The sequence below is a fragment of the Acanthopagrus latus genome, chromosome 23 (assembly GCF_904848185.1).
Source record: "Acanthopagrus latus isolate v.2019 chromosome 23, fAcaLat1.1, whole genome shotgun sequence".
Classification (NCBI taxonomy): Eukaryota; Metazoa; Chordata; class Actinopteri; order Spariformes; family Sparidae; genus Acanthopagrus; species Acanthopagrus latus.
The window spans coordinates 4,864,647-4,969,779 of NC_051061.1; the positions used below are offsets into that span (position 1 = coordinate 4,864,647).

Genomic DNA, 105,133 nt, shown 5'->3' on the forward strand with positions numbered 1-105,133 from the left:
AACCTAAGGACAACATAAGCACCCCGAGTGAAACCCAGCTGGTTAAAGAGGACCTAACGTTTTAAAATTTCCAATCGTGAATCCAGAATGTCGTCTGGCGCTTGAAATAGGGCTGACATTAATGGGACTGAAAATCCCAACCTCATCAACAGGGCAGCAAGGGCGGCATGGTGACTCAGAGTTATGGGAAAGCCATGCACTCCTCGACGCTCTTTGTGGAACAAGTGACACTACCAGAGTCGTTAAAAGGCAGGCGATGAGATGCTGATGTGTGTCCTCATCATCCTTCTCCGGGGATCATAGAATTTGGATCTTTATGCGCTGCGGTCAATTAACATACACCTTTCCAGATGGTGGCTATTACCTCAGCAACCTGGCGGAGACCCATTGCACTTAACTAATGGGGAGCATCATTTCTTTACGTGTGGGCTCTCGTCTAAGCGGCGGCCCGGGCAAGATGTGACACTGATGTTGAATTTACAGCCCATGAAAGGCTAAAAGTCCTGATCAGTGTGACATCTGGCACACACAGTTATTTTAGATTAGAACAATTAGGGCTACATTAAAAAACATGTTTCCATTATCTTTACCTGTTGACTACTTGTTTTTTTAATTCAAGCTGATTAGAAGATTGCATTTAGTTCACCTTATGAGTACAATACAACGTCTTCTCATTCCTGCTGACATGACAGAGCTCACTCTGATTACCTGCAGTAGGGCTGGGTGAGGTTACAGGTGCAGCTGAGATCTTTCAGACTGGCGGACCCTGCCTCTAAAATAGGGAGATAATTACAAAAAAGGAATGCTGAGCATATTTAGTCTGCAAACAGGGCGTCATTTCTTGAAATTATATTTTATAAAATGTAGTTAATTGTGTTAGATTATGTATTATTAGTAAACTTGAGACTGCAGATGCAATATACATGTATATTCCTACTGCACATGGTAAACATACATCTTAAAAAGAACCGTTTGTACTTTTTACAAAAAGATGCCAGAGACATCGTTGGTAAGAATGTGTCATAGACAAAACACAGTAATGAGTTAAGTTTGACTGGATACTGTTAATTCCAGTTCCTTTAGAAAATATATAGTTTTATGGACATCCTGCTTTGATAGCCACCTGCCTGATGTTATTTCTTTGTGATGCAAGGAGCTCGTCAATATTCTTGTGTTTTGCGTATATTATATGTGTATATGCATTTTTGATAAATAACTGCACGCAATATCACAATTTATTCTATGTTTTTCACCTGTATAATCATGTGACCTTTGCAAATGTTTTTAAAATTGGTGTCTCTGTACTCAAACTAAAACTGAGGAGGAGCATTGGCTCCAAACACCACATGTGAATGTGTTAACAAGTTCCACCTAAGGTGCTTCAGTGTGCTAAGGCCTATCAAAGTGAAAGTTTCATTATCTTTTTTCTTGCAAATTTGTAGAGGTCTCTGTGTGGGTTTAGATCAACAAACAATACAAACTGCTTCTTAGGTGGCCTGATGGAAATCAAATCAGACATAATTGAGGGCCCATTTACTTCCACATCTGACGTTTTGGCCGTCGTGTGCCCGTGTTTGCACCCGGGAGCACTTTGCACTGTTCTGCCTGAGCCAGCAGTTGGCCTCTTTCTGTGAATAATGAAGGAAAGATCAGATGCTCTGCAGCCAAATTATTCCAGAAGTCAACACAACAACTAACACTGATGACATTTTAATGGAAGCTAGTCAAAAGAACATTCCTGACAAATCCAAGCCATTTATTAAGATTTGTGGGGACACAAGTGAGATTTTCTCATCGGGGTATGTTCCCCTATGTCAGCCACGCTGTCCATTTCCTTCCCGCTAAAAGCCACTTTGCTTGTTTACTCTGTTAATCCTCTGTAAAATTCATCGGAAGGTCACTGTCAAATATTTTGACGAAACGTTTTCCCCAAAAAATCATTTCCGCGATAGATCTCTCGGGAGCCTACAGTAAAATCAGGGCACCTGAACCCGAGACTCGTCCCTGACTGCAGAATGAACCGCACTCCTTGCTCTGTTTACATGACAATCTGCACAAAGTGAGGAAGCTGTCTGCGTAATTTTAGGGCTGTTTTCTTGGTCAAGTCTGTTTAAGCCTCCAAAATATCCACTATAAACATATCTACTCCCAGGGGACTTGAAAGACAAACATTTCACAGTAGCGTGTTTCTCTGTGAACAAAAGTGGTGTTTTCAGCAGCAGTCACAGATGCAGCATGAGGCCAGAATAAACAATGCCCCCATCTCCAAACACAGACGGACTCACAAGACACTGTTTAAGATATCAATGTGCAGATAAGAAATAAAAACTTACAGCCTGGTCTTAAGACTGAGGTATTTTTTTTGTTTCACTTGTAAGGTTTTAAAGAAGACCGTCTAGTTTCATGCACACCTAAACAGGAATATACCCAGAAGTATTCTATGGAACACGGCAAATGACAGAAAGCAGATTCTTCGCCCTCAGGGAGCCATCAGTCTTGGACTGGTCAGGTTGGACAGACAGAGGCGCTGTAGGTTACATCTCAATGTGTATTGGCAGGCCCGATGACAAATGATGTCCTGGAGGCGTAAATGAGTAGGATTGGTGCCAGGCCGCAAAGCCATATCTGCTCAGTGTCTCACAATCCTGTGAGTCGGTGAAATCAAGAGGTGACTGATCAGGCCTTAGTGAGGGGCAACGGCTAAAAATAGCCCTCCCGTTTCTTCCCAGATCTCACTTCGTTTGAAATTACGTCACAAAATGTGAGGGAGGCAGCTGGCGAACTCCACTGACCTTCTTCTTGCGATGTTTAAACACAAATGATGCACGGAATTATAGGAATAGGCCAACACTTTAGGAATTATGCTTATTTGCTTTCCATCCAAACTATAGAAACAACACATTGTGGTGCGATACTCACACAATTCATGTGAATGGATTAAACAAACGATACATAAAGAGTTCATTAGTAAGCTTTAGCTTTAGTTTACTGTTGGACAGAGCCATGCTTGCCGTTTTCCCATTCCCAGTTTTTGTGCTAAGCTAAGCAAAGCTAACCAGCCAATGGCAGTAGCTTAATTCATATTGATTTTACACACACGGAATGCGAGTGTCATTCATTTATAGTTAGCTCTAGTTTATACAGATTAAATCCTAAATACATGACGTACACCTTTATCTGAACATAACCTTGGATTCACCCCGTGTGTCACATTCACATTCCCACTCATGCACATAATAACCTGCTTCAACCCTTTGTCTGACTGGAAGCGGCCTCTAAATGTGTTGGCAGGGAAACAGCTTCTTTTAATCAGTAAATGACAATATACATAGATATTTGAATTGCGTCCCAAAACATCACACAGAGACGGAATAAGTGAAAAACTGGAAATTTGCTCCATCGCGCTCACAACATCTCCCATGTAGACCACATATGGTGAGCAAATGTTGAGACATTAATGAAACGAGTTTTCCTGGCGCACAGCTCAAGTCGAACGCTGCTTTTTTAATGAGGATTGAACAGGCTGAGAAAAGGGGCATGACAAAATCGTTTTTCTTCCTCGTCACCTAAACGCATCATCAGTATAAAATGTCTTAATAGAGTAGAAATGACCTGTGTAATACAAAACTGTGCTGTGTGAAGAAAGGCACGCTCACATCTGCATCTTATACATATAAAACCAATTGTGGATGACATCACGGGGGTTCTCCTTCCACTGGCGCTGATGGTGGAACACCCTGCGTTAGACTATGTGCTGTTTTATAGGATGATTCACCCAAGGATGAAATTGGTGACGCAGTGAATAGGCCTCGTTTAAGTGTCTGTGATGAAAGTAGCAAAAATAAAGGTGGTAAGTGTAGGTCACTCCAACAAGCAGTGATGGAGTGTAACTAAGTACATTTATGAAGTATTTCCTTTTTTTGCTACTTTATACTCTCTTTATACTCTTATACCACTCCACTACCTATTGGAGGCAAATCTGCTTTTAATCACTACATGATTTGATAACTTACTAGTTTTTTATATGAATTCTTTTTCTTGGGCCTTTGTGTGGCCTTATTGATAGGACAGCTTCAGAGATGACAGGAAACAGGATGATACATATCAATATACACATATTTTACTCGCTGTTGATACTTTAGCTCATTTATTGCCCCAGATATTGTTTTTGATACTTAAAGTGGCTAAGAGGAGCTTTTCAGGTTGTAGATTCTAGCAGTGGGCAAAAGTGGTACAACACCAGCGCCTGCTTTTGTAAAGATCTTTGCTGGCGCGTGTCGGTGGTGCATGAATTTCTGTTGGAAGTGAGTGACAGAGAGATCAGACGATGGATCGCAATGCGGTAATGTATTTAAATGTGATATAAATGATCGACCCGAACACAGGAGTCAATAATAACTGTATAAAAATAGCAGTCTTTAATTCTGATGGTCTCAACAGAGGAGTAGCCAGATTGTTCCATAAACACTTTAAAGTTCCTTGTAGTCATTTTAACTACATTTAATGTCATCTTTTTGATTGTTACTCAAGTTCTATTTGACTTTACTTTTATGTCAGTATGACTTTTTGGTACTTTATACAACACTGTCAACAAGTCCAAACATGTCCAACATGTCCAAAACATAAATACTCCTTCCCACAGTAGACATTAGCTCTATTATGAGCAGGAAATTGCAGCAAAGTATGAATCCTCATCGTCTTGTGTCATAACAGGTCTATGACTGTAATGTATAACATCATGGGACTGTTGTCAGGGTGTAAGTGCCACACATGTGCATATTGGTGCTTTGACAGAAACAGGCATCATCAGCGTGCTCACAGTGACAGTGTTAACATGACGATCAGCAAGTGTAATGTTAAGCATACTCACCCTTTACTTTCAGAAAGTGCACAACCGACCGACTGACATTACCATCCTGATGTCGCCAGCATGGCTAAAACCCCACATCAGTCGCACACTAGACTATGAGTTATGTCTGATAAATTAGAGGTGGTCAGTGGTGGGTCGTGCTGACAAAGCCGTGAGCTTCATTTGTATGCAGACAGAAGAGTCTGGCCCATGTCAGATTCCAGGCAGGGTGCTAACATGGCTCTGGGTTCAGGCAGTCTCAGGGTGGTCCGAAGAGCTCTGAAACAGCACTCTGCTTTCATTATCATCCATCACATTCATCCGTCAGCAGGCCCCTCATAGCTTCTCGAATAAGGCTTCAACTGACATGTCAGACTGATGGATTTTCAACATGTGGGACACATCTTGTTAAACAAGTGCAGATTTATGTTTTTATGTTTTTATTTTTATTTTTTTTTCTTGCATTATGCATCTTGGAGAGAAACAGAAAACTACTGAGAGCTTATAGGTGAAGTGTTTTTTGTTTTTTTTTTCAGATTTACTTGTGACAGTCAGAACATTATTGTTCTGTTATTTTCAGTCTGTTTACTTTAAAAATGTTTCCCAAACCATCCAAAATACCCATGTCCTGCCCTTTGCTCAAATTTGTGTGTGCGCTGGGTATTTGTGTTATTCTTGTGTGGCTAACTTTGTAGGCCAACAATAGGTCCAGTTGGGACATTCATGTGCCACCTCAGGGGTCCAAGGATCTAATCTCAGCATGGAGATATGAACCTTTCCTGTTTTGCCCTTGGTTCCCCTCTGAGTTAGCCTTTCTGAAGATTCAAAACAAATGTCAAGAAGTGGAAGCATTATCAAGATGAAGGAGGCCCAAAGGGGGCCAGAGAGCATCCTGCAACAGATTAATTTATTAAATATTTGGATCATCAGTCCAGACACTTAATCCCTTCGATGCGGGTCGATGGATGCGTGCGAACAGAAAACAGTTTAAAGGTGGGGTTATCTCTCTGTCTCACACCAAAAATGGATGTGAAATGAAGAGAGCATGGTTCATCACAGTGGATTGACCTACGAAGGACTCCCCACTTCTTATTTTCTCAGCATTTGACTATTGATACCACTTTTATTGCACACCTTTTATTCCATACCTCATCTTATCAAAATACATTTTTATAGGTATTATTATTATGTTGTCATTTGAGGACTTTATAAATGATTTTGCATTTAAAACAACAGGGACGTGGTTGAAAGATGAAGATGAACCTTAAAGTAAAGTAGAAGGCTCCTGTTATTGGGTTCACATTATACATTTCCTTCTTTTTTCTGGCTTAAAGGTTGTGGGTCTACGGATCAAATCAGAAGTATTAAGATTCTACACCTGTTTACCTATTTGTCTTTAGTGAGAGCTATTATACTCCTATTTTGTTTCTTTTTGGACCAACCATGGGCAACAAAACTAGAACAAAGTGTAGACCGACAAACCCACCGCCAGGCCTTTCACATACACACATACACATTTGTCTGCCAGCTGAGACATAAAGAGCCAATAAAGAGCCAGTACCCAGTCATTCTCGTAACAGAAGTGGGGGCTTGTCCGGGATCTGTTTTCACACTAAGCTAATTTTGGTCAGCAGCTCCAGCATGGAGAGTTTTGCACTGCGTTAGTGTAGCTATAGTGACGCACAGGCACTGCGTTTTCCGGATCGGGATACGTGGAGTTGAATTCAGTTCCCCAAAGAATCATACGCTGCAAGGCTACATCGATTGCATCTGTGTGTTAGAAAACCGATATTAACAAAAAAAAAAAAAAACGATCGGGAAATCAAGGAGTAATTTAAAAATCTGTGAAATCATTCCAGCGTCTATGGAGAAACTCTGTTGCACACAATCAGGGAGTAAAACCCAAAGCTCAAGACCTTGTTTTTCCCCCTATACACCAGGCGAGCAATTTTCATTAGTCTGAATGAGCGCCATGTTTGGGTTTCATAAATTGACCCTTGTGATGCTTTTTGCTTTTTGGCATCAAGTACAAGAATGGCCAACTGTAACGCTACAACATTTGTCAAGCTGACTTTGTGCATCGTTATGATAATGATGATCTATTAAATTAAGAGAGACCAATTGTTTCCACTTGTTCAGCCCTAAGGGGGAGAAAGTTGTTCCACAGAGTTTGAAATTGAGACTGCCGGATCTCTGGTCGAAATTATAAGAAGAGCTGATAACACCGTCGTGTTGACATACATGCCGGCCTGCTCAGGAGAGGCTTCAAAGATTTTTCGTGAAACTATGACGCATCTCACAGTCTTCACCTCAAGTCCAGCCTCTTACCAGTGAAATATCTAAGACTGGCTTAATGGTATGCAGTAATTCTGCCCGCTGGGTAGGTGATAAGAGATTGAGGAATTTGAGGAAAACAGCCGGAGCGACTTACTCTGTCACACGCTGATGAACATCATGATAATCAGGAAGCCTTAGTTCATCAAAAGATGACCAGCAAAACATCTTCTGATCGGACATCAAGCACCTTTCTTTTGGTTTACACAACTCCTGCTTTCATCTGACTCTTATTTATTCCATTACAAAATGTCTGCAGCTTGAACCATGCAGTGATTAAAAAAAAAAAACCTCCTCAAAAGAGTTTGTGATCAACTTGTTTATGTGCCATGATGCCACTATTTCTAAATGATTGCAGCGTGAGTCAGATGTCAACAGATAACTGCTTGGCTAAAATATGTCTTCACATTCCATTTTCGACACGTAGTACTGTGTCCGTTTGTTGGAATCTGAATCAGATTCCAAGAGAGTTATTTACAATACAGAATAAATAACTCCTCTGTAATTATTACCATCTGTGTCTCGTTGTTGAAGATTGGAGTTAGTTTGATATTCTTAAACGTTCTTTGCACCCTTGCTTCTCAGTTAGATTCAAAGCGCCGCCCCTTGATAGTTATGTTCTCGAGGTGTTTCTGTATCGGCAGGTGGTGGTAATATCTGCAGCTGCGCCACATGATGTCATTTTTACTCCTTTGCTCATGTCCAAACTAAACAGCTTATCACAGCATGAGTGGGTGATCCAATCTCATTTTGATGCGAAACAATCCCAACCATTTTACCCCCAAGGACTAAATCCTTTCATTTGTTTGATTTGACTTGATGGGAGCTGCTCCGGAAAGTCACAGGAAAAGAAGAAGCAGGTGTCACTGTGACAGCCCCTGAAGCTGGAGAGCAGGAGTGACAATGAAGAAAACCACTGAAACACTTTCCAAATGACTTTTGAGGAATCCTCTCAGGTGCACCACAGCTGTTTCTTGCACTCAGATGTTGCAGCAATGAACCGATTGTAACTGGAACTGTATCCTCAGTTCAGGTCTTGAACTCTTCTTCATGTGGGGCCTCCTCAGCCTCCCCCTTACTGTTGTCTTAGCGAGTTTCCCATCACTGAATGAACTGAGGGGAATTAAACAACGTTATCCGCACAGATGTTCAGGATCATAAGACAGCACTGTCCACTTCGGACGGGAGCTGCATGTCCAAGTAAAACAAGGCGGATTAACGGTTATTTTCAGTAATAGGAACAACCTGTTATCCTGATTCATATGTATTTTGACAGACAACACAGGCCCCTTTAAAGCTTTAGGTTGGTAAACATTTTTGTTGTATTTGTTGAAAAATCTCTTGCCGACAGAAATCAGTGCATCAAATGCTCTGACACATTGCCCATGACCGAGGTCTTCCACATGGTTGGGCAGGTGTATTGCTAAAGAAATTAGCTTGTTGGTTAGCGATGACAAAGATGCAGCTAGCTAACCCCAGTAACCCTAAAAGCACAGAACAGACTAGCTGGGGCAGCAATATATTTGTTCTGTAGCTAACGTTAGCACAAAGCACACAACCCCTGAGCCATGCTAACCCAGTTAGCACAAAGCACACACCTACAGCAGTAATTAGCAACTTACTAATGGGAATGGGTCCCCTTTTCATTATTCCCTATTTTGCTTGAGTTTATATGATTGTGGCATTAAAGAGAGTTGTTTTTCTGTCATTTATTTATTAGACTGGAAGAGTAGGAAACTCCTTGTGCACAGCAAACTAGCCGCTAACATGTATCTGATATCCCCAGCAAGAGTTACGTGGCAGCAGGTGTCGGCACCCCGCGCCCCCGCCTTCAGCTTTAATAATTCACAGAGATCTTATTTCTCCACTGACATCAATCAATAAAGACTAAAGAAAACAAGGTCTTGGTCTTGCAGTATTAAATGCTAACGTATGGGACCTCAAACATATATCACTGTGGAGGGGTCATTAACCTCATCACTGGTCGGGATTATTGCCTTTTCTTTAACACATGAGCCAGGTTATTAGGAATTGATCGAGGAAATGGTATCCTGGGTTTCAGGGTTGGAGAATTAGTCTCATAAACTACGAAGTAAAGTCATTAAAGTCTTTCTGCCACACAGGTTCATTTTTCTCCTTGCTGAGCTTATGAGCAAAGGCTCTTAAAGGGACGTACTACTCTCACACATCAAATCTGAATTTGCAGCAGCTATTATTTCTTTTCCTTTTTTTACCATCGACAATGGATAACCTGACTACTTGGCTACTTGACATGACAACACAGAGAGTTACTACCCAGCTCTGCACTATCCATCAGCTCTATGTCACTGCTCGTATAGTCTTTTTGGACTTTTTTTTGCAAAAACGCTCTGAACCCCCGCAGCACTATACACCTGAACAACAGGCAGGCACAGTTACTGACTAGCTGATGAACACAGTAAAGAATATTAGCAGCAAATGAGCCAGATATTTCTCTCAGGAGGGGAGATCAGGGCTAAAGGTATAAGAATATGAATACTGCACCTCCACACATCAGGTGCCCAGGAACACTTCAAACGAAAGATAATCCATTTCTGTTGGATGGGGAAACTAGGCAGTTGGTCTTTTGATGGTTTAAAGAACTATTTTAGGTGTTATTAACCTCCGTATTCATCTTAAAATTCCTATACTCAAGTCACTGGAAAGTCACCCAATGACAGAAGAATAGCAGCAGGGAGAAAAACCGAAAACCCTTTAATCATTCTCTCTTCACGACGACAGCAAAGACGTGCAGCCGCTATCCTCCGCCTGAGACTAAATCATTAGCTTTCTAATCTGAAGTGGTGACAAGAGGCAGACAAAAGTATGCAGAGGCTGTAATGGTGTGTATGAAGGCATGTCGATCTGTGAGCGGCAGATGGGAGAATGTTGAAATAACAGAGGAATAAAGTTACAGTTAAGTCATCCGTTAAGACCACACACCCCGATCAAAAAATTATTTCAAGCAGGTGTGTTCAACAGAGTACACATTCTACTCTAGAATAGTATTCACTGGCTTTAAGTCTCAAAAGGTGCTCTCATTCTGTGGATCAGAGTCTTCCTGTCTAACAGAACACAAAGACAGCGACACAAGGCCATCACAGGGCACCTGTGTTGTGCTTGCTCACAAAAGAATGAGGACGACGTGGTGCGGAGTCTCTACGGGGGACACTGAAAGAGACTGGACATATTTTAACCACAGCGTAAACTCCCTGCAGCCGTGTGGGAGGCAAGAGCACTTGAGTTACACAAAAACAAAGAGCTTTTTGTTCTTTTCTGTTAAATCCAGCAACATTTGAGACACACATGCCAATTTTCAGACTGCCACAATCACCAGATTCCGTGAGAATAATCAGTATTTTCACACATCTGGGAAACTCTGATTGACTGTCTGAGGCTCTAAAGACCACACAGCCACACAGAAACTAAGTACCTCCTTGCACGGTCAAACCTCGCATTAGTTGGCTTTGCCTATTTACACATCCAGCGCACGGAGGTCAACATTAGCGTTCATTTAAAGTCACATCACGGCCGCCTGATGAATGCAAATCCAATATTCACGCTCAAATAGTTCCTGAAACAAAAATCTGTCATTTCATTGCCGGGCTTCGATGTGCTCGCCAGCTAGTCACCAACAGTCTGAGGGCCTTTGGTGCTAGACAGGCAGCTTACTGTGGGGGGGTTACACATGATGTAATGAGAGCAGTGAGTCAAGGGAAACGCAGTCGGGCTCGTCACTGACTGACCCGCCTCACATTGCAAATAGTCAAAGCCCTTCTCCCTCCAATAAATAAACTGTAATCACACTAATAACACGATGAAAACACTCGTGCGGCCATCCCTCAGCAGAGGCACGCGATGCAGGTGATGCAGTGCACGTGGGGGAATTTTGAGTCTGTCTGCGGTGGCTGAATGTGTGTATGAATTACTGTAAGTCACTTTGGACAAAAGTGTCTGCTCACTTAATGTAAAGGTACATTGACCAGTGTTTGCAGTAGCTGTGTCATTTTTTTCCCCAGCCAGCAGGGTTACAGAGTATGTGTTAGCAGACTTGCAGCACTGCCCCCATTCAGAAAATGCTCTTGAGAAAATGTCAAGTAGTTGTCGCCTCTAGAGTTGATGCTGTATGTGCAACTGAGCGAGGGAATGTAGTGTGTTTTTTGGAAGCACTTTATAGTAAATGAATGAATGAGTAATTTTATTTTGATCAGCAGCAGCAGAAATCGTCACAATCGTTACAAGAAAAAATAAAATAGGCTGATCGAACAGGGTTAGGGCCCAATTTTGATAAAAATCTTAGAAATGTGGGAACATAAGCATTCCACATTTAAAGTGACCATCTGTTGTAGAAAAAAAAGAAAAGCTATCCGCTAATTTTTCTAACATTTTCTTATAAATCTCAGCACAATGTCCATTCAGTAGCTGTTCTGGGGGCTTCCGGTCATATCACGTGATCTCCATCAGCAAGTTCAGTGCAGTTCTTCTGGAATTGTGGATGTTTAAATGTATTTTTTTTTTCCCTTTCCGAGCCCTTTATGAGTTTCTCCGTCCTGTCTGGATCAAAAGCTCCAGTAGCTACTAAATTATTTTGCTTCCAAGCGCGACAGTAAAGCTCTTAATGCCACGTCTTTTATGACCGTCTGCAATTAACTGCAGCGTTTTGTTTTTCAGATGCATGCTCTTCAGCCAAAACAAATTTCCACACTGGAGTTAAATTAAGCTCCCCAACTATCCTGTCCCCCCCCCACCACCACCATCTAGTCGGATGTGCTCAGATTAACCATGCCTCGAATGTTAAGAATAACACTGTGCCTCCCTCTGGTGGCCCAAACCCAGTACAACCACAGAACAGAGGTGCGAAGACTGATGTGCTGTGATGTCACAATGAAAGAAGAAAAAGTCTGAAATTGAAATCACATTTATTGTTTTGTTCTGGAGTTTGATTCACTTAAAACTTAACCCTTTGTGTACAGTACAGTTCTTTCCTCAACTGCATCTTCTTCTTCTTAATCATCATCCTCATCTCACCATCTTTTTTTACGCATTCATTCGCACACACATACACACACACACAAAACAGCCAGTTACACCAGCTGAGGCTTAGTCTGTTCATCTTAAAAGGGTAACGCACCGGCCTCTGATTCACATTTTTAAACACAGCAACGCAGCCACACACCTGCAACAGGCTGCAGCATCCATTACCCTGTGAATGCAGAGACAGAGAGATCACATCTCACCGTGCAAAGTGGTCCCCCTTTAAGGCCTCCTCATTAGAGTCCTCTGATGCCAGGACGTGACAATCACACTAAAATGCTTTGTTTTTGTTTTTTTTTCCCTTTCCCTCGCGTTCAGTCACTCGCCACCTCCCTCCCGAACCCTGCGACAATCTCACCAGCACCAAAAGTTTTCAGCTTGGAGAGAGACTAACAGGTAAAAATAAAAAATACTCTAAGATTCACCTTGCAGGACTGCAAATACAGAAATGCACAGAGCAATAAAAAATACATAGCATCAAAGGTTTAAATCAAAATCACAATAGAGGAATTAAGATCACTTATTTTTTTTTTTTAACTACCTTTGCTAATAGAACTGCTGATGGCTCTACTAGCATCAACAGCTTCTTAAGTACATGTAGTTATATAGTATGTATCTATACTCCATAAAAGGGGTTCCGATCGAACAGTCATGTTTCCAACGTGGGCCACCAACTTTAAAAGGCCGTCAGCCTACATGGACCCTTCAGTAATTGCTTCAGCTGTGGGTTGATATGAACACACTCTGAAGCAAAGACTTCAGCCTCGAGAGCCCACCAGGAGGTCGGACGTGCTTCTGTGTTTGGACCGAGGGGGCTGACAGTTCTCGAGAGCCCCGCGTGAAAATCGGGTTTGGTTTGTGTTCGTGTTTAATTGGAGTAAAATCTAACCCTACAGTAACAACATGAGTCCCGTGAAGCTGCTCCAGGAGCCCGAGTCTTTCAAACCGGGGGCGGGGGCGGGGATGGGTGGTGGTGGGGGGGAACTTGGCGGTGCAGGTAGTGGATGCAGGTCATCGCCGGTTCGTTCCGTTGTTCAGTGTGGAGCATCGGAGAACTTGATAGCTGTGCAGAGCTTCCTCCACCATCAGGTCCAATGTAAACAGCTCTTCGAGAGGCAAGACAAGGAAGTAAACAGACTCTTTGGCACATCCTAACGCGTGAACGGATGCATTAAAGTCCTGATCAGACTACCTACAGACAGGCTGCCACGCTGAGCTCACTTTCAGCAAAGGAGGCGTCTTCCTATCAGGCAGTTCTACTTCTGTCCGTCTCTTTAAAATGGGAAACAAATGCACATTTGCTATGTATGTACACTAACATACAAACTAACACACGCACGCACGCAACCACGCACACACACACACACACACACACACATATTGTGCACCTGTGTAAAAGTGCAGCTCTGACCTATTTTTCAAACATTCTACTTTAGCTTTAGAATGACCTAGCTTACCACATTCAGATGCATAATAATAAATAAATAATGATTTGGGTCGAGAAAGGCAGAAACAAGTTGAAATGTGTAACCTTGAATGTTTTCTATGGCCCTGCTTCTCCAATCCAGAACAGGAGATTTAAAAAAAAAAAAAAAAAAAGGTCCACTGTGGAGGATGTAGGGGCATCTATTGGAATATACTGAATGTAATATGCATTATTATACTTTCATCAAGTGTATAATCACCTAAAAACAACCCGGCAAACATTGGTAAGATGGAGACATCGTGTCTCTGGTCACAAATGGTCCCGTCTGATGGTCCAGTCAGACCGTCTCTTACAAACCAGGACACAGTCATCACATCATTGGCGTGAAAAAAGCAAATGCATGTGCCTTTGTTTGATTGACAATATATTTGATTGTGATCATAATGATCCAACGTCCAATTTATGCATATAAAAAGCACATTCGTAGAGCTTATCTACATGTAAATGATATTCCCGTGTCATTGTTTTAAGCCTGCAGTGCTTCTAAGAGTCAAGTCTTCATCCATCGTGACTTCCACCCTGGAGACAGGAGCTAGTGTCTTATGATGACTTGTTATTTTCTGTTTTCAAAGGTGTGTGAAGCTACTGAATGCATAAAGTGTACACTAACTTTAGCAGAACAGCTGATTAATCCTGTTCATGGTAACCACATATTTTGATATTGCTGGGATGTCTGAATTGACACAGCTTTCAACTTTGAATATTTTTGGGACATTATGATTGGATGTTCAAACAACTTTCATTTCATAGTTCGCTGGGTAAGAATTGTTGTGTTTCATTACCTTTGAATGAGCCTTTTATATCTACTGAAGGCCCGCCATGTTGCACCGCCATGTTTCTACAGTAACCCAGAATGGACAAAACCAAACATTGACTCTAGAGAGGAGCTTTTGTGTTTTACAGGCCATCATAGGTGCTCCTATACACTCTGAAGAGAAAAGTGATTTGAGGGGTATTCGGTTGGTTGTAATCTTCAACCTCCCAGCTAGATGCCACTAAGTCCTACACACTGGCCCTTTAAAAAGAAACTGTGTCTTGGACACAACAGCAGCCCTATGTGCTGAACACAGCAGAGTGTTGAGTAGTTGTAACATCATGAAAACCAGTGGTATTGTAACATGGGGCGTGTTTGATTGTGTATGGGTGTGTGCATATACGCTTTTAGTAAGTGCTTTAAGCTACATTCAAACAAAATGTATATCTTGGGGTCAATATTACATTATAAAGTTAACTAGGGGGATTTTCCCTTTTTGGGTGTGCTTCCACTTCTTGCTCCTTAAACCAATCGGAATTAGTCTTTGTCAGATTACGCCCATTTTAAAATGGACGTTTGAGTAAGTGCTCAGTGACAATGTCAGCATTGAAAGTGCCTCTTTTAACACTTAGTGTTACCACATGTTTGAAGCCTTGATCGCAAGACTAGCATGATTATAAATGTCTTTTAATCTCAGTCAGGACCTTTAGGTGAGAGGCTGAGGCCAGCGCTACCAGCATGCTGATAGAAATGGTCAAAGTCTCACAGGTCTCAGTAACGCACTGCTCGTAAGGGGAGGGGGGGGCAGAACTGTGGTAAATGGGGGAGGGGGTTGGGGAGTTGGAGTTTGCTAATGGGCTACATAAACCTCTAAATCGCCCGGTGAATGGGGGGAGAGGTACAGCAACGGTCCACGTCATCACCTGGACATTCAATATGAACAAGGCAAACACAAAACATTGGTTCATCTCTCCTCATAACCTTGGACACTTCCAACAATCATCCGTCCCCGGTGCACAGATAAGCCGGGAGAGCTTCGTTCCCATGGTAACAGTCTAGAAAGCTGCTTCGAAGGTGCTCATAGGGCTCTTTGGAGGGGAAACACTCCTCCTCAACAACACTTTGTGAAGGCCAAAGGAAAGGAACGGATGGACGAAAAGAAAACTGTAAAGGCAGGAAAAACTAAAAGGGGTCAAACGACAGTGGCGAATCGGAGCCTACACTGTCTGGGTGGGGAGGGCAAGAGAAGCTGGAGGTGGGGTGGGCTGCTCCTCTGAGACTTTTACTATCTCTGTGGCAGTGACAGGCGGAGCACACTCAGCTGGAGGCGTAGGGGAGCGGCTGTTGGGGGCTGTGGTGCGGGTCGGGGTGGAGGTGAGGACAGGTGTGGTAGAGGTGGTACTAGAGGTAGAGGTGGAGGCTTGGACCGGGGTGGGGTCATCAGCAGAGGCTGCTTTGGGAGCAGCAGGCTTGTTGTAGTTCATCTTGAGGATGTGCTGCTGGAGGTGTCTGATCCAGTCCTCCTGCACCGACAGCGGACCGTGAAACTCCACCTCGCAGAACCTGGCGGAGACAGAAGCACACGGTGAAGCTGGGAATTTTGCAGACGAACATGACCAACTATCCACTATCTACTGTGGCTCCAGAAAAGTGTTCACACAGAAAGAAAAACACAAACTGGTGGCGTTAAATTCCTCCCTGTGGGAGCAGCAGGTTCTGTTTAAACTTTCCTACTGCAGTTATATCAGAACTTATTGCCTGAAAATCCCAAATGATTCACTACTCTCAAAATAGTGCATTAGCGACTAAAAGTGGAGTAGTGCTCAGCAGGGGGTGGGGGTGGGGATTGCTGCTCGGGGATTACGGGACGGGACTATCTAAAATTTAGCCAGACAGTTCTATTAAAGCTGTCGTCTCAAAATATCTCATGTTAAGAGCCCGGAACATTTTTCCCATGGGCGCTGGGAAGCCCCCCGCTCCAACGCACACAGGTTACACTCACCGGCACTTCAGGGTGTAGAACTTGCCCACCAGTTTGACCAGTGGGTAGGAGGGAGGTTTGGGCACCAGGGCGGGGACGGTGCCTGTGCGGGGGGGCTTAGGAGGGCCGCTGTCCCTCTCTGCTCCATCTGGGAAAGACGGGTGCTTCAAGGGCCGACGCTCAAAACCTTAACAAGGAGAGGAAGGTTAGTGCATAATGGAGCTGCACCGAAAACACTGGGAGTTTTTCCCTTTCTGAACACTTTTGTGCCTGCAAGGTTCATTTTGTAAAAACACTCTTCAATGCACGCGTTGGAAAAAAAAAACATGGCGCTTTCACTGCTCTCCAAAAGACATGAAATAAATTTCAAGTAATTTCAATGTCATAGAAATAAAGGATAAAAGACAACTTACCATCAGTGAAGGCTAGCACAGTGCTGTGGCTCTCTTCCAAACATTTCAATCATTTCCCCTGATAAACCACATAGCTCCGAGTGTTTTGTGTTTTTTCTTTCAGTACAGCAGACTCCTTTCATTCGTCTAACATCTAATGTACAGTTTGTACTGGCGTTGTTCCTGCTGTTGTGTAGGTGCAGTCAGTCGACTGTTTTTCAAAATCTGCAGTCATGTTAGCGACTCTTTGAGGCTGCTAATTGCTAATGTCAGGATGCTAACACGCTCACAGTGGACGATGATTGACGATGACGATGACAATTTATTTTTGGGTTAGGCTACTAGAACAGGTTTACGTGTTTTAGTGCTCAAAAACACACCAGTTTTGTCATAATGTCAAGTGCTGCTGCGCTGTATTCCTCCTCAATCTGAAATGCTCTGTTTTTGCTCCTGTCTCTTTAAGACCCCCTCCCAAATACCCAGCTCTGATTAGTCAGCAGTGCTTTCCATTGAAGGAAAAGACAAAAGGTAAAGCATAACGTTAATTGTGAACTGGCTGAAAACAGCTGTTTTTAGTCGAATGGTTTTGCTCAGAAGCTTAGCAAGCCTAATGAAATAGCTTTCTTTTAGTTTCCACTTGCCGGGATATTTACAATCACATTTGTTTATAAATGTATTGTGGATTCTTATTGGTTGGCAGGTCGCTCCTCGGCATATAAACTCCTACAATATGTCAGCACTGCGCCTATAACAAGAGGATTATTGGATCATTGGACTTATTCAAATTGGCTAAAGTGGTAATATTTTGACAAAGTACTTATAGCTAGCTTAATTAGCTAGTAGGCTAAGATAATATTTGCTAACCATTCTCTAGAGCGATGCCTAGAGATGGTTGTGCCCATGTGACTGACCAATTGGTTTCCACATTGGTTGAGCAGTTCACACAGAAATCGATGCCTTTGTCAGTCCTTGCCTCACGCAACACGGTTAAGTCTGATACATAAGCGGTAATTAAAAAAAGATTCATTCATGTACCGTGTATGGTACATGCAGGCATATGTCCCTGACTGAGCACATGAAAGCAAGAACATATGCCGTGTCCTGACGTACCTCTGGGCAGGCGGACGTTAAGCTCACTGCGTGCCACCTGTGCTTGAAGCGGGAGGCCTCCAGCGAGCCGCGAGAGGCTGGGACTGCTGCGGCCGGGCCTGAAGGGAGCGGCCGGTGGACCGGTACCAGCTTCGCCCTCAGAGGTCTTGGAAGAGCCCTGGCTAACGTCGCGGCCCAGCGGTCGCACCAGGCTTACGGCCAACGACGAAGACCACTGGGAGGAGGAGGAGGAGGAAGAGGAGGAAGAGGAGGCCTTCTGTGGTGAGATGGGGAGGATATGATCAGAATCCGTTGATGCAGTGAGGGGTGAGCTGCTCTTCTGGAAGAAGGACAGAGATGAGTTTTTCTAATCAGCGTTTTATCAGCGCTTGAGCTGCTGTGTCCTGGTGCAATTACTCAGGCTTTTTACTATTTCTGTCCTCGTTTGTTTCGTTTTTCTGATTTTTGGAGTGCCTGGATTGCCTTCTTGTTTGAAGTATTTTCTTGCTTCACCTTTTTCCAAGTGTACCCGACACATATTGCGATGCACATTGGATTGCACAGCCCTACCAGTCATCCGTTTTCATTATATTTTGGGACTTGAGAATAAATAGACTGATACCACGCTTTTTAAAACTGTTTTATTGACTACATTTTTAAAATACAAGATTTATTAGTCACCATTTGAAAGGTTTTTCAATACAAAAGTATGTCGCACCAATCCTTTAATAAGGAGTTTGCAAAGGTGCCTCAGTATCTAAATGATATGTCGGTGGGTGGGTCAGTAGGTATATGGCTGTTAATCATTTACAAGGAACTGTAAATGTCTAGATCCTAATCACCAATTAGGCAGCTGCTCCATTCTGTATAATAATTGTTACCCAATGACTACAGTCCATGTTTTGAACATACCGTATACATTCATAACTGCCACTCTCAAGTGGCCCTGTCGTTATTAAAGTGCTAATCATTAGCTCAATTAGGATCTGCCAGCCTGATAATTAGAGGGATCTTTACATGCTGGGATTGTGCTTCAAGTCATTGTGTCAGCAGGCTGCTTTAGAGAGTGAATGGAGGGGTTGTAAGGCTACTGACTGGCCTTCTTCCATCATTGACCGTAATTTCTGGTAATAACTAGTGAAAAAAGACTGATAGTTATATTTGTTATAGGTAAAGCTATTTATCATTCATCTGCTCATGAAGGCCACGGGGTGCACTGGAAGATACAAACATCTGAGAGCAGGTGCAGGACTGTTTGAGTACTGCAGCTTCTTCAATAAACACATTTCTCAAATCACTCACTTCACCAATTCATCATTTCTAATTTTTTTATTTACTAATTTTAGGGTATCAATATAGATGTACATCGCCAGTGATGTAACTATGAACACTACACCATATACAGTTCCAGCTACTTTGAATAAGCGGTGTGTAAGGATTGCAGCGCACGAGAGCTCCAGCCTATAATTGTAGATCATTTCTGTTTTTCTCTGTTCTCCATCATCGTAAGTAGGGCTGCAATCAGCGATTATTTTCATTACTGATTAATCTGCTGATTAGCTTTTAGGGATGAATTGTTCACTCTACAAAAACTTAAAAACTGTAATATGAAAAACGGAGAAAAGCAGCGAATCCTGATGTTTAAGAAGCTGGAGCAAGCGAGTGTTTCACATTAAAAGTTTGTGGTCAATTTTCTTTCAAACCGACTGATTAATTAGTTGACTAATTATTGCGGCTCTGACTGCAAGTCGATTATCTTTGGGTTTTGGACAGTTCTGGACAAAAACAGGACAATCGATGACGTTACCAAAGGACTAGGAAATTATCAACACGTTTTCTTCTATTTTGCTGACGACTAACTGACGCCACACACTGCATTGCTGACGTGTGTCCACACAGGCAGTGTTGCAGCACTGCCTGCCCCGCGTGTTTACAGGGAGTCTGCCTTTGACAGTTATAAATAAGAAAACGTGATTTTCCTTTGCCCTTGTTTAAAGAGCAAGAAAGCGGGAGGGCGAGAAAGAAAAACCTGCCCTTCACCTGTTACAGATATAGACATTAAAGGCGGAGCCAAACGCTAGATACCATTGTCTACAGGTGGTTTTTCTCAAGTCTATATTTGCCAAGAACCACGAGCAGGCCACTGTAAAATAGGTGAGACTTCCAATCTGCAGATGAGTGTCTCTGCAACTCAACGCAGGCAATGTGGCTGCTCTAACCTGGAAACACGGACGCCGAAATGAAAAGCAAGACATTACACCTCGAATGCAGCTAGTGTGGCCAGCCTGGAAGCTGCAAACTGTGAAACGTGGCCAGCTCAAGATCAGTGTCACCAGTTCAGTATCTAACCAAATACAAACACTACCCATCTACACCTCTGTCCCTGAGTTATGGCGTTAAATAATGACCATAAAAGTGTTTTTGCAGAACGACGTCACAGTCATATCCTCATCATTTTATCCTAATGGCATTTGTGTAAAATGTTGTCAATATTAGCTTATGGATCCTTGAGTGTTTTATGGGGTCACCTTTAACCACTACAATCAAATCACTTTGTCCTTGAGTTCAAGCCCAGGTTCGCCCCATATCTAATAAAAGTCCCTACAGGTGTTGGATTTCGCGTTCACAAGAACAGGATGCTGAGCCATAAAAACACCTATCACAATCTACTGATCAACTGATGGTCGCTGTGGTAAATCTATGCAATGAGAGACTATTTGCTCCTTCGATACAGGCCTAATAGTAAAAAACACATGCATTAGCTGGATGTATTCATTTCTCCAGTGTGACAAAATCCTTTACAATCTGATTACAAGGGCGTTTAAAAAAGGTGATCCATTCTGTATGTGTGTCACATCACAGCTCAGGGAGAAGGTGTGACAGTGACGCAAATGCACCAGAAACTAATTCAGGAGGGAGAAAAAGAGAAAGGGAAAAAAAAAAAAAAAAGCGTACGTTTTCTTCTATCAACAGCATGCCATAATTTATCTGAGGATGAAACATAAGCTGCCAGGCACCCTGGTTACTATGGCAACTATCAAGTCAATAGCTGAGTTGTTCTGGCATCTGTCCCCACTGTGATTTTTTTTGCTGGGTGTAAAGAAACAGGATCTACAGTAAGGCTCAAAGCTGTTAGACAACACGTCTGAAGCTTTCCAAGACACAAAATGTCTGTCGAGCCACCAGCTGAGGCGTGTTAGATCTCCACGCATGACGCCTATTCAAAGAAACCGGGAGCAAAGTCAGAGCGTCAGAAAAAGTAGCACAGTAGGTTATGATCTTGGATTGTATGGCTGCTTCGCTTAGTGGGAGGTACAGCTTCTTCTACTGATACTCTACATTTCTTCTCTGAGGGGGAAAAAAAACCCTCCACAGTTGCAACAATAGACTTTGCTGAAGTGTCAGAGGCCAGAGATAAAGTCTGGCAGCCTTCACTGCATTGACCTGCGTTATTACACTAAAGCATTATGACTGTCTGCCTCTCCTCACCTTCTTGAGGGTGGAGCGGCTGCCCTGCATGTAGCTTCGATGCATCTCCAACACCTTCTGCGGCCTGCTGCGCATCCACGCGCTAAGCGTCTCGATGGGGGATCCATTCACACTCCACTCGGTGACACCAAACTGCCTCAGGTGGGCTCGTGCGTGGCTGGCCAGAGCCTTACGGTTCTCAAAGTAGAAGCCACAGAGCTCGCAACTGGGATCTGAAATATACAGGAAAGAGGGAAAGTGAAAAGAATAATAATGAGTGTAATGAAAAACAAAGACCTAACAGGGACTCACCCTGGTGTCCAGGCTTGTCTGGGGAAGGTTTCCTTTTGAAGGAGAAATCCTGTGGCAGAGGTGAGAAAGTCTTGAGCTGATGTGGCGGTGAGTGGCCAGTCTCCACTGATTTGGCGTCCTCAGACAGAGGCCTCTTCCCCAGCGGGGACATCCTGAAGTACTTCCCTGCAGGTGGGGTGGCGGCTGTGCCCATGGAGCCGAGGCCCTGTTTATGGAGCCTGGACCCTGACTGCAGCAGACTGAGAGGAGATTTGCGGTATTTAGTAGACTGGTAGCCTAAAACACCCAAACCCTCTGAACCGCCGGTGCCCCCCGCGCTCTCCCATAGGGGACTGTTGGCTCCCTGGCTCGACTCCTTCTTCACTGCCTGGTCTGAATGAGAGGAGCCACCTGCCCCCCTCTTGTGCATCACCTCCCTCAGGGTGTCGATGGGCGAGCCGTTCACAGACCACTCGGTGATGCCCATCTGGCGCAGGTGGGAGCGGGCATGGCTGGAGAGACCTTTGCGGTTCTCAAAGTATTCCCCGCAGAACTCGCAGCGAATGTCTCTGGTAGGCTCCGCTTCATGGGACATGGCTACAGAGAGACCAGATGGGGAAAGTCAAAGATTATTTCAAGGAATCTGCTTAAACAAAGGAAGTAATAACAGTATAAATTTTACCTCTTTAATGCCAATATGCACTGTATTATAGCACGCTTTTAGAGAATCATCCACTGAATAATTTACTATGACTTGTAAAGGAATATCTGCTGTTGGACTTGTGAATATGTTTTGCAAGTTGACAGTTACATGATACTGAGACTGAGAGGAGATTTGCAGTCTTCAGTGGACTGCTAGCCTGAAAAACCCAAACCATCTGAACCGTCGGTGCTCCCTGTGCTCTCCCATGAGGGACCGTTGATGCGACGATCCTGTCTGTACAGTACTTTTGAAGCTACAGCCAAGAGCTGGCTATCTGAGCTTAGCATACAGAACAGAGACAGGTCATCACCAGTCTGACTGTGTCAGACAGTAACCCAATCCATCCATCAGCATCTCTAAATCTCACTAATTTACACATTATATCTCGTTTGTAAAAAATGACAATTTGCTCCAGGCCAAGGCAAGAAACAGAAACCGCCCTGTAAAGTTAACCTGACAGGCCAGATGGTTTTGTTCCACCTGGGAAGCAGCCCTTAGAAACTGCAGAAACTATCAAAAAATACTTAGCAGGTGATTGTATAGACCATATGCCCATCACCGTCTGTCAGGGGCTGACACACCGATCGGATCAACAGTAGCACAGGAGCACTACCGGTGAGGCCCGCTGGTAAACCCAATGCCAAGCAGGAGAACAGTGAAACATATTTTCCACTGAGAAAAACCTTCAGAGCCGTTCTTTGCTCTTCTTTCAATGAAATATACTCTCCAGCTCTGATGTGACAGATGATGCTACAGCAGCTGCATTAACCTCTTGAGGAGTCTAACCCTTCTCAAACAGTCACTTCTCTCACTGGTCATCCCACCTAAACCTCATCCAGAGCTGCCAGTAGTTAGTAGTTAGTTCCGCAACTACTGTGTGTTTAGTCAAGGCTCAAGGCTTGAAGGCAGGTAATCTTAAAGGTCCCATATTACACTGTTTTTCATCAATTTCACACAGCTGTCAGAGGTCCAACAACACTGTATTTGATATGCATTGTCCCAAACCCATCCGCGGTCCTGAATTTCAGCTGTCTAGAAGTCACTCAACTGAGAGGAGGCTGTTTCTGTGCCTGCACGTTTAAATGCTAACTAGTCAGCCAGTTTCAAGCTGACTTCATCATACTCGTAGACAACTATAAATACTATAAAACCGCGGCGACATGTACCTGTGGCTCGGGTGCAGTTGCTGGGTCTGGTATGGTTGGGACTGATCCTTTTATGAGGGTCAGCGTCGAGGCAAAGCCAGCTTTGTACTGACTCTCATTACTGAAGCAGTCCGATGTGAAGTGGTTAGCACACACACACCAACTTACATGAACTGCAGCCGGCACGTTGTCGTTAAAAAAATGAAACACAACCACTGTCTCTTCTGTTGGTCTGTAGCTGGGACAGAATATAGGCACTTAGGTTGATTTATACAACCAACAACAGAGTCATTTGCGTGTCTAGCTCTGAGCGACGACATTGTGAAACACTGCCGTCTCACTGCTGGACACACCGAACTTCACCTCAGGGATGAACGCCCCCCTCTCAGATATCTCCGCACAGAGGAGGTCGGCCTATGTAAAGCTCCTATCAGCTCCTTTCGTTACGTAACAAAAGGGGCTGAATCTGAACAGCCTGCAGGAGCCCCGTGTTATCAGTGGGTGGGCTGCAGAGACCTTGCAGGAATCGCTTGTTTTCCTCATTCTGGGAGTTGGCAGGCTCAGGGAGGACCAGCTTATATACACAGAGACCAGAGAAAACCTGTTTTTCATAATATGAAACCTTTAAACTAGTTACAAATCTACTAATGTTGCTGTATGACCTACAAAGGAGACCATCATCAAGCCATGCAAGCTCATTAGCTGGCTGTTAGTTGCCTCATATCTGGTTAACAGACATGAAGTTAGTAATACTACTACTACTACTACTACTACTACTACTACTACTACTACTACTACTACTAATAATAATAATAATAATAATAATAATAACAATAACAACAATAACATTAAGATTAGTATCAATATCCTCATCTAACACTCTGCAAAATAAAGTAAAAATAAGTAAGCAAAAAGCCCAAAATGTCTATTCCTTTAAATTTCTAAATATGCAATGCAGACAAAACTCTGGGTTCAAATTACCAAGGTTGAGGGGGAGAATGCTGTCAGAGCTGCTCCAGTTGAGAGGTTCGCCAGAAAAGCCGACAGGTCTCCCCACGGCTCCAGGCGTGGTGACCTCCAGCTGCACCGGCTCAGGCTTCAGCTTGAGGATCAGCCCGCTAGAAGACATCGGCGGAGCTGAGCTCGACTTGGACACCGCGGGCTGAGGAGGGCTGGAGGGGCGAGCGAAGGCAAAGGGGAGGCGACTGAGGAGGGTGGCCGAGGGAGAGGAGGAGGTCGACAGAGGTGATCGAGGAGGTCCCGGCGAGGACGGAGGCGGGGTTTTGAGGGGTTTCAGAGGAAGAGCGCAAGGCAGGCCCCGTCTTGTGATGATCTCCCTCAGGGTGTCGATCGGCGAGCCGTTGACCGACCACTCAGTAATGCCCATCTGCCGAAGGTGGGAGCGGGCGTGGCTGGAGAGACCCTTGCGGTTCTCAAAATATTCCCCGCAGAACTCGCAGCCTATTTCCTTTGGAGGTTCACCTGTTGGGTTAGAGAAGTGATCGGAAATATACTCACTGTTAAAAGAGATGTCATTATTACAAAGGATTTAACATGTGACACAACAGCCTGGGGGGCACCATCAACACTCACTGTGTGGAAGGGCCATGAGCTCCCCGCTACTCAGGCGGAAGACCCGCATGGAAGAAGACTTAATACGCTTGGCGGGTGGGCCAAGTAAAGATGAGGCAGAGGAAGAGGTAGCTTTGGATGTCGACCCCGCCCCAGCTGTGGTCACCTTATAGAGGAGGGAGGAAGAGGAAGAGGAGGAGAGGCTCAGCAAGGACGACTGCTTCGGGGGGGAGAGCGTGGTCGTGAGGCCCCGTGGTTCCGTGTGGCTGTCCAGCTCCAGAGCACTGGCTTTGTGCTTGAACTCGTCGGTATCCATGAGCTGGTTCAGGAGGTCGATGGGAGAGCCCTTGGATTCGGAGTACTCCACCCCGAAGTGCCGCAGGTGGGCTCGCGCGTGGCTGGAGAGGCCTTTCCTCGTCTCGAACCAGGCGCCACACAGCTGACAGACGATGTCCTTGGTGGGGTCCACCTCCAGTGCTGCACATGAACAACAAACAACTCAAGTAAATCAACCGAACAAAGTAACTTTTAACAAAGTTTGGAGAGACTTTAGCGTAGGCAGTGGAACTCACTGAGGTTGAGAGGTGCATCATTCTCCTGCGGGGCCCAGAGGGGTTTGGTTGCTGTGAGGTTGGATGGGGCGGAGAGGTTCGAGGTCAGGCTTTTCATTCCCCCAACCTTGTGCTCTGGGGAGCGCAAGGGGGAAGACACGGGCAGCAGAGAGGAAATGGGGGCTTTCCTCACCACTGAGGAGGGGGAGCCGGAGTGAGGCGGAGCCGGAGAGGCAACAGGAGAAGGTGCGGGGGTGGAGGAGGAGGAGGAGGGCGGCACCGCTTTCACTGCTTTGGCCAGGAGGGAGAGATGGATGGGCTTCTCGTCTAAGTCCATGTCTTCTAAATTCTCATCTTTCTGAGGAGCAGACGGGGAGGAGTTCTTGGCCGAAAGGGGCTCGAGAAGAGGCGAGCTCGTCTGGCCGTCTATGTTGCGCTCCTTGGCGATCTGGTAGAGGAGGTCGATGGGCGCGCCGCTGCTCTCCGACACTCTGATGCCCAGCTGGCGCAAGTGAGAGCGGGCGTGGCTGGACAGTCCCCGCCGCGTCTCGAACTGAGCTCCGCACACCTCGCACTTCAAGTTATGGGCTGGGAAAGAGACCAGGAGAGCAGATTATTTCAACGCAAGCCTCTGTTAATGTATTCTTTCACTGTTTTATCCGAGTGCGGCCCCAACGCAAAGTTTGAAAGCAACAGCAGGTGGCTGAGGTTCTTTTAGAGGCCACAGATATCCCAGAGGACGTGTCAGCTCACTTACCCTCCCTGTCTACATCTTCACCGGCCAAGTGTGAGTGCAGCTCTCATTAGCTCCTAAATACATTTGTCTACCTCCGAGGATTTCCCCTGGGACGACCCTCTCTGATGTACTGTCACCACGCCTCAAAGCTGACCTCGGGTCACCCGTACAATTTCCCCACTGACAGCTATGATAAGGCTCCGCTGTGGCAAATCCAATCCCTTGTCAACACTCTGGGGGTCAGCGTTCCCGTATTTCTCGCTCACCCTTGGAGTCCGCATCCTCCCCAGGAGAGAGGCCGTCCGTGTCAGCGCTGCACAGCCCTGTTTTCCCGGGGCTCGAGCTCAGACCATCCGGGGCTGCTGTGAGCCGCAGCTGCTCCTCATCCTCTTCCTCGGCTGCTGCTGCTGCTGCTGCCTCCTCCTCACCTGAAACATCACAGGAAACGTCCATAAAAGTGCAGAAACGCCGCGTTAATTAGGCCAATTAAGTGACTGTGACAATGAAATCACCTTAAAACGAAAAAGACGGAGTCTGAGAAATCAAATCTCACCGCTGATTTTTTATTTATTTTTTTGCACTTCTAAATAAAGTCAGCCTTTTTGAAGCACAGGAAAATGTATTTCTGAGTCCTTTGAGGATAAATTAAAAAAGAGACGCAGGCTGAGGGGCAGGAGAATCAGCTCAGTCTTGTGAGCTCATTGCCTAAAATGTATCAGCCCTGGCAGTAACAGCACATAATAATAATAATAATAATAACAACGTTTTTCTGTGCACGGAAAATAACACAAGTGATGAATCCCTGTCATGAAAAAGTCATAATTTCACTACTGTATGAAACAAACATGGCAGTCCTGGTTCCCCCGCAGTCGGGCATTCCTGGGACAAAAGTGCCATTTTCTGCGACAAATCGGTAAATCAAAAGAGACGTGGAGACAGACAATGCTTTTTGTCTGGTGGGCGGCTCTGCGCTTGTCAGTTCATCTCCTGACTGTAAAAGAGCGGCGATGTGACACCTCGGAGCGCAGCGTTATAACACCAGCTATTATAATGGAGAAAATACTACAGAATAAAGCCGAGTATTTATTCTTTTTTTTTTTTGGAAACAGGCAAAAAAGTGGCAAACCGCTAACTTGACTCTGCATCCATTCAAAAGGTAGAGTAACAGGGAGCGAGCCTACACTTCCAAGTAAAAAAAAGTGATACTTTCGATTATACTTCGTTGATCCGGATAAGTTGTAATAAGATTACTGCCTACGACCGGCCGTCGGTCCACAAAGTTACCACGTCTCCCGAGCCGCCTCGCTCTTGATAGTTTTGGGGTGAAAAACATGCACAAATGCGTGCACTTGAAAGCACAGCGTGTCCTCTATCACAAATCAAAGCAAAGTAAAATGGCGAGGATTGGGCAACTGTAGGTAATTTTTAAGAGATCCTGCAGCATTGAGGAAAATACTGGACGTCATCCCAGACGTGCACAATGAAGCGGACCCCTCTCACGGGCAGAATTTCTCCAGGAAAGCGCGAGCAGCAACTACTAAAAATCACGAGAGCGGAAAAATCATCACAATTTATCGGCGCGTGCGAAGCGGAAACACCCGAAACAATGCCGCTGACCCGCTTCATGAGCTTTTGACATGCATGTCATGGGCTACCTGCATGGCTGTGCGCGACACTGATTTTCTTGACGCGCTCTCACATGATAAAGACTTTTTTTTAATGGCTGATGTCTGGGCACAATGTGACAGAAGATGCGGCGCGAGACGCGCAGTGCACCGCCGCCGTGTGATCCGAGGGCACGCGGTGCTCAGGAATTACAGCGCGCGGTACTCACCGGTCCGCAACCGCAGTGCATCGGACTCCCGGCAGCTGAGGCCAGACAGTTTTTTCCGCTATTGTTTGGGTCTACGGGGAGGTGGAAGCAGCCATTTTGCCCCCATATGCACCGCTAAGCTAAGGCGTGACCAATCGAGTGGAGGCGGAGGTTGGGATAAATGCACCGAGTGCCACATCAACCACGGGCATCGGGGACTCTCTCCCTCTCTCCCTCTCTCTGTCTCTCTCTCTCTCTCTGTCTCTCTCTCTCACACACACACACACACTCTCTCTCTCTCTCTCTCTGTTGAGGCTGATATTCTCGACAGCCACCATCCCGCCTCACACAGTGCACAAAAGAGCAGTAAAAAGCAAACACACACAGATGCACTTGAATCAACAGCAGCAGCCTCTGAACTCAGATTCCCCCCACAGCCTCATGCGTTTCTGATAGTCTTCTCCATCCCCCCCAGGTGTCATTACTGAGGTCTACATCCCCTGTGCCAAGTTCAAAGTACGAAACACTGACAGGAGCCAGCAGGTCGTTACCATCCAACACTTCAGAACCAGCACACAACTGATAAGAAACGTGCACAGCGAGGATGGATCGGCAGAGAAAAACTTACCCTCACACTCTTGTGCACAGTCTTCCTTCTTGCAATGTTCAGGAGGTGCTGAGGGCTGTGTGTCAGAAGCAGTAACACTCGGCGTCCTTTCACTCGTCTCCCCCTCAAGCTTAACCTCAATGATTCCCTCCCCTCCCTCCTCCGGTTCCTTCTCCTCGTCCTCGTCGCCCTCCTCCAGTGAAGAGCCGGGGCTCCGAGGGGGAGCCGTGGGGATTACAAGGTCGGGCCTGCTGGAAAACAGCTCTCTCAGGATGTGGATCGGCGAGATGGTGACGTCCCAGTTGGTGATGCCAAAGTCGCGCAGGTGGGCCCGGGCATGGCTGGACAGGCCGGCCCGGGTGTCAAAGCCGGCGCTACAGAACTCGCAGTGCATCACGCTGAACGTGTCCGGGTCAAAGTTGGCAACTGTGGAGTGCAGGCGATACAGGTGGGAGTTTAGACTGAATGTGGAGGATGACACCTGACAGCTGTGAAGTGTCTGACAGCAGCTGGTTCACCACACTGATCCAGACTCAGTTATTTCAACAACTATTGGACAATGTAATTTGGTACAGATGGTCATTGTCCCCAGAGGATGAATCCAATTCCATTTGGTGATTCCCTGACATTTCCTCTAGTTCCACCATTTGTTTTGAAATACCTGCAGAACTAATGACATTCCCATCAGCTGTACTTTTGGGGTTTGTGCTAATGAGAAAATGTAGCATGCTACCCCTCTTTGATGGTGAACAGGCTTAACATTATACCTTCAGATATTTGATATTGATGAGTTGGTGTTGTTCCTACAGCAGCATGCTTAATGTTGCACCAGGAACATCATTGCAACTATTGAAAAATCAAGTCCAAAGCATGAACTGATTATGGTGGATGAATGGATGAGGCACAAGACTCTGACCCTGGAGATCGAGGTTTGTGTCCTGCCTCTAACTTCTTGTTTTATTGTTGTCTTATTATTTTTGGAAGTTGTTGACTTATCTTTGGGCAACAAAATCTATTTGTTAGGTTTAGGAAAAGATCATGTTTTGCCTCCAAAAAAAGGAAGGATGGTCTGAGGGCAACATTAATTACGATGCAGTAAGAACCACACCAACAAAGCAATATCAGATCACGCTCATACCATTACACATTTTATCAGATTATGTGTGTTTCAAATCATCGTGCAAGCCTTTAGAGTTATGATGCAACTTTGACTTGCCTAAGTTGGGAACCACTGCTTCGTGCTATAGTAGCCACTTCGAAAAGCAGATTCTATAAAGTGTTCCCAGGTGGTTGTCAAAATTAAGTCCAAAGAGAGGTGAATTCCAAATTGCACAGGATTTGTTCTGCTGTGGGTTTTGAGAGATTGATCATTTAGCTGATATACACTATGGCTGAAGTTAAGGTTGAGGGAAAAGACAATAAAAAAAAAAAACAGTCCACCTAACTACACAGTGTGAGGAAACAAATGCAACAAGCCACTGACCTTTTTTTTTCTTCTTCTGATAGGAGAACTTCTTCTCTATCGCATTGACTTCCTCGGGGGATATGAAGTGACGCACATTGTAGCTGACGCCCACTCGGTTCAGGTGGCCCCTCACGTGATTGGCAAGCCCGATGCCATTATGAAATCGATCGGGGCAGTAGGGGCATTTCCTCTCCACGCTCTTGAGCGCCTCCGTGTCCTCATCAATCTCATCGTTGTCTTCATCCAAGAGGCCCTCTGACAGGAAGCGCCGCACGCGTTCCTCGTCAATGTCGTCGTCATCATCATCACTGTCAATTTCTGCAGGAGCAGCAGTAACCCGGTTGCTCCTCCTCAAAAAGAAAACCTTTCCATCTTTCTCCACTTCCAGCTTGTCTTCGTCCTTCACACTCTTCTTGGGAGGGAGCGATGACGTTGTGCTCTGCTCTGCTGAGCAGTCATCTATGAAGAGAGCAAAATCTGACAAATCTTACTCGTGGTAAAACAGAATACATACTTAAATACTATATTTGCATCGTAGGTTTTGGCCTATTGAGAAGCATTTTAAGTCTGTCTGGCCTAAGTTAATCCCTACAATGTGTTCTAGTTCAACCTCAACAATGTCTCAACACTTCAAAGTGTAGTTCTAGTTTTAGTGAACTGTTTATTGCCCAGTTTTTTAAAATAATTTGATTCCTCTTTCAAGAAGACGGATTCAATGTAACTATGCTAACAACGCCGGATTGCTGCTACAGAAATGTGATTACTTACAGGAACCCTTAACCAGCTTTGTATGAGGGTTTGTGTACACTGAAAACTTTAGAAGGAACATTTTGTCACGTTGTAATGTTGCTGAACAAATGCATTGTACTGGCATGGTATCACCTCATAAAGTTGTTAACAGCTAATTGTTAGCATTTGGTTGCCTTTAAACACATCCAGCTGCAATTAGCATTCTTTTAGATATTCTATGACATTCTACAATCGAGTAATGTGTTATGAACAGTGACTCTTGGGAAATTTAATTAATGCCGTATCAAAACACTCTGAATCAATTACTCACAATAATCTGCATGTCCGTGTTATCATGTGCATCATGATGTCGAGTCTCACCTGTGTTTGATCGTGCTCTCGTGTGCGGTTTCACTCCAACAGGCGAGTCGGCCTTTGGCTCGGAACACTCAGCGTCGAGCTCTGCGCTCTGATCTTCACCCTGCTCCTCTTCCTCACTCCCAAGCAGCTTGTCGTCGTCCAGTCTGGGCTGAAACTTGGCCAGATCAGCCCAAGTCTTCCCTCTTCTGCTGAATCTCCTGTTCCCAACGCACTTGAAGACCGTCTGTCCTGTGGGCCGAGCTGCAGCGCTGTCTGGTGTTGTGCTGTCCTCAGGGGCAGTGACTCCTCGCTGGCTTTTGCCTTGAGCTGCATCGGGCAGGGATCCAGATCCAGACCCAGAGAGTTGCTCAGAATCCAGGGTGGGTTTTGAAATTCGAGCACCAGCACTGGACCTTGAGTGTTGGCCAGTCTCATCAGCCTGCGCCCCACTGATTGGGGCCTGTCCAGGGTGAGCAAGTTTCTGGTGTTCCCTCATTACAGTTTGACTTGAGGTCAGGAAGGCACAGTGTCCACAGGCCAGGGAAGTCGATGCCAAGCATGTTGGTGAACCAGGAGATGGGGAGTCAGCCTGGAGAGCAGGTTTCTTCCTGTTGTGGGTCTTGGTGTGATTAGCCAGTGCCTGGGGTGTTCTTGTGCTGAAGTTACACTTGGTGCAGAGAAAGCGGCGGCGGTACGCAGAAACAGCTCGGCCCTGAGCTGGAGTTCGAACAGAATTTGGTGGAGTCACATCGGAGTTGAGAACTGCTGCGTCTGTTTCTGGTGTTGAAATTGTAGCTGGGGAATGAGGTGGAGATGAGACTATTTCTGGGTCTGACTCTTTGCCTGGATTCGAGGCTGCATCTTGCACAATAGCTGGGTCGGGGCTTAATTGCTTCTTCACCTCACTGTCAAGTTTCTGAATCTCTCTTGCCTTCCCATTTTCATTCAGTTTTTCAATCTCCTCCAAGATCTTTAGACGGGACTCCTGGTGCCGCCTGTGGTGATCTGCCAGCGCAAGCCGATTTGGCAGGTTCCATCCACACTCAACACACCGAAAACGACCGCCTTTTCCAAAGCGCCTGCCACCCCCTGCGCCGCTCTGACAGTGCTCGACTATGTGCTCCTGCAAGTGGACCTGCTTTTTGAAGTAAATGCTACATTCCACGCAGGTGAAGATTTCATTCTCTGGCACTACCTCGCTTTCTTCTTCTTTGTCTGTTTTCCCCCCTCTGTCTCTGATCTTGATCGGTTCCTCCACCGCTCCCTCTCCAAAGTCAACTTCTTCAAAATCGTAAACCCCTCCACCTCGGTTCAACTGTGCAGGCTCAGCAGGTTTTGATTTCTGAGGACTCACTCCTGACCGCTTGCCAGTCTCAGGCGATGTGCGCTTTAAGGTGCCAAGTCCAGAGAAGGGCCTGAGCAGCACCCTCTTCTTTCTGCACCGCTGAATGAATGTGCAATGAGCCCAGGGGGCAGGAGGGGGACTCTCGGGGTCTGAGTCTCCAGGGAAGCTGTACACATCTCTCTCAGGCTCCTTCGTTACTTTTCCCTTGGGCCTTGTCTCTCCCTCACTATTGTCTGCCTCCTCCTCCATTTGGCAAGCTTCCTTTGGTTTTACTTTGGCCAGAAACAGCTCAGCTCTCTCAGATACATTCCAGACTTTACTGTCTGACACTGTGAAGACAAAAGAGAAGAATTATGAATGAACGGCGCCTTAAGATAAAAAGAAAGATATCATGTGCACAGGCAGATCGTGTTCCTTCCTTGCGGTACTTACATTCTGTTGGGCCAAGCTGAGATGTATTTGGCTCTTGTGTGTTTGTGCTCTCATTGTTGTCGTGCCCCTCCACAGGGGTAGGTGAGTCAGTCTTACTATGCAAGTGCTGCAGTTTCTCAGGTCCTTGGTCATCTTCACTATCGAGTCTGGGCAGTTATCGGAAAGGAAAAACACCACGTGACATGTCTAACAAGAAAAGCAGCGTCTGTACCTGAAACAAGTCAGAATTACAGATCAATTGTCGCAGGATTTAGGGGGAGTTTGAGGGAGTACAACTAGAAACATACATGTGGTGAGTAATTTCCATGTTGATGCAACTGTCATTTCAAATAGATTTTTGATGCTAACCCATAGGCAATTTTCATGCTAAGCTAAGCTAACATGCTGCTGGCTGTAGCTTCAGTCGTACCATACAGACGTAAGAGTGGTGTCAATCTTCTCATCTGACCTTTAGCAAGAAAGTTAATAAGTGTATTCCCCAAAATTACAAACTTGCTGTCTGTCTATATGCAGCTGATTTCAGCAGAATTTCTACAAAGCTAAAATCAATTTAAATAAAAGTTGAGGACAATTTAATTGAATAGGTAAATGATTAAATCTAATAACCAAAAATGGAAATAACTGAGTAACATTTTCCAAAACTTTCAATTTCTTGTCAGCAGAGGTTTTGTGGGGGTCACCACACGTCCTGACCCCCAGTATTTCAAAAAGCCTGTCTACGGCCCTGCTTATATATTTCAAAGCTCACAACAAAATAAAAATCTGCCTCCTCTCAGTCTGTTTATTTCCATTTTCTGAAAAGCTGATGTCACCACCAAAACAACTCTCTACTCTTCCTCCAGCACCTCCTCCTCACCTGAGTCCAGAAGAAGGAGATCCTGGGCTGTGAGCAGCCAGACCGTGAGGGTTAGAAAAGTGCTGTAGCTCCTCCTCTGACACACGACAGCGCACAAAACACACAACCACAGGAACATCACTTCACAGCTTAACAGTTACAATCCACAGTGCATACTCGGGTTACATGGAGAGAGAGAGAGATGAGAGACTTCTGACTACAAGCACACTGAATAACATTTAAAACAGTAAGTGGACGACAATTATATATAACACGTATTAGCTGGATCCAGTGCTACGTCTAGCTGTGCCGCGTAATCACTACTTGAGAAGTGTGCAACAGGTTTCTATAAGATATTAAGCCATGTGTTACCATCTAGCGTTTCTTTCTCAGAGTCAGAGTCCCAGCTGAGGGAGGAAGGAAAGGCTGAGGACCTGAATCTCCTCTGTGCGCTCCTCCCTGGGTCTGTGCCGGGCTGGGTGCCCTCGGTCGGCTTGGGGCCCTCGTCTCCAGCGTGGCCCCACGAGCGTTTGGCAGACACGAGGCCATCTCTCGCATTTGGCGAGCGTGAGGACTGGAGGCGGTGACGAAGACAACGAGAGAGCGTTTACAGATCTTATCGTCAGACAGTGGTAATGACACTCACAGGAAAGGGTTATGGGCCACAGCTGGTCCAGATCTAGGCCTGTGTCAAGGGCACACTTGTCCTGGCTACTACATCTGGGCCAAGCGTATGCAGCCCGTCACTGCAGACCAACTTCCCCATGCAATGATAACAATGCATTTGAGGATGTCGTACCTGTAAGGTGCAGTTGAGGAAGTCGGAGGTGGAAGGGTTTTGTGCTGAGTTGAAGGGTGGGGGCCCATAGCTGGTCCCTGGGGTTAGGGGTGGCCCCTCTGGCTCCATAGTCCCCCCAGAGAACAGTATGGAGTCCCACTGGCGACCAGCCTGCCTACATGGTGCAGCCTCCTCTTCTTCTGGAAACAAAACACACACTAACAAGTGAAAAGTTTTCTAATGGCTCACAAGTTCCACCCTGACTGCAATAACCTGCAGACAGAATGATTTTATAACTGCCCGCAGAGTGTAAGGAAGGATCAGACAGCATTTCAGACAACATGAAAGTGTCAAATCTGCAGAACGTGTCGTGTTTTGGCTGTCCTCGGTATTTTTTGTGTGTTTATAAGAGCTGCAGTATTTTTTTTTTTTTCTCTCGGACCGGCTGACCCATTTTCACAATATGTCTGGTCTTAAAGAATGAAATGGGGCGCCCAGATGGTTACATAAATAAGTGGCCTTTATCTTCAGGCCCATGTCCTCTCTCTCCTGCTGCCCCTGTGGAAAGCGGAGCAAAATGCCCGGGTACATCAAGGTGTCCCACGGGTTTGGCCTCTGTTGCATCAGAGGACGTGGCTGATATCGATCCAGCCGCCGTCAGGTGACTACAACAACAATACATCCGCGCACAACGCCTTTAAAAAAAAAAAAAATTAAAAAAAATCCAAAACGCCCATAAGCTGCAGTTCTCCTTTAGTGCAAATACTCACTGAAATCGGCCTGGCTTTTTTTGCGGATCGCAGTGAAAGGCTGCCTCTTTAAGCACCGTTCGTCATACTTTGAGGACGGAGCCGAAGCTTTCTTTACGCCCCGAGACGATGATGCTCGTCGGAGGCTTTCGCCGCTCCCATGGACAAACTTGCTCCGTTTTCAGTCGCCGCTCGGGTTTTTTGCATGGATCCCTGGAAGATGCCAGGCAGAGGACTCCATGTTATTTGGCTTGTAGGCACGCCACGGCTGCGTACGTAACGTCGACGGGGAGGGCGACGAGAAGAGTTTCGAGTGGAGCACCGGAGTCAAGTTGGGTAAGTTCAACTTTTCGCGAGCGACGCGGTTTTAAAACGCGTTTCGGCACGGGGACACTGGCGTGCGGGGACGGATTTGCGTCGCGACGCATTTTTAAATCACGGTGGCACTGAAATCTGCGGGGGAAAAAATGTGAGTGACAACTGTCCACACCTCACCATCACCTTTATTTATGGCGGATTTTTATTCAGCGTGAACAGGTCCGGTATAAAGAATAAATTGGGCCAATTTAGTTTCAGTTGCCATCGTCTGTTTGGGCCACACACCCACCAGTGAGGGTGTCTAACATGTCTATAGAACATACCATGTGAGTACCTCTGGCTGTGAGACAACAGCAGGTGTACAGAGTTTAATTAATCACTTTATGTGACAATATTTCCTAAATGCTGCAAATCAATAAACGCCTCACTGCTGGTTGTTACATGGTCCTCTGGCGCCTCCTACCGGTGTTAGATGGGACTGTGTGTTTGTTTGGACCATTAAGGGCACTTTTCACCAGCGTCTGCAGAAGTACTCCGATACTCAAGTAATAATACCACAGTGCAGAAGAGTCCTCTTTTTAAAACGTCACTAAAGTACTTAACAAAAGTATTCATGTCAAAATAGAGTACCAAATGTCAAAGTACTAGTTATGCAGCATGGGCGATTTCATAATAACGTATTATTATACAGTATATTATTGGATTATTGATGTAGTCGTGTGTGTCGCTTTAATGTTAAAGGTGCATTATGTAGTTTTGGGGGAAGACATGTCAATCAGAAGAGAATGATCTGTATTTATAACAAACCAAATAAAGAAACTCTCTCTGTTTCCATGACTGAATAAACTAAATAACAACTAAACAACAAACAGACCTTAAAGGACAACAAAATGTCATGCTGTTCTACTTTTTTTGTTATGTGTGGCAGACCCTGCCACCTTCAGACAGTCTTATGGGGACCTCAGTTTCCTCTGAGAACAGTGTGTTTATTCACTCATTAAAAATATGTATTTGGTATTATTACCTCTTAAATATTGAAAATAAAAATCTGATTTTGGATTTATTATCCTACATAGTGCCCCTTTAATATATGTATTTATCACAATGACGCATCCTGATTTATTTGTCTATCATATTTTATATTGCTAATCTGAATCTGCCAAGTAATAAGTGGCCTAAATTATCAAATAAATATAGTGGAGTAAGGAGTATAAAAATTGCAGAAAGTTGGCACATTGAAGTAAAGCACAAGTACCTGTAAATGTACCCGATTACTTTCTGCAACTGAAGTACTGACTCATTACATGAACAAAAGTAATAATACCACACTCTAAAGACCCAATTTTCCTCCAGTTAAAGAGGTATTATCAGAGTCTGCAAACACATACTGTGTGTTATGGTGAAAGTTTTACTGCTTATCTTCAGCAGGTAACACTGATTATTATTATTTGTGCTGTGGATGTCAGTGATAACTTTGAAATCACATTGTTGGAGAACAAGCATCTTTTTCTCATTGACTTATGTGAATAATGGCACTGAATAAATTTAAGCTCTGAACTAAGAGAATCATTTAGAGACGTTCTTAATATACATGCCTGAAATGTGTGAGGAGTGTTGCTGCCGTGGACCACAGTGTGTTACTCTGAACAGCAGTGTCATTATTTCATTGTGCCTTTGCCCACGTTTGGTATTGCTGACATACCGACCAGCCACACCATTAAAACCACCCCATTAATATTATGTGGGTTCTCCTTGTGCAACCAAAACAGCTCTGCCCCAGTGAATCAAGGCATGGTCATAAGACCTCTGGAGCGTCCTGTGCTGTCTGGCACTGGGATGTTTGTAGTGGATCCTTTTGGGTCTTGTATGTTGCTGGGTGGGGCCTCCGTGGATTAGAAATGTTCCGGCCAACCCACAGATGCTTGAACAGATTGGGATCTGGGGAATTTGGAGGCCAGGTCAGTGCCTTGAGCCCTGCGTCACTTCCCTCGAGCCGCTCCTGAGCAGTTTCTGTGGTGTGGCGGGGCTCATTATTCTGCTGGGGGTTAGGGTTAGGGTCACCTGTCAGTGGGTTTAATGCTGTGGCTGATAGGTGTCATTACTGATGAAATCAAATTGAAAAATTAAATACTCAAATAACTGTTGTGAGATTGATTTTAATCAATTCACTTAGTCCTTGTGTTAACATTCAAGCAACATTTTGAAGCTGGTTGACTTGGAACAGTTATCTCCAGTATGTTGCTGGATACTGTAGTTTAATCTAACGAATCGTTGTACTGTCAAATCAAATGTCCTTAGTGTGTAAACCTTTAATCTGCAGTAACTAAAGCTGTCAGATAAATGTAGTGGATGAAAAACTCCACTGTCCCTCTCCACCAATGCTTTTCACAGTAATCACATGAAATGTATTCTTCACAGGTGTTCATAGTGGTCAAAAGAAAAGGTCAGGAATCAGATGACAAGAATAAGACGAATATTTATTGTGTTATTTTGGTTTATCCAGCTCTTCCTCTTGTCAACCAGGGTGATTTCTATACTGGATCTCCTGAAAGGAAGTAAATGAAAGATTAGATAGCATAGGTGAACCAGTTGGAGGACTAGGTTTTCAGTGATACATGTGTAAAAGTACAAATACAGCTTTGAAGATCCCCCTTAAAGCAACATTATGTCACTTCTATAACAGCTTAAAATAAGAGCGTCACAATCATTTTGATGTTACAGTGTCTTGTAACAGGGTGAATGGTATCTCTGTCACCAAATGCACGTCAAGTACCAGAGTAAACTCAAGGTGGAGCTGCTGTTTTTACTACTTTACGTACAGTTGGGTAGTTTAATCCCGGGTTTCCCGTCTAAAGGGTCACAAAATCAGTCTGACAAGGTGTGAGACGATATACAGTGGTTGAAAAAAGAAAAAAGAAGTTCTGATAAACAAACATCTATTTGTTTCATGAAGTTTGATATTGGAGAATATTAGGGCATTAGATAGCTCTTTGAATTAAACCATGTGAGAACTCCAACAGAGAAATGGCCCTTTAGTGGATCTGCAAACTACTCGTAGACATCTGAAACGTGACAATGAGCCACAACAAGTCACTGTTTTAATGTGAGAGGTCACAAGCTGTAAATTTGTGAATTTGCAAAGTAACAAGTTAACAGTATATATAATAGTCAGTGTTGCTGAGGTTAATGTTGTAGTAACAATGATGACATCATGGCCAGCAGTCAGGGAAGCACCAGTCTTTTGTCAGCACTGAGTCGAGGACATGGATCTCAGTAACATACAGCCTTTTCAGTTTTTCTTGGTAACTGTTTTTAAATGGAGACACCTGCTTTTGATCATTTATTTCTCATTAAACTTGTGGGTTTTACACAAACATTTACACGCTCAACTGGAAATGAGAATATAGTGCAACTAAAAATACCAGTGTGTTTTTGCAGACATGCCCTGACTGTCTAGACATGTCCAAAATGGAGGATTAAAAGACATAAGGATGGATGCCGCACCCTATTGACGAAAGGCCACGGAGTCTCTTGACAGCATGTTTCTAACCTTCCTTCTTTTGTTGTTATGCCATTGCAATCGGGGCATGAAGAGCAATTTGTGGCAGGATACACCAGCTCTGGTTTAGATATTCAACTTCTTCCTAATCATCTTAACAGCCCCCCCACCTGTTGATGTGTCAATACTCATACGTACCTGTCCAGAAGTGATCCCAGCCTTTGATCTCATTATAGAAAGCATCTCCAGGACAGAGAGTGTTCACCACCTGTCTGTGCCCCTGCACCTTGTAGTTGGCAATCAGTCGCCCTCCGCCGACAGCGCAGGATGCCAGCTGATCCCTCACCAGCCCCATGGAATGCTGGGAGGGCAGACTGGCCATGTAGTTTCCAATGAAGGAGACACCGTAGCCTATGGAGTTGTGTCCGAGGGTGTGGGCTCCCTGCCATCGCCAACCTCGGCCCTCGTAGATGTACCCGTCAGAGCCTGCGACGAAGCTTCAGGAGCGCAGCGTATCTTAGACTTTGCAATCCAGGTGCAAGATTTCACATATACACTGAATATTTGTGCATGAGATCTGAAAACCTGTCTGCGTTTACCTGTATCCTATGTCGTCCCAGCCTCTGTCTTCCTGGTGGAAGCGCTGCATGGAGCGCATGTCTGCAGAGCACTGCTCGTGGGTCAGACAGGGCTGGCTCGGCGTGACAGTGTGGTGGATGTACAAGAAGGAGAGAGGGAGGGAAAGGTTGGTGGGGGTCCCTCTGTACGGCTTTGCACCCCACATACAGCGAGGGATGATGGGCGGACAGTCTGAAACAACGAAGGTTAGTATCCGTGAATGGAATTCTGAATAAAAACATGATACAATGATATCACTCCTCCCAATTTGGGAGTCAATTTGGCTTCAGATCCAAGTTTTCCTCTCTTAAAATTCACTGCTCACAGGTTCACAGGATTGTTTGAAAAGTTTCTGATGTGGTGATCTGCACACTCAGCATAGAGATGTGCCTCAGGGCAACGTTAGGAACACTCCTTTTCTCAGTTCTTCATTGGTAATCTAACACTCTTTCTCCATTTTTTGTGTACAACTATATGCAGATGATACCATTATTTCATACATTCAAGAAGTCCTGCAGTTTGATGTCAGTATTCTACAAAATTGTTTGTCAATTATTGAATATTGAAAGAATTTAAAAAAAAAACATATTCAGTGGTTCTTGGCATTATACAGAACCTCAACTCCAAATCCATTTTCCTGTGATGTAACACTCAGGGTGGGAAAAGACGATGGATAGTGAAAATCAGGAGGGACAAGGGAAGTAAAACATATATTTGATAACCCATTATCTTTAAACAACAGCTAACATTAGCATTCAACCATTTCCTGTCCAAAATTACTGTTTGATATTGTTACACCGTGCAGTAAGAAGGGCATGAATTAATTCTAAAATATCCACACCCATCTTGTACACATTTATTTAAATGATGTCCTGCCAGATTTCCATTATCCGTCATCTTTTCAGTTGGCGATCAATCAGGAAGTGGCAAAATATTAAGAAGTTCCATCTCATCATCTCCACGCCACATGTCCGTTAAGTTAGCTTTGTTCAGCCTCATAATGCAACATTGGCCAACTAGCCAAGGAAGCCAAACTAAGAAAACTGTGTATAAAAAGGGCACACCTGAGGGAAACAGTGGCCAGCTGGAAAAGAAACACTGCTGCCATAAATTTAACCAAGTATCTTGGGTTCACCTGACTGAGCTGGTTTAATGAGAAAATAATAAACGGGACAAGGAGATTGAATGAAGAGCAGCAACGTGCTTCTTTTCATTTCCTCTCCACACATATCATAAAAAACAACTGTTGCCCCGCGGCAACTCTGAGGGGGCACAACACTTAATTATGCTCTCTGTTAGGGAGCCTTTTGAATCACAATGTTACGATGCTCAGGGATTAATAGGCTAGTCTGTGGCTGTCAGCTATCAGTGATGGACGATGGCATCATTCATCTGCCCAACCCTATGGTACATCTCTTCAGAAAGTGGAAAAAACATATATATCTTTGTGTGTGGATTGACCCTATCTTTAGACACCATTACATTATGTACACACTCTGCTGGCTCCACCTGGATATGACACGTCAATTTTGTTAGCATTGATTTATTTTTAAATGCAGAAACTCTAATTATCTAAATTGTTTAAAACATGTTTTGTTCCTTATAACGTCAAATTATTTAGTAAAAAGCGCTGATCGGTGCCTTTTTATGGTCGTCCTTGAATCCAAGAAAAAAAAAAAGCTTTTAAGTTTCAGGCTCCTTTTGGTCAGAGTAATTTAACAAATTGCCCATGTTCCCAGTAATGTAATTGCTGTTCCTGTATTCCTTTATCTATTTATGGATTGATCTGTTGTCTTTTCTCTTGATTGTGTTAAGAAGGTTGTAACTTTTTTGATACATCTCGAGGGGTTTAACCTGAGATAATACATTTCTGATAATTAAGGTGTTGATTATTCTGAATTTGAAAGACAAGAATTTACAGTATTCGTCCCCTGCAGTTTGGTCTCATGCTCACCTATGTACTTATGGACAAACTCTTTCATTCCCTCTTTCACCACAGCCACCAGCTCCTTCCTCTGCTTCACGTCCATCTTTGAGCGGCCCGTCAGCCTCCGCTGCAGCTCAGCTGATTTCACCACCTGCCTGGTCAGCACTGGAGGGCTCACCAGCCCTCTGAAGTTCTCCCTGCGGCGTCGGCTGATGAGGCGCGGGGCGGCGTCCAGCCCTCTGCTGTCCAGCTGGTGGCAGTAGTACTCCATCAGCAGACTGCTCAGCTTGAGGGGACGTCTGGATCTGGCATCCATCCCGAGAACCACGCCGTCCATGCCTCCGTTCAGCTGAGCACTGGTGAGCAGAGAGGGGCTGTCCAATAGGGTGAAGACCTGAGGAGAGGTCACGTTGTCCCAGCAGCCGTCAGGTCCTAGAAACTTTGTGAGAGGAGAGCTGGGACTGGAAGGAAGGGCCAGGTCTTTGGTGAGAGTGAGCTGGTACAGACCCCGAACACCACGCCTCTCAGGCCTGGAGAGGAGTCCAGCCTCGATGCCCAGGAGGAGCGGTGCCAGGGCAACAGTGGTGCCGTCAGACGTCAGGACCACGCCTTCCTCTCGGGCATCTTCAGTCACCGTGTGCTGCACAGCCTTTCTAATGTAAGCTGAGAGGCCAGCATCCATTCCAGGACCCCCGGAGTCAGCATCACTGAGGAAGTGCTGAATGAATGCATCATTAAGGCCAGCTGCCCTGCGCAGCCTCTTCAGCACAGCCACTGGCTCTGACCCAGGGTCCCCGTCTTCCACCTGCTTCACCGCCTTGATGAAGTCATCCATGTGCCAGGACAATGATGCTGGAGACAAGAGCAGTGACATGTAAGCGTCATTCAGATGGAAAGCAATCTGTCCAGCCCCAGATAAGCCTTAGGTTGTGGGGTGCACCCATATCAGCATCAGAAAAGTTTAATAACCTTCACTAGCTGTGATCTTAGTTTAAATATTGGAACTACCAACCCGGGATTTGTATTTATTACAGTGGTGTTGCACTGGGAAAACTGTGGGGAGCACCAGATCACACAAAATGCCAACATCTACATAATGTTGATTTAAGTTTCTCAAGTTTCATTCTGCTGCTTTTGTGGTGCAAAACGCTGGGACAGTACTTGGAGGGAAACAGTGAAAGAGGAAGCATAAAATAAGCAAGCAATAAATAATCTGTTAGAGTAGAAGTAATCTATCACAAGTATCACAAGGTACTGGACTGAAAATGTTCACTTCAGTAAAAGTATGTTAGTATAATGATAAGGAAAATGTACTTGGTATTAAAAGTAAAAGCACTCAAAGCAGCAAAATGTCATTCATCATAAGTCTGCTCAAAATGTGACCAAATCTGCTGGCTCAAAAATATACGTCAAACAATTCAGATATTTGGTTAAATGTCTCTCGGCCACTTTCACTTCAGTTAGGTGCTTTTGATAGCCATCCACAGGCTTCTGGCTGAATTTTTAACCACCATTCTTGACAGAATTGGTGAAGTTCAATTAAATTTGTTGGCTTCCTGGTACAGACTTGTTTTGTCAGCACAGTCCACATGTTCTCGATGGGATTCAAACCAAACCTGGGAAGGCCATCCCAAATGCTAAATTCTAGCCTGACTCTTTCTTTTACCACCTCTGATGTGTTTTTGATACAGCCGACTGTAACCAAGACCCAACCTTCTAGCTGATGAATTTGGGTTTTTCCTGGAGAATTTGGAGATAATCCTCCTCCCTCATTATTCCATTTACTCTTTTTAGAGCAGCAAAACAGCTCCACAGCATAATACTACCAGCACCCTGTTTGACAGTAGGTCTGGTGTTGTTGGGGTTAAAGGTCTTCTCACCTCCAAACATACTGCTGCAGTATTTTCTTTCTCCATGTGATCAGCAGCAATCTCCGGTCGAGCTTTAAGGTGTGGCACCAGGTGCGACGGCCTCTTTTCTGCACGGCAGCCTCTCAGCTTATATTGATGCAAAACACACTTGACTTGTAGACGCTGGTCTTCCAGCAGCTTGTAATTCATTGCAGACTTGCTTTTTGGTTGACTCTTGACCATCCTGACCACTTTTCTCTCAGCAGTAAATGGTAGTTTGTGTTTTTCTTCCTGATCGTGGCAGTGACACAACTGGGCCATGCACTTTATACTTACAGACTGTTGTTTGCACAGTTGATCTTGGGGCCTGTTAATGCTTTGAAACGGCTCCAAGGGACTTTCCTGACTCGTTCAAATGAATAATGGGCTCTTTCAGATCAATGCTGAGCCCCTCAGACTTTTCCAGTGCAGTGTTTGTGGCTGAGTCTAATGGATGTATCAGACAAGTCCCATTAGGATGGACCCAGAAAAGCCACCAGCTGTTGTCACTCAGAAGAAGTTAAGAGGCCGTGCTGCAAAGAAAGTCTGATTCACACAGTGGTTGCACATAACCAAAATTGGTCTTTTGATTTTTTTTGTACGTACATTTTTCGAGCCAGCAGATGTGGTCACATTTTCAGCAGACCAACAATAAATTCATCATTGAAGCAAACTTCAGGAATGTTTTTGGTGACAACGTAGTTCGTGTTCCACTCATTCCATCACAAAAACACTAGATCTGCAGAAATCACTGCAGCTGAAGACTGCCGTGATACACATGTTCTTGTGTATATGCGTATGTAAACATTTGACCGCAGCTGTACATCTGACTGTGCAGACTTCCTCAAACGCTTCATTACTGATTAACCTAATAACAGCCACAGATGAAGATGTTCCTGCATTCAAGTGTTTGTACAAGAGGGACAACTGATGTACAATAGAGTGTGTAACAGAGTATGTGTAGTGCCTGGGGTTTAGTTCTACACCACTTGTTGTCACTTTGCTGAGAAGAGAAATTAGTCTGTATAGTTCAGGAGTATGTACCAGTCAATATGAGCTTGTGGACCAAAAGAATATTACTTATACTTTTTAATATTATAGCATTATTATAATTTAAATATGATATTGTAATATTGTAATTCTGCTCAAAAGCATAATAATTCTTCACTGACAGAGAAAAAAATCTGCCATATAGATATATAGTCACAAGGACTCACCTGGAGACTTATAATAATAATTCAATATAGTCAAAAAGGGGAAAAAAATAAATGTACTTCAGTCAGTACATTTTCTTTCACTCCAAATGATGTGAATACACATATTTCCATTCCATACAACACATCTCACAAACTGGTGAAAACAAACATCATCATTACCTTCTGCACACGCGCCGACCAAGACCACCAGCAGGGTCAGGGTGTGTTTCCAGCAGCCTTTATCCATCCTGAACTCCATCCAGCTCCAAGCCTCAAATGTCTCCTACATACGTGCCGCTCCCATTTTATAGTTCACATGCAAAGTAAGCGGCTGGTTACGCAACAGCTGTGGACATACGTAGATACGCCTGCGTTCAGTTTGTCGGTCTGGCCGGCAAAGCAGTGTGGGAAACTAGCACCTGTGGTGTGGACTTGTTTTCCCAGAACACTTGAGGTCATCCCGGATACAGCACATAAGCAGCGCCGATGTGAGCGAGCTGGGCATTTTCGAGAAATTCTCAAGTTCTGTAATAATTCCCAGTCATCAGATTTGTGTTCTTAAATCGGCCGGTGCTTGTGAAAAAGGGAAAAAATCTGCCAATAGCAAACCCTTCAGGACTGTGCAAATCATTGGCAGTCCTCTCTGAGGCAATCAGCATATTCTTGTTAATGATCTGAGGAAGTCCCAGAGCCATGAATCATATGTGTGTACCCACGGATTAATCCACCAATCACTAATATTAGGTCAGAATTATATGTGCCTGCTGACATTGATGGAAATACAGCCATGTGCTAAATGCATTCAATGCAGAGACCAAAAGCCACATATCTGGCTTTACAGCAGTCATATGATGACAAGAACAGGAAGTGGACGTACTCTTTGTGCGAAGTGGAAATTACACTGCAGAAGTAAGAAGGCGAGGTCAAAGATATAAATCTGTAATCACTGTTATCTGTAATAATAAAGACCTTTTGAGCAATGGCAGCATTCATAATGAGCATCAGCAGTTTTTGAGGATGGAGCAAACATGACTCAGAGGAAAAATACAGCATGCAGAAACTTAAACTGAAAAGAACAGCAGACATTTTGTCAAAGGCAGGTATAACTGATAACATTACAGCTGCACTGACTGTGGGATGTGGGCCATCGTTAACATTACAGGGATGTAGATTTAAAGTGAGCTTCTCCTTACAGGACAGGTCACAATGTATGCAATGAAAATGGTCTGTAAATGTGATTCATTTGGAAGCAGCATAGAAAAAAGAAGTGCCTAACAGCAGCCCGTGAGAAACACGTGTCACGTGCACTGGCCCGTCCACAGACAAGGAGGTTCCTGCTTTTTGAAATGTGGATGAGAAAAGTTGGTTATTACATTATTATTTGCATCTGAAGCGCTCGCCAGCCCAGGCTCGTGCTTCTTTCTTTCCTGTCATCGTGATTTATGTGCAGGTCCTGTCGTGGCAAAGGAAATTCAGCTAGAAGTTAGTCTGGGTCATGAAATTGCTGAATTCACGCGTCAGCCGACCACAACGCACTTTTGACGTTGTGTGACAGAAATGTAACTCATACCATTTTTTTTAAGGGAAAGGATTTTTACAATAGAACAGGCTACAGTTTACTTCAGCAACAAAATATGTCATGCTTATTTTGAGCATTTTAATAAGCAGTGGTGAGAGTTTTGATGAACAAATATCATGATGAACCTGATTATTGCTGGCCTCAGTGGGCCTCCCTTGGCGGCTCGTCCCCTTAATGTCCTCAGCTAGATCCCCAACATTGCTACCAGTTCATAAAAATGCAGCCAGTTTGCATGAGACATATGGGTTTATTCTTACTTATTTTGGGGTGACTTTTTGACATTTTGCCAAGGACAAGATATAAAAACAACCTTGTGGCCTTATTCTGGTTCTTTCACGCTTCTTATCCTCCTGTCAAATACACTACTGAACAGAAATAGATTGAAATATAATCAATACAATGTTGGTGTATGGTTAGATAAAACAATTGCAGACTATTGGGTCATTAAAAATGTGGGTTATGGATGGAGCTTGTGAATAATTTGAGAATAATTAAGGTATATGAGAATAATCTCATGGCAGACATAGAGCTTTTAGAATTTCCATTATTTAGACAAACTTGTACATGTAGCTAATTCACAGCTGTATACATTTTTTAAACATTGTAAAGAAATGAAGCCTAATGCAATGAGTGTGTGTAGCGGTGGAGGCTCCGGTGCAGTAGGGGGCGGTGTGCGCTTCATGGGAGGTAATCAAAACATAAGAAGGCGGAAGAAGAAGAAGAAGAAGAAGAAAACCTGAACAGCAGCTGATCTATCTCCAACAAGGTTCGTTTATCTTCCAAGAGCTCTCTAATACGCTATAAGAATATCAGGAGAACAGACCACTTGTTTTCTACACTGCATTCGCTCTGTGTTTGTAGTCCGCGAAGGACTCGCGCGCAGTTAACCCTAACAGGAAGTAGCAGTTAGCTGTGGCTAGAGAGAGCTAACAGCTAATGGTCTACAGCTGTGCTGGCGTTTGACAGACTCAAAGTACACAGTCGGTGGATTAGAGGACACAGTGTGTTGGTTTAAGGCTGATACGAGGTTTAATTTGAATTTATTAGGCGGGAATGTGCCGTGAGTTTGATGTCGAGAGAGCTAGCTGAAGTTCCTTTCTGTAATAACAAACCTCGCCGTGGTGCAGTGTGAGGAGAGAATACTGTGATGTCATTCCATGACATTTCTGCCAAAGTACTCTGTTATAGTATGTGACTGTGGTGCTAAAACCATCAGTCGATTAATTGCTCAGTTGACTAACAGGATATCAGTTTCAGAATTCTAGAGCAGTTCAAGTGAGAGGACTTGCTGTTTTTGTTTTTTGTTTTTCTTTCTATTTTTTCATTCTAGCCTATGTGGATTTTTTTAATGATTTTTCCTTAAGGAGAATGACGATCCTACGTTGGGTTCTGGGAACTTAAGATGGAGGTTCACATGTTATTTTGATAATGATCAGACTAAGCTATTAACCTGATAAAAGCCTTGGTTAGTTGGATTACCTTAGTTGCAGACCGTTTTGGTTTTCTTAGCCTGCAAAAATACTTTTTCATTTATATTCCTTAGTGTGCCATCACACATCAGAGATCACTGCATCCAAAGAGGAAACTGACAGCATCATTACATCTCTGTCAGTTTATCCTGGGGTTGGGTGATGTGAGAGTGAATAACATTAACATCATTTATATATTTTCTGCCATCAGAAGCTTTTTGATATTTTGAGGTGTTTTATGCCATTGCGTTCATTTGTCCATCAATCAGCTGGACTGTTCCAGGTGTACTTGTTCAATTTATTTCAAAGTGGATGATACAAATTCAACAAACTGGATGTTGTTACGCTGTGTTACAATTAAATTGGTTTGGTCAAGTTTTTATTTGTTCAGTTACCACTTGTTGTTTATTCGTCAAGTGCTTTTAGCTTTCTACCAGTTTTTCCGTTCATTTCGGGTAGGGCTGCAGAATATGGTCAAAGATTGATTACGATTCTTTTTGGATATTGCAATCTAGTTCCTGATTATTATGGATTGTTACATTTTACACCACAGTTTTCATTGTCATTGGAAAAACGAGTAAAATCATGATAATGTGGCATTTCTCCTGGTCTCTGCCAAACAGACATGTTTCAGTACATCTGGAGAAAGACTTTGGAGGCCAGAGCAGCAATGTAGCACTATAACGTTTCATATAAAACACTGTGATACATTTGACTTTTATAAACTTGTTGCATTCCCTGCAATTTGGATATTGCAGTTATTGCATAATTATTTTGCTACTAGTTTTCATGCACTCATGGTGTTTAGTTAGGTTGATTTGTATACATGTGGATATTTATTTTGCCCTCAAAGACAAATCTCTTGATATTTTGGTATTCAAGTTTTAAATCAAATCATAGTCAGTCACAGAAGTATGTGCCAGATAAGAACTCTCCGCTATTTATAATGAGCAACGTACCTTATGTGTTCCAGTAGATATATTTACATTTAGCAGATACCTTAAGTGCATAAGTGTTATAATATAATAAAAAGTGCATACATACTAACCAGTGCTGTCTCCAACAGAAAATGGACACCCGTTTTACTCGAGGGAAATCTAACATCTTGGAGCGACCCCTGACCCGACCAAAGACCGAAGTCAGCGTGAGTGCTTTTGCCCTCCTGTTCTCAGAGATGGTGCAGTACTGTCAGAGCCGCGTGTACTCCGTGTCCGAGCTGCAGACACGCCTGGCGGACATGGGCCAGAGCGTCGGAGCCAGCATGCTGGACGTGCTGGTGCTGAGGGAGAAGAACGGGAAGAGGGAGACCAAACTGCTCAACATGCTGCTCTTCATCAAGGTGAGTGAAATATAAACTGCAGCCGATTCTTTTTTTTTTTTTTTTTTGAAGGGTTCAGTCACTTTTTTAATGTTTTCTTTCCTTCAGGTCAACGTGTGGAAGTCTTTGTTTGGGAAGGAAGCAGACAAGCTGGAGCAGGCCAACGATGACGACAAGACGTATTACATCATAGAAAAGGAGCCACTTATCAATGCGTACATCTCCGTGCCCAAGGAGAACAGCAGCTTGAACTGCGCTGCCTTCACCGCAGGCATCGTGGAGGCCATCCTCACACACAGCGGCTTCCCCGCCAAGGTCACCGCCCACTGGCACAAAGGCACCACGCTAATGATAAAGTTCAATGATTCAGTCATTGCCAGAGACAAGGCTTTGGATGGCAGATAAGGAAGACTGTGGTTAATTAATGCAGGTTGAAGATAAATCATCCAGGTCCATGCTAGTGTTTGTTCCTGACTGAATTTTCTTGTGGTATCTTTCGGTGACTTGATGGATGACTGCACCATACTGAGCCACACGTAGAGAGGAAAACATGCAGCTAGTTGGTTCAGTTGTACAAGTCCTTGTGGATCATCTCACTCCTGTTTTACCTCATGAAGTGACACGAAATTGTTTACTGAAGATCACTTTTGATTTGTATTTTCATGTCACATTTTTCACCACATTATTTTGCTGTTTTTCAACAGTAAGTCTCGCATTTCTTAGGTCACATTATATTTAAACTAAATATCTGTAGGTAGATAATGTCACGTTAGACTCTGGGAATTTGTTAACGGGCCTTGTACACTTTTTTTTTTTTTTTTTACAGACTATTCAATCAATCAATCGAAAACAATATCACAATCAGAAAACAATCACTAAACAGTGGCCAACAGACGAGTACATCCCCAGTTTCTATAATGTTGATAAAAATAGGCATCACAGTACCTCAGTAAAGAGTATGATGTTTTACAGAAGGTCCAGACTCATGAGACTATCTCTCAGTGTTTTTTTTTTCTGTTTCATTCCAGTTCAGCTCCAGCTGCATTTTTCATCTCTTTAAAATAGTTCCAGAATCGGGGTCGAAGCTACCATTGACAGCAGTGACATCTTCTAATTGTTTTTATTTCGTTGTATTTGTATTTTAATTTTATTTTATCTGTGTGAGAGAGTTAGAAGGGTTGGGGGGAGGGGGTAATTAGTAACAGACAGAAAGCGAAACAACAGGCCTCAGCACTTTCCTGCCAGGTTTTTATTCATAGCAGCATGAAGAAGGCTTTGAAACACCATTTAGACGTACAGGTTGGAACATTTTAAAGGCATAATCAAGGCAAGGCTGGGCAAATTAGTAAAAAAAATACAGAGCTTTGGGGTTCTGTAAAATGTATGTGAGGGCAGAGGCATCCTGTTGACCAAGTGGTGAAGATGTATTACCATGTAACTGCAATGGATAAAAAGATAGAATTAAAAGGAATAGTCAGAAAAATAGGTTATTTGGGGAAATTTGCTTATTTTTGTTTCCAAAATGTTGCTCATATCTGTGGATCAATACTACTTGCAGCCAGTTAGCTTAGCTTGGCATAAAGAGTGGTAATGGAGAAACTTCAATCCTGGCTCTCTCAAAAAAGACTTGAAAAGACAAAAATGAAGGTTACTTGTGCAATTGAGTAAGTAATCTGATATTAAATGTACTTACTGCCAAAGTAAAATAATAAATGTATATGTATACAGTGGGTTGACTGATCATTAACCAGGCTGATTATCAGATTCAGTATTCAGCATTCTTTGGATTAATCAGTGTTGTTTTGTTTTAATCTGATCGGCTGTAAACTCATTTAAAAATGGCTCTGATGCAGGGTGTTTTGTAGCAATATAGTTATCAAGTAATAGTGTAGTAAAAAGGACAATATTCCGAAATATGTGGTAGAGTGGAAATATAAAGCTACAGAAATTGGAAATAACCAAGAAAAGTACCTAAAAATTGCACTTAAGTACAGCACCACATGTATTTACTGGGGGTTATACGCCAGGCTAGCTGTTTCCCCCTGTTTCCAGTCTTTGTGCTAAGCTAGGCTAAGTGACCATACAGTAATAAGTGTGATGAGTCTCCTCATCTAACTGCGTCAATAGGCACTTATTTCCAAAATATCAATGACCTCAATTAATTTACAATGTTTTTCAATGATCCTGCCCATAATGTGCGTATTGTACTTATTATTATGATATCAGAGCTTTTGTGTTTTGTCTGTTGAATAAAACTGTTATTAAAAAAAAAAAAACAATGCAACAATGACATGTGAGTGAGATATTTGTTCCAGATCTGACATGGTCGGTGTTCAGCTCGTGCGCTCCTAGCAGCAGCAGCAAAACAACAGAGGCGCTGGTCACGTGATGACGTCACATGCCTACCAGGAAGCTGCGATGTGTTTACCTATGTGTCATCCATACACTTGCGACACGGTGCGAAGAGCTTTTTATGTCTGACGGGCTTTAACAGCATGAGTCCAGTCACAGCTTCGGTAATGTCCATCATCCCGGCCTGATCCCTCCAACATGGCGTCTTCGAGCTACACCTGCATCCAGGACAGCGCCACAGGTTTGTCAGTGCACCATCCGTGGTCCTCTGCGCGACTTCATGGCGACTGTCAATCTGTGCTCTGCTCTCTGCGTGTATTAAAGCTGTTGTAACGTCTCAGCGGGGTCTGTCTGTTCGTCTCTAATAGGAGGCTGCGATTATGACAAGAAGAGATTTATATCCCGAGCTTTATATTCGAAGGAAAAGGCTTAATATCAACATTACATAGATTCACCTGCCGCTGCGTTCCATTGTAACTTGCTGTGCAGGTTCTACCCTAAGCAATATCCTCAGGCTCATCACATTTGCGCCAACACAGGTGAATCAAAGCTTAAAGGCACAGATCAGAGGTGAGGTCATCAAGTGTTCGGTGAGTCTGCTCAGTGGTCCAAAACCTAAAAGATATTTAATCTACTGTAATGTAGGATGAGGAGAAGTAGCTTATAGAATTATGAATCAGTGGTCAAAATAGCTGCAGATTCACAAAATTTGAATAGAAGATGCAGTTAAGCAGCAATATAATCCTGCATTGATCCCCAGAGGGGAAACACAGTTCTTACATTAACACAGTATAGATGGAGAAACTTAAAGAGAGTAATTGAATATGTATACAATAGAAACTATACAAGAGCAGTTAAATTAGCAGTTAAATGCAAAGATTACCCACAAGTGTGTATTTTTAGCTTGACTCTTGAATTAAACATCTTCTTATCTCAGCCTCTTCTGCTTTGATTTGGACTGATTCAAAAAATAAATGTGCTAAATTTTCTCAAGTGCCTTGTAATCATTTCACCACAGCTGACAATTACAAAGGTTAATCTCCTATCTAAAATCACTGTTTTTCTTTGTATTTCTCAGAGAAGGACAGGCTCCTCTCCTCCGTGGCCTCCTATGGGTCCCGAGAACTTCTCGGGGTTGGGACCCCCCGTCCCACTTGTCTGGTGGGCTCTGAGCCTGAGCAGAAGCAGGAGGAGGAGGAGGAGGCCCTGAGGAGGAAGCTCAAGTACTTCTTCATGAGCCCTTGTGACAAGTACCACGCCAAGGGGCGGAAGCCTTTCAAGCTGGGCCTGCAGCTGCTCAAGATCGTCATCGTGACTGTGCAGGTGGATACGGCCTCGGGCTGTGAATTGATTTTAAGCACCATTTAGATCAGATACCTCAGATAACACAATGCACACTGCAGCCCAAGAGCAGCATGTCTGTTTTATTCTATGCGATCGTCTGCACTGTTGAAGCTGATGGTCTTGTCCCCGACTCTTCCTCTCAGTTGGTGCTGTTCGGACTGAGCAACCAGATGGTGGTGACGTTCAAAGAGGAGAACACGGCAGCGTTCAAACACCTTTTTCTGAAGGGTTATCAGGACAACGTGCCTCAGGCTGTTCACACGCAGAAGGAACTGTACAGCCACATCCACTTTGCCATAGACCAGGTAGCCCTGCAATAACTGCAATGGGTCATAAAGCGCATTAGCAATGTAAATATAGCACTAGCCACAAAGTACAGCTGTAGTTTATAGACACAGTATTTGATCATAAACCAAAGTACTAGACAAGAGAAAATGTATGAATAATGTCATAGTACGGGATATATATCTTCTGCTCCAGACTCAAAACAAACCATACAACAAAGAAAGAAATACCATAATATACATACATAAAAACATGTGACTTTCTCAAATGATTATAAATTGGCTTCAGTTTCTCAGAACAGTTTTTGTTGATCATCTATTTTGAAAAGAGTTAAAAGGGGAACTCTGCAAGAATCAGCCTGTCAAATACAAACTTAAGTCAAAGAGAGGGCATGCTAACTGCTGCTAACTGTAGCTGCCACTGTACCTGGTTAGTTCAGCTTTTTAACAAATATTCTTACATATCGCACCTTTAACTAAAGGAGCACAAATTGTAAAGAAATGTATTTTATTTTTAGTGAAACACTTTCCTCTAAACTTTCACAAGTGGCTGTTATAATATGTTAGACTAATATATGCTATATATAGACCTCAATTATATCGCCTCTTTGTCTGCTGCATATCTCTTTCAGACGGGAAATTGGTTAAGCATCTCTTCTTTGAACCTTATCAATTTTTTGCACTCCAGTGTGAGGTTGCAAATTCAAGATGAACGATGATGTAGCACATGTTTAGATATTTCATTCAGTGTCCTATCTCGAATAACACAAAACACAAATCTGGAACGAGACATTTCTGTTAAAGGTGCAATACGTAAGACTTGCCCATCTCTCAAATTCATACTGCAAGTAAGTAAATATCACTAAAGTAACTGCTAACTGCTGCTAACTGTTTCTGCCATTAGTTAGTTAGCTCATTTAACAGCACAGCTAGTTATGTGGACTGTTAGCTTGGGGTGGCATTACAAGAAAGGACTGGCTAGTGTTAGCTTGTTAGCATGCAGACTTCAGTAAATATCTGTGCAACACAATACATTGATGTCTTTCACCCAATGTAAAACAGATAATTCTTCACATTCTGTTTTTTAATATTAGTTAACTTTTAAATGTTTTAAGCTAAAATTCTTACATAATGCACCTTTGAATTTCTTAAAAATGTCACAATGTTGAGAAAGCCACAGAGGATATTCACCTACTTTATACTGGAGTGGATGCAGAAGCAAAAAATTGTAGACAAGTGAAACATTTGCCCTGGCATTTGTTTCAGATCAGAGTTTCAGTGTGGTTCAAAAGGTTTGTCCAGAGGAAATGATACCTGAGACAAGCACCATTATATGGTTTTTTGTTTTTTGGTTGTAATTCTCTCCACTTTCCCTTCCAGTACATGGCTCTACCTCAGATTTCGCTGGGACGGTACGCATATGTTTTGGGCGTCGGTGAAAACGGAAGTGCGCTTTCCCTCTGCCAGAGGTACTACAGGAGGGGAACCATTGACCCCGTCAATGACACCTTTGACATAGATCCCCACGTTATCAACGGTAGGGCGACTTCCTGTCCCTCACATGTATTTTCTCCCTGTTGTTCAGTAAATTCCTCTCGGGGCGTTTGACATTAAAACCAGCAGCCTTGTTGTTTATTCATTTCACTTTTTGTTTTGGGGCCCTCAAGGGAACGAGTGTGTCAGTGAGTCATTGTGTTGCTGCTCCACATATGTCAAGAGGTGCCCCGCAACTGTGCCCTACTTTCAAAAGGCTGGAAATAGTTCCTATCACTAAAAACACAACACAAAAGCTTTTTTTCCCCATATACTTTAATAGCCACACGCTATCTTCAGCTTTGGGAAAGGAGTTATTTGCATACACCTGCCGATTTGGCAGCGATGGCTCTCAGCAAAATAAAGTAAGGCAAATTTAAAAAATCTCCGATGAAGGAGTCTGTGTTTAAAAGCTTTGAGGAAGCGTGGTGTCCACACTTCCCATGATGTGGAAAAAGATGCTTTTGCGCGCTTTTAAAACTTCCTCATGTGTTATTTTTTTTACTTCCCCTAATGCTATTTTCTGTTTTGTTTCCAGATTGTATTGGGCTGAATCCACCGACTTACAGTTCTTCCCCAGGAAACAGTGACTACAAGAATTTCACTCTCAAGTTTTACAAGTCAGATGATACTGATGATTGTTCTCCATCATTTAAAAGGGTCAATTTTCTTTTTCTTTCTTTAGTTTTTCTTTTTCACGCTGAGTTCTCTGTGTCTCTGTTTTCCTCTCCAGGCTGATCAATGTCACAGTTGACTTTCAGCTGAAGGCCATCAACATTCAGACCATTATAAACAATGAAATCCCTGACTGCTACACATTTGCTATCACGGTGAGCCGTCTCTTCTAGTATTGAACTCCCTGCATCACAGTACAGCACAGGTAGAAATATGTCATAATTCAGCCACACTATATTGCAACTGCAATTGTTTTGCAAGTTGTATGTTAAAATGAGCAAAACACTGAGGTGAAAGTTGTTTAACTAATGGAATTGTAAAGATTTCCACATACACACAGGTTGCATATTTACCCTGTTTCTTGTTGCGATCAGATCGTCATGGACAACATGGCACACAGCGGTAAAGTTAAGATCAGTCTGCACAACCAGGCCTCCATAAAGGAGTGCAAGGACCCCAACGTGTCTGGACACGGTGAGTGCTGGATGAGTCTGAACGGACACATTCACCCATCCGACTCTGTATATCAGCGGATTTATCTGTAATATTTGTTTCAACGACCTTTGTTTCTGTATCATCTGCCTCCATCGGCCTCAGCGGAGAACTACGCCCGGGAGTTCTTTGATGTGCTGGTGGCGTTTGTCTGCCTGCTGTCCCTGCTGCTGTGTGGGCGCTCCATCGTCAGAGGCATCATCCTGCAGCATGTGAGGCTGGCCACACACCAAACCTTTCTGTGTCTGTGTTGTGAGGAGGCTGTTGTGCTTGGTGACAGTGAAATGTCCACCTTGCACATACAGTTCCCTTTTATAAACACAATCAGAGTGTGCTCAATTTGTTTTGTTGATTTTAAATATGCTCAAATTAAATCAATTTCCCTTTAAAATCTGCCTAAATAAGCTGCAAACTGCTCCAAAAAGAAAGCTAATTATTATTATTATTATTATTATTATTATTATTATTATTATTATTATTATTGTATTATTACAGTTCTTCTATTTTGATCACAGCAAGGCAGCGAGGCTGCATTCTGGCAGTTTAGTCATGAAGGAACGTGTCGCCCAGCGCAACAGAATGACTCAGTGTCAGGCTGTGGCTACAGATAATACTTTGATGTTGAACTAATTCATTGTTAGTTTTGGTCTTTAAATAGGATTTGTTGATGTGAAAATATCACCAGACTTAATCTCTAAGGAAGTGGTTCCCAGACCGAGGGCGTAGAGACGCTGCTGGGAGGGTGTGAACATTGGACAGACCTAAAATTGCATGACTATGATTCATGTGGTGACAAACAAACAAACAAAAAAGGGCCTTGACGAGAGCAGGGCTGACTCTCTAGCCTCTTGCGTTTCAGTAAAATTCAACTTGGCACGCTTTATGTGGAGTTTCCCCAGAATTGTTAATGATTGATAGAGAGCTTGAAGAAGTGCGTGACGGAAAAAGGATTTAAAGACGACTGTTTTCAGACATCTCCTCGAACATCTCTGAAATAACTCGATTATTGTGTGGAGTTCACTGACCACTCCACAGGAAGTGTGTGACAACACTCTGATGAAAATGAGCGAAACACTTTGACACATCTCCACAGTGTAAAACCACAGCCTGTTATCTCTGCACTGCCATGTTCGTTAAGACTCAAAAGATGAGGTATTCATGATGTGCTTTTATGTCCATTTTTTATTTACATTTTTTATGCAGATTCAAACAGAACATAACACAGCCATCTTATACCGCTATATACTACCATCTCATTGATCGTCTTTCTTCTCCTCATCAGGAGTACGTGCAGTTTTTCAAACACAAACTTGGCCGCAGTGTGAGCTGGGGAGACAGGATGGAGTTCATCAACGGCTGGTATCTCCTGCTCATCGTCAGCGACATGTTCACCATCATAGGCAGCTTCATCAAAATTGGGATCGAGTCCAAGGTAACATGACGCACAGAGAACGGATCGCCTCTGGTTGACGAGTTCTCTCTTGAAGAGTAAATAATGATGTCACCGCTGTGATGCAGAATTTGTCATCATACGACATATGTGGGATCCTGCTGGGAACCTCCACTCTGCTGGTGTGGGTGGGAGTCATCCGTTACCTCAGCTTCTTTCAGAAATACAATGTAGGTAAAACACACACACATACACACACACCCAAATATAGATATGAGTGGACAAGATCTTTTTTCTTTATTCCGTTATGTGTCTGCACCATTACACTTAAATATATCCTGCTCATTTCCTCCCTCTCCCCTCATCTCACAGATCTTAATTGTGACTCTAAGAGCTGCCTTCCCAAATGTCATCCGCTTCTGCTGCTGTGCAGCTGCCATTTATATGGGATACTGTTTCTGTGGATGGATTGTGCTCGGGCCCTATCATGCCAAGGTACTGCACACTCACCCTGCAGGGTCTCTAACCAGGGATGGGCTGGCATGACTCATTCAGACCGCACGAATATGTCAGAACGGCCTTATTATCATGAAATGTCCTTCAGCTTATCATCTTTGTAGCTATCTGTAATTAATGAGAATAACATTAACATTTATTAAATATGAATCATGACAACACATGAATATTATTATCATTCATTACTTTAGCTTCCTATGTCAGCGTCCTGTGTCCTGATAGAAAGAAAGTAATCTGTGCAAAAAGTATGACAATAAAACATGTAAATTAAAGGGGACAGTTAAACAAATTGAACAAACAAATGCAAAATATTTATAAAAGCTTGATTTCATAAAATGCTAAAGTTATCAGATAAAAGCCTTGTTACAAATTAAAGGGGTACTGCAGTGATTTAGTATTGCACTTCCAGGAGGGCTGATGAGTCATAAGTGACTAAAATAGAGATTTAATTAGAAATAGTCCAAACTGTAGCTGCAGAAGCCAACATATCCTGACCTGTAGTTCATTCTGTGGGCCAAACAATGAGATTTAAAGGTGCTGGTTGGGTGATTTAGTTATTGTTGGGCAAACGTAGGTCAGCTGTTTTCACAAATTTGCTCATAAACTAAGTTCACTGAACCTGCAAGCCTTCACATGTTAGCAACTTTGGCTAGTCTTTTAGCAAAGTAAAGTTGATATGCAAGCAATGACTTTAAGTAATTCTAGTCAGGTTAGCCATTGCTAGCTGTGCGCCACACTGTATTTTGCCCATACAAACACCAAACCAACATATCCACAAATAGGAGTCGGTCAGTGCCGCATGCAAGACTGATATATACTTACATGAAAGTGCTGCCATCTTAATTCTTAGCTAGAATGCAGATTTTCACAAAATGTTTGAACTGTTCTGATAACATAATGAAAAAAGCTTGGGCCTCTTTCCTCCGTGTCATGGCCTCATTTAAGTACTGCACTGATGCCACTTGTCTTGATGTCAGTAATGTGTGTTGTGTGTACAGTTCCGCTCCCTGTCCATGGTGTCGGAGTGCCTCTTCTCTCTGATCAACGGAGACGACATGTTTGTAACGTTCGCCGAGATGGAGCAAAGCGGCACGCTGGTGTGGATCTTCAGCCAGATCTACCTTTACACCTTTATCTCGCTGTTCATCTACATGGTGCTGTCCCTCTTCATCGCGCTCATCACCGGAGCCTACGACACCATTATGGTATGCTTTCGTTCAGTTACCCTCTTGTTTCATTGCTTTTTTAGCCAGCGGCCATCATCAGTTATAAGTTTTCTAATGCCTGGCTTAGGCATAATGTTTATTTTGACTATCAATTCATGTGTTTTGCATTTTTACTTTTTTTTTTTTTTTCAATCAATTGATCATATACTCTATGAACTGAATGAATAAATGTTGAGGCACAAAATGGCATCTTAAAATTGCATTTATCCAACCAAAAGTCCAAAACCCAAAGATTATTTCATTGAAGATTTAACCGTTTCTGATTATAAATGACAAAAAGCAACAACTGCTCACACTTAAGAAGCTGGAACCAGCAAATGTTTGACATTTTTAACATTTAAACGATTATCAAAGTAGTTGATAGCATGGATAAAAGGAGGAAAAATAGCTTTGGCATGTCAGCACGCTAACATCAGCGTTCACTCAAAGCACCACTGTGTGTAGCTGCTAGCTTGACTGTAGACTGTTATGCATGTATTTTTAAAAAAGTGGAGAGTTTCATGTTATTAATCTCAAGTTGATAATGGAAAGTTTGAACTCGGACTTGGATATTATATGGTAGATACAGCATCGGTCTTATAAAACAACAAAGATAATAAGGGAAGAGTCTGTCCAAATTAAACGCTTTACAGAAACAAGATTGAGATTTTTACGAGGAACATTTTGAGCTTTGTCTTTTCTTCCCACAGGCCCAAACACAGGAGCAGGTACGTGTCACTGACTTGCACGCGTTCATCGCAGAGTGCGCGGACACACCCAACTCTGGCAAGTTCCGAGGGCCCGAGGGGTCGTCGTGCTCCTTCCTCTGCTGCTTTGACTGCTGAGGAGGAGGAGGAAGTGGATGCACAGAGGGAGTAAGCAGTGTGTGTGTGTGTGCATGCGAGTATGCGCGTGTGTGTGCGTGTTTGTGTGTGTGTGTGTGTGTGAGAGACTGCAAGGGACTCTTCATCTCTCTTTAAAGCACCATATTTCCACTCCAGTGACAGCCGCCTGCAATTGCACTCCTTCTTTGAGATATCCAGCAGGGACGATAAATGCCTTGAGAGTGCACACAGACTGACCTTGGACCAAATTGTCCTCTGTAGTGCTGCGTTTGAATTTTTGCATTTAAATTTGTGCTGGAACGGTAGAACGCACTGCACAGCCACAAGCCCAATTACCTGCATCTGTGTTTTCTTACTCTATGAATAATTTATCGTCTCTTTCTGAAATGTCAGTTTGTTTGGGCTTTGATGACTAGACACGCAAAGCCAGTAAACATATTCATTGTTGCAGACTGGACGCAGGCCCCACTAAGTAAAATGGACTCAGATTTTCACTTGACTGACCCACTATTTACAGGGTTTATTATTACCGTGTTATCGTCCACATGGCTACCTAGGTGACAGGAGTTTTGTGCCTCTTGATTATGTAAATATATGTACTGTATGTCCTCTGAATCTTCACAGCAGAGGTAGAATTGAGACACGAGACAACTAGGCAAGCTGAAAAAGGATTATTAACTGCTGTATGTATGCATTAGCTTCTGCATCGTCTTTGGTCAAGGCTGTTCATCCACTCCCACTTTAATTCCCCCGCTCCTCGTCTCCTCTCCCCTTTGTTCACCATGTCCTCCTCTGAGGGAGATGATGGCTGCGCCATGAAGGACGAGCCCTGCAGCCAGTTAGTCATCAATATGTATGAACTGTTACTGTTGTAAAGCGCCAGGTGACTGTGCGGGCTAATGCACTACATGGCAGAGTCTTTTAACTGTTTGTTTTTAAAGTGATCCATGCAAAGCTGTAAAATATTTAAAAAATACAATTATTTGCTGTCAGTTAGGATGTCTGTGTCTGCCATGGACGAAAAAGACAGGATTTTAGCTATGTTGCATAGGTGAAAAAAGACAACCTGTATGATTTCCTTTAATGTCCTGAACCGAACAGTACGATCATACATGACACCAAAATTATTGGTTTGTTTTTTGTTTCTGTTTTGGTTTTTTTTTTACAGCAGGGCTCTGATTTAATTATTTGAGAATGATCTCATGTCTTTAGAGGCACATACAGCTGAGTATCATCAGTGTATCAGTAAAGATATAATATGTCCAAGAGATGAAATATAAAGAGAGGAAAAGGCAGAGGTATGATAACAGAGCTCTGTGGTACTCCATACTTTTCATGTTTTTCCTCCCCTCCTAGGGAAATAACATTTTTACTGTATGGTCAAAAAGTCAGATGCCTATCTTTGGTCAGCTCAAGAAATATGTTGTCACTGTGCTTTGCTTTGTACGGTAGGGTTTTAATTATCCTTATTTTATTAAATTTTTCAGACTTGACACTGTCACTGCACTGACACTGAAGCTGTTTTAAAGGTTGATTGCTCATTTTTTTTTGTTTTCTCTGTGAATGAGCTAAGGCATCTCTATAAACCAGCAGTTCTTCTCAGTTACTCTTTGTAAGGAAAACATTTGAATATCACTGTTGATACAGAGATGTACTGAAGTGGTAATGTCACTCCAGCATGCAGTGTGGAGGCATATGAAGGTCACGGTTTAATGGAAGAGGGATTTTCACTGCACAGCATTTCGAACAGGATTAAAAGGGGAAATGTTTTTATTGCTTACTGACATTTTAACTTAATCGGTATTGTTTACAACGACAAAATGTGTTTTCTTTTAATGAATGTTTATTTAAAGTTACTCATATGCACTTAATGAAGATTTACTGTATGTACAGTTTGATTTAAATGTTTAACATGGGAGTCGTATATAGCACAAGGGAACAAAGCACTGTATATGTAATGCGTCTGTTACTGGTCTCCTGACACACTGAGAAAGTTATTTAATGCTCCTTTGATTTCATGGGTACAGAGTTATTGCTCACTACATTTGTTTACATTTATTTTATATTGCTGTATTAATTATTTTTTTATGTTTTAAGAAACAAGTGATAGCTAAAAGGCAGATTTTCAGTGTCTGTGTAAGAGGAACATGTACAGGTTTTTACCCTCATCTGTATTGAGTCTTTTCTGTGAAGAAGTCGCTTTCTGAATGAAATGACACGTCTGCAAAATAAAGTGGAAAGAATCTGGACTCGTTGGAATTGATTGTTGAGAAAAATATATGGCATAAATGCCAGGCCAGTGTTCTGTTTCAAGGGTTTTTATGTTTTCCGTCCCACAGCAGATGAATTCTATTGTGTGCACAGTTTTATTAATCAGCTGCCGCTTGTGATGCAACATTCAGTTACCTACAATATTATCAATACAATAACATGCTAGTGTTATTAAGCATCATGTTAATACATTTTCACAGATTTCCTTTTAGAACTAGATTAAACATGCTTTTTATTAACAACCTTGTTGCACCAAAAAACTGAGAAAAGTCATGATGTTGTGAAATAACACGACCAAGACTGAGACGCCGCTGACGTTTGCTAATCAACTCCCAACACAAAGTGCAGTCGAGTCTCTGACCTGATGGTGGCGCGCGATGAAAAGTTAAATCACCAAAGGTGTCAGAATTCATCCAGAGAGGGCATGAATTGCCATTTGTCATCGTACCAAAACATATGAAGAGACATTTAAGACATTTCACTCCAAATCATTAATGTCATTTTAATAGTTGTGAAAGAGGTAAAGGCTATTACATTAATTAATGTGCCTCATCTGGGATCTATTATTATATTATATGTCAATAAATCTGGTCAATTTTGAGACATTTCACTGAATAAGCAAGTACTCTTACCTGCTGCTGGTGCTAAATGATAAGTCAGGCGACCCACAAAGATGATGGGAATCATCCTCTGGGGACCGTAAATGTATATACATTTTTTTTCTCATAAATAACATTTTACATAATGTATGTATACGTATGTATCCTAATGATGATCATGTCACATCCCACATAATGTCAAATATTGTGGGATGTGGGAGTAATTCATGAGGCCTGTCCGAGTTGTATTCTGCAGTGAACTCTGTGTGTGTGTTGGGACTGGCTGCTATAAAATATGATAGCTGGACATAACACAAAGCTTGGACTGCATGGAGCTGATGAGCCCCTCGTGTGTTGTGGCATACTGACTACCACCAGTAGAGGGAGAGAGCAGGCTCTGTCTGCAGCAACCAACCAATCATAGGAAAATCTATACAGTCCACAAGCAATAAAGAAATGATAGGGGGGCTAATACACAGGAGGAGGAGAGGAGGGGTGACATGCTGGGAAAGGGGAAGGGTTTGTTGCATTCATTTAAGATAAATAAATTTTAAAAATGCTGAGAGTATAAGTAAGTAGTTAACCTTCAAGTCTGCCATTAGTACTACATCTCATCATGAGGTAATGAAGTAAATGGACGTAGAGTTCGGCTGTGGCAGCAAAGAAAAACGCACTGAAGATGTAAATTGACAAAATGAGGAGCATATGTAACAGACACAGATCTAGATGTGCATGGTTCGCCCGTCTTAGTGCTGCGGAGTGGTACGGCTGTCCAATATCCTTAGTACCTGCATGCATTATTTACTCAAGGATGCTACCAGGGCAGAGACGAAGCACTTAGAATCAGACAGGAACTGGCCGGCCTGTTCTTAACATTATCAGGTTTCAGGGCCAAGCTGATTAAACAGGCCGATAGTGAGAACACACAGCGGGTCAGAGGCTTTTCCCATCCTCGTTAAGTGCATTTACAGGGCGACTCAGACATGCATCCCCGATGAGATGGAACCAAATGCTATTTATCTGTATTTTCATGAAGCTCATCATTATGGTCTTTACCGTATGTGTACACTTTGCCTTGCTTACGCACTGCGGAACATGCATGATATATGATAAGGGGTCCGTTAACGAGCTTCACTCACTACTCTGCCTGTGCATCCTTCTTCTTCACATGTTGCCTGTCGGTGAGTGCGGCAGCATTCTGCATGTTAATGATATGCTGTGCTGGCACGTTGAGCTCTTCAGGGAATCCATGCTGTGCACAGAGAGCAGCAGCTGCACCCGCATGTGCAAACCTGTATCTGCCTGGTATTCAGTCACACACACCCCATTTGCGAGGTAATGATATTAGTGTTATTACAGTGTGGAGTGTTATGCAGGGTAGTAACTCTTATGCGTTGTGAAGCCAGTTGTGTCAAGAGGGGGTTTCATTTGTGCATGTCTCCATAGAAAAGATGGCGACTGCGTCTGATGTGATGGGTGTGTCTCTCGGTGCCAGCTGCGTTCGTGTGTGGCTTGGCTCACGAGCAGAAGATTCAAACCCCTGCGCAATCTGACCGTGCAGGCTGGAATATGTGAGAGAAAACAATCTGCTATCTGTTTGAACAACCCGCGTGTTGTGTAAGAGTTTGTCAAAGGTAGGAGACCTCCTGACTGGAGGCCAGGTTCTGGGGCTTGAGTGAACGCCAGGCCTTTTGTGCTCCGGCTGCCCCAGCTGGACGGCGGGCCGGGGGGAAAAAACAATGAGATAAATAACACGGGAACTGTGCAGCGGGGTACACAGCCCTGCCCCTTCCTGTCTCCGCTGCCGCACACCACTGCCTGTGTGAAAAAAAACACCTTCCTCTCTTTGTTGCGCCTGGCCGACCATGCCAATACGTCCATCAGCTTCAAGCTGGGAGGCATCAACTCCCCCCCCCCCCCCCGTCCGCGGAGTCCCCACCCTCTTCCTGGTCTCCTGCCATGTCTTGGACACACCTGGACACATACTGTACGATTACACAATTAAATCCATACACAGCCACAGCATGTGGGTCATTGTCAACAACTTTCAGTCTGAGCAACTGCTCGAACAACTCGACTAAACCTGCGGATAATTCTGTGGGTAAGACTTTGACCTTTATGATTCAACATCAAGACAAGCGGCAATGATGGCCGGTGCAGCAACCTTAACCGATTGGGACTGATTCACGGGAATGCAAACTAAATTTCCTGTTGAAATCTGACACAGGAACATAAAGACAGACCAAGGGATAACATGTTTTTTTGTGCCACTGGGTGCACATGTAGCGTATGTTTTTGTGGCGCACACTTCCACCCAGAGCTCAAACAAGCAATGTGGGGCCAAATCTCCCCTCTCCAGCACTTGGAACGAGAAGAGCGAACCACGGGCGCGACATGAAAAGAAGACCCATCCACAACAGAGCAGTACACAAAAGCCTGGCTCATGTAGACAGGGGCAGGCGGCTGCCGGGAGCTGAGCAGCAGCAGACAGACAGACAGACAGAGCGACAGACAGACAGACAGGCGGCATGCCCACCCAGACAGTCTCTGATGCAAAGCCCTGTTTTTGGTGAGGAGCACGGCACACAGAAACAAAAGCTTGAAAGCCATGAAACAAGGCCCGTCTGAGAGAGAATAAAAACACACACAACACGATCCAAAGGAAGGCGCACTGTATCTGCTGCTCCACGCCATCTTATAATGTCTTGCTGAGATCACCCTTTCCAATCAGTTTAATCCCATTTCAGCTCTGTTCACTCAGGTTGTGACGGACTGAACTCGCGGGGAGGTGCACAAATACATTAAACTGCCTCTACTCCTGGCCATCTTTAAACTCAGTTGCTCGCGACAAATTTGACTTTTAAGACAAAGAAACAAAATAAAAAGGCTTTCAGTCTTATGCAGACCCCTAATTAACTTGTGCGATATTAATGTGATCGGACCAGAATCAAATTTAAATAAATATTTAATTACACATTTGAATCAACAGGTCCGAAATGTGTGGAGGGGTTTGAAATTCACGATGCAACAGTCACACTGAAGGGCAGACAATGCAGGCAACTTGATGCATGTGGGGCAGCAGTAATGCACCGTTAAAGGGTGTGTGTGTGTGCGTGTTTGCGCAGTGTGTGTGTGTGCAGTGTGTGTGTGCAGTCGGGCATGGAGAAAGGAAGAAAAGGGTTTGGAGGGGAGAGAAAAGGGGGAGCAGGGGCCTAGGAGGGAGGGCAACAGACAACCGGGAAGAACTCGGGCAAGAGAGTAGGGTGACTTGCAAGAGGTGACATCATCCTCAATTTGAATAATCCCCCAGCCTGGGAGGTGATTGGCTGCTCTTAGAGAAAGCAGAGTTCCCCTGCTATTCGCTATTCAGCCCTTTCAATTCCAGCATGGCGCGCTGTCCTGGTGAATGCTGCCTTCATGGACACGTAGTAGCCTCCTATTTCTGAGGTTGAAAGAAATTGCTTACATAATTCTGAAATAAGACAGCGTACTCTTTAATATACGTCTGGAAGGATCATTTGGTAGAATGTATTTTAACAAGAAGGCACTGACACCCAGATCGAAAATTAATGGTCCAATAAAATTCAGTTGACATGGCCTCCATGTTCTGTCTCTACAGGTAATTAGTTTCCTTTTTTATGGTTTGAGGATGTGCCAAGCGTTTCCGCACCCAACATAATGAGCTTAACAACCATTTCACCCTCCATTTATTTATCTGCCAGTAAACAGACTGGTAGTGCAGAGAAAGGGAGTGGAAAACAAGCCTGATTTAAATTATGCAAATTATAGCATTGATGAGTGGACTAGCAAAAAATTGTTTTGTTCTCAGTCATTCCTCTGCTGAAATGTATTTTTCTTGAAACACTCATGACTGGCCAGCTCGGCAGGGTGGATCCCGTACAAAGACATCTCTAATGTTGGAAAATTAGACTCATCAAACAGGTGTAACTGATGTGTCTTATCAACTGAATAAGTTATTAACTAAAATGTCATTTAGTTGTGCAAGCATGGGCATGGCTTGAATTAATCTGCTATGGATCCCCAGTGAATTAACATTTTCTTGGCCAGGACCACAGGACCGCCTGCAGTCTCCACGGGTTGCCTGGCAACCATTTCCAGACAAGAAATAGTCTGACACAAATCCACTGTAAAACGGGAAAATGTCATTCTGAGACGTCAGTGTGACACTTTTGCCACTTTAAAAGTGTTGGTATGTGGATTTCTCTTTACTTAACCCCAGTTTCCTGTTGTTCCGCTAGGCTAAGCTAACTTGCTGCTGCTTCATATTGAGCTAGTTGGCTTAAAGGGGAACTGTGTAGTTTGGGAGAAGAAATTAATATTTCATAATAACTAAGAAATATGAACATGATTTATAACCAAATAAACAAGCTTTTCTCAGAGAAAAATAAGCTCCCCGGAATATAGTTTGAAGCTAGAGATGTGACAGGGTCCGCCATATATTAACACATTAAAATGGTATGAAAATGTGTTGTCCTTTATGGTTACTTTGTATATTTGATGATAAAAATGAGGAAAATTGTTTTATTTGGTTTGATTAGGCTTTTATAAATCCTCAAAACTACGCAGGGCACAGTTTAAGGTGTCCTCATAGCCGATGGTCTGAGTCCTCTCACCTAGAGGTAACTCTCTGCAAAAAAAAGGGAATATGCATCTTTTGCCTCATCTTGAGTTACTCCTTTACAATATCACCCAAATATCAACAAATTCTGAGCACTGTTTTCTTCAAATTGACCAGTTGATTTGCTAATTAGCTAGGTGTTAGCTAAGGACTAACACTGTGAACCAGAGGCATTTTGGGGTCCCACTCCACCAGCAGGGTCCTGGTTTTGTATATGCTGGCTCATTCGTGTTGGGACGTTTTTTTTCCCCCTGCTACTACCTTCAAAATGATTCCTGGTCTTTCATACGTAGGCTTATCATTGTTCCGACATTTCTAGCAGCGCCTGAAGGCAGCGGCAGCCCTGTCCTCTCCTCCGCCTGTCCATCCATCCGTTCACCGGTCTACTATCGCGCGCGCGTGTGTGTGTGAACGTGTGTGTGTGTGTGTAAGAGAGAGAGAGAGAGAGAGAGAGAGAGAGAGAGAGAGAGAGAGAGAGAGAGAGAGAGAGAGGAGTGAAGCGTCATTCTCCTCCTTTCTTCCTTTCAGTGAACGCGCATCACTTGAGAGAAACGGCGCCCCAGACCCAGAAGTTTCTTGTCTGCCGGCTCGGCTCGATACTCGACACTGTTCAGTTTTTTCCCCCCCGGTTTCGTTTTTATCCTCATCCCTCACTTTCCTTTTTTTCTCTCTCTCCCTCTCCCTGGCTCGAGGATTCAGCCGGGGTGTAGCAGTAATACAGGGCGTAGCTGAAGAAGGATTTCGCTAGCTCGCCGCTGCACTGACTGGTAAGGACGAGATTGTTTTAGCTTCAGCTAGCATGCTAACGTCAGTTTGTAACTACGGCCAGGCTAATTAACGTTAACCGCAAACGAGCCCTCAAAACCAGCGTTATATGTGTCTCCCGTTGCGGGCAGCAGAGTCTCTGTTACCGTGTTATAACCTCGTGCTTCCCCATTTTATTACCAAACAGTGCATCGGAATTGCTGTGGCTCTTTGTGTGAATGAACATTTCTGTTAAATATGCAGTTGAAAATGTCTAAAAGCTTTTGTTTTAGTGTCACCTCATGTGTTAGCCGATGAGCCGCCTTGTTTCTTCAGTGTGATTCCTGTTGAAAGGGGCTGATGGGGCGGTGGCAGTCTGCGTGGTAGCCTGGAAGTGCTCCACAGATCTGTTAGGCTAACGTAAAACAGATTAACGGTTTTAATGTGTGCTCTTTCCAATTTACAGAACGTGACCAGTCTTTGTGTGACCATCTTGTCTGCCTTTTCCCTCCCTGAACTTTTTTTTTTGTTTTTTTTGTTCCTTTATCTCCCCTCCTTCTCCATCCTCCATCGCGGATGCCCATTGTTCTGTGATGGGCCAAGTGGTGTGAGTGCTGAGAATTGCTTCAATCGCCTCAGGGTGGGGGGAAAAGCCGGCAAATTTAGAGCTGATCATTTTACAAATGCCCACTCTCTTTTCACGTCAACCAAACCAGAACAACTGAGGGCAATTTGTGGCACGTTAAAGCAATAATTTCCCCCAGACCTTGGAGGGAGCGTGGAGAGCTGAAATATCTTGGAGAGGGTTGTGCACAGAACTCAAGCTGGCATGTAATCAGAGGTGATTAATGTCACCCCCAAAAGTGATCGGCTATTGTGGTGTGAGAGTTGGGGCTGGAGGGCCCCGGAGCTGCTCCTTCACTGACTCTTTCTGGTGAGTGAGTGAGTGCAACAAGACAGATTACACTCCCTTCTGTAGAACAATGGGGAGGAGAAAACACTGCCAAAGCCTGGCCAAAAGCATTTAATAAACTGCTAACATGCAAGGATTGGAAATCTTTATCCTTTGCCCACAGCTCTATTCGCCTTCCCTGAGGTGCCTAGACAGTGACATGAATTGTCTCAGTCTTTGTGGCTAAAGTGGGCATGGGTGGGTCAATAATGAGTGGCGATCGACCGTGGGGTATTGATGTCATCCTGAGTAAATGGCATCCCGGGGCAGCTAATATGAGCACTTTTCGGGCTCGGCCACGCAGGGTTTGGAGACACACCAGGACTCTTAAGTCAGATGTGGGCTAAGCCATCAGCCAGTTCCCCCCTCCGCTGTGCATGGATGAGAGAATGGCTGACTCACAGTGTTGGTGGATGAGGCAGGGAAATGGAGGACAGACAGGCGGCCTAATGCAATCATGTGAAATTAAATTTAGCAGCCATTAAAAACCGCATTGTGTTTTTATGAAGTTATTTAAGATGGTCTTATAAAGCTTGTTAGAAGGAGGATGTGGATTACTGCCTGAGGCGATGTGTGTGTGCGTGGAGAGATGATTTGTCAGAAAGTGTATTTGAGTGAACAGAGACATTTATTTTAATTGTGAAAAAACAAAAAAAGGTTTTCATACAATAGTCTTACTTCCACCGAGGAATGGAACAAAGTTACATCTTTTCTTTATTGTTGTGTGTTTTTGATAGGATGTATCACTGTGTCTCCTGTCACTAGTAGGTCTGCGCTCTGCTGGTCGAGCCAGAAGCAAGGGTGTGTGTGTCCACAGTGTTAGCCGCCCATCGCAGTAAGAATGAGAGCTCATTGCTAGTATCTGAATTACTCTAGTCTGACATACAAAGAGGGGGCAGACACTGAAAACGTAGCTGCTCAATGATCATAGTAGATTAATAGTGGTAATTTTAGTTGGGATAGTCAGTTAATTATATATTGAAATTCATGATGTTAAAAGCAATAACATCAGTTATTATTATATTTAGTAATTGTAAACTAAAAATGCCAAACATTCACTGGTTACAGCTGATAAAATGTGAGTACTAGTGTTTGTCTTTGTCATACAGAGAACTGAATATGATAGATTTTGGACTATTAGTCAGATAAACATGCAGTTTTGATATGCCACATTGGCCTCTTGGAGATTATAATGGACAATTTTCACTATTTTTGGATATTTGATAAACGCACAAAGCACTTAATTAATTGAGAAAATTAGTTGTTGGATTAATAGATGATGAAACTAAGTGTTAGTTGGCTCTAAATCCAATTAAATGATAACATGATGACAATCGTAAGTTGTAGTTCTAACAGCAACACTAGAATAGGGGCCACTTTAATAACATTCCTTGTCATGGAATATTTTCGCATAGAACGCCTTTGAATTGCTTCTGTTTTAGGTCAATTTAAATTCAAATAACCTATTTTGCCCCCAGCTGGCCTCTCGACCCACACCACCATCCTGAGAGGGGAGATGATTGTCCCTTTAATAGCCCCATCTGCAGCTTGCCCTTCGCCTGAAGACGGGTGCAGGGTGGGTGTGTGAGTCAGAATGAAATCCCCCCCAGCTCTGAACTTCTCAGTTGTGACAAGGGCAAGCCTGTGCTTCTGGTCATCAGGCTTTTTTGAGCCTGAACGCATGACCCGTGCATTTCATGACGCCTTTAAAAATTGCCACCATCATCTCTAGTCCTGTTTTAATCCGTGGCAACAACAAAACAATAGTTTCTTGTTCAGAGATTATCAAAACACGGCCAGAAACTGCGTTTGTCTGAATTTCTTCCTCTGTATTCTGGCAGATTGAGGCGAGAGGAAACTGCCACCGGCACAACAGCGAAGATAAAACGGAGATAAAGTTTGCTGTCCCCTATGCTCCTAGTCATGATAGCAGCTCTGGTTGTCACAGTTGTCAGGGTATGCAGTTGGCAACTGGCGGTGTGGTTTTGAGGCTGTATTTGCCAGCAGCTGCAGTAATTTGCTGTGTTCGGACGCTCTGAATTCCTCTGGTGGGAGGATGGATAATGGACATGGTTCACAGCCCTGTTGCTAGGCTTCAGGACCAAATTTTTCATGGCACAAATTGTGGTAGCAGAGCCCAGTTGTTTGGTCTAATGCAGCCTTGGAGATGTTAGAAATGGGGCCGCAAACTGACACTGCTGTGTCAGTCGTGAGGTTTGCTCTATCACCTGTGGCACTTTGTGTCTTGGGGTCCCTCTTTACATTGACATTGCTGTACGTTTACTTCTCTGGTCTAGATGCTGATGTGGTCACGATTATGTCATAGGAAACCCAACCTGCCCTTGCTATATCCACGTGTGGAATCATAGGCATTTGTGCCAGACACTGGTGCTGACAGAATGATAAACTCCCTTTACCATAGGCAGCTGTTAGAGCCTATTTATTTCATTTTTCCAGGTGACGCTTAACTCTGATGGAACCCTGTGTCAGTGTATTTAAATGCTACAGTGAAGATGCATCTTCAGAACTCCCTAAAGTGCTAAATGTATGTCTTTAAGGTTGCTGTGGGTTTGGTAAAATTTTCTGGCAGTTAGTAGGCACATTTTGTGGTGTTTTGAGGGCCAGTTGTGTGGTTTGTTCGTGTAAAGCAGTATTTAGTAGGTGCCGATCTGGTCAACCGTCCAACCAGTGTGCCGTCCTGCGAGGGATCAGATTCCATCTGGAACGTGCCTTGTTCCACTTCAAACAGAAGCAAATAATCCTCTTACGGATGCAGTCGTTGCACTTGTACTTTAGGTGCACGCGTCAGTGTGTCCCTGCGTGAAATACAGAGAGAGAAAGCCCAGGCCTCTCGGGTGTGTTTCTGCCATCCTGTCCAGATGCCCCGGTTCTGCCCTCTCCCTTCGTCTCTGTATCTGCTCTATCTGCCGTCATTGATCCAAGCCACCAGCTGGTCCTGGGCTGGCCTGATCTCATTTACTCCCAGAGAGGAGCTTGTTTGTGGGCAGACGGCCCATTATGGAGATGATCCAGCAGCTCTTCAAGTTACAAATTAGCCTTAGTTTCCCTGTTGCCACTCGGTCAGGTCCTCTGTCTCTCTTGTTGTCCCGCTGTTCCTTGCTTGCCCACTGTCTCTTTCCCTCTTTCCCCTCCCTCTGCCCATCCTCTCTTTATATTGTCACTACTGTCTCTCTTAACTCCCAGGGGAGAGAACTAACAGCATCAGAGGAACCTGCCTTCCTAATGCACTTCCTCTGTCTCTGTCTCTTTCCCTGTCCTATCCATCTGTGGAGCTGCATGCCTGGCTCCTGGCTTCCTCCCATCTGATCAATATCCCCAGAGTTGAGCTCTGCGCTGCCCTGCTGGTCGTCCCTGCAGGAGGTGGAGCTCAGCCAGGCTGTTGCAAGGGCCCTCGCCGTTGGGGCCTTGTTTGTAGTTGGGCTCTGTCTCTGCCCTTATTGTTTCGGCGCTGACGGACCCTCCAGCCCTGCCTCCCCAACGTATTGTCTAGTTTCTGGGGCATACTGACGCCTCTGTTACTGTTGCACATCCCTCCCTCGTTCTTTCTCGTCTTTCTTGGGCTTCTCTCTGTCTCTCTCTCTGTGTCCCCCTAGCTGTGTCTGTGTACTGTTCGAGGGCCATCGAGGCCCAATGTACAAGATTAGCATCTCTCTTTGTCCAGGGTTAACAAGCTCTGTCATGTGTTAATCTCCCCGTCCCCAGGGGGTCGAGTTTCTCCGGGCCTGGACACACCATGGGAAGGATGGGTTTTGAGTGTTTGTATGTGTGTTGTGTGCATCGGCTTGTTTGGTGTTTGTGGGAGGGAGGGGCGGTGGTGTGAGCACACACAATGCACAGCCCTAAACTGTGATGGGCATTGTCATTCTCTGCCATTTGCAGCAGTCACACTCGTCTTTTTATTGATTTATTTTATTTCAATGACAATTTTGTTTGAGAATTGGGCGCATATTTGTAATCTCTTAATTTCCGTTAGGTTATCACTCGAGGACATTGTCAAATCTTAGTTTGAATCCCTAAAGAGTCCTTAGGATTAGTGCCAGCATCTGATCACATGTTTCTGTGATCCAGGTGTCTGTCACACAATCTGCTGCTCTCTCCCTCTCTCTCTCTCTCTCTCTCTCTCTCTCTCTCTCTCTCTCTCTCTCTCTCTCTCTCTGTCTCTCTCTCGTTCACATACCCACCAGCAGCCAGCAAACAGGGAGACATACTTGTTGCTTCCTCTCAGCGGGGTCTTTGTTCTGGCTTGGTTGTATTATTGAGCCTCCCGGCAGCCCACTGACCCACTGGGAATCAATTGGTAGGAATGACAGTACTGTACAGCACACAGGAGTTCACTCAACAATCAGCATGTGGGGGTACTGGTGTTTTTGTTTGTTTGTTGTGGTCCCACTCGGGGGCAAGAGGTTGGCCTGGATAACTAATGACAGTGGGCATATTTTTCTAAATGGTTTATCTTGAAGTCTTCATACCCAAGTGCATTTTAACTCCACCATTGTCTGGATGAGAGAAAATCTGGGGGTAAAGAAAACATATTGATCTCAGTTATAACTGTACACTGAGAGAAATCAAAGAATAGCAGCAGGTGCTTTTGCCCTTGGATTAATCTCTCAGGATGCATACAGGTTGCCCCTCCTTACTGATGGAAGTTGTTGAGCTGAAAAAAGTCACCTCTGCTTGTTTTGGGAGTCAAAATGCAACCGTATCATAAAATATCATAAACCTTTGGGTTAGTAGATTAAATACAGCAGTAGTTTATGTAGCATTTTTTTGTTTCTTGCAAAACTAATTTCTTATTTGCTAGATTTATTTAAATGTCACTGCAACTAAAAATACACATTAAAGCATGCAGCATAAAGACGAGTAAAGTAGGGCAACAATAATGGACCTTGAAGTGACAACAAAGACTTAAGTAACATTGCAACAGTCACTGTGGATAAAGATACAGGACTGCATAGTTTGCCAGACTTTTGACATTTATTCTGAACAACATTTTGATTGAAGCCTATGTTCTGTCTCCCCCTCTGCTCCTCTTAGTTTAGTTAGTTTAGTTAGTTACCTCACTTTCTCTCCCTCCCTCCCCACTTGCTCAGCCCTCCCACAGTCTGTGGGGAATGCCATGGAGAGCAGCAGGCTTTGTTTGGAGTTTATTTGTGTGCAGGACAGAGGCGGTTTCCTGACCTTAGGTCGGGGGTGTTTGGAGAATGTGTGAGTTGTGATTAGCATCAAGTGGACGAAGACAGCGGGACCACTGGCAGCCCCCAGTTGGAATTATCTGCTTGTCGTGTACCTTCAGCGTCTCTTCCGATTCCCACTTATAGCACCTATCATTTCTCTTCCTCCAGATTTATGTAAATCCTCATCAGGGACATGTTAAAAATCAGCATCTAATGGACAGCTCTGAGAGAACTCAGGTTCCTCTGTGGTTCAGCAGTGAGCTGTACTGATGTGTGCTGAAGCTGAGGAAAAGGCGGTGACATGCAGAGTAACCATCCCACTTAGTGTCATGAAAGAGTAGGTGGTTGCAGTGATGGTAGATAGAAATGGTGTTGGATGTGAATTTGTTTGCTGTGACCCTGGACTTCTGCTCTTATATAACGAGGCTTACTTTGTAGATTGCATGGCTTTACTTGACAGTTAACAGTCTGAAATAAATGTCCTCATTGACTGCAGAGAGAACTCCAGCACTCTACCTGTTCAAACAGCATGCGTCTATGAGAGATGGTAGCTGTTGCAGCTGTTAGTCTGTTGCTGGTGTCCTGCCAAGGTTTGGCAGAGAGTAAATGAAACATTAAGCAGCGTGTTGTCTTTGCTGCACATCATTACTCTTGATTCAGTTCTCTAAGAAGTGAAGACGGATCTCTTGCCCCGCCAATCTGCTATAGCACTCATGTTCTTGCATTTGTCCCTCTGCCAGTCATCGTCTGTCTGTCTGAAACCCTCCTTCTAGTTTCTGATTAAATATTGTTTGTACTGATGCTGGACTGTTTTGTCAGTCCACCTTAGTTTTGATTTTGGGTGCCAACCCATCCAAATTTAATCTTTCTTTCAGCATTTTGTTTCAGCAGTGTTGGCAGTGTACGTTTCTGCAAACTAGGGATATGTTGAAACTTTACATATCTTTCGGCTCAGTTTTCAGTTTTATGTTGTGACAACTCTGTGCCTATGGTCTGCAAACATGGCTGGAAAGGATGCAGACATCTCCTTAAAAATATTCTGTGGGTTCACATTGTCTCAAACAAAGATCTCTCGCTAGGCAGTGCTTGGCAGCCATCTGAATTAGTAAGCTCACTGTAATGTGAACGTGACATGACAAGACAAATTTGAACTTTTCCCTGGTTTGCAGAAACATGAAATGCCAGATTTTTATTCTGGTGACTGGGCTGTGCAGTTTGCAAAGTTCAAAATCCAGTTGCTTTCTTAAATTATTTTATTGTGAGGGCATGATGAAATAAAGTTTGCTAATGTTTATTTTAATGGTTGAATAATGATAAACACGTCATTTGCATTGTCTGTGGACTGGACAGTTTCCAATAGTTGCCACCACCAGCCAGCACCATAGAAGCCATGGGTCTAAGTAGCTTTAAATGGGGTGGACAGTTGACTGAGACTACTGTTGTGAGTTAGAGTGGGTTGAATAGAGAATCTCAGGCCTCATGCCAGCATGTGGCGTCTTGAATCTGACATTCTCCTCCTTATAAAGAGGACGAATGATGTACACACACACACACATACAAAAACACACCCACACACACACACACACACTCATGTGCCCAAAATCATACTCACTTTCTGCCGTATCTTATTTTTTGTCAGAGTCACAACTAAAACTCCAGCCACTCTGAGGCCACTTCCACCAGCCCACTTGGCAATGTGAAGTGATGCTGTAGGCAAGAAAGCACTGAATTATTGAAGCAGTGCTACTTAAAGCTTGCACAGTTGTTTGGAGCTGTTGTTCCATTTTACATGGCAACAAGAAAGGAAGAACAATAATGTCAGACAGTTTATGAAAATGTTTTAATTTGATTTATTTAAGTAAGTTGAATCAGTCAGCAAAGGAAGTGACATTAAGCCATTACCAGTTGTAAGAATGCGTAGCCTTTATGTTTGAGACCAATATTCTAAGTTTCAAACTAAGCAAACACATATTTGAAGCAAAGACAATCAAGACAGTGCTAGAATGTACCTGTTTTAACTGACTATATGATTATACATCACATTTTCCCTTGCATCACATGGTAGGTGCAACACATGAGCTGTTTAACCACCACCTAAGCAAACGGAATTTAAGTCAATGTGGAGAGCATCAAAACTAACTACATAACGTTCCACAAGTCTTATGGTTGTAGTTGGTCCCCAGTGGACTTTTTCAGCTAGCTTGTCTTTAAGCTTTTTTGGTGTTGTGTTATTTATTATCTGCTCTAGCTTATCCAACTTTTTGTACACATATTTGTTTATAACAAGGGTCAAAGAGGTGGCAAATTTGTATTTTTTTTTTTATATGAAACATGGTGGAAAGAGGATGGTTTATTAACAGTGTCAAAGAGCAAACAGTGAAGCTAAGCATATTATGTTTGCTGCTCCTGGAAATAAAAGCTGCCAGTTATGGGGTCAGAGGTGACTCAGTGCTTGTTAAAACTGCCTTCAAAAAACCAGAGCCGACCTGCTCACATCCTCTCCCCTCACAGCCGACGTCTCTGCTCTGACTCTCTACGGTTTTATGGCATTAGTTGTGTCTTGAGTATTTCAGTCAAGCTTGGACAAGTTCATGTCAGTATTAGCGGATGGCTACATCGTGTACAAAAGCTCACTTTCTTTTTGCATCTTTTCTACCATCTTCAACTGCCACCCCACCCCCATCGTCACTGCCTCCTTCCCCCACAATCCCTCTCTTTGACTACTATTTAGAGTAGGCCCCGGGGATGGAAGAAGGCTCACAGAATGCATATGTGTGTGTGTGTGCGTGTGTGTGTGTGTACACAGTTGTGTACTGTGAAAGCAGAGCCGACTTAATACCACAGTGATTCAAACATGGCCTTGGATGGTTGGTTGGCTGAAGTGAAGGAGTGAGTGGGGGCACTTTGATTTAGGCCTTTGTGAAGAGAAGGCGAGGAGTCTCTTGTTTCGAATCGACAGTGGATATGATCAGACTTGATCGCACACCACAGCCCGAGAGCACATTTGACATTATCTTAACATTTAGCTCATTAATTTTAATCTGTATAATGAATCAGAGCTACCCTTTGCACTAATTTCAAAAGATTTCGGAAGGTTTTCCTGTCAGCAGTTTTTTAAATGTTACCTCCTGCTGTATTGTAAACAGGCATGTTTTTGCACCCCCCTGCACACACACAGTAGTGGATTGTATTTAAAGCAAAAAGGGGGTCAAAGTAGTAGTTTTCTGTTTAAATATGCTGATGACCTGATTATTCAAGAACGGCATGTTTGTGTCTAGACAGTCAGAAAAGCTGAGATCCCTCAGTGGAGTTGGATGCCTTCCAGATATTGACAATATAGGCCCAAACACTGCTGTGTGTCAGGGATACACACACTAGTATGAGCACACACACTTCCTGTTAATGTCCCAGTGTGGGTATTAGGAAGGGATGATGCCTCGGAGGATGATCTCACCTTGCCCATCATTAGCTTACTGCTCGAGGCTTGTTAGGCATAATAATAATAATGACCGCAATAGACTGTGCAGTGTTTGCCTTAAAGCAAAGTTTACAAAATCTGTTAAAATACAAAAATACAAACAAGAAAAACACCTTGTATGTCTTAAAATGAACCCTTTCAGTAATTAGTCAATTCAAGAGCATGGATCGGACATAGCTGATCAGGCAGTTTGAATGACTGATTAGTTATCAGAATTTCAACATTGTGTGTGCGTGTGTGTGTGTGTGTGTGTGTGTGTGTGTGGAGGGTGAGGATGGGGGGTTTAACTCAGTCCTTAACTGGTCTTTTCTGACCCTGTGCTCTGACCGCTGCCTTTGGTGTTTGTGTGGGTTTGCTTTGTTCTCACTGACTGTGTAGCTCATCATTGAGGCTTGCAGGGAATTCGGAGTGGGATGCTGCTTGGAAGCTGCGACCGCATGACTTGGACCCATTGTGAAGACCAACAAAACACATTTTTGCAAAGTCAACTACACTCGATTATACCCCCCAAAAAACTGACAACCCTTAAGGATACCAGTGCAAGGCTCCTGCTCCACTTAATACTTTTTGTTATCCCTTGCTATTGTTTTTAGTTGAAGGAAAAAAAACGGTCTGTGGTATCTTGACCAGAAACTATCAGCAAATAAGGCCATTTCATAACCTCCCACACGGTGTGCTGTCCTTAAATTTTTTTTAAATGGACCTAATGTAGCGGACATAGCCATCTGTTTAGAATCAGCTCCTGGAAATGTGAACTACCTCACAAGTCACTGACTACACTTTCTCCCCAATGGGTTGGAAAAGGCAGCTTGTGTTTTACAGCCTAGGTTGTACCCTTTGGTGGGACCAGAGATGGTGTAAGAGAGGATTTCCTACTGCCAATCTGGGTCTAACCTTGTATGTTCTATAAAAACACCCTTGGAACTAAGGTGAATTTTACCTGGGAAAAGATGGTCTAAATGCCTGAGACTGAATTGGTCCATCCATATTCAGTCTTAAACAGCAGTATGTAATGTATGATAATTTGATCCCATTGTAACCCCCTTGAGTATTGTAAATGCACCATCAGCAGCTGCGGTTCAGATGCCAATGAACCAGCAAAACATTTAAACTCCAGTTGCTTTAGTGATGCAGTTTAGTCGATAATGGAGAGTTGTGCCTGTGTGGTCCAAATGTGTGTAATCATATAAATGTGAAGCAGCGGGTGGAAAAAGTGTGGGTTCTCTGAGCAAGATTGTCCATGTATAAGTAGAATTGAAGGATTATTCAAGAATTTAACTTGTACTTCTTTTGTAGGTAGCTCTTAGAAAACATGGTTCAGCATTAGTGTGTAGTCACTTTATCATTTCAAGCATACATTTGACAGACTCTGAGTAGGCTAACTTGGATGTTATAAAAGCATACGGAACAGTGTCTGCATGGGAAAAAAAGGATTGAGCCTCCTTCCATGTTCACAAAAGTGAGGGCAAGAGAGTAATTGATTGAAAGTGCTGTTAGAGAGTGAATCACTCTCGTCAGTCTAATTACATTTAATGAAAACCTGTAATAACATTAATGAGGTAGATGTTTCAGTGGGGAGTGCCGAAGACAGTAATTGGGGATGAAATTTAAGATAATTTAGAGCTGTTGCAACATACATAGATTACATTTATATCAGTCCAAATGGCCTTATAGATAACCTTATAAATGGAAAAATATGCGTCATGGCTTTAAATAAATTTGGAGTGGAGAGGAAAATGCTTTGAGAAAGGTAAAATCATGAGAAATGTATGTACGGGATCACTGGGGCGTTAAGGGGTGAGTGCCAGGGTGGGAAATTCACTTTGGCAGCAAACCAGCTATGAATTATACACCGACATTTCTGTTTATCTGGCTGCTGAAATATTGAGACTGTCTCAAAACCCCTCCACCTCCAGTTTGTGTGAAGAGTAGATAAAAAGTATGTTTCTAAAGTGTGTTCGTGCCCTGGTTTCCAGCCTGTTTATGCTTACCGCTGACTGATGGTCATAATGACGCAGGGCCGGCTGAGCGTGCAGCAGAGGCAGAGAGAGAGAGGCAATCTCACAGCTGTCTGGAGATTTGCAGGAGAAAGAGAAATGTTCCTCTGGCTGTGGCGTGCAATCAGGATTTATCACTTTTATTTCTCACACACACACACACACACACACACACGCACACACACACACACACACACACACACACACACACACACACATACATCAGTGTTTGGTACTTTGGAGAGGAGCATTGAGAGGAACAGCCTGGGCCAGATGCTTAAATCTGTAAATGTGGCAAGAACACCAGAGTCTGAAAGAGAGAGGAGGGAATAGTGATTTGGACACAATCTTATTTCCTGGTTCACTGCTTGGTCAAATTAGGTCACCGTGTTGAGAGCAATACAGAGTCGTACAGAGTGGAGAGTGTTGTGCTTCATTAGAGATTAGAGATTTCAGACCAACAAGTGGGTGAAGTTTGTAAAAAGTTTGTTGAACTTTGAGAGGCCTAATGTGTTGCTGAACTGATGCAGTCAGCCCCATATATCATGTGCTAAAAGATGGTTAGAATAGCTTCCTGTGACATGTTCAAGGCTGTAGCTATATGGGGGATTAAATCACTGACTGTTTGTTAAACCCCTTTACAAAACTGCAATTGTCGAATCACAGTTTATAAACTGATAAAATCTGCCAGCAACAGTTGTCACAACCTTTGCTATTCTGGCTGAACTAGAGGACTCGTGTCAAAAAGTACAAACAGTACTAGTGATAAATCTGCCAGTATTTGTAACTTGCATTATTATGGGCAACATGAAAAATGGAAAGCTTTACAGACATAGAGTAGCAGAAGTAAGGGGAAAAGTAAATGGCTAGTTCCAAGATTTTGTTCTATTTATTTAGTTCTTCATGCCTGAGAGTGAAGTGAGGCATGGGTGCAGAGGATTAAGGAAATGCAGGTTGTTCAGAAACATACAACATAAAAACAGTGTTGGATTCGACACTGTCTCTGTCCACCTGCCCTCACTCACACTGGTGTCTGTGACTGGTTGTTGTCGACATAATTAAGCCAACTGTCAGCATCTTGCAGCCTCACTGGCATTTAAAAACCCCTTGCGACCGAAGGGTGCAGCACGGATGGCTTCTCGCAGCTACCCGTCATCCCTTTCTCAGCCTCTCCAAGTTGTTTTGGGTGGCGGCCTGTCACACACTAGCTGTGTGTATCGGTTCTTGTGAGTTGTTTGGGTCACACTGTTATTTTTTTAATATATATTTATATATATGTAGCTCAGTTGCTCTCTCTCTCCCCCTCTGGCCCTGCTCAGCTGCTCTGGCCATCTGTGCAAAGGAAAACAGAGAACAGAGGGATGGACGGAGAGCGGTCGTGGTGGGGGAAGGAAAGAAATCGAGGAGGGGAAAATGGTAAGGAGAAAGGGGGATCAGTGGAGAAAGAAAGAGGGCCTTTTTGACATGTGAGATTTAGTTTAGAGGATGAGTAAAGGATGACGGAAGAGGGAAAGAAAGCCATGGAAGAGTGTGCAGGAATTGTTTCCAGCAAGCTAGCGGCATAAAGATGATGTCTGTCCTCTAGAAATAGGACAGTGAGTGTGTGCACTCAAGTTTAGGTCAGTGGAAACTAGGATGACTAGTAATGTCTGGATTTTAGAGTTAGATCAGCAGACATCAGCCAATAGTGAGCTCATTTTATGCCTTGTTTTTTTCCCTGTCTCTCTGTCCCACCTTCTCTTTCTGTTCCCATGCTCCACAGGCCAAGCCTCTTCCTCTGGGCTGGCCCCCGTGTCTCCTCGGCGCTTGTCTCACCAGTCAGCCTCCTGTACCTCCTCCTCGCTCTGTTTGTAAACTCTGACAAGCCAGTTTCCTGCTACTCCCCCCACTTCCCTCCTTGCTTGTAAAAAAACCTTTTCCTCTCATCCTTCCATTTCAGATGAGCTAAGGAAACAAAATAAGAAAGTTGTCTCATATTGATGCTGACAATGGATGACAGCCTGTATTACCGATGGTTGCCTTTTTTCAGGCTTCGTATGCCTCACGTCCCACTTCTTGTCCTCAGTTGCTCACGTCCCCTACTGCTCTGTTTGTGACCCATGAGTCAAGCTGTCTGACTGTCTTTGAGTTTATTATACACGCGTTGACCCACTTAACGAATACAACCTCGCCTTTTTCCCACCTCTCCCGTGTTTTCTTACTATGCCAAGTTGCATGAAGCAGGTATTCAGCTTTTCTCATGTGTGTGAAGATTAAAAAGTTGCGTGTCTTAACATGAGTACGGGTGTCACATTCTGTACATACATGTGTGATGTATGTGTGTGAAATTTGCATGCCAAAGCTTTTTGAACTCCCTTAAGTGTCCTATCCCAGAAAACTAGTCTTCCACACTAGTGCGTCTGATGCCATTTTGTGCCGAGTTTTAAAAAAAAGAAAAAAGAAGCCAACCCGTAGCAGCTACGCTGGCCAAGTGTGTCACTGAGTTTTTAGTTTCACAGAGGGGACCATTTGCCACTGCACTGCAGTTGGCATTGACATTAAAGAAGGCTATTTGTAGAATGTGTTGTTTTTGCAGTAGACATGTCCCCTCCTTCTGTGCTGCCTTAGACAGTACACACATTCAGCTGATCATAAAATGTGTTGATCCAGTCGTTTGTCCTGAGGTTTCCCTCCCAGCACAAGTTATGAAGCTGTGATGTATTTCTGCATGAGTGCCTCTGTTTATGCTTATGTCTTACATTGTCCTAGATAGGCTGCCTCTAGGTTTATGCAGCACTTCAATTTCCTATACAATATTATGGCAGATCCCGTTCCTTTTCTTTCCTACACTTACAGACTAAGGTAATATGGTCTGTAGATAATATTGTGATATTTTGAGACTATTGCAATAAACAATATATCCGACTGAGCAACAAAATCGAATATAAATCGAATAATAATATTTTTGATTAAATTCAAAATGCTAACACAGTGAGATTTTTGATAAATCATCATTAATTTGGATTGTAGACTTTGAAATGGGGACAGACAACATGTTACACCAAATTACAATGTAAAGATATGCCAAATTTAAGAAGATGTATAGTCTCATGTCATGATGATGATATAATGTTGATATATTCCCAAGCCCTTAAATTAATTTAACTGGATAAAAGTATTTGCATAAAGTACTTGTGTTTGTATTTTTGTGTGTGAGATGCTGAAGCTGTAAGCAGGTCCGAGCCATCGCGTCATCTAACAACATTCCTGGGGATCTGCCTGCCGATCAGAGACACAACAAACTGCTTTTCATGTCTGGTCTTGCTGTTGACTGACTGTATTGTACTGTATCTTCTCTTTTCTCTCTCCAGACCAGACCTCACTGTCTCTGGAAAGCCTGTAGACCTGTACCCATCTTGTGAGATTTAAGTCCATCAGACCTGCACCGCAGAGACGGACCACTACCACTCTGAGGGAGATGAAGCCGGATGGGGTTGTCACGGCAGCAATGGAGCCAATGGAAACACTGGAATCCAATCCAGTGAATGAGGCAGCACCAGCCGCGGGACAGGAGCCCAATCAGGCAGCCAGTCCAGCAGAGGAGGCGATGCCACAGCAACCTGCAGGAGAGACAGGCCAGGTGGAACCCCAGCTGGAGCAGTCCAAGGAAACCACAGCTGCCAAGACCAGCAACAAAGCGTCAGGAGACTCCAAAGCCAAGACGACCAACAAGGCTGCGGCCAAGACAAAACCTGGTACCACAAACCCAACCAAGACCACAACTGGCCCACGGCCCAACAACGCATCCCAGAGCCGCCTCGCAAATGGCGTGTCAAAGCCCCAGACCAACGGAGTGGCTAAGAAAGCCCCGTCTGCCGCAGTGAAAAAGAGCACCCCAACCACAGCTCCCGCCAAAAAACCAACAGGCCCTGCCAGCAAAGTGGGTGAGAAGAAAGCCACGGGGGCTGCCCCTGCCACCAATGGTGCAAAATCAATGACTGGAACAACGGCGGCCAAGAAGACACCATCCACCACTACTAATGGCGTCAAAACTAGCACCACCACGGCTGCGGCTAAAAAGCCCCCAGGTTGGTGAAAATGTCAAACAAAAAGTAGAGATCAGTGAAAACACAAGTATAGTTGAGAAAGTAGGCAGTTTGGGAAACAGTAAGTGCAGCATGAAACGTTTTCACAGCTCCGACTCTAATGAGGAGTGTTCATTGTAATGAGATGACATGCGGATAGATGCACACGGGATGGATTCAACACACATATTAGACATGCCAGAGTAGCTGCTGCTGATCTAGAAATGCATTTGCCCTAGATCCTTAGCACATATGAATGAGAGATATATCTGCCTGACCTATATCTGTGATATATGTCACAGTATACTATAGACTACAAATCTATGTGAAACTGTACTTGTTATTCTTTGTATTTTTCTTAACTTTTTTCTCTGTTCTGTCCAGCATCCAAACCTGCCTCTGCAACTCCCACCAAGCCGAGCTCCACTGCCTCACCTAAGCCCCCTGCTTCCAAGACAACTAGGTAGGTGTGACATGCAGAGCTGAAGCCTCACTTTGCCAGAGGGCACACAAGTGTCGAAAAGCAATTTCTGTGCGACTGTGTGAAGCACAGACAGTTGTCTACAATTGATCCCCTTCTCAGACAGCCTTCAAGCAAAAGTTTCTTTTTTATTCAAAGCCTTTCCAATTGAGCAAATTAGCAAATTTGCTCCAGAACAGCAGCAAATTCAAATAAATTGCCATATAGATAAGAACTGTCGGGAATGAGTTCTGCTTTATAAAGCTTCTCAATGCCAAGTGTGAAGCCGTTGGTTCAAAAGGCCTCACTTGGCTACAGGTTCAAAGAAGACACTGTTTAAGAAAAAAACACCCTGGAGGAATGAGGGACAATGATCCCCCACATAGAGGTTTGGAAAGGCTGGGTATAAGTAGGCCAGCAATCAGCCAATGTCAGAACAAGCCTTGGAGGAATGCCTTGCAGGGTTTCAGCAGGGGGAGCATTATACAGCAACATTATTAATAAAGCAAGTTTTTGGGAAGGAGGGAGGTTTAGAGGGGGGAGGAGGGGCAGTCAAGAGAATTAACTGAGAACAAGAGAATGCTCTTTAAGTTTATATTGCGTGTGGTTCTATATACCAGTGCGTATTGCGAGTATGTGTTTGTGTTCAGGTCAGGTCAGCATGTGTTCCTCACCTGAGTCACACTGTGCTCATGGTGTTGGTTCCTGAGGGGACTTGGCCACAGACCAGGACAGGAGGCTGAAGGAGGCCTTTGTGTGAGACAGTGATGATCAGATAAAGCCTTTGGTCTGACCGTTCTTTGAACAAGACCTTATCCTGCTGCTTCTTCTTCTTCTTTCATTCTTTGTTACAGCACTCGCATCTTTCTCCCTTAATGTTATGCCTCCGTGGTCTATGGTATGATGCGTTATGTCATCATGTCGGTATGTCTGTGTGTAGACACATTGTTCAGTCAGAAACGCTTGCATCAAACAGATTGGACTGTTTGCATCAAAACAGTTAAAGCGAACAGAGCAACAATGCCAACCAGAGATTCCTGACCCAGAGGGACTTCAGAAATGTACGTAAATGAAATTCAGTGAGGAAAGTACTTGGATAACAACATAAAAGACAAAAGTTACCATCAAAAGTATGCTCAATTATTTTCTTCTCTGTGTCGTCATTGCCAGTAGACCAACATTATATACACACTGAGCTGCCAACCACTTAGCTCAACCTGACAGTGAGGTGTGTCATGTGATGATCTCTCAGGTCCCATCCCCCCCTTAACACTCCAAATGCCACGGGCAGCAGTTGGATTGTGGAGATTACACTCAGATTACAGCTTTATACAGTGGTTGCTGTGCAAACATCTCATTAAAAAGTATTACACAAGGGTACACTGGTAATCACTGCGCTACAGAGTGCTCATTGTGTGACATTTATTAACTGTCATGGTGAATTCATTTATAACTTCACCCAATTCTCTGTGGAACCGGAATCCTCACCTCTTCTGTGAATATAAAATACCACACAGCAAAATTACAAAACATGATGGAACACTATTAGTGTTTAGCTCAACACTTGGACGGTGTCTGTATGGCTCCTCAACAGTTAGAAGTGTTAGCTTTTCTCAATATAATGTAGAACTCACATCGATGTCATTGTTAAATATAGATGTTGCCTTCACATTAACACTGTCATGTATTTGCTTTAAAACACATTTTGTTGACATTTTATCACATGAATATTTTAAACACATGCAACATTTTTTTCATAACAGACACACATTTAGGTTCTGTATTTATTGCATTTTCCTGTTTACTGTGTCTCAGATGTATATAATAAATCCTGTCTGCTCAGTGTATCACTCTGTTGAACTTAATTATTTTTCTGCAGTCCATCTTTCATCTTCAGCCAGCATCCTCTGAGGACATTATAGACGTTACAGGACACGCATTTCATTTGTAGTTTTAAATAAACCAAGATTAATTACTTAATAAGTAGAGACAAAGGTGTGTGTGTTATTTTGATAACAATTAAGAGAGCCTTGTTTTTTCAAGATTACAAATTAAGTTTCTTACTGGGAATGAACAAAATACAGTCCTTGAGGACATCACATTTAAGGGGCAGGTCTTAATTTTTGTCTTAAGTATTTTGGACCTAATCCAAATATAGTCATCATAAAACATGTGACTTACAACTTACATATCACACCTCCTTTCTACTTCTAGATATATTTCAGACTGCCTGGCATAGAGAAGAAGTGAGACCTTGAACTGTATGAGTCCAAGTTGGGCACAAGACGGGCATGGATGAGTCCTATCAAACGCCGTAAAGTCAATCTTGTGTTTTTACTCATACAACATCCATCACTAGCTGTGACTTACTAGGGGTTTAGATAGAGAGACTATAATGAGCCTGATAGGTAACCAGGGCAAATTTGTCTAGAGACTGAGCTGAAAACAAGCTGAGGCTAATACTGTAATCAGGTCAGGATTGGATTGCACTTATTGGTCTGGGTCTTTAAAATGTTAAACAGTGGATGTGTGGCCCAAAGAAGGACATAGCTGCAGTAGACCTACGTATGAATCCCAACAAGAGAGGTAAAACCATTACTGACAACAGCCTCCTCTGACAGCTCCGTTGCACCCTTGTAGGCATACTTAGTTAAGTGAGTGCGTGCACGTCAGCATTTGTATTTGTGATGTGCTTTGACAGGGCCATAAATTTCGGCTTTAATTAGATTTTGCCCTTTTGCTACCTCCCTCAATCCTGAATTCAGGCCTGCTATCAGCAGAGTGGCAGAGAGCCCGAAGGATACATTAACTGCCACATCAGACACACCCTGCTTCCCCTGTTGCTGTCACACACACATGCACACACAACCGCAGTGGTTCTCTCAATTCACTCCAAGGCTCAATTGATTTAATTCCATCAGCCACAGGTTCCAGTTATCAGACAAATAAAGCACAGGGCAAAGGCAGGTTCACTAAGTGACATCAATCTAATTTAAGGCCACTCACAAGCTTGAGGTTTTAGCCAAATTAGATGAGGGTTTTTTTTGTTGTTGTCGCTGTCCGTAACTCTGAATTATAGCTTGTTCTTGTTGTGTTTCTTTTAAAGCAGACATTGACTGTTTGAAAGCTCATGCTTATGAAACACTTTTTTCTTTAGAGGGCCAGTGTTTAGGACTAAGTGCATCTTATAGTGCAGTTGTAGATTGCAACCAACTGAACTGCCCTCCTCTCACCCACCTCTGATGTGGCATTGATGTTTCCCCGGAAGGGCACTCAAGGTCCAGCCATTTTTATTGATTTAAATGTGGACATATTATATCTCACAATGCTCCTAAATCCAACACACTGAACAAGAAGGAAAGAGAAAGCTTCTCCATATAGATGACCCCTAGCATTTCACCACCTAAGAAATTTGCTCCCATCACGCAGTCCACTTCACCCGTCCACAGAAACAGCAACAGGCCAGTGAGGGTGTTGAAGCCGAGTTAAAGATGATATACTGTTGGTGTACCATAGGTTATAGCTGTGTAGTGAACTGTGTATAATGACTACAGTGAAGATGTTTGCATGTAGAAAGTAAGTGTGTGTGTGGGCACCTGCTGTTTGAGGCTGATTGCCCACAGCAAGTAGCTTGTGACTGGAAACATTTGAGCCTGATTAGTGTGCAAACAGAAAAAGTAAAAATAATCATGGGTTGTTTGATCATCGTGTCCATGTGTGCTTTAGGGACGTAAGCTTAAATTTTGTATCAGCTACAGATTTTGGGGATCTTTTGAGCAGCTGCAAAGATGATTTGTGTCCAGTTAAGCATTGATAATTGGGGACTGGTATGCAGCACGGAAACTTCCCAACAGGATAGTATAGCCGTGCTGTGTATTTGCTCTATAGGTGCACTAGTGTGTATGTGCTGTTCATGGATGCTCACATAGTAGGAGCAGCATGCAATTAGAATGCAGAGCATGTGTTCATTGGCTGGTATATTACTCAGTGTGATGTGGAGGTAAAGGGGGAAGGGTGCATATACGTGCTGGCTCGCCGAACACGTGGTCTGTGTGCACGTGCCACTGAGCCGCCTCCTTCCGCCTGCCCTGCTGTCGGTGGATGCAGCAGAGTGAAGTAAAACAAAAATGGTGGCAGTGGAGTATGGAGGCTACATGGCTGAATAAGTCATGTGTCCCTGCTGAGCTCCCATCACTGCTGCCAGAGATACAGGCAGAGCGTGAGGGCTGTGCATGCAGGGAGCGCGAGGTGTGTGCATCAATGTGTGTTTTTGTGTTTGTGAAACAGAGAGGGAGGGAGGCAGAGGTGGAAAGAAAGAAGCAGAGAACCAGAGGGCATCTCTGTGTGAAACAGGGAGATATTGCCCTTTAGTAGATTGGAGGACAAAGCAAGGGTATTTAGTCCTTTTTGTGCAGACTTAGAGGAGGAAATGAGATGAGCTGGCTGCTGGGCGATCAGGTGCTTTTCCATTTTTTTTGCCTGCCCTCCATTTTGCCACCCATGTTCCCACATTAGTCATGCTGTTTTCCTCATTGACGGTCCCTCTGGGATGATAAATTTTTATTGCAGCGGATTGAATGCAACCCTCCTCATGATCTAACAAATTAGTGCTGATGTAATGGTCCAGCACTGGTGTGTGTGTGTGTGTGTGTGTTGAGCAGCAGCCAGGCTCCCTGCTCCAGACGCTGTTATCCAGTCCAGCGAGAATCAGACGACATGTTGCGCAGGCTGTAAATCTCCCGTTCTGCCAGGGGTGTGGCCGAATACTCTGTGATGCGGTCTTCCACTGCCACGATTTTTATAGAGGTCCAGCCGCAGAGCCAATTACTAAATGGATTTAGTGGGAATGAGTCTGAGTAAGGGAAGGAAAGAGGGACAGAAGGAGGCGTGTGTGTTTGAGTATGAGACAAAGGTTTGAGTGTGCAAGGGTGTGTTTGTGGGTGTGTTCACATGTAATAGATGTTGCTTTGTAGAAAGCTCTCTATACCAGGCCCACATATTAGTTCTTCTATTGTCAAATAAAATAAATATTTTCCTGATATTCAGGTTCTTATTATATGTGTATATGTTATTATACGCATGTTTGAAAAGTTTATGTACATATCAATCTATGTAATTAATTTAGGTGTAATTCAATAATGAAGGTATTGCAAACTGGATACTGGATACTGGATACTGGATACGGAACTGTAATTATAGTTTTATGAGTTTTCTTTTGGTAATGGAATGAAAGAAATGATAGGTAGATGGATGTAAAATTTGGAGCCACAATATCTTATGCCATTCCATTCCTAATTAACTGTATAGTACAGTACATGAGCTGTTCATCAGGTTAGTGGAATTTGATTTGATTCTTCTGGCCTGGATCCAGTTTTAATCCGCACACTTACCATGTTAACAAGTTGGCAGTTAAGTCTGATATCAGGCAAGGTGTCCGTGCTTCCTGCACTGTGGCAACCAGTGAGCTTCATGTGGCTCCTAGAGTCCTATAACGATACAGGAGTAAGTGACCAGATTTAGAGCAGAGGGCTTTGATCAGGTTTATGTAACTGCAAAACTTCCCAAAGTGCTTTTAGTCTCTTGGCTGTATCCTTCTTCAGTTGAGCTGAGACCACTTTAACCAGGATGAAGATCCTGCCTCCATATTTGTGGTGCTTAATTAACTCAGCATCGTCTTTAATGCGCTGCTTGTCTTCAGAGGAGGGAGGTCCTCCCACCACAGTTTGTCGCCTTTGCTGCAGGGAAGACTGCCTGCATGCTTGTTCAGCTCTTGCTTACTCATTTGGCCCTTTTATCATGGTGCATCTCATTATTTAAATCACAGCCTGACTCTTGTCATATTGTAACAATGCAGCACCAGCAGGCAACCATGTATTTACACACACTCTTGTCTTAGCTCCAGTGATTGAAGAAATTTGCAGTAAAGCTAAAATGTTATTAATGATCCTCAGGGAAATTTTAGTGTTCATCTGTGCGCGTCAGTGCGCCTGTCGCAAACAGGCGTCACAGTCATCTGATTTTTCAGCTTCAGTTCATTTCTGGGCTTTCTGTTACACGTTTGCTTTAACCTCAATTCCTAGTGTTGTTTCTCTCAGCCTGGCCTGTGGTCACATATAAACAATGAACACAGCTTTCTGCTTACAAGCTGCCCATTGAGTAAATTGTAGAATCAAAGTAACGTTATTTAAAGAGTGCAGTTACTCTTCACTCTTCCCTTTCATTCAGCTGACAGTAAGCTTATTTACAGAACAATTGGAAGCTTGAAATAATTCAAGCACCAACGCATAGAGTGTTTTCAGGCATAGTCAACTTGTCCAAGTGTTGTCAAACAACTTCTGATCTCAGAACGCTGGACCTTATTTTACTGTAGCCCGGTTTCATCAGTACTGTAATAGGTTTTCAACTATGCAGACTGCCTTCTCTGATAAGTAAGAAGACAATGTGTAATCGGGCGAAAAGGATCTCTCCCCTTTCCCATCTCCCTATTGCTTGCCTTTATCTATCTCTTTTTTTCTATCTTACATTTTTAGTGGCCTGGATAATTTCCAGAGCACTACAAAGTAGTCCCTCTTTTTGGGATTATCCATATTCCCTTTATCAGACAGATTATTGGGAATGCACTCTCTGAATATCCCCTCAGCATACTTGATCTCTAAAGCCACGATCTGTATCGTTTAAGTCCCCCATTCTCCTTTCCCTGTAATTCTTTTCTTATCTTTTACTCTCAAATTCAGGCCCGCAAGACTTTTTCAAGAGCTTATTCTCATCTCACCTTTTAACATCCTATTCATTTTTCTACTCTCGACAATTTTGGGCTTAAAATCTTAACATCTCACTCCCCTTTTCCCATTTTTAGGCTAAAAGCTTGGCAGTAAAAGCAAGGTCTTGATTAAATGTTATTATGAAAAAGGTTTTTTCTGCAGAAGTTTGTCCAAAAATCTGTCTTAACGTTGGTTAGAAATTATCTTGAGAAGGTCTTAAAAAGTATTAAATTTGACTTTCTAATACATGTAGACAGTCCCCACTGTGTCTATATTGGTCTTTTACAAAATTATAGGAGGGCTTATTTCTTGCCACAAGGAAGCTAACACTAGCAAATTTCCTTGTCAGGATTGTTATGCTTTTCTGATATTCCAGTAAATTCTGTGTTGGCAGTAAATCAATGCATCACCGATGATTCTACTAGTGTATTGCATTGCCAGAAGGGTTTTATATCAGTCAAACTGCACTGACATGATCCAGCAACATCAGGATCAGTAACACACCTTTCAATAGCCCAAAGCCAGTCCTAAATTAAGTGGATCTGTTTGAACTTCTAACATGACCACACCTCTCTTGTGTTGCCGCCTGCCTTTAATCTCAATTCATGTTACCAAACCGTATTCCATTACATTTGCCAGGTTGTGGATAGCACGCACACAATGAGTGTGCTTTCAACATAGCCCATGGTTTCAGCTGAGGGATTTGAACAAGTTATTTTTGTTCTCCTTTCAGTATTAAAGATTAACGTGGTCTCAGCCATCTTCACTCTTGCTGCCTCCCTGTTCTCTTTCTGCCAGTACTAGCTCAATTCTTTATTTAGAAACAGGCAGTTAGTGTAGCGTGGACCCAGGAGATTGCACACCACAGCCTTGTCAGGACTACTAGATGTAGGTTACTTCGCTCAGAAGTGACACAGAAGCCAGATACTGGGCCAGGCAGGCCGCCAGAACAGGCAGGCCGATGCATACAGCCCCAAGTGTCATTCCCCTGTGGGGAGTGGGTATAGACAAGGGATGAGGGACGTGGTCAGCTAGGGTTACGATGCTTCTCTGGGGTCTGTCGTGACTCACGTCCCAAACTGCCCCACTTCTTAGCCCCTCTGGGGAGTTTGTCATGGGGTTGTGCAAGAGTGAGCAGGGCCTAGGCCTGTTGTTCCTAATGTTCCAGATGCTGATGCAAACAGACAGAGGTGAATTATTATTTGGTAAAAGCAAATTCTTTGTGTGATGCTATTTCCTTATCATTACAGACAATCAGGCTTTATTTGTATATCTTCGTTCACACAGGTTTGTGCCACTCAGCAGGCTTTGCAGACGATTGAAGAAGCTGATAGTACAAATAAAGACAAAGGGGTGATATCATTTTAAAACAGTATAATAGAAAATGTTATTGAATAAAATAAATAATGGCTGTGGCAAATTCTCATCAGAAGCCAGTTTTAAATTAACGTGAAGATATCAACACTTTGAGCTGCTCTCAGATCCTCGGGCAGACTGTTCCAACAGCTTGGAGCATTAAACATAAAGCTGCCTCACTAAAAGTATTTGCCCTGCACTTTGGAGCAACTGCAAGATTCATCCCACCAAATAAGGCAGTTGCATCACTATTAAATGCTTTAGAACAAGAAGACGTTTAGACCAAGACAAAAACTGACAGGCCACCAATGTGAGAACTTTAAAAATAGGTGTAATGTGTTCTCTCCTGTTTACAAGTACTTATTGGATTTGTGCTGATGCCACATCTGAAAGTGTAATTAGGTCAAGGCCTTGGCTGCTTGTCTACCCATTAAGGACAGTCTATCCTGTCCTTATGCCTGCATACCATTGTATTGTTTTTAGAGTTGCAATCTACACGAGCAATCTTGTTCATGTTGTTTCTTAGGGTATCCTCTAGCAGTAGACATGACTAATGATTGGGTCTTGCCCCTTGTCACAACCATTCTCATGCCCTTAATGTATAGAGATGGGGATGTGTGGCTGATGACTGCCTTTAGCTATGAATGGCTTGACAACGCAAACACTTGAGTCACCTTCAATTAATCTTCATCCCTTGTGGTTTTTAAATAGGAAAATCACCATCATATTGAGCTCACTGAAGTATAGCTGTTACATGGGGATGTAAAATGATCCAACAAGTCAGCCTTATCTTGATTTGAAAAAAAGAAATGCATACTTAACTGCTATTAATGTTTATCTGTCGTAACGCTCAGCACTCTTCAACCTTCATGTTTTTTTGTTTTTTTTTTCAGGCCTTCAACTGGCACGACAGCTTCATCTCGTCCTGCCACAGGCTCAACCCGGCCACCCACTGCCAGCACAACCAAGAGCTCCCCAGCTACAGCCAAACCTGCCACCCCTAAAACCTCCACCACTGCCAGGCCTACTGCCTCCAAACCAACCTCTACTACCCCCTCTGGTGGCAAACCTCTAGCATCACAAACATCCAGAAATGCAACCCCTGTGAAAAAAGGTAAAAAAATAAAATAAAATAAAAACAACCACACACACATCAGTATTGTAATGAGCAGGGATGAACAAGCAAGTATTAATCAAATTAAGTTTGGCTGCCCTGCAACCATCTATTGATTTTTCTAGTTTTACATTCAGTGTCATTCAACCACCGTGTGTGTGTTATAATATTCTGCAGTTTAGTTTAATTATATCATTATTCAATGATTTCTTGTGCTGTGTTTGTCCACCAGATGCTTCAAAACCAGCCACCCCAGCATCCAAAAAGCCTGCAGAGTCCCCCCTGACTCGCTCATCTGCTACAACCAAGTCAGCAAAACCTGAGACCCCCAAATCAGCCTCAAAATCAGACGTCACTGCTAAAAAGCCTCCTGCTAGTAAGGCTGCAGATACAAAGACACCCAGTCGCCCCAAAGACAGTAAGGCACCTTCTAAGGATGCTTCCAAAACTCCTGTGTCCAAATCGGCTGCAGCAAAGACCTCCACCCCCAAGAAACCTGTGGGCTCCAGCACCCCGACGCCTGTGAAACGTGGCCCCAAACCTGCTGCAGAGCCTGAAAAGGAAATATCTGCTGCTGTAGCTGCTGCTGCAGCAATCGCAACTGCAGCAGCTGCCATTGTCGGGGCAGAGGAACAAGAACCACCTGCAGTGGCAGTTGTGGAACCATCTCCTGGGCCAGAGCCAGTCTCTGCACCAGTGTTGGAAGTGACACCAGAGCCTGTACGAGAACCAACCCCAGAACCTTTACGAGAACCAACTCCAGAGCCGATACGGGAACCAACACCAGAACCTGTGCGAGAACCTACACCAGAACCTATACGAGAGCCAACACCAGAACCTGTTAGAGAACCGACACCAGAGCCAATACGTGAACTTACACCAGAACCTGTACGAGAAGCATCTCCTGAACCACTGTCTCTGCCATCAGCGGAGCCAGAGCTCAAGGCCGATCCCATTCATGAAGCAGCCTCCAATGTTCAGCCATCAGCCCAACTGGACCTTTTCCAATTTGAGGAGTCTGCAAATGACTCGGTTTCTTCTCTGGGAACTACCGTCATGTCTCCTCCCTCTTCCCCACCTGGCCGTGTTTCCCCTGTCAGAGAGCCACAGAACGCCTCCTCTCTGCTGGACATGCATTTCCAGTCTGATATGATGAATTTCCAGACAGAAGAGAAAAAGGAGGACAAAGAACAGTTTGAGGCACGAAAGACTATGGAGGATGAAGACGAGGAAGAGGAGGAGGAGGAAGAAGAAGAGAAGGAGAACCTGTTTATGCCTACCTCCACAGCTCCATCTGCAGATGCCTTCAATGTGATGGCACAACCCAATCTGTTGGGTACCTCACCCATGGATGACTTCGCCTCCAGGCACCTGATCTCCCCTCATGAAAAGGAGGAGGCAGTGGAAAAGGCTGATGAAGAGATAAATGAGGACGATGATGATGATGAGGATGAAGATGAGGAACAGAGGAGATTAGGCCATCAGCCTTCTTCTTTGATCACCGATATGAGCACGTCTCAGCCCTCTGAAGAGTTCCAGGTCCGGTCCTCAGCTTTCGGTGGCTCTGCAGGTTGGCACGGTGACGACCTGCTGTCTGGGATGGACTCTGAGGACGTGAGCAGCTGCACCAGCAGTCGGCAGCAGGGAGTGTCTGACCTCAGCAGCACCCAGCATACTGCCATATTGGAAGGCACCCAGAGCTCAGACGCTCTGGTCGATTCAAGCCTTCGTGGATCTGAGGGCGATGGTAATCTCATGGGTTCTCCCAACGTGGAAACCCTGGCCAACGAAGAGGAAGACGATGAAGAGGACGAGAGGGTTGATGATATGGACTTGAGTTCAGAGAGGGTAGAGGAGCATCACAAAGCGTTCCAGCAGGAGGAACATGACGAGGATGAGGATGAAGATGTGGAGATGCACAGTGAAGGCGTGACGGAGAGTTGTGAGAATGCAGATGAAGACGACTTCAATGAGGAGGAGCGTTTGGACAACCTCAATCGCTCTGGTCCTCCACCTTGCGTCCCCCCGACCTCCTCCTGGGGCCAGACCAACCCCTTCTCTGATCCCTGGGCTCAACCAGCCTCTCTGCTCTCTGTCTCCTCCCCTAGCCCCATTTCTGACCATGGTGCAGTTGAGTCTGAAACACCCACCCTGTCTCCTGCCCAGGCACGTTTGGAGAGCAGTGCCCCCTCCTTTGCTCCTCAGTCAAAAGATGAGTTCGGCCAGCATGAGGAGATGAAGAGCTCGGCCCCTGAGGAGGTTCATGACTTACTTGGTGCCCAAGCAGGAGGCATGTCCCAGCCGAGCGCTCTGGCCGCCCACAGTGGTAGCGAGACGAGCACACCAGAGGACCTCCGCGACTATGACAGCAGCTCTGGGGTGGAGTCCCGCTCAGACAAACAGCAGACACCAGTACCTGCTTCAGTCCAGCCTGACATGGAGCAGGACCTGGGTATTCACTTGGAGAAAGGCGATGGCGAAGAGGAGGAGGCTGAGACACTTCCTGCCGATGAGGTCTTAGGAACGGGACCCCCAACTGCTCCAGCATCTGCCCCCTCTTCCCCCTCCACCTCAGGAGACGAGGCCAGCGACACAGAGGGTGAGATGCAAATAAACGACCCTGATGCGCCAGTGATGATGGATGAGAGCGCTGGATTTGAAAGCCCCACTCCCACCTGTAGTCTGCCTGCTCTTGAGGAGGATGAAGAGGCGGCGGACACAGCAGCCGGAGAGGGTGAAGAGGATGGAGGTGGGACCACCCCTCAGTCAGCCAACTCTGTGGCATCTTACGGCTTTGACTGCACCACATCCAACTCCAACGCCCATTCCATGGCCGAGAGCTGTGGAAAGAGCCCAGGGATTTTCTCTCTTGAGAATGAGGAGCAGCTGCCAGAGGAGGCAAAGGACCCCTCCCTCATCAAGGAGTTGACCCTGCCATCAGCTGCTGCTGCTGCCCAGGCAGAGGACCTGCTGGGCAGACACGTGGACCTGATGCCTTTGGGCCATCCGGGAGAGAACCAGCCCAGTCTAGGGGAGCACCACTACATGCTGGGGGGAAAGATTGCAGGAGACCACCTGGAGGAGGTCGATCCGTTGGAGCCCAGTCGCCACTTCGGGGCCCAGGAATCTGAAGACACCGGTGACAGCCAGCCACCCTACTACTCTACCATATGTGATAAGACTGATAGTTTTCTGGCAGGTAATGTATAAGTCCCTCCTATTACCCTTGGAATGCACCTTTTCCCCGCAACCTTCCCCCTTTACCTGTTGTTCGTTTTCTCTCCAGTTGGGTTAGATGGCTTAGAAGAACAAAAAAGGAGAGCAAGATTGTAGGAAAAGAATTTTAAAAAAGTGAACAGAGGAGATGGAAAAAAAATGACTGTAGCAATTTTTAAATGAAGCCTCCCTCTTTCATACTGGTATGGTCACGGTTATGAGTGTATGGCTTAAACTCCTTTATGTACAATAGCTACTACCATTTTCTAGTAGAATGTTCTTTTTAAGTAACACTGCATATTCTGTAGCCCCTGATGGGGTATTGACTGATTGGTCCAATGTGACTGAGCTTTGAAACCGAAAAAAGCAAAAAAAAACAACAAAAAAAAAACAGATGAAATGACATGGACTCATTGTGTATTTATCCTACTGTTTTTACCGAACAAATGTCAATGATTTTTTTTGTTTTGTATTTGCTTATTTGTTTTTCTGTTTGTTTTTTCTGTTGAAACCTGGTCTTCCCTACCCTGTGTACACACGCTTCATGTTCAACAGCACCATAGCGATAGTCAAATGCTCCTTTTCAAAGTTTGTGTTCTTGTTTCAAGACTTTTAGCTATCAAAATAAAGGCTAGATATTAACACGGCGGCTCGCCCTTACAGATTTGTTGAGGTAGGTATGGGAGTTATTAGATTGCATTTGGTGAAGTTTTTTAAATGTGTGCTTCAAGAGGTTCTGCGCTCTTTGCATAGGTTGTTAAGGTATATAACGTGCAGTCACGTACAGTATGTGTTTCAGGCATTGGTTTTAAGTGGCTAAGCTTCAAGCCTCAGTTAGCTGATCATATGTGTTCCAGAAGAGACTAACGACTAGCCTTTTATTTGTGATGAGACACTGCATTGTCCTACATTGCTCTCACAGTTGAGCTTTACACTCGCTGAAACGTTTTCATAGTTGGGCGTTTGGTTTACTATTTCAACAGTATATTGCATGTTTAACTAACAAAGATTGTGTACTACATTGAATTTGAAACAATTCTACACTAGACATGTTCATAAATGAATGGTTCACACTAGGTTATCTCTCAAAATTCCATTAAAACATCATTGCAAGGCATTTTGTTCCTGTTTCTTATTTTCCCTACGGATCCAGCATGTCGTCAACTTACTGTCCCTGTGTTCAAGTCATTGTGTATCTGTGTGTATACACAACTGGTTTCCCATGGCGTCTCCTACTCTTCACCATGGGAATCACCAGTAAACAGGAAGTGATGCAACATTGTACAATGGTGTTGTGTCTAAAATGGAATTTTGGTTGAACCAAAGCAGTAATCCAAATGGTGTCCCAGTGCCCTGTTCTCCAGCATGTTCATGACATTTCCAGATTTACATTAGCTGACCAACATGACATTCAGGCCACAAAGGTACCCTGTGGAGGTTTATTGATTGCATTGTCTGTATCCTTTAGGTCCGACAAAATTGATGCAGGCATTTGGCTTCTCTTTACATCGGCTGAACCAAATATTTAAAATCCTACATTTTTTATAGAAAGGCAACGGTCAAATAGTATTTTTTGTCATAAGAAGGTTCCTAACCTGGAGTGACCTGGGAGTGGTGACCACAATACGAGCTGTTCAAATTCTCTAAATGCTAAGGAAAGGTGCTTCAGTGCTTCCATCCCAATCTCTTTAAGCACATGGCTCACTGGACCATCCTTCAATCCACTGTTGTCTTTATGTCCTTGTGAATTCTCCTTCGCATTTTTCCTTCACCTCATTTCATTTTAAGTCAAGGTCAAGGAACAGTGTCGAGGAAAAGGCATAGGACATCTTTTTTTTTTTTTTTACTATTTGACCGAAGCCCATATCTACTAGCTTGCAAATCAGCCAGTGTAGCACTAGTACTGGTCAAAAGCTTCACAAGGTACCCAACAGTAAATAGGCAAGAAATACACCTAATACCTATCAAGGTTTTGATACTGTACACTCAAGCAGGGTGAGACCTCATATCTGTCTGCATCCCATCTGTTCCACTCACACATTCAGCACTTAAACAAACAAAAACACGTATATAGGAACAGCCCCCCTTTGTGAAAGCCACTTGAATGCATCTGAATGTTGAAGCTCAAGAAGACCAAGCACTTTTCTCCTTTTTGTGCCTTTTTCCTCTGACCTGCCTGCACCTAAACCCTGACATGGACAAAAAACACCTCAAATCCCTTCATCATAGTTTTACAAACCGCTTTGAGAGTTTTCCAAATTGTTAATATATTCATTGGAAAATTCAATTCATGTTTCTGGGTTGTGTTTTGGATCACCATTACGTTTCTTTTTGAAAATATAAAATTAGAATAAAATCATGACTTGGTGATTATGCATGGCACGGGACTAGCATATTTATTATATTTTGGACATTTTACACCATACAATACTTGGGTCAATTTTTGTCTTGTATTTGTCGGTTTAGTCTTCCGTGTTTTCATATGTCTTTTCAAATACCTGTTGTCTATATTCTACTATATATATATATGACTGCTGTCTTGCATGGTAACCCACATTTTTAAAATGCAAAAAGCAGCGGAGATGAGTGTGGTACATAATACTGTAGTTTACATTATTAAAGCAATCAAGAAGAAAAAAAAATGGTTATATATTAAGGAAAATGCAACCTCTGAGAGAAAACATCATGCAGTAACTACCTTACCTTATCGTGGATTGTCACTTTATTTTGAAGCCCCTTTATTTTTTTCGTTACACCTCTTGTCAAATCTCCTGAACCCTCTTCGTCCTGGTCCCTGTTGTTGTGCCACCCGTTCTGTTTGATGCATGCATCTCTAATGGATGCACCAAGTGATCTTGACTGTCTCACAGGAGACTTGAAGAAACATGAGGCGGATGAAGATTACAAGCTGCGAACACACTCCCAGGAAAACAACTGGAACCAAAACCACACCATCGCTGTTCCAATAGCCAATGGCCACTACTTGGCGCTGGTCCCAGGCAACAGGAGGCCCATCGATCCGACGATTGCAGCACATTTCACCAAGATCGCATGCCCTCCTCCTTTGATAGAGACCAACACTGAAAGTCGCCCTGGTGGAGAACAGTTAAGGAAGCTGGAGCAGCACCAAGAGAAGCTGAGAGAGATGCAGCACCGTCAAGAGCAGGAGAGGCAGAAGAGGCAGTGGCTGGAGGAGGAGCGGCTGAGGCTGGAGCAGCAGAAGCAGCTCGAGAAGCAGCGTAGGGAGCTCCTCCAACTGCAGCTCCAGCAGCAGCAGCAGGAGCACCGGCACCGCAGGCAGGTTCTGCAGTGGCAGCTGGAGCTGGAGCAGCAGTACCGCATGCAGCAGAAACAGATCCAACAGCAGCAGCAGCTGAGGAGGAGCCCGACTGGTGTGATGCTGTCTCCGTCCTCGGGGCTCTGCACCATCTACGAAGCCATGGAAACCAGTGACGAGGAGGACGAGGCCAGAGGAGAGCACAACAGGAACAAACAGGTGGTAGGGAAGAGGATGCCGTCCGCCATGAGCGCCACACAGGATTTCCAGAGGCAGCTGCGTCCAGTGCCTCCACAGGAACTGGAGTGGAACAAGAAGGTGGACATGGTCCAGCAGCTCATCAACCAGACCTTGGTGCTGTCTGGAGACAGAGGCTGCCCTCCTCTCCTCCTCCTCCCCGTGGGGACTGGAGGCACCTTAAGCCCCTTGGAAAGCAGCATGTGGCCCAATCTGCTGCCCCAGTTCAGCCCCCCTGCTGCTACGGTCACCTCGGTCAGCAGCTACTCCCCAGACAGCCAGAGCAGCTCCCCGCCTGGAGACTGGACTGTGGTGGAGGTGGAGACCCAGCACTGAAGACAACTAAACAACAAGTTGATCAAACCAATTACTGAGCAAACCAATTAAAGGAATAGTTCAACATTTTGGGTAATAACAGGATCAGCAGGAGAAGGATGATACTTCTCAGTCTTGTACAGAAACGGTGAATCAGCTAGCCTAGCTCTGTCCAAATGTAACAAAATCTATCTGCAAGCACATCTTAAGTTGTCTAATGAACACGTCATGTCTTTTTTGATAAATCCAGACCAAAATCAGTCTGTATGAACAATTCTCCATTTGAAAGGGAACAGCTATTGAGCGAGAGACTCCAGGTTACTGCTCCAAGCCACAAAAAGAGTCTGGCCCATAACCCTTTGGACATTTTTACACTATAGGTATTAGTAATTGAGCTTTAGGGAGGCTAGTGAGTGGATTTTGTTTCCTCTGGACAGAGCCAGGCTAGCAGTTTACCCCTGTTTCCATTCTTTGTGCTACATTAAGTTATCAGTGGCATCATTCACATCTAACTGCCTGCCATAAAGCAAATTAGCCTGTTTCCCAAAATGTCAAACTATTCCTTTAATAATGAATAATGCCATACACCATCAGGCTTACATTTTATGTCAGATTTGTATTTATACTGGATGAAAATAACACTGACGTGAAACATATCACACAAAGCAGTTACTCCTGAAGCCACAGAGGGATCTTAAGGATAATAGATTAATTCATACCATATTTTTTTTTATCCCATCACAAGTCACATCATCATGTGACCATCCAAACTTGACTTCAAAATTGATTTCAGACAAACATCCTTTCTGTCATTAGAACAGATGCACTGTGTTATTGATTCCACACATATCACACAGCGTAGCCTCACATTAGAGCATGTTTCCTCACCAGAAGCACAGTCCTCCGCCGTCTTACTCTGAGATGCACCGCTGTAGAAACAACTGTCGTGTTGTGTTGTGTGGGGCCGTGCTCCACTGTATATTCTTTTTTTTTTAAATATATATATATATATCACAAAGATGCTGAGACCAAATACTGGTCGCCCTCTCAAATGAGAGACTGAGCTATGACATATTGCACTTGTTCTTTACTCTATTTATTATGTAGGCCAAAGTATTTATACAGGTAAGTTGCAGTACTGTTTATAGATTTTACATGTTCGTGGACCCAAAAATCCTTATAATGAAGTGTGAAAAAACCCATTGTGTGTGTCAGATAGGAGTGTGGTGTGAAAAAGGCCTGTGTGTAGATGATGATGTGCTGTTACCCCCTCCGCCTCAACCACCCACCCACCCATCCACATCCACTCGTCTCCGCTCAGTAAATGTTACTGTGACTTCACTGGACAACCAGGTTTCCATGGACTTAATAGAGTCGTCAGTCATGGAGAGAGGGAGGGGGGGGGGGGCGCGAGGGAGAAGAAGACCCTCCTTGTTCTGCTGCCATGGGGAGGGAAGGCCAGGCGGGTGCTGGGCTGATGGGGGCGAGGATGCTGGTGGTGGTGGGCTGGAGGGAGAGGGCTATGGTTGTTGTCCTCCCCTCTCACATTCCAAAGCTGTAACCTCATTTCCTGGGTCGGCCAGCGCTCAGGGGGTCTCCGAGGTTACCGATGATGTCATGGCGGGGAGAGAAAGGAGGATGTCTGAGATGAGACAATGCAACACTCTGGCAAGGCACACCAGTAAGGGTGTGTGTGAGTGTGTGTGGTGGGTGGAGGGAGGTAGCCGAGCACCAACACTCTGCCCAACGCTCACTTCTTATTACTACTGTATGTGTTCCCTGTAACATAAGACTGTTTTTACACGCGCTCTCCAAATATTTTTGCTCCGCCTCGTGATTTGTGCACTATCCATATCTACCATGCTCCGATCAGGATGTCTCTTCTTTCAGTAACTGTGACTGTAAATGTCTGGTGTGTAGGGAGAGAAAAGCACCTGTGTCTGTCTCTTTGTGTCTGCACGAGGTAGGTGAGGTCAGTCTGGAGAGCTGTAGAAATACTAGAGAAGAGGGGAAAAAAAGCAACACTGCCACCTGTTGGCTGCACGAGAGAGACACCACCCTCGATGCCCCATGTGCAATGTCACTGTGATGCTGATTTACACTAAATCATCAGATCTGTGGTTTTCTATTCAGGTCTGTTAACCTTATACGCTTTTATGCACCGCTGATATAACCTAAAATGCACAATTTTATATGAAAAACGAGGAGTTGTATGGACCCTAAATTAATATTTATGACATTATATAGTCTAGTTTTCTAAATCCATCGTGACATTTATACCGCGGCCACACTGTGCATGTGAACGTAGCCACTGGTCCTGCTGTATGCTGCTATATATGATCATATCTAAAGAGTTTTTACACAATTTACTACCTTATATACGTGACCAAGCACAACAACAATAACAATGCATGCTTTTTATGAGAGTGACCCTATATGTGCATCTATATTGTTCTAATAATAGAGTCTACAGTGCCTCAAGCTCCTTTATCATGATATTCTTGTGTAGCTTTGCAGTTTACATATCATACGATTAATATACATTTTAAGTGTTTACATTTTTAATGGTTTTGTTTTGTGAACCTTTTTTTGTATTGAGACAAAATATACTCGTGCTGTTGTTGTGCCAGTGGCCAAATGAATTTCAGTATCAAAAGCTGTGAAGAATCACTGCTGGGAAATATGAAATAAAGTTGCTTGAAATCTGTCGTCCATGCTTGTGTTATGGTGCATGTGTGTGCTTATTAGTGGGGTAAGTGACATTTATGTATGGCTCTTAACAGAACGGTTCCTCGGCGAAGGATCCTGGTCCTGATACTGTCATACACGCTGACAATACTACTGAGATGATACAGATCTTTTTAATCACAGAACAACAGGCGTCGCCAGCAACTGTCTGCACGCATGTGTATTTTTTCACAGGCAAGAGAAAAGAAAAGAAAACTGTATTTGATTGTAATCTTCTTCACCCTTCCATTGGTTTCGTTGAACGTGAAAAATTGGACCCTCTTTTCAGCCCTTGCCAGTGATTGAACGTTCACTATTTTACTTTATCTCCATTTATTGCTACTCTTAACTTCTACTCCTCTACATTTCAGATGGGAATACTTTATTTTTTACTTGACATATCTTAACTTTACTGCTACAGTTTCCGGTTACTTTGCAGATTGCTAGGTATTTCACTCAAAATATCTACGTTTTAAATACATTGTATTGTTTATAACATCGATGGATCCAGATTTTTTTTTGGACCCATCACATAAAAAAGGAGTGTATCATGTTTCATGTTTGTAGCAACAATAAGCTACAGATCAAATAAGGGCCAAACACCTGAAGTCAAGTTGAGCAAGGGTTAATTGCTCATGGATTCATTTTATTGTTTGTAAGAGAGAGAATGTCTCATATCTTCTTTAAAAGTCAGAGTGTGCCTCAACTTTATCTGGTGATGCTCTGGAGGTGAGTGACCCTCAGATTGGGAAACATTTCACTAAACTACCTCACAATGATCAACTAGTCAAAACTACAGTAGCTAATTTTTTGGATCTTTACAGACCAATGCGTTCACATTTGCTGTGTCTCAGTTCAGGGTCTGCATCCTTTGAAGGACACGGCCTTTGAGATCCTTGAAGGTGAGACCTTGTTAACCGCGTCAACCGTTGTTAAATGGGACGGTCTAAGCTTTGGAGCATTTCCTGGTTGCATCACCAGATGTTTTACCCTTACGTCACAATTTCTGCCACCCAGGCACGCAAAAGCGACGATCTATGCCACACGATGTTGCCATTTTCTCTCTTTCTTTCTTATTTATTGGGCGCGCAAAGAATCTTGGGACATGTGAGGCCATGAAGGCCGCATTTGTGGGCTGCATTTGGAGGAGCCTTCGAATTGGAGCAGCAGTCGTGCAAAGTTGTGACGTAATTGGCCTTCAAATACTCCGCCGAAGGATGCAGACCCTGAATTGAGACACAGCAAAATGTCTCATGTCTTCTTTTAAAAGTCAGAATGTGCTTTAAATAACTGATTTATCTGGTGCTGCTCTGGAGGTGACTGACCCTTAGATTGGGGAACAATTAACTAAACTACCTAACAATGATCAACTACTTGAAACTAAAGTACCTAATTTTTTGGATCTCTAGAGACCAACGCGCTCATACTGACCAGGGTTTTCACAATTGGCCCTTTTTGATGGCAGACATTTTGATTTTCTCACAGCAGGAAAAGCACAGGTGTGACGATTGACGTTAATGATTGCTCCATTCAATTAAATATTGAATTGTGTTGGTGAGCGAACGCGGACAGCGGCCATTTCTCACAGCAGCCATTTTGACATGAAACAGTAAACACAGGTGTTCCCCATGATACTAATTAGGATTCTGTTCCATTCAAGGTCAAACGAGAGTCCAGCTGCTGTTATTGTGCATGTTGGCCCACTGGGAAAATCTCTGCTGTGCTAAATGGAACTGAGCCTTGATTACTCATCATTGATTAAACCT

At 43.8% G+C, this 105,133-nt stretch overlaps 5 protein-coding genes across 11 annotated transcripts; 3 read left to right on the forward strand and 2 right to left on the reverse strand.

Annotated features, from left to right (window-relative positions):
• Window positions 1-12,101: 12,101 nt before the first annotated feature.
• Window positions 12,102-35,824, reverse strand: si:ch211-194b1.1 (protein Wiz). Of its 5 annotated transcripts, none has more exons than XM_037088382.1 (17): window positions 35,538-35,824; window positions 34,789-34,964; window positions 34,362-34,563; window positions 34,011-34,086; window positions 33,155-33,300; window positions 31,399-33,051; window positions 30,307-30,747; window positions 28,845-29,249; window positions 26,670-26,831; window positions 25,689-26,255; window positions 25,138-25,593; window positions 24,526-25,026; window positions 21,718-22,293; window positions 21,427-21,638; window positions 17,959-18,277; window positions 16,478-16,643; window positions 12,102-16,038 (listed from the first exon to the last, which is right to left on the reverse strand). In XM_037088382.1, the coding sequence occupies exons 2-17, from the start codon at window positions 34,894-34,896 to the stop codon at window positions 15,693-15,695; spliced, it is 6,336 nt and encodes a 2,111-aa protein (XP_036944277.1). In that variant the 5' UTR covers window positions 34,897-34,964; window positions 35,538-35,824; the 3' UTR covers window positions 12,102-15,692. The 5 variants fall into 5 exon arrangements, with proteins under 5 accessions (XP_036944277.1, XP_036944278.1, XP_036944276.1 ...); XM_037088383.1 differs by having other exon boundaries at window positions 17,959-18,214; window positions 34,789-34,967; XM_037088381.1 differs by having other exon boundaries at window positions 34,789-34,967.
• Window positions 35,825-38,284: 2,460 nt separating this feature from the next.
• On the reverse strand, window positions 38,285-45,967 carry pglyrp6 (peptidoglycan recognition protein 6). Its single transcript, XM_037088393.1, has 5 exons — window positions 45,144-45,967; window positions 41,906-42,730; window positions 39,933-40,143; window positions 39,532-39,830; window positions 38,285-38,379 (listed from the first exon to the last, which is right to left on the reverse strand). The coding sequence occupies exons 1-5, from the start codon at window positions 45,220-45,222 to the stop codon at window positions 38,366-38,368; spliced, it is 1,428 nt and encodes a 475-aa protein (XP_036944288.1). The 5' UTR covers window positions 45,223-45,967; the 3' UTR covers window positions 38,285-38,365.
• Window positions 45,968-47,191: 1,224 nt separating this feature from the next.
• LOC119013659 (trafficking protein particle complex subunit 5-like) lies at window positions 47,192-51,057 on the forward strand. 2 transcript variants are annotated; one of them, XM_037088396.1, is made up of 3 exons: window positions 47,192-47,308; window positions 49,078-49,350; window positions 49,438-51,057. In XM_037088396.1, the coding sequence occupies exons 2-3, from the start codon at window positions 49,081-49,083 to the stop codon at window positions 49,732-49,734; spliced, it is 567 nt and encodes a 188-aa protein (XP_036944291.1). In that variant the 5' UTR covers window positions 47,192-47,308; window positions 49,078-49,080; the 3' UTR covers window positions 49,735-51,057. The 2 variants fall into 2 exon arrangements, with proteins under 2 accessions (XP_036944291.1, XP_036944289.1); XM_037088394.1 differs by lacking the exon at window positions 47,192-47,308 and adding an exon at window positions 47,928-47,950.
• A 669-nt stretch (window positions 51,058-51,726) lies between these two features.
• On the forward strand, window positions 51,727-62,214 carry mcoln1b (mucolipin 1b). The gene is made up of 13 exons (XM_037088392.1): window positions 51,727-51,922; window positions 52,760-53,004; window positions 53,169-53,330; window positions 54,690-54,846; window positions 55,381-55,462; window positions 55,576-55,672; window positions 55,892-55,991; window positions 56,115-56,221; window positions 57,292-57,441; window positions 57,528-57,629; window positions 57,772-57,894; window positions 58,914-59,120; window positions 59,831-62,214. The coding sequence occupies exons 1-13, from the start codon at window positions 51,880-51,882 to the stop codon at window positions 59,963-59,965; spliced, it is 1,710 nt and encodes a 569-aa protein (XP_036944287.1). The 5' UTR covers window positions 51,727-51,879; the 3' UTR covers window positions 59,966-62,214.
• Window positions 62,215-67,899: 5,685 nt separating this feature from the next.
• On the forward strand, window positions 67,900-97,928 carry wu:fb95e10 (proteoglycan 4). 2 transcript variants are annotated; one of them, XM_037088388.1, is made up of 6 exons: window positions 67,900-68,241; window positions 81,160-81,256; window positions 83,191-83,907; window positions 84,289-84,367; window positions 93,375-93,595; window positions 93,828-97,928. In XM_037088388.1, the coding sequence occupies exons 3-6, from the start codon at window positions 83,298-83,300 to the stop codon at window positions 96,803-96,805; spliced, it is 3,888 nt and encodes a 1,295-aa protein (XP_036944283.1). In that variant the 5' UTR covers window positions 67,900-68,241; window positions 81,160-81,256; window positions 83,191-83,297; the 3' UTR covers window positions 96,806-97,928. The 2 variants fall into 2 exon arrangements, with proteins under 2 accessions (XP_036944283.1, XP_036944282.1); XM_037088387.1 differs by lacking the exon at window positions 81,160-81,256.
• The last annotated feature ends 7,205 nt before the right edge of the window (window positions 97,929-105,133 follow it).

Bases quoted from the DNA above. Each gene is read 5' to 3' on its own strand.
- LOC119013659 (XM_037088394.1), top strand. The intron at 49,351-49,437 runs GTGAGTGAAATA...TCTTTCCTTCAG, and splicing joins ACATGCTGCTCTTCATCAAG to GTCAACGTGTGGAAGTCTTT.
- pglyrp6 (XM_037088393.1), bottom strand. From the start codon at position 45,222: ATGGAGTTCAGGATGGATAAAGGCTGCTGGAAACACACCCTGACCCTG. The intron at 42,731-45,143 runs GTAATGATGATG...TCTTGTCTCCAG, and splicing joins GGTCGGCGCGTGTGCAGAAG to CATCATTGTCCTGGCACATG. The intron at 40,144-41,905 runs GTGAGCATGAGA...TCGTTGTTTCAG, and splicing joins GTTTGTCCATAAGTACATAG to ACTGTCCGCCCATCATCCCT.
- mcoln1b (XM_037088392.1), top strand. From the start codon at position 51,880: ATGGCGTCTTCGAGCTACACCTGCATCCAGGACAGCGCCACAG. The intron at 55,673-55,891 runs GTGAGCCGTCTC...TGTTGCGATCAG, and splicing joins GCTACACATTTGCTATCACG to ATCGTCATGGACAACATGGC. The intron at 56,222-57,291 runs GTGAGGCTGGCC...TCTCCTCATCAG, and splicing joins GAGGCATCATCCTGCAGCAT to GAGTACGTGCAGTTTTTCAA.
- si:ch211-194b1.1 (XM_037088382.1), bottom strand. From the start codon at position 34,896: ATGGAGCCAGAGGGGCCACCCCTAACCCCAGGGACCAGCTATGGGCCC. The intron at 34,087-34,361 runs GTAACACATGGC...GTCGTGTGTCAG, and splicing joins TGAGAAAGAAACGCTAGATG to AGGAGGAGCTACAGCACTTT. The intron at 25,027-25,137 runs GTGAGTGTTGAT...CTAACCCAACAG, and splicing joins GCTCATGGCCCTTCCACACA to GTGAACCTCCAAAGGAAATA.
- wu:fb95e10 (XM_037088388.1), top strand. From the start codon at position 83,298: ATGAAGCCGGATGGGGTTGTCACGGCAGCAATGGAGCCAATGGAAACA. The intron at 84,368-93,374 runs GTAGGTGTGACA...TTTTTTTTTCAG, and splicing joins CCTGCTTCCAAGACAACTAG to GCCTTCAACTGGCACGACAG. The intron at 93,596-93,827 runs GTAAAAAAATAA...TTTGTCCACCAG, and splicing joins TGCAACCCCTGTGAAAAAAG to ATGCTTCAAAACCAGCCACC.